The sequence below is a fragment of the Plecotus auritus genome (genome assembly GCF_963455305.1).
Source record: "Plecotus auritus genome assembly, chromosome: 5".
Lineage (NCBI taxonomy): Eukaryota > Metazoa > Chordata > Mammalia > Chiroptera > Vespertilionidae > Plecotus > Plecotus auritus.
This window is the reverse complement of record NC_137776.1, coordinates 110,403,914-110,528,417: the sequence shown is the minus strand read 5'-3', so window position 1 is coordinate 110,528,417 and position 124,504 is coordinate 110,403,914. Positions and strand designations below refer to the sequence as shown.

At 50.8% G+C, this 124,504-nt stretch overlaps 1 protein-coding gene across 1 annotated transcript; it reads left to right on the top strand.

Moving 5' to 3' along the window:
- The first annotated feature begins 3,073 nt into the window (after window positions 1–3,073).
- Window positions 3,074–92,177, top strand: PHF2 (PHD finger protein 2). The gene is made up of 22 exons (XM_080669310.1): window positions 3,074–3,256; window positions 52,239–52,324; window positions 55,988–56,102; window positions 62,435–62,595; window positions 65,091–65,232; window positions 67,844–68,030; window positions 69,002–69,164; window positions 70,103–70,190; window positions 70,619–70,725; window positions 72,126–72,217; window positions 73,625–73,714; window positions 74,358–74,726; window positions 75,852–75,971; window positions 76,539–76,657; window positions 79,336–79,514; window positions 79,647–79,717; window positions 80,482–80,645; window positions 85,636–85,907; window positions 87,736–87,831; window positions 88,238–88,347; window positions 89,069–89,459; window positions 90,241–92,177. The coding sequence occupies exons 1-22, from the start codon at window positions 3,159–3,161 to the stop codon at window positions 90,327–90,329; spliced, it is 3,309 nt and encodes a 1,102-aa protein (XP_080525436.1). The 5' UTR covers window positions 3,074–3,158; the 3' UTR covers window positions 90,330–92,177.
- Window positions 92,178–124,504: the final 32,327 nt, after the last annotated feature.

The following is a 124,504-nucleotide window of genomic DNA, read 5'->3' as shown; positions in this document are numbered from 1 at the left end:
GGGGAATGGAACAGCCACCACGCTCGGGCAGCAGAATTCCAGGTATGCCTCTGGCCAGAGAGGACACCTGGGTCTCTGAAGCCACCAGCCCCTTCCTTTCTGGATCCCTATGAGGAAGTTCCTTTTGCTGTCTTTCCCTTCTGTGTGGCTTTGCCTGGTCCAGGCCTCTGCTCCCAGGTCACCTCTGTCCACTGCCCACCCTGGGCTGGTTTCTCCAGGACACGGTGGCACCCAGCCCACTAGTACTTGCATATGTGTCGGTCTCCCTTTACTGCAGTACAAGCTCCATAGGACTTGGGACTGCTCAGTGCTCCACAGGGGCCACCAAGCAGCTACAGCACTTCTGGGCACACGGCAGGTGCTCCATACCTGCTTAAGTAAATAAATGAGGGTGAACATGGAGAAAAGAAACACTTTCTGATGAGAGAGAACAGGAAAGTTACAGAGAGCAGCCCAATCGAGGAAGAGTTTGGGACCCATGTCTGGGCGTATTTTAGTCTGTGGTCAGCAGACAGCCATGGAAGAGCTCTGAATAACAGCAAAGTCTCAATTCACACTCCCAGATGCAGGTCCATTCTCCAGCGTCAGCAGTGAACCACGGGTGGGATTACAGGCTCCCAGCTACAGTGTGTGTTTAGGGCTTCCTAAGTGTGGCCAAGGGGTGCAGCATAGGCTTTGGGTTCCTGTCTTGCTCCCGCATCTCACCAGCCAGCTGACCTCCTTCATGAGGCATTTAACTCTTTTGAGCCTCAGTTTTCACTTCTGGAAATGGCACCAATCCTACCCAGCCATGACACCTATCTAGATCCTGATCTCTAAAGCAGCAGCACTAACACCTAAGGTGTCAATGTGAGTGCTGAGTACGTAACCACCACCAGGAGGATGTTCTAAGTGCTTTGGAAGCAGCTGGTGAGTGCTGGTCCGGCCTGGGAAGAACTAAGCACAGTGCACTTGATAAATGCTGGGTAACTATCATTATTTGTAAACAAAGAAATGGAAGTATCAGCGATGAGGACTGCCCAGTCAGGATGGCTTCCTCTGCACACAGTAGCCTCCAGAAGTTTCCAGCTTCCGTGACCACACCGCTGGAGGGGAATGTGATGGAAGTGCCCAGGCAGACTCTCTCGGCCTCCTTACAGACTCTGACCTGCAGGCTGAGCACTGTTTGTCTGCCCTCGCTCACTGCAGGGAGTCAGTGGCCCAATGGTTACTCCCTTTCATAGCCATATAGGCTGTCCCCAGGAAGGACTCAGGAGGGAGGGTGACAGCTGGAATTCAGGTAGGAAGGCCTTAGCTCCAGACCCTCAGCAGCTCTCCAAAGTGTGAAAGGTGGAGGAGGAAGCTTACCCCTCTCCTGCCTCCCCTTTCTCCAATCTCATCTTCCTCATGATTGTACCTCCCAGCTAAGGCACTGCTGAGGGGTCCCCTATTGGGGGAGGATGGCTGACTATGTGAGGGCAGATTTTGACTCAATTCGGAGTGAAGACTTCAAATGAACTGCCTGCAAGTGGCCCTTAGAGGCTGCTGGCCGCAGGCTGAGGGCCCATCAAGTATGCTGCTGTGAGATGGTCTGGACCAGACTTCCTGCTCTGGGACTGTAATTCTGAGTTTGCAGTGGCCAAATGGGACAGAGTGAGGGAGCACATACAGGTTCCCTACTCCAATTTAGGGGCCCACTCTGCTCCAGCCCCTGAGAAGGGCATGGAGGACACAGGATGCAGCAGCTGGGAGGGCCAGGCAGGGCCTGCCAAAGGACGCCCTGAGAAAAATCTCTGCCTGCTGAGCAGCCCGCCTATACATGCCAAAGACCCTGACCAGCCAGATGAGGAGGGAGGATTACTTCAGGGCAAAGGCTGGGGGCCCAGAGTGAGGTACAGCACCTCTACACCCCCTCCTCCTAACCCACCAATGAGGCTCAGTAATCTGGGACACAAACCAGGGGCGGAGCACTTGCCGCCCTCCCCACCCCTCTGATCATCCAGGCCTGGGGGCTCAGACCAGTGTTCCTGGGCAGCTCAATTTTAGATAATCGCCCTCTTTTTACAGAGCTGACCTGTGCCAGGGCTCCTGCCCCCCTTTGGAGCTGAGCATCAGGGAAGTGCAGGGGCAGTATAAGGGAGGACGGGGTGTCCTCAGCCAGGAATGAGGGGGTAAGGCAGGAGGAAAGGGAGCAGTAAGGAAGGGACTGGAGGAGCCCTCTGCCCGCTGCTGAGTCAGAACAAAGTTAGAGCCAAGTAGTGTCTCCTCTACCTTTTAATGAGAAAGGACATCCTATGGGGGTCTCACCCCTCACTCAAGGGTTTCCTCTACCCCCAGCCCACCTCTCACCCTCACCCAGTGTCCCCCGGCCCCCCTTCCCTGCAGGTCCCTCCCCATGTTCTCCCCCCACAATACCCTCGCCCACCTTCTCCTGGCAGGGTACCCGTTCATTTTCTCCTGCAAGGGATCTCCCTGGGCCTCACTTCTCCCCCCTCCCGGCGGGTCCCCGGGCCCACTTTCTCCCTTGGAGGGTCCCCCAGCTTACCTTCTCCCCCGGAGAGCTTCCCAGGCCTACCTCCTGCCCAGGCAAGTCTCCAAGCCCACCTTCTTCCCTGGATGGGTCCTGGACCCACCTTCTCCCAGGACAGATCCCAGGCCCACTTTCTCTCCTGCAGGTTCCCAGCCCACCTTCTCCCTCGGAGGGGTTCCTGGCCCACCTGTCCCCCATAAGGGTCCTCAGACCCACCTTCTCCCAGTCAGGTCCCCGGCCCGCCTTCCCGCGGCGGGAGCGGCGGCCAGGCCGCAGGCGGAGGCGGCGCCACCCGGGGCGCTGACGTAGAGGCCGCTCGGCGGCCGGGGGTCCCTTCGGTGGGGCCGCGGCTCCCCGCCCGCCGCCCGCCGCCCGCCGCCCGCCGCCCCCGCGCGTCCATTCCCTTTTGTGTCCCGCACGCCGGCCCCGCGCACACTCGCGCCCTGCGCCCCGGGCCGGCGGGCGGCTCCCGGGCCTGCGCGCGCCCCGCTTTGTGTGGACGCGCCGCGGGTACGCGCGGGCTGTCGTGCTCCCCCGGCCCGTCCCCGGCCCCGGCCCCGGCCCCGGCCCGCCCGGCCCCCGCCCGGCCCGGCCCGCCCGGCCCGACCCGGAGCGCAGCGCGGGCGGCGGGCGGGCGGGCGGCGAGAACATGGCGACGGTGCCGGTGTACTGCGTCTGCCGGCTGCCCTACGACGTTACCCGCTTCATGATCGAGTGCGACGCCTGCAAGGACTGGTTCCACGGCAGGTGAGCGTGGCCGGCCCGGGTCGCCGCCCGGCCCCGGCCCCGGCTCGGCCCGGCCCGTGCGCCTCGCAGGCCCGGCCCCGCGGCCGCGCGCCCTTTTGTGCCCCGGGCGGGGGCCAGGCCTGTGGGCGCCCCTCGCCGCCGCGCACAAAGCGGGCCGGGGGCCGGCGGGCCGGGCTGGGAGTTGGGGCACCGGCGGCCTGGCGCCTGACCGCGGGGCGCAGGCCGGCTCCGAGGCCCAGGCCGGCCGCCGCCTCCCCCGCGAAGTTGCAGGAACTTTCCCCGCGCGGCCCGGGGAGGCGCGAGCGGCGGCTCGGACGCCGGCGGGGCTGGGCGGACGCGGGCCCGGGGAGGGGGCGGCTGGCGCGCCCACCCAGCGCTGCGGCCAGAGCTCCCGGCCTCGTCTTCGCGGGCGGGACCCCTTCCCGGCTCCGCGGCCCCGGTTCCCGGCGGCCTGCTCGTCCCGGGGGAGTGGGTGACAGAATGGTGTCTGCGGGTGGGTGCTGTGGCTTAGCCGCCTCCTCGCTGGCCGGCACGTCCCCCCTCTCCCCTCTTCTCTGCTCCTGGCAGGGACACCCTGGTTTGACTTGAACCTTACGCTCTCTGAGGAAGATGGGTTTGGGAGGTGAAGCTTATCTCTTGCCCATGGCCATGACCTGGCCCTGCGCCTAGTTTTCAAAAGCTGAGGTCTCTTCCCACCCAGAAGTAAGTGGAGGGGGAGGAAGAGGAGGTGGCACTGCTGCCCAAACTGCTCCAACAGGTTTTCATGGGTTTGGGCCTCTGCAGCACCGGCCAGAGGCTGGCCAGGGCCCTGTGCCCTCCAAGGCCACTGAGAACAGGACTGGGGACAAGAGAGGGGTATGTGCCAGTGGGTGGTCCCTGATCCCCATGGCTGTGGGGTCTAGTCCTGCCAGTTCACAGGTGGGGAGCCTGGCAGCCAGATGTGACAGGACCTGTTCAGACTGGTCAGCGCCAGGCCCGAGTCCCTGTGACAGGGACCTGGCAAGGAGGGGGTGGGACTCTGTGAAGCAAGTACATCTACCGAACCCTCCTGGCCTCCCAGGCTGCCTTCCTTCCGGTGCCCAGGGCTGCAGAGGACCCTCCCCACCGCACGCCCCCAGCAGCAGAGCCTGGGGTGTGAACACTGGGCTGTGCACATCCACCAACTGGCATCCCCTCAAAGTTCCTAGCTGGACTAAGGGGGAGAGCTGCCATCTGAGCTCACATCCCCTCAGTTCCAGAGATGCTGAGAAGGTGGCCCTCAGTTCCCTGAGAGTGAAGGGCTTCTCCCCCTTCCTACCCCACCTAGACCTGCAGAGTTCCCAGGGTGCCCAGGTTCTGGGAGGTGTGAGGGCCTGGGAGGACCTTCGTCTGTCTGGCCAGGGCCCTGTCCACCTTGCTGGGAAGGGAAGGCCAGGTCTGAGCTCGATAGGGGATTGAGCTGGCGGCTGGCCTGAGGGGCTGGTGGCATTTGCTGGGTTGGCCTGGGCAGAGGCCGGGAGGAGGTGCATCCTGACACCTTAAAGGGGCTGTTTTTGGGAGGCCTTGTCTTCTTATTTCTAATTTCTCGTCTGAGGTCTTTCATTTGACCCCACAGGCAGAGATCATTTGATCAGCACAGATTTGTGTCCACCTATGTGGATGGCCCTGGGGTCAGAAAGGGCCTTTCCCCCTGCAGAGGGGCATATCTTCTTGACATCTATTAAGAATCACTTGCAGAAGGGAGCCCTGAGGCTGAAAAGCTAGCCTCAGGAGGTCCCTCCCCCTCCAACCACATGCAGGGCCCTGGCAGCCCTGGGCCAGGCCTCCTCCTAACAGAAAGGTGTGTGACATGATGCGTGTTTCCCAATCTCTAGATATTCCTGGGTGGCCCGCTGCTCTTTCTAGAGCCACTTACCATCTGTACTGTTGTTTACTTAGTATTCAACAGCTCAACTCACTTGTTAAAAGTTTGAATACTTTGTAACTTTTTATTTTGAAAGAATTTCAGACTTACAGAAGAGTTACCAAAATGGTGCAGTTTCCCTTCCCCCATCCTTCACCTCCACTGAAGTTCACATCTCACTAGATCATGCTGCTCACTAGATCATGCTGCTGGCATGGAAACTGAGGCAGAAACCATGGGCAGCATGTCATCCAGGCTACAGGCGCCAGCAGTTTATTTGACAGGCTTCTCCCTACTGTCCGTTTCTTGTTCCAGGACTCAGTGCTGTTCGCACTCATGTCTCCTTACCCTCTGGAACTTTAGTATCATTTGCCATAGGTAGTACCTGTTAAAATAAGCATACCTGTTAAAGTAACAGGCCCTGTCTTGCCCCCCACCCTGCTGTGATCTATCACACCTCTCCAGACTACCACATTTTGAGGGGATTGGAAGGGGGATTCTGATGTTACCCACATTCATGCCAGCAGAGCGTGCCAGCCGAGAACATAGTCGGGCAGCTCTTTTGTAGGGGCAGAGCCTGTTCCCAGGGTGCGATCCCCTCAGCACCCAAGCACCCCTCCCCATGTTCTCTGGGGAGGCCTCTCCGCTGGGTTGGACTACAAATACAGTCAGCCAGGAAGCCAGGAGTCCATGTTCCAGCTCCTCTTGGCAGTGGCTGGTCTCTCTTGAGTCGGGGCACCTTGTCAGCCCACCCAGCCATCACTGGCACGGCCTGGGCCTCACCTGGGAATTGGCTGTGACGAGGAAGAGATGGATTTTGCAGCCAGCCACCTTGTGAGCAAGTGTCTTGTCTGTTTGGTAGGGAAGTGTGGACCCATGTCGGCCTTGGGGACCTTCCTCGCCAATTAGGGTGCCACAAAGCCACTTGGGCCAAGCACTAGACAGCTTCTGTGTCTTCCGCCAGACCCCACGTGTCCCTCCGCCTTGCCCGTGTGAGGTGTCCAGTGCCTGTGGACCAGTCGCTCTACGAAATGACCCAGGTGGCTCATCTTGTCACATCCCAATGTGAAGAGGATCTGTCTCTGGGACATAGACATGATTCTGTGAAAGCAGCAAACATCCTACAGCTTCCAGGCCCTCTTTCAGTCACCTGTGCTATGGATCGGAAGGGTTTTTGGAGACCAGTCAGGAAAGTGGACTTTAAAAAGTTTGAAAGCTGAAGTTGCTGTGGAAGTCCTGCAGTGACAGCAGTTTCATTTATTCCTCAGTAAACACTTTTGGGCGCATGTTCTCTGTGGGGTGCCATACTGGCTGTGGGGTTCCTGGAATAACAAGGTAGATTCCTTGTCTCTATGGGGTTTCTTCTATGGGAGTCAAACATAGAACAGGAGGCCCAGGCCAGCCTGGGCAGCCTGTCAGAGTTGTGAGGAAGCATTGTGGAGCAGGAACGGACGGGGGCAAGGAGGCAGTGCAGGGGCAGCCTGCAGTGTGGCCAGGAGGCAGCAGCCATGTTGGAGGCTCTGATCAAAGGAGTGGGAGGAGGGGACAGGATTTGGCAGGGTCCCTTTGGCTGCTGTGGGGACAGTTGGTGACAAGGGCAGGGCAGGAGCCACTGTTCAGGTGAGAGGCGCTGTGTGGGAAGGGGGAGGGGGTACCGGGGTGGTGAGAAGGGGTCAGGTTCTGGCGTGGATCCCCTCCAATCCCTGTGAGCTCTTCATCTGTCTGGGTTCTGCCTGCCCTCCTTGCCAGGGCCCTTTCTCTGTGCCCATCGCCTCCGGGACTCATCGGCCTTTGTGAGCTCTCACCCCACCCAGCCTTAAGATTCTTGGGGCAGAGCCACAAGTAGAGGTCCTTGGCTCTCACGGGTGCCTGGCGACACAGTGGGGCTCATGGCCAGCTCTATTGGCCAGCGGAGCATGTGTGCACTTGGAGGGGAAGGAGGGCCCGCCAGGGGTCAAGCTTCAATGTTGCAGTCTGGGTGATTAGATCTGACAGTTAAATCCTAGAATCTGAGATTCCTAAATACAGGGGAAGGGCCATCCACAGGAAGATGGAGTGTGGCCTGTCTGACGTGTTTAGAGATAACAATCATTTTAAAATGAGAAATTCTTCCTGTGAATTTAACAAGTTCTGGAGGAGGCGGGGGAAGGCCAGCTCCCAGAGGCAGAGCAGAGGTGCCCTGTCCGCCGACTCTCCCCAGGTGAGGTGAGTCTCCTAAGGAGTCGCTTGGAGTTAGGCTCATTGGAATTGCCAGGGTGTTTGCTTTCATTGAAAATATTGGGCTGGAGATGTGCTTGTGTGAGCCTTTTCACTGCAACCCACATTTGCATGGCTCCAGTGGGTCCAGGTACACTGCTGGTGGCCTGAGTTTGGGCAGAGGTTTGGAGGTCTTGCCACAGGGCCGGGCCTTATTCCCAAAGAATGTGGAGATTTGCTGTTGGGAGTGAGTGTCAGTCAGAAAATAATGTGCCACATCGAAAGTACTGGAGGAATCTAACTCCTGAATTCCAGGTGTGGGGAAAGCAGAGTGGTCACTTGGCTTCTAAATGACCAGTGTGATTACAGTGCTGCCGGGCTTACCCTGGGGCTGGCCTTTATGGCCTCAGGGTTTGTTCACCATCATCCTCTATTGGTTTCCACAGTGCCCTCCTTGTCCTCCCACTTCCAGCAGAGAGGGGGCGCCCTGCCTCCTCACCGTCCACCCAGGTGCAGGGGCAGGGATTGCAGCAGCTCAAGTTGTTCTGGATCAAGGGCCTGAACAGATAGCAGGTACTGACATCCCTCTTTGTGCCCATGGTTTCACAATGCAACATGGATGGAAACAACCTGACCGCAGGAAGGTGGCATCCAGTGCCAGGTGAGGACAGGGCCCTCTGTGTCTCTGGTGGCCCCGGTGCCCACCAGCCTCGTGCTTAGATTTGTGTCTCCATCTTTGCACCTCTCCTCCTCTTGCCCCGCCATCATTCCCACACTGCTGCGTGCCATGGCTCTCAGCGTTTTGGCTTGGTGGGTGACCCTCACCGTGCACTCCAGAATGGTGCTTCGCTCTGTGTATTAAGAGTTTAGTGTCTGGCCCTGGCCGGGTGATTCAGCTGTTGGAGCATTGTCTTCATACACCAAAGGTTGAGGAAGAAGCAGGTTTGATTCTCATTCAGGGAACATACCTAGGTTGTGGGTTCAATTCCCAATCAGGGTTCATATGGGAGGCAACTGATTGATGTTATAGTTCTCTCTCACATCGATGTTTTTCTCTCTAAAATCAATAACAAACAAACAAATAAAAAACATATCCTTGGATGAGGAAAAAATAAGAATTTAGTGCCTGTTCACTTCCCCTCAAAGTGATGGGTCATCCATGAAAAAGCATAAAATTCCAATCAATGTCTGGCTTTGACCTCAGAACATAAAAATTGAAGGTCCTTGTGGTGTTTGTCCAGGCAAATGGAGAATGCAGCCTTTTATCTTTTTTAAAAAAATTGGGGTGAAATTCACATACCATGCAATTATCCATTTTAAAGTGCACAGTTTATGGCATTTAGTGCATTCAAAATGTTGTGCACCTATCTCCTCTATCTAGTTCCCAAACATTTTTATCACCCCAAACCCATTAAACAACAACTTTGCCTCCTCTTCCCCACAAACCTGGACAACAGCCGTTTTGTGTCCCTATGGACTTACCTATTCTGGACATTTCATATAAATGGAATCATATGTGTCTGGCTTCTTTTACTTAGTGTAATGTTTTTTTGGTTCGTCCATGTTGTAGCATGTATCAAAACTTCATTGATTTTTTTTTTTTTATGGTGGAATAATGCTGTATTGTGTGGGTAGACCGCAGTTTATGTATCCACTCACCTGTTGATGGACATTTGGGCTTTTTCCACCTATGGCTATTGTCAATAGTGCCGCTACGAACATTAGCGTACAAATATTTGTTTGAAGACCTGTTTTCAATTCTTTTAGGAATTGTTGGGTCATATGGTTATTCTATGTTTACCTTTTTGAGAAACCAACAAACTGTTTTCCACAGCAGCTGCACCCTTTTACAGTCTCACCACCAGTGTGGGAGTGATCTGCGTTCTCCTCACCAACACTGGTTATTTTCCATTGCTAACATTATAGCCATCCTGGTGGAGGTGCGGGGGCACCGCAGTGTGGTTTTGGTTTGCATTTCCCCGGTGGTTAATGATGTAGAGCATGCACTCATGGGCTTGTTGTCCATCTGTGTATCTTCTTTGGAGAAATGTCTATTGAAACACTTTGCCCATTTGTAAATTGGGTTATTTGTCTTTTTATTTTTGATTTGTAAATGTTCTTTATATATTCTGGACACTAGACTCTTATCAGGTACATGATTTGTAAATATTTTCCCATTTGTGGGCTGTTTTTTTCACTTTTGTGATAATGTCCATTGATGTATAAAAAGTTTTTAATTTTTCTTCTGCTGTTTATCCTTTTTTTAAAAATATTTTGTTGATTTTTTACAGAGAGGAAGGGAGAGGGATAAAGAGTTAGAAACATCGATGAGAGAGAAACATCGATCAGCTGCCTCCTGCACACCCCCTACTGGGGATGTACCCGCAACCAAGGTACATGCCCTTGACCGGAATCGAACCTGGGGCCTTTCAGTCCGCAGACCGACGCTCTATCCACTGAGCCAAACCAGTCAGGGCTGCTGTTTATCCTTTTGATGTAATATCTAAGAATCCATTGCCAAACCCAAGGTCATGAAGATTTACCCCTTTGCTTTTTTCTAAGAGTTTTATAGTTTTAGCTCTTATATTTAGTTGTTGTTGTTTTTTTTTTGAAATTTATTTTCAGTTAATTTTGTATGTGATTTGAGGTAGGGATTCAACTTCATTTATTTGCATGTGGATATCCAGTTGCCCCAGCACCATTTGTTGAAAAGAATTATATTTTCCTATGAAAGACTCATACAATAAAAACTATGGTGGCCTTGTTGAAAATCATTTTACCATATGCATGAGCTCTGGACTCTATTCCATTCCATTGGTCTATATGTCTCTACTTATGCCAGTACCACACTGTTTTCATTACTATAGCTTTGTAAGTTTTGAAATCAGGAATTGGGAGACCTCCGACTTTGTTCTTTTAAAAAAATATTGCTTTGGCTTTTCAGGGCTTCTTGCAATTTCCTGTAAAGTTGAGGATTGGCTTCTCCATTTCTGCAGAAAGAACTGTTGAATTTTGACAGGGATTGCATTGAAGAGTCCAGTGTAGACCATTTGGGGTAGTATTGACATGTTAACAATATCATGTCTTCTGATCCATGAGCAACGGATGTCTTCCCATTTATTTAGATTTAGGTCTTTGACTTTTTTCAGCAATGTTTTATAGTTTTTATTGTATGAGTCTTTCATTCCTTGGTTAAATTTATTCCTAGGTATTTTATTCCTTTGGATGCAATTTTAAGTGGGATCATTTTTGTAATTTCCTTTGTGGATTGTTTATTGCTGGCATATTAACCCTTTTAAAACACATCACCTTTTAACCTGTGGTGGCTGAATTTCCAGAACTAGACACGTGCAGGGCGCAGGTGTCCATGCACCTACTGGGGAGGGCACATGCGCAGCTGCTCGCTTGTGGGTGCCCTGTGACCAGAGCGTGTCTACATGCCTGGGGAAGGGTGCTGCTTTTCTTTTTAACCGCAAGTGTTTGCTGAGCCTTGCCTCTGTCACATCCCGGCTAGGCATTTTCCCTCCACATGTGGGGACTCCTTGTATTATATGTGGGTCTCTGTCTCCTTCACCTTGACCGCGGCAGATCAGGGACCACTGCTGGGTGTGCTGACATGGCCTCTGGCCTTCCCATTGCCCCTGAGAGCTTGGTGGGGGTGGGTTCAGATTGGGAGGACCAGCAAACTGAGGCCAGAGAGATCAGCTTGTGGAGGTTTACAGGGCAACGTGAGAGGCTGGGACTGTGGTGTGTCTATTCCAGAGCTCCCCTCCAGTGCCTCTTCATTGATGAGAGTGATAGGGGATGCCAGGAACCCTAGAGGGCAGGCTGGTCCTGGGGGACCCTGACTGCAGGATGGTCAGCTGTTCCCTTTGGGCAGCCTATGGCCTTGTACATGCATCCCAGACTGGCTTCCTCAATTGGGGTGCCATTTTCTGCTTCAAACAGGTGCAGAGTGAACCGTACACCCCATACACCATGGACTGGGCGCGTGTCCCACAGTGCCAGATAGAGGGGCAATGTGAATGTCTGGATGGGCCTCGGAGAGGTCTGAGCCCCATCAACGCTGACCCCTGGGTAGCCAGACTCAGCTCAGATCCCTGTCACTCGTCCACCCTTGCAGCCAGCAGTCCAGAGCAGCATATGAGTAGCCCATAGCCTGGCTATGTGAACTCTGCTACTTGAAGATCTTGTAACTTTGCAAATTTGCCCCTTGTTTTGCTTTACCTTTAGAAACCCTATTAAAGCAGAGTGTGGGTGCAAATCTCCAAGCAACTGGGCTGAGCAGGAAGGGCAATGAGAAAGTGGAACCTGAGTGTGTCCCAGCAGGACATGGGACACATCTCCTAGCTGACCTGCCTTTGCTGGAGAGATGACACCGATTTGGGGATTCAGGCCCCATGTTCCTGCAGGAGAGACTGAGGCCTGGGGTTCTGGTGCAGCATGACACGTGGCATCCTGACAAATTATAGAAACTGCAGGCAGATTCAGTCTGCCTCCCAAGTGAGCAAGGTTGGGGAGGGGCAGGTGGGGCTTCCTAAGAGCTTCCCAGACCTCGTGGGGAGAGGGACCCTTTGGCCATTAGTGCTTGTGGAATAATTCCCAGAGCTTCCACACAGGCATTCGCTGTACATCTGTATACAGCTGCTGGGATAGGTGCTCCAAAACCTACTTCTGATTTAAAGCAACTATTTCTCTATCCGGAATATCTTTCGGCTCTATGAGCAACACAGGGGTGCATGTTGGACAGGAGGTGGGTTCTCCCTAAACTTCCTTCTGCTTACGTTTCTGAAACTTGGAGGATTAGTTGCCATTAGTGCTTGTGGAGTCTCTTTCCTGGCATGCAGAACAACTCCAGCTAACCTCTGCCATGCTGTTTTGGAGTTGCAGCTCATAAAAAGAGGAGGGGCGTTTCCTGCCGCTCCTTTGCACCCAGTGCAGGCACTTGCTACCTGTCACTGCCTCCTCTTTTCTCATCAGCTCCCAGGGGCACTGGACCTGCCTCTTAGAAGAGGAGAATCTCTCTGGGAGAGGGCCAGCAGCTGGCCTGGGTCACCCGCTGATAAGTGGTCCCTGGGGCTTTGCTCAGACCTGGGGAACTCCCTGCCCGCCACAGCCATAGTGAGCAGCCATGACGGTTTTGTGCGGTTCCTGTTGTGGTTGCAAACTGTGTTCACATTCGAATTCAACGTGTCTGGGAACCCCAGTCTCAGAAGGCCAGGGCATTGCACATAGGCTGCAGTGGGAGTCATGAGGTTGGCATCTCGCCTGCCAAGTGAGGGAGTCTGTCTAGCTTAGCACCTTAGGGTTCAGGGCTCCGAGGAAGACACTGGGTCCCTGCACCACTGGGTAGCACATGCCAGTGTCCGGCCCCGCAGGCAGTGCTGGGCACCCTCATGGCTGGGGCAGCAGGGTGGTGGTCACAGGTGACTCAGAGTGCAGGGCAGGTGCGGTGGGAACCTGGGCTGTAGGCCTGGAGTGGGAGTTCCCATTTTATCCTCAATGCTGCATCCAGACAGGGGTGCGGCAGTCTGCAGTTTACCAAGTTATCTCAGAGTGCTGTGTGCCCCATATGAGGGGGCAGGATGGAGAGAGACCAGAGACCAGCTAGGGACCCTGGGGGGGGGGCGGGGTCTGGAGACGAACAGAATGTCTGGCACTCCACCTTGCCTGCCCCCTGGGAAGGTCAGAGTCAGCCATATGTTGCTCTTGCCCTGAGCTCCACCGTGCTGCTGGAGGGTGGCAGTATCACCTGCTGTTTGGCCTCGAGGTTCCCAGGGCCCATGTCGTCATGGTGACTCCCTGATCCCGTTTTGTATAGCTGGCCCTGGTCTGCTCCTAGCGCCCCTGGGCCCCTCCCTGCCAGTATCCCTGCCACCTACCTACTGTGCAGGGATCAGGTATTTGTGTTTCGGTTCTGGCCCCAGACAAGGAGGTGAGTGTGAGGCAGTGTGCGAGGCAGTGTGCAATCACGCATCTAGGGCTGAGCCACATCTCCTCACTCCCCTGAGCTGCAACTGGGTGCAGGACTAGGGCTCTGAGAACCTTTTACTTGGCTTCCTGCCTCAAAAGACAGCGAGAAATGCCTCTGTCCTAAGCCCAGATCTGCCCAGTGTGTGCTCCCCCCCACCCCGACTCCCACAGCCCCCTGGCCCCAACTCCCTGAGCTCTCTGTGGAGCCCTGCAGGCAGTGCTGGCAGTGACCAAGGGGGTTCAGTCCAGAAGTCCCTCTGGTCATTGCAGGGGGGGCGGGGAGGGTAAGGAGAGACCCTGGAGCAGGCAGCTGTGAAGCTGCTCTCCCATGCCCGACTCCGAGCACCAGTCCCACACCTCCACGTCCTTCTCCAGCTCTCCAGGGCCGTAGCGTTCCTTTCCTCTCTGTGGATGCCATGTTTCTCGGGAATAGAAGTGGGCAATGGTGGGACCAGAGAGCATGTGAGGTTCTGCTCCTGCTGATCCTCGGCAGCTGCCCCTGCCTCAGGTATGAAGGAACCTGGTGCTGGGTTAAAGCTTGGAGGAGGCAGGCAAATTTCAGTTCAGTTTCAGAAATAACTTTAATAATTGAAACTGGCCCCAAACCAGGCACATCAGGGGAACTAATATGCATTTAGATCGGGGTTTCTCAGCCGGACTCTGTGGACACTGAGGCTGGGGCTTCTGCTGGCTAGGGTGGAAGCTCCGCCCACTGATCCAGGAGCATGTGTTACGCTGTCCACTCTGGCCTCTGCCCTCCAGGTGCACTGTGGGAGCAGGATGTGCAAGGGGGATGTCCCGGGGAGCATTTGATCCAAGCCCCTCTTTCACAAACAGGAAATGGAGGCTGTACACCAGTGTGCTCTCTCAGCCTGGTGCCCTTTGCAAACCCGGAGGTTCCCTACAGAAGGACTGGACCCTCAGAGTGTGGCCTGGTTGCCCATCTGCAGGGAGGGCTGTGGCCAGCTGGACTCGTGGTTCTGGGGAAAGGAGGAGGAGGCCTGAGGCCTGTCCGAGTGCAGGCCTGCACGGTCACCCTGCTGGGGCCCTTCCCTGCTGGCCTATTTGTGTTTTCCATGGGGCCACTGTGTCATCCTGGGGCCTAGCCAGCTCTCAGAGGTCCCAAGGCATGCTTCCCCATTGAAACTATGGGTCCGGAGCCAGCCCATCAGCCTCCCGTTGGTCACTGGAGACCTAAGGAGCCACAAAGCTGGCCAGGTTGTCTCCAGGCTCACACATCACTCCTGACACTCCAGGATTTCAGGAATTAGGTCTTAAACTCCCAGGGATCCCTGAGCAGACAGCCCCTGTGCTGGAGCCTCTGTCCCAGTGGATGCAGGAGGATGTACCTGTGTGTCTGCTCCTAGGGAGGTGCAGACACTTCTGGCACTGGCCTGTCAGTGTGACGGGCATGCACCGCTAGCTAGTGAAGGAGAAGGCTCTTGGTGAAGTCACCCAGCGACACTTGGCAGTCTGCCCTTCTTACTCACTGCTTGGCAAGAGAATCCTTCCAGGCCCTTCTGGAAGTGTCCCTCTTCAGGGTGGAGCTTATGGATGTGGCATAATGCTGCACTCTCCGGTATCTGTCAGTGAGTATCCCTCGGGTGGATGGAGGGCCCTGGTGCTCCCTGTGGTTGAGGTCTGTGTGCCCCTCATTTTGTCCCCTTTCGGCTCTGTGAGCCGTGGGTTCCGATATGGGGGTGGGACACTGGTGCTCAGGGCAGCTCAGCTTGTGCCTTCTTAGCCTCATGGCCCCAGTAGCCCTTGGAGTTGGGGACCCATCAGAAGGTGCTCGCCCCAGGGACCACATGCTGCTCCTGCTCCAGGTCCCACACCCTGCAGCTCAGTGTCTAGGGCAGGGCTCAGCGAGAGCCCGTCCCAGTTTCCATATCCTAATCTTTGCTTTTCTTGTCCTTCTGGGCAGGGGAGGCAAAGAACAGATCATAGGATGCTCCAGTGGGACAGGACCTTGGAGAGCACCGTCCCTCCTTCTCCAGGTGCCCCCTCTGTGGAAAGCGACCAACCTTTCTCTCTATGGCTGCCCCCAGGTTGATGTCCTCAGGGGTGTGGTGGAGCCTGTGGACAGAAGCCTCACCTCCATTGATCTAGAGTCAGTATTTCTGTTTATATGACCTTGGACTGCATTTGCTCTTGGGTCATATTTTTCTTCCCAGTGATTTTGTGAGTCTCTTGGGATTTTTATTCCAGGGGGAAGGCTGTAATTCCCAGAGCTTCCACACAGGCATTCGCTGTACATCTGTATACAGCTGCTGGGATAGATGCTCTGAAACCTGCTTCTGATTTAAAGCAACTATTTCTCTATCAGGAATATATGTTAAAAAAAACCAGTGGAACAGGTATAAAAACATAGAAAGAGACATTTAACCATTTACTTACTATACCAAGGATTCTGGACTCTTAGATGATAGAGTTAAGGGAATGATTAAGTAAATTATGATTACTCACACAATAGAGAATTATGCAGTGACCAACAATGATGTTTACAGCCAGGTTTTAGTGATAAGTGAAAATGTTTGTTATAAAATTGAATGGGGAAAAGGCAAGATTCAGCATTATTTATATAGCATGATAGCTAGTATTAACTAGTTGAGACAGAAAACGTCCTAGAAGGAAAGATGCCAGCGTGTTAAAAGGGCTAGAGAGTTTTTCTTTTCCTACTGCTTTTGTACTTTCTGTACTTTCCATCTTGTTTTTCAGGAGCATAAAATTACGTTTATAATAAAAAGTAATATTGTCAGAGTACAGAGGCCATCCAGTCCAGCCTCCCATTGCACAGGCTTGTGGACTGTGGATTTTATAGACGCTATGGCTGAGCTGCTCCCACTCACATTCATCAGGGACAGGAAGGGGATGTCCACTTTCAGACCCCTTGCTCTAAAGGCTGGGGTGGGGTGTCTTTGCCCTTCTGGCATCCCCCTTCTGATGTGACCCCCAGTAATGCACGTTAGCCTGGCCTGCAGCCTGTCTGCTGAGAAGGGGCCCCTCTGCACCCATGGCCAGAGCTACCCTGAAGGTCCCTGTGCAGGTATAGTTTTAAGCCCCTATGGCTCTGCCCTGTCAGCGCCCCCTCCCCTCCTTTGGGGTCACCCTAGGGGTGGGTGCCTCAGGCTGATGGGCTGGGATGGAGCCACCACTGCACTAAGAGGAACAGCCGAATCCCCATGACCATTTCCCAGAGCAGCAGAACTGTCTTGCCACCAGGTGCTCTCATGACCAAGCATCGCATCCTGTGTAGGGACCCAGGTGCACAGCCAGCTTTGGAGGGCACCACAGGCTTATGAGCCAAGTTCCCTCCAGTGTGTCCTGACTTTTCCTACTGTAGACTGACAGCTGAACTAGTTACTGCTCTCCACAGGAGGGGAGAACATGTGGGGCCTCTTGCCACAGAATGTGTGGTTTGCAAGGCTGAAGGGGATCTGACCCCAGTGGGGTCCTTGGAGAGAGCCAGGCGGACACCAGCCTTACCAGACAGGCTGAGGCACGGACCAGCATGGGTTAGTTCCAGTCTGAGATGTCAAACACTGTCGATTGGAGTTCTCCTGCAGGAGCCTTCAAGCCATTGCTTCTAGATCCTGAATGATTACTCATAGACATTCTGATACGTACAGATACTAAGTTATTATTTACAGATGCTCCACCTGAAGGGAGAGAGTGGGGCAAGCTAAGGCCAGCATATGGGGAGCCACTTGCAATTGGATCTACTTTGGGAACAACAGTAAAGAATTCTGAAAATATAAGGTGACCCTTGAGAAATTTAGGGTTTTGTGTCACAGAAATTATTTTCTGAGCACATTCGTAGTGTGACAATGCCCATTCTAGAATGCCCTGGGAACACTGTGTCTGTATGTGCACACGCCCTGTCTGAGCGTGCCAGGTGCACCTTGTGCTGCACGAGGATGCACGTGGCTGCAGATGCAGCATCGGACACACGTGCTTTACACTGCGTGTCTCCCTGGCTGGCTGCACCATATAGGTGTGTGTCCAAAGAGGCCCTGTTCTTTTCTTTTTCTTACACAATTGACAAGATTGAGTTTTGTTTTTACAGCTTTATTGAAGTACAATTGACAGATGAAATTGTAATGTGTGTGAAGTGTACATCGTGATCATTTGATGTCTTTGTGCATTGTGGAAGGATGCCCACCGTCACGCTCATCAGCTCACATGCTCACCCTTTTCTTTGGTGGGGACGCTGAACTCATGCTGTCTTGGTAGTCTTGAAGTACCCAGTATATAATATAATGTTGTGAACTCTAGTCCTCATGCTGTCCATCAGATCCTCAGACCTTACTTGTCTTATAGCTGAAAGTTTGTGCCTCCCCCACCCCTCCCCACTTCCCTACAAAGATGCCTTGTTCTTGGTGGACCTGGGGCTCCTACAAGGTATTCCATCAAACAAAAGATCCATGTCCTGAGGTTGACCCAGTTTCTCGCCTTTACCGAGCATTGTACTGGCTTGGTTTTATCTCCGCCTCACAGGACTGGTCCTGTGAGTATTTGCGAGTTGGTGGCTAACCTGTTGGAGTGGTCGTGTGCAGGGTGGCCAGCAGGAATGCAGATTTTCCCAGTTGCTCATTTACCGACCATCCAACCTCTTGGGCAAGCTGCACCCCTGGCTCCCTGTTCCTGAACCTTCTGTTTAGCAGGGCTCCTCCTCCTCTGTTTTCTGGGTCTGGGGTCATCCCTGAGATTGCTAGAGGGTACTTGAAGCCTAGGTCAAGCGGATGGCTGTCCTGGTGGGCAACTTCGGACAACGGTGTCACGGAGGTTTCCTTGTTTCTATCAGGACCCTGTGCCCTGAACAAAGCGGGGGGCGGGGGGGCAGTTGCAGTTAGTACCTGCTGGAAACCTGCCCCCGTTTTGGCACCTCCTGTAGCTCGGGTCACTGAGTGCTGCACTTCCGCCCGCTGCAGCCTTAGCTGCTCATCCACTTGGGTGGGAGGTCTGTTGCCTCTGGTGACTACCAACCTGGGGGCCCAGGAGAAGTCCAGATGCCACTAAGGTGACAGGAAAGCCTGACTCACCCGGGCTCCTGTTGATCCCAATAAGTGAAATAAGTTGTGCCCCTGGTTACATGACTACCCTGAATGTGACCCTGTGTTTGCGGAGATGGGGGTGGTGGGGCTGTCAACTTCCTTGTCTCCAGACCTTGAGCCCTGTCCCACTGGAAAGGCTCTGGGGCAGGGCCCGGGTATTGGGGGACAGGCAGTCAGCAGGGTGTGCAGGGGCTGGACTGAGTTTCCATGAGGGGCAGTGCTGGACAGGAAAACTAGAAGCAGCAGAGCCATCTGTCCCAGCCCTCCCAACTGTCGCCTCACTGCTGGATGAGGGTCCTGGTGTCCTGACACCTCCTGGGTGGGGGCCCACTGCCCTGCGGACCGTGAGAAGGCCCAGGAGGCTAGCCCAGGAGGTTGGGAGAGGGTCCTCCTGGTTGGGGAAAGGGGGTGGGGAGGGCCTTCCAGGATGGGTGGCTCCACAGTGGACAAGGGTCTTGGCTTTCCAGGTGGCTGTTCTCAGTGCTCAGGTCATTTCTGTCCCTGAAAACAGCACCCCTGGTGCTGGCCAGGCGGCTGGGTCTCTGCCCCAGGACTGGCTTTGGCCCCAGGCCTCAGGAAGTACAGTCCTGTGGTGTGTGGTGCATGTGTGTTCATGTATGTAGTATATATGGTACAGTCCTTCCTGAGAGGGTTCCCCTGAGGGTGTGTGCCGTGGAGCACGTCTGGGGGGACCAGCTACCAGGATCCCAGGAGAGAGTCCGGCACAGCAGTCCTCACGCCGGGAACTCGAAACCCTCTCCAGGGGGACGCAGGAGGGCATTTTCCTGAGAAGCTGAATCCGCTTTGTCCTGTTGGCTCCACCTCGCCCCCACAGCCTGGGTCTGACCCAGACCCCATCTTTCCCATGTGTTTGCCCTTGGAAATGGTTTTGTTGTTCATGTTCTTCATAAGTGATTTCATTTACACCAGTTGTTCTGCAGCCTGTTTCTTCCCTTTAACACAGGCCTCAGTGAGCCCACCCTTTACACACCTCGTTGTCATGGGGTGGGGTGTGCTGGCCATCCCTCTGTGGGCGTGGGGGCAGTTCAGACACCCAGCCTCATACACCCTGCAGAGGCTCCTGAGGGTGCTTCCAGGGCACTCGAGGGGCTGGGGCTGTGCTCAGGGTTAGTCCGGCACGTTCACCTGACAGTGGCAGGGCAGGAGGGATCAGGTAGCACTGGCTTGGCCTGAGAGTGGACGTGCACCCACCAGAGCAGGCTGGCACCACCACATTGTGATGCCACCAGCCCCCATGACCCTGGTCAGCCCCTCCACTCTGGCAACTCAAGTAGTGGGACCCCAGTAGACCAAGGAGGGGTTTTAAACAAATTCCAAATGGGCGATGGTGGAGATGGCGCAAGAAGGCGGTGGGGTGCTGGAGGTTGGAAGCAGCAATTTCCTCCCTCCCTCCCTCCCTCCCTTCCTTCTTTCCTTCCTTATTTCCTGGGCATGTGCCCTTGACTGGAATCGAACCCGGGACCCTTCAGTCCGCAGGCTGATGCTCTATTCACTGAGCCAAACCGGCTAGGGTAGAAGCAGCGATTTTACAAAACCAAGAGAAGGGTGTGCTATATTCTGAAATGGGAGCCAGGGCCAGTGAATAGCCGTGGGTGACGTGGATACCCCCAGGGACACTTGGTGACCATACCTGCATTTCACTTTTCCTGGACTGGCCTAAGGCATGTGATGTCATAGCTGGGACAGAGCGTCCAGTCCCTCATTCCACACACGTGGGGAGTCAGAGCCAGAAGAGGACTTAGAGATGCAGGGAGGGTACCAGGTAAAAATAGTTTGAATTTCTGTTTATCTGAAATTAAAATTTAACTTGGTATTTTTATTTGTTAACTCTGACCACCCTCGGTGCACACCAGCCCTGTATCTTTGTCGATAAGATGTCACAAAGGTGGGACTTCCAGGCCCCAGACTTCTCGGAGGCGGGGGCGGGGGGCGGGGGCGGTATCTGGCTGTTGGGAAGTTCTGTGCCACTGAGCTTGGTCCAGACTGCTTTTTATGAGAGAACCCTGCAGTGTTTGTGTGTATGTAGTGTGTGGTGCACGTGTAGTGTGAATGTGTGTGTGTGTTTGTGTGTGTGTGTGTGCAATAATAAAAGTGTAATATGCAAATTAGACCAGACAGCCAAATGACCTTCTGGACATCCTTCCGGATGAAGCCAGGGCTGCGAGGGCCTGCACCCTCTCCAATCCGGGACCCCTCGGGGGATGTCCAACTGTCATGCCAGTTTAGGTGCGATCCCTGTGGGATCGGACCTAAACTGGCAGTTGGACATCCCTCTCACAATCCAGGACCACTGGCTCCTAACCACTCACTTGCCTGCCTGCCTAATGCCCCCAATTGCCCTCCCCTGCTGACCTGGTTGCCACAAACTGCCCTCCCCTGCCAGCCTGATCTTGCCCCTAACTGCCTCTGCCTCAGCCCTCACTACCATGGCTTTGTCCAGAAGGAAGTTGGAATTCCAGAAGATGGCCGGTCGACTCGGTCTAACTAGCATATTACCCTTTTATTGTATAGACTAGAGGCCCATTGCACGATATTCGTGCAAAAATAGGCCTTCCTTCCCTTGGCTTCACTCCCAGCTGCCCAGGGCTGCCCGGGAGCTGGCACGTCCCCGCTCCTACTGGGAGCCGGCACATCCCTGCTCCCCGGCCGCCTGGGAGCCAGCAAGTCCCTGCTCCCCGGCCGCCCAGAGCTGGCAAGTGGGCAAGTCCTCACTCCCCGGCCACCCAGGAGCTAGCACCTCCACGCTCCCGGGCCGCCCGGAGCCGGCAAGTCCTCGCTTCTGTCTGGAGCACCACTCCAGTAGCTCCCTCCACCGCCCCCCTTCCCCTCATAGCAGGCTTCAAGCCACTGTGCCCTGCATATGCAAATTAACCTCCATCTTTGTTGGGTTAATTTGCATACTCACTCTGATTGGCTGTGGGTGTAGCGGAGTAATGGTTAATTTGCATGTTTCTCTTTTATTAGGTAAGACTAGAGACCCAGTGCACCAAATTCGTGCACGGAGGGGGGTGGTGTGTCCCTCAGCCCAGCCTGCACCCTCTCCAATCTGGGATCCCTCTCACAATCCAGGACTGCTGGCTCCCAACTGCTCGCCTGCCTGCCTTTCTGATTGCCCCTAACCACTTCTGCCTGCCAGCCTGATCATCCCCTAACCACTACCCTGCCAGCCTGATTGATGCCTAACTGCTCCCCTGCCAGCCCGATTCCCCCTAATTGCCCTCCCCTGCCGGCCTGGTCACCCCTAACTGCCCTACCCTGCCAACCTGGTCGCCCCCAACTGCCCTCCTCTGCCAACCCAGTCACCCCTAACTTCCCTCCCCTGCCAACCTCATTGCCCCTAACTGCTCTCCCCTGCTGCTCTGGTCCCCCCCCCCCGCAACTGCCCTCCCCTGCAGGCCTGGGTCCCCCCAAACTGCCCTCCCCTGCAGGCCTGGTCCCCCCCCCCAACTGCTCTCCCCTGCAGGCCTGGGTCCCCCCCCAACTGCCCTTCCCTGCAGGCCTGGTCGCCCCCAACTTCCCTCCTCTGCCAGCCTGGTCACCCCTAACTGCCCTCCCCTGCAGGCTTGATCACCCCCAACTGCCTTCCCTTGCAGGCCTGATCCCTCCCAACTGCCCTCCCCTGCTGGCCTGTTCACCCACAGCTGCCCTCCCTTGCAGGCCTGGTCCCTCCCAACTGCCCTCCCCTGCTGGCCATCTTGTGGCAGCCATCTTGTGTCCACATGGGGGCAGCCATCTTGTGTGTTGGAGTGATTGTCAATTTGCATATTACTCTTTTATTAGATAGGATAGATTATATAGGATAGGATTGCTTAAATGGGGGGTGAGGGGAGCCGTTTTCAGCAGGAGGAGATGTTCTTGGCAGACAAAAATACATAACCTCTATATCTGGACTGATAGCCAGCCATATGCACTATACTGCCAAATGGATTATTAAAAAATTGAACCACTTCCTTACACCTTACACCAAACAGCTGTTGCCCTTAAAACCCCTCCTCAGCCCCCACCTTAGGTTCTGCCTTTGCAGTTCACCCAGATTAGGTTCTGATTGGTCAGTTTCTATGCCAGTCAGTGTCAAAAGCTCTGCCTCCTAGGCAGCCATTGGCTCCTCACAGTTCACCCAGATTTGGTTCTGATTGGTCAGTTTCTATGGCAGTCAGTGTTAAAAGCTCCACCTCCTAGGCAGCCATTGGCTCCTCTGGGAAATCCAGAATGGCCCCACCTTCACATTAGTGCCAGCCTTTCAGTCACGCCCCCAGTCCACTACCGGGTGTATCTCTGGCTGCTCTGAGAAGTGGCACCTCAGGTCTGTGCTCGTGGCAATTTTGAATTCTCATCCCTGACCTAACCTTCTTACAGTGTGAGCTCCGTGAAGACAAGCATTTGTCTTGCTCATTCTTAGTTCACTCATAGACTTTACCTGTGTCTATGCATCTATGCTAGTACCGCATGGTGACTGGTCAAATGGTCGTTTCGGTCATCACGGCCACTGCCTTTTTATATATATATAGACTAGAGGCTTGATGCATGAAATTTGTTCAAGGGGCTCAGCTCTCGCAGCTGCGGCGGCTTGCCTCAGTCCTCACAGCCGCAGCAGCAGCCTTGGCCCTCGCAGCCCTGGCTTCATCTGGAAAGATGTCCAGAAGGTCATTTGGCTGTCCGGTCTAATTTGCATATTACACTTTTATTATTATAGATTAATTTCAGGTGTATAGCACAGTGATTAGACTTTTATATAATTTACAAAGTGACTCCCCCAATAGGTCTTTCACTCACCTGACAGCATATATAGTTATTAAGATACTTCTGATTATATTCCCTACACTGTAATTTACATCCCCATGACTATTCTGTAACTGCCAATTTTTACTTTTTAATCCCTTCACCTTTTTCACCCAGTCCCCCAAACCCCTTCCCATCTGGCAACCATCTATTTATTCATTCTATCTATGCGTTTTTTTCTATTTTGTTTGTTTATTTTGTTTTATAGATTCCACACTAAGTGAAATCATATGGTAGCTGTCTTGCTCTATCTGACTTATCTCATTTAGCATAATACCCTTTAGGTCCATTTATGTTGTCACAAATAGTGAGATTTCATTCTTTTTTATTACTGAGTAAAATTCCATTGTCTATACCACATCTTCTTATCCAATCCTTTCTCAATTAGAGCATTTAATCCATTTATATTTAAGGTAATATATAGTTATATAGAGATATGTGTAATCCATTTACATTTAAAGTAATCTATAGGTATGTAGTTACTGCCATTTTATGAATTGTTTTTTGATTGTTTTTATAGTTCTTCCCCATTGCTTACTAGAGGCCTGATGTAAGAAATTTGTGCAAGAGTAGGCCTTCCTTTCCCCGGCTGCTGGCATCGGCTTCCCTCTGGCTGCTGGCAGGCACCCAGGAACTGGGTTCCCCTCACAGCCCCGGCTTCGTCTGGAAGGATGGAAGGACATCCGGAAGGACGTCCACTCTAATTAGCATATTATGCTTTTATTATTATAGATTATTATTATAGATTGCATTAGTGTAGTACATTTGTTACAATTCATGAGCTAATATTGATACATTATTATTAACTAAAGTCCATAGTTTACATTAGAGTCACTCTTGGTGTTGTGCACTCCTTGAGTTTGGACAAATGTATAATGACATGCTTCCTTCCATCATTATATCATACAAAATTGTTTCACTGCCTGTATCCTAGGTGATCCTTCCCTACAACCCCTAGCAACCACTGATCTTTTCTGTCTCCATAGTTTTGGCTTTTTCAGAATGTCATAGAGTTAAAATTGTATAGCACATAGCATTTCCAAGCTGACTTTTTTCACTTAGGAGTATGCATTTCAGGTATCTTCATATAGCTCATTTCTTTATAGCACTAAATAATATTCCATTATCTGGATGTATGACAAATGATCCATTCACCCACTGAAGGATATCTTGGTGGTTTTCATGTTTGGCAATCTATATATGTAAATGCTAAGTGTCCTTCCCACCATCCGACCGGTCACTATGATGCGCACTGACCACCAGGGGGCAGACACTCAACGCAGGAGCTGCCGAGCTGCAGTGACCTGGCAGCGGCAGTTCTCAGGTGACACACCCCGAAACCAGAGAGGAGGGAGCCCGATTCCCCACAGGGCCGCGCGATTCCACCTTCGGCCGTGGGTTATGTTGTTGCTGGGTCACTGTTGGCCTGAATCTGGTTTACTGCACACTTGCCTTTGCGTTCCACATCCTGTACGACAGCAACTTTGCAGAGTGCCCTCTTGCACTCTGGGGCCCCTCGGGGGATGTCAGAGAGTTGGTTTCAGCCCTGTCTCTGCAGGCCAGGCCAAGGGACCTCACCTGCCAGAGGGACCCCACTCACTCCACCGTGGCGCTGCCCCAGGTGTGGCCAGCTGGGGAGGGACCGCGGAGGTTGGCAACAGGACGTGTCCAGCCTGTCTCGCCCAGTCCTGCCCCGCCGGCCACCTTCTAATTAATTTCCTTTCGATGTGCACGAATTCGTGCACCGGGGCACTAGTTCTGAATAAAGCTGCTGTAGATATCCAGGTTTTTGTGTAGTCAGTCAAAGTTTTCAACTCATTTGAGCAAATACCAAGAAGTGCAATATCTGGATCACATATTTAGATAAATTCAATTTTGTAAGGTACTGCCAGTTGTCTTCCAGAGTGACTGTACCATTTTGCATTCCCACCAGCAGTGTATGGGAGTTCCTTATTGTTCCACATGCTCACCAGCATTTGGTGGTGTCAGTGTTCCAGGTTTTTTGCCATTCTAATAGATGCATGTGGCACTTCACTGTTGTTTAAATTTGCATTTCCCTGATTACGTAAGATGTGGAATATCTTTTCACATGTTTATTTGACGTCTGCATATCTTCTTTGGTGAGGTATCTGTTAGGTCTTTAGCCTATTTTATAATTGAGTTGTTGGTTTTCTTATTGTTGGGTTTTTAAGAGTTCTTTGTATATATTTGGATACTAATCATTTATCAAATATATGTTTTGTAAAGGTTTCCTATGTGGCTTATCTTCTATTCTCTTTAAAATGTCTTTTGAAGAGAAGTTTTTAATTTTAATGAAGTCCAGTTTTACCATTTTTTTTTTAGAATCTTGCTTTTGGTATTGTATCTAAAAAGTCATAGCCAAACCAAAGTCATCTAGAGTTTCTTGTGTGTCATCCTCTTGCAGATTTATAGTTTTGCATTTTACATTTAGGTTTATGATCCTTTTTTTGCATGTAGACGTCCAGATGTTCCAGCACCTTTTGTTGAAAAGATTGTCTCTCTCCACTGTATTGCCTTTGCTTCTTCATCAAAGACCAGTTGATCATATTTATGTGACTTTATTTCTGGGCCTTCTGTTCTGTTCCATTGATCTATACGTCTGTTCTTTTGCCCGTACCACTATATGTCTTGATTACTGTGGTTTTGTAGTAAGTCTTCAAGTCAGGTAATGTGAGTCCTCCAGTTTTGTTCTTCTCCTTCAATATCAAATAGGCTGTTCTGGGCCTTTTTGCATTTCCATGTAAACTTTAGAATCAGTTTGTCAGTGTCCACAAAATAACTTAATGAGATTTTTATTGGAATTTCATTGAATGTAGAAATCAAATTGGGAAGAACTGCCATCTTGACAATATTGACTCTATCTATGAATATAAACTATTTCTCCATTTATTTAGTTCTCTGATTTTGTTCATCAGAATTTTGTAGTTTGCCTCTTATAGATCTTGTATATATTTTGTTAGATTTGTACCTAAGTATTTCATTTTGGGGGATGCTAATGTAAAAGTTATTGTGTTTTTAATTTCAAATGCTGATTGTTAATTGCTGGTATATAGGATAGCAGTTTGCTTTTGTATATCAACCTTGTATCCCATAACCTTGTTATAATCACCTGTAACTCCAGGAGGTACTTGGCTGATTACTTGGGATTTTCTACATAGATGATTATGTCATCTGCAAACAAAGACAGTGTTATTTCTTTCTCCCCAGTTTGCATATCTTTTATTTCCTTTTCTTGTCTTATTTCATGAGCTAGGACTTCCTGTACATTCCTGATGTTAAATAGGAATAATGATAGTGAATGTCCTTGCCTTGTTCCTGATCTTAGGGGAAAAAACATCTAGTTTTTCATACTAAGTATATGTTAACTGATGGTTTTTATAGTTTTTTATCAAGTAGAAGTTCCCCTCTATTTCTAGTTTGCTGTGAATTTTTATCATAAAGGAATGTTGGATTTTGTCAAATACTTTTTCTGCATCTATTGTTATGAGCATATGATTTATTTTCTTTAGCCTCTGTGTGTATGGTGATTTACATTAATAATTTTTGAATGTTGAACCAGCCTTGCACACATGGAATAAATCTCTCTTGGTCATGATGAATAATTCTTTTTATGCAGTGTTAAATTTGATTTGTGAATGTTTTGAACGAGAGATTTTTGCATCTATGTTCATGAGAGATGTGGGTCTGTAGTTTTCTTTTTGTCTTTGTCTATCTGGTCTTCCTTTCTGTCTGTTTTTTCTTTTTCTGTCCTTGTTTGACTTGGGTATTAAAGTAATGTTGTGCCTCATAGAATGAGTTATGAAGTATTTTCTCTGCTTCTAATTTCTGGAAGAGATTGTAGAATATTGGTATAATATCATCCTTACATCTTCGGTGGATTTTATCACAGAACCCATTTAAGCCTTGTGTTTTCTGTTTTGGAAGGCTATTAATATTTGATTCAAATTCCATATAGGAAGAGGCCTAATCAGATCCTTTATTTCTCCTTGTGTGAGTTTTGATAGATTGAATCTTTCAAGGAATTGGTTCATTTAATCCAGGTTATCAAATTTGTGGGCATAGAATTGTTAATAATATTGTCCTTTATTGTCCTTTTAAAGTCCATGGGATCTGTAGTGATGACCCTTCTTTAATTTCTGATATTAGTAATTTGTGTCTACTCTCTTTTTTTCTTATTAACCTGGCAAGAGGCTTATCAATTGATTGATCTTTTCAAAGAATCATCTTTCGCTTTCATTGACTTTTCTCTATTTGCTGTTTTCATTTCTTATTTATTTCTACTCTGATTTTTATTATTTCTTTCCTCCTGCTTACTTTGGATTTAGTTTTCTTTTATTTTTCTAGCTTCCTCTGGTAGAAGTTGAGATTATTGATTTTAGGTCTTCTTTTCTAATGTATGTATTCAGTGCTATAAATTTCCCTCTATGCATTGCTTTGGCTGCATCCCAGAAGTTTTCTTAAGTTAGAAATACTTAAATTTTTCTCCTCAAACTTTGTCTATGTGTTATTTAGAATTCAGTTGTTTAATTTCTTAAGTATTTTGGTGTTTTCTTGAGATCTTTCTGTTATGATTTCTAGTATAATTTTATTGTGATGTGAGAACATCCTTTGTATGATTTTTATATTTTAAGATTTGCTATGGTGTGATTTATTGCCCAGAATGTGATCATCTTGGTGAATGTTCTGTGTGAACTTGAGAAGAATGTTTATTCTGCTTTTGTTGGTTGAAGTACTTACTCTATTATGTCAATTAGATCGGGTTGATTGATGATGTTGTTCAGTTCAACTGTATTATTACTGATTTTTTGTCTTCTTTGTCTGTCAGTTAGTGATAGAGGATGTGGAAATCTTCAATATGACAGTGGATTAATCTATTTCTCCTTGCAGTCTCTAAGTTATTATTCCCTGTATTTTGATGCTCTGTTTTAGGCACAGACACATTAAAGATTGTTATGTCTTCTTGGAAAACTAACCCCCTTAGCATTATGTAATGCCTTTCTTTATCCTGATGATTTTTCTTGCTCCAAAGTTTACTTTGTAATTAATATAACTCCTTTGGCTTTCCTTTGAATTGTATAGCATGGTATACTAGTATTGTCCTCTTTATAGCTTTACTTTTTTTCTCCATTAAAAATTTTTAACAGACTTTATTTTTAGAGTAGTTTTAGGTTCACAGCAAAATTGAGTAGAAATCAGAGACAGTTTTCATATCCCCTATACCCCATACACTATCCCTTTGCTTTTAATCAATATGTGTTTTTATATTTAAAGTGGGTTTCATAGACAATGTATAGTTGGTTCTTTTTCTTTTCCCCACTCTTGCAGTCTTTGTCTTTTAATTTGTATATTTCAACCACTGACATTAAAAAATGATAGCTAATGTTGGATTAATAGCTACAGTATTAGTTTTTGTTTTCTATTTGTTGCCTTTGTTATTTGTTTTGGTTTTTGTCTTTCACTCTTTTTCTGCTTTCTCTGGTTTTCATTGATATTCATTTTATATGACACTAGGGGCCCAGTGCACAAATTCATGCACCTTGACAGGAACTGTGGGCCGTGAGGCTGCAGTAGGCACAGGAGTGGGTCTCGGCCCAACCTTTGCGCCCCTGCCCGGCCCCTCCCACCGAGGCCCCCAGACCCCTGTCTGCTGGCAGACCCACTCCTGCCACCTCAGTCCCTCCAACGCGTGCTGTTCCATGTGGAGCGATTTGGGCTGGCGCAGTCAGTGGGTGCAAGCGGTGCTGCTGCCCCGATCGCCCCTCAGGAGCAGGGAGAGGTCGAGAAGCCCTCAGGGGCAATCAGGGCTGGCAGCCGCTGCTCGCACCCACTGATGGCACTGAGTGATCAGGACTGGCGCTGGGCACTGGCAGCGGGTGTGAGTGGTGGCTCCGGCACTGGCTATGGGTGAGAGTGGGGCCGGCGCCGGCAGCAGGTGGGAGCACTGGGCGGGACCATGGGAGCAAAGAATTTTCAGTAACCACCAGAGGCTTGCCCCAGTGACAGCAACTGTCACCCCACCTTGGTTTGGCGCCCCTGCTCACCTGCTCCACCATCCTGCTGCGGCCAACGCCCACCATGTTCCGCACACACACCCTGGTGGTCAGTGAATGACATAGTGCTGTTGTTCTGGTTGTTCCACCGTTTGGTCTAGTTGCATATTAGCCTTTTATTATATAGGATTTGTGTTTCTTTCTCTGGCTTATTTCTTTTAGCATAATACCCTCTAGTCCATCTATGCTATTGCAAATGGTAGAATTTCATTTTTTTTAATGGCTGAGTAATATTTAATTGTATAAATATATGTACCACCACTTTTTAATCCACTTGTCTGTTGATGGACAGTTGGATTGCTTCCATATCTTGGCTATTGTAAATAATGTTGTAGTGAACATAGGGGTGCATATATTCTTTCTTTTTTCAAATAATTCTTTTTGTTTTTTGTTTTTGGCAAGGCAAATATCTTTACTCCTGCAGGAGGTAATAATTCTTTACTGTTAAAAGTATTACATATGTCGCCTTTTCCCCCCAGTGACCCACTCTAGCCCACCTTCCGCCCCCCACCACTGACCTTCACTACCCTATTGTCGGTGTCCATGGGTTATGCATATATGCATACAAGGTCTTAGGTTGATTACCTCCCACCCACCCAGCCTTCCCTGCCTTCCCTCTGAGATTCCACATTCTGTTCCATGCTTCCATGTCTTTGGATCCACTCTGTTCATCAGTTTATTTAGATTCCACATACGAGTGTGATGATGTGATTCTTGTCTTCTCTGACTGACCTATTTCACTTAGCATAATACTCTCCAGGTCCCTCCATATTATCCCAAATATATATTTCTTCAAATCAATGTTTTGGTTTTTTTCAAGTATACACCAGAAGTGGAATTGCTGGGTCATAAGGCAGTTCCGTTTTAAATTTTTCGAGCAACCTCCCCACTTTTCCATAGTGCTTGCACCAACATGCATTCTCAACAGCAGTGCATGAGGGTTCCCTTTTCTCCACATCCTTGCCGATGCCTGTTCATTGATTCATTGAGTATAGCTTTTCTGACAGGTGTGAGGTGGTATCTCACTGTGGTTTTAACGTTAATACCTCTGATGATTAGTGATGTTGAACAACTTTTCATATAGCTATTGGCCTTCTATATGTCTTTGGAGAAGTATCTCTTCTGGTGCTCTGCCCATTTTTTTATTGGATTGCTTATTTTTTCGGTGTTGAGTTGTATGAGTTCTTTATAAATTGTGGGTATTAACACTTATGAGATGTGTAATTGGTGAGTATGTTCTCCCATTCAGTAGGCTATCTTTTTGTTTAGTTAATGGTTTCCCTTGCTGCGCAAAACCTTTTTAGTTTGACGTAGTCCCCTTTGCCTATTTTTTACTTTTGTTTTCTTTGTCCAAGGAGATATGTCAGAAACAAATATTGCTAAGAGATTTTACTGTCTGTTTTTTCTCCTAGGAGTTCGATGGTTTCAGATCTTACATTTAAATCTTTAATCCATTTTGAGTTTATTTTTGTACTAGTGGCCCAGTGCACAAAATTCATGCATGGGGGCAGGGTGTCCCTCAGCCTGGCCTGCACCCTCTCCAATCTGGGACCCCTCGGAGGACATCCCTCTTACAATCTGGGACCGCTGGATCCTAACCACTCACCTGCCTGCCTGCCTATTTTCCCCTAACCACTTCTGCCTGCCAGCCTGATCGCCCCCTAACCGCTCCCCTGCCAGCCTGATTGATGCCTAACTACTCTCCTGCTGGCCTGATTGCCCCCAACTGCCCTCCCCTGCCAGCCTGATGGCCCGCAACTGCCCTCCCCTGCCGGCCTGATTGCCTGCAACTGTCCTCCCCTGCCGGCCCGATTGCCCCCAAATGCCCTCCTCTGCTGGCCTGATTGCCCCCAACTGCCCTCCCCTGCTGGCCTGATCACCCCCAACTATCCTCCCCTGCTGCGACCTGCCTCCTCTGCTGGGACCGGCCTCCTCCATGCCGCACAGAGCCATGGGACCCCCAGGCCTCACCGTGAGGAGCAGCCACCGGCCCCGCCTCCGCTGTGCATGCAGCCATCTTGTGGTGGCCATCTTGTGACTATGTTGCGTGCGAGGGCACGAGGACCACCTAGGCTTTTATTAGTATAGATATGGTGTAAGAAGTCGATCTAGTTTCATTTATTTTTGCATGTATCTGTCCAATTTTCTTAACACCATTTATTGAAGACTCTTTTTACTCTGTTGTATGTCCTTGTTTCTTTGTCATAGATTAATTGACTATATATGTGTGGGTTTATTTTGGGGCTCTCTCTTATGTTTTATTGATCTGTATGTCAGATTTTATGGCAGTACCATGCTGGTTTTATTACTGTAGCCTTGCACTATAGTTTGATATCAGGTAGTATGATACCTTCCACCTTGTTATTTTTTTTTTTGAAAATTGCTGTCACTATTCAGGGCCTTTTATGTTTCAGTACACATTTTTGGATTACTTGTTCGAGTTCTATGAAAAACTACATTGGTATTGTGAAAGGAATTGTGTTGAATCTATGGATTGCTTTGGGTGGTGTGGACATTAAAATGATGTTAATTCTTTCTACCTATGAACACGGCATGTCCTTCCATTTATTAGTATCCTCTTCAATTTCTTTCTTGACTGTCATAATTTTCTGAGCTCAGGTGTTTTATCCCCTTGGTTAAATGTATTCCTAGGTATCTTTTTGATGTAACTGTAAATGTTATAGTTTTCTTAGTTTCTCTTTCTGATAGTTTATTATCCTATCTAATGAAGAGGGAATATTCAAATTGACCATAACAAGATGGCTGCGCCCACAGCAGAGGCCGAGTTCCCATAATGAGCATTAACGAGCAATCAGCAGGTACGTGAGGCTGCGTGGCGCTGGGCCAGGGCAGGGGACCTGAGGCTGTGCCCCCTGCCTGGTGGGGCTTGACAGGGGCCCTCAGGCCGCGCCCCCCACCCTGGCGCCAGGCTGGGGAACCTCAGGCCGCGCCCCCCGACCGACAGGGCTTGACAGGGGACCTCAAGCCACGTCCCCCACCCAGTGGAGCTTGACGGGGGACCTCAGGCCATGCCTCCCGCCCAGCGGAGCTTGATATGGGACCTCAGGCTGTGTCCCCCGCCCCAGTGCCAGGCTGGGGGACCTGAGGCCGCGCCCCCCACCATGCAGGGCTTGATAGGAGTGGGGCCGGCCAGGTCTGGATCTAGCCCAATTGGGGTGGGGCCGGCCAGGTCTGGGTCTTGCGTGATTTTGAGGCTCATGTGGGTGGGCGGGGACTTGACTCTGGTGTTCCCATGGCGCGCCCCCAACTCTGACAGGAGGAAGATTTTCATATACATTTTACTAATTTTCTTTAATCTCTGACACTTCTATTATAGAGAAAGGGCAAATAGCAATATTAAAATATTTCCTCTAATTAATTCCCTTTTAATGTGCATAAATTTCATGCACCGGGTCACTAGTTGGTGTATAAAAAAACAACAGATTTCTGAATATTTATTTTGTATCCTGCTACTTTACTGAATTCATTCATTCATTTATTTATTTATTTATTTATTTATTTTTAAATAAATCTTTATTCAGATTATTACAATTATTTCTCCTTTTTCCCCCCATAGCTCCCCTCCACCCATTTCCCACCCCACCTTCTGCCCTTACCTCCCCCCCACTGTCCTCATCCATAGGTGTATGATTTTTGTCCATTCTATTCATGAACCCCCCCATACCCCTTTCCCCCTGAGAATTATCAGTCCACTCCCTTTCTATGCCCCTGATTCTATTATATTCACCAGATTATTCTGTTCATCAGGTTTTTAATTCACTTGATTTTTAGGTTCGCTTGTTGATAGATATGTATTTGTTGTTCATAATTTTTCTCTTTACTTTTTTCTTCTTCCTCTTCTTTAAGAATACCTTTCAGCATTTCATATAATGCTGGTTTGGTGGTGATGAACTCCTTCAGCTTTTTCTTATCTGTGAAGCTCTTTATCTGACCTTCAATTCTGAATGATAGCTTTGCTGGGTAGAGTAATCTTGGTTGTAGGTTCTTGCTATTCATCACATTGAAAATTTCTTGCCACTCCCGTCTGGCCTGCATAGTTTCTGTTGAGAAGTCAGCTGACAGTCGTATGGGTGCTCCCTTGTAGGTAATTAACTGTTTTTCTCTTGCTGCTTTTAATATTCTCTCTTTGTCTTTTGCTCTTGGCATTTTAATGATGATGTGTCTTGGTGTGGTCCTCTTTGGATTCCTTTTGTTTGGGGTTCTGTGGGCTTCCTGGACTTGTAAGTCTATTTCTTTCACCAGGTGGGGGAAGTTTTCGGTCATTATTTCTTCAAATAGGTTTTCAGTATCTTGCTCTCTCTCTTCTTCTGGCACCCCCATAATTCTGATGTTGGTACGCTTGAAGTTGTCCCAGAGTCTTCTTACATTATCTTCAACTTTTTGGATTTTTTTTTTTTTGCTTTTTGCTTTTTCGGTTGAATGTTTTTTGCTTCTTTGTATTTCAATTCTTTGACTTGATTCTTGTGTTCCTCTATTCTGTTTCTGGGTCTCTGTATAATATTTTTTATTTCAGTCAGTGTATGTTTAATTTCTAGTTGGTCCTTTTTCATATCTTCGAGGGTCTCGTTATATTTATCGGCCTTTTCTAGGATATTCTTAAAAAGTCTTATAACCGTGGTTTTGAATTCTATATCCAGTCGTTTGTTTTCCTCCATTTCTTTCGTTTGTGATCTGATTCTTTGACCCCACATTCTCACTGATTCCCTGAGTTGGAAAGGTAGATATTTGTGCTAGGTTTCCAATATGGCCCAGTGGGTCTGCTTCCCCAGTTAACCTGAGGTGGACACTCTTGGTGCACCCCTTTGTGGACTGTGTGTACAGCCTTGTTGTAATTAAGTCTTTATTGTTGTTGGTATCACTGGGAAGAATTGACCTCCGGGCCAGTTGGCTGTAAGGATCAGCTGTGTCTATGCTGGGAGAAGTTCGGTGCTGGAGACAGCCTTATAGGATTAGACTTGCCAAATTGCAATAGCCTCTGTGCTCAGCTTGGATGGGGTGGAGTCTCAGTCTTGGCTTCCTGTCAGCCTTGCCCTTGCGTGCATGTGTGCTTTCAGTCCTCCGCCTTCCCCAGCTCGAGTCTCCGCCTGAGAGTCCAGACTCCCCCCACAAGAGCGTGGGTCCCCAGGGGCTTGCCTGGAACTGGGGTTCATTGCAGTCAGAACTGGGGCTCAGTGCAGTCAGGATCCTCTGACTCCCTTCCACTAGGGAAAGCCTGTGGCAACCTCCGCAGCCTTTGTGCACACTGGCCCGCGTGCGCCTTCAGACTTCTGTCTTTCCCAGCTCGAGTCTCCTCCGCCTTCCCCGGCTCCCGAGTCTCCGCCCGAGAGTCCAGACTCCCCCCGTAAGAGCGTGGGTCCCCAGGGGCTCGCCCGGAACTGGGGTTCAGTGCAGACAGAACTGGGGTTCAGTGCGGTCGGAGGCTTCCTTCCCCCTTCCGCCAGAGAAAGTCAGCCAGGCTCTCAGCCGCCCTTCCTCTCTGCGCGCACAAAGCCCCTTTGCCGTACCTCCAATTCTCTGTGAGCTTTTCTCTTTCCTTCTAGTTGTAGAATTTTCACTCAGCCAGCTTTCCTGTGGTTCTGGATGGTGTCCGTTCTGTCTTTTAGTTGTAGTTTTGAAATTGTTGTGCGAGGCAGCAGTTTAGGTGTTTACCTATGCCGCCATCTTGGTTTCTCCTGAATTCATTTATTCATTCTAGTAGTTTTATGGTGGAATCTTTAGAGTTCTTTATATGCAGTATTATCTCATCTGCAAATAATGACCACTTTAACTTTTCCTTTCCAATTTGGATACTTTTTATTTCTTCTTTTTTGATTACTGTATCTAGGCCTTCCAGTACTATGTTTTTTTGCTTCTTTTTTTAACTCTGTGTTTTTTTAAAGTGTATTTCACAGAGAGGAAGGGAGAAGGGGAGAGAGAGAGAAACATCAATGATGAGAAGGAATCATTGATCAGTTGCCTCCTGCATGCCAGGAATCCAGCTGTCACCTCCTGGTTCATGGGTTGAAGCACAACCACTGAGCCACACCTGCGGGACAAGGACTTCCAGTACTATGTTGAATAGAAATGGTGAGAGTGGACATCCCTGTCTTGTTCCTGACCTTAAAGGAAACACTTTGAGTTTTATTCTTTTTAAAAATATATACATTTTTATTGATTTCAGAGAGGAAGGGAGAGGGAGAAGAGATAGAAACATCAGTGGTGAGAATCATTGACTGGCTGCCTCCTGCATGCCCCACACTAGGGATCGAGCCTGCAACCCGGGAATTGAACTGTGACCTCCTGGTTCATAGGTCAGTGCTCAAACACTGAGCCACGCTGGTGTGCTGTAGTTTTATTCTTTTTAATTATGTTCTTTTTACCCCCATCTTTCTTACAAAAGTCCCTTTAACATTTCTTGTAATACTGGTTCATTGTTGGTAACTCCTTCAGCTTCTTATCTGTGAAGCTCTTTATTTCTCATTCAATTTTAAGTGATAGCCTTGCTGGGCAGAGGTGTCTTGGTTGTAGATCCTCCTTTTTATCACTGAATTAGAGGCCCGGTGCACAAAATTTGTGCACGGGTAGGGTCCCTAGGCCTGGCTGGCGATCAGGGCCAATCGGGGCCTTCCGGCTGCTGGCTTGGGCCTCCCTTCCCCAGCTACCAGTTGCCTGCAGGGGCCTCCCTTCGTTCCGTGCCACCCCCCTGGTGGTCAGCACACGTTATAGTGAGCGATCGAACTCCCGGTCTCCCAGTTGAACCCCTGAGGGGACACTTTGCATATTAGCCATTTATATATATAAACTAGAGGCCCAGTGCATGAAATTCATGCTCTAGGGGGGGTGTCCCTCAGCCCAGCCTGCACCCTCTCCAATCTGGGACCCCTCGGGGGATGTCCAACTGTCCTAAACCGGCAGTTGGACATCCCTCTGACAATCCAGGACTGCTGGCTCCCAACCGCTCGCCTGCCTGCCGGCCTGATTGCCCCTAACCACTTCTGCCTGCCAGCCTGATCACCCCCTAACCACTCCCCTGCCAGCCTGATTGATGCCTAACTACTCCCTTGCCGGCCCGATCGCTCCCAACTGCCCTCCCCTGCAGGCCTGGTCACCCCTAACTGCCCTCCCCTGCAGGCCAGGTCCCCCCCAACTGCCCTCCCCTGCAGGCCAGGTCCCCCCCCCCCAACTGTCCTCCCCTGCTGGCCTAGTTTCCCCTAACTGCCCTCCCCTGCAGGCCTGGTCACCTCCAACTGCCCTCCCCTGCCGGCCCAGTCACCCCTAACTGCCCTCCCCTGCTGGCCGGGCTGCTCCAACTGCCCTCCCCTGCAGGCCTGGTCCCCCCAAATGCCCTCCCCTGAAGGCCTGGTCCCCCCCAACTGCCCTTCCTTGCAGGCCTGGTCCCCCCCAACTGCCCTCCCCTGCAGGCCTGGTCACCCCTAACTGCCCTCCCCTGCAGGCCCGGTCACCCCCAACTGCCCTCCCCTGTGGCCTGGTTGCCCCCAAGTGCCCTCCCTGCCAGCCTGATCGCCCACAACTTCCCTCCCCTGCCGGCCATCTTGTGGTGGCCATCTTGTGACCACATGAGGGTGGCCATCTTGTGCGAGGACATGACAGTCAATTTGCATATTACCTCTTTATTATATAGGCTATTTCGTGCCAATCCTTTCTAACCTGAAATGTTTCTGTTGAGAAACAAGCTGACAGTCTTATGGGAGTTTCCTTGTAGGTAACTGTCATTCACCTGCTGACTTTCAGGCTATTGGGATTGACCCTGATCACATCGTTTAAGGTGCTGTGTGGAAGCGGAATTTGCCCAGCAGGGTCTGCTGCCTGTTGGGATATCCCTTTGGATGGGCGACTTTTGGAGCTAATTGGGTCATGCTTTGGTGTTGTCTGAAGCCCACCACTGGACGTGTTGGTTCTGGGGACTCTTTTGAGGGACTCTGGAACAGGTCAATGTCAGACGCTGCCTGTAACTGGCCTTGGGCTACATGTCTAGAGCTACCATGTGATCTGCACTTTGTGGCTCCCTCTGCTGGGCCTGGGTACAGGTGGGAGGGGCCAAGCTGTATACCAACTTCAAGCCTGGCGGCAGGTCGGCAAAAGGCCCATGACATCACAAGATCCACCTCCACCTGCCAGCTGCCTGTTAGACGCTGGAAGAGCCTCTGGCAGTACGGCCAGTTGCATGGGTTAGGTTTCAGTGAGTCACCAGGTAGGGGCCGGTGCTGTTTACCAGGTTGGTACAGATTCAAACTCTGTGCCGGTGCGGGGTCTGAGGCCACTCAGCAAAAGTCTCAGGGCACACCGTGGAACTTTGTGATGGCGGGGGGTCTAGGAGAGTAGTCAGGATGCGGCCAGCAAAGTTCACCAGGTTAAAGCAGTCCAAGATGTGGCCATGTAGAGGGAGGGCTCCACACCGTAACAGGCACTGCTCAGGAGCCTGGGAATAAGGGGTATGGCCCTCCTCTCCAGCCTCACAGCGAGTCTTCCTGTGTGATTCTGGCACTGTTCAAGCCTACCTGGACCTCTTCAAGAGCTCCTCAGTAAGCTTCACACCATGGGCGCAGGCTGGCGTCTGCCAAAGACCTCTCCACAGGGATGTATCCTGGCAAGGTAGGCCTCCAGGAGTCAGCAGGGAAGAGCCGTTGCCATTCCCCAGGCTGATGTGTGGAGGGCGATGCTCGCTTCAGGCAAGATGGTGTAGGTGGGCAGTGGGGGGCCTATCACAGGGACCGGTCACAGGGACGCGTGCTGCTATCACTCCAGTGCTTTCCCAGGAGCCACACCAATCAATTTTTCCCTTTTGGGCTCCACTCCAAGCTGCCGTCCCTCTGTGAGAGCCCAGGATAGGTGTTGCTACTGAGGTCCTTTGCACTGGCCCGTCAACAGAGTTGTCCCCTTTTCACCAGGGCTGGCAGAATCCCTGCTACTTTTCGCAGCCAGATATTGTGTGGGCTCCTCTTCCAAGCTATAGCACTCTGGGCTGGGGAGCCTGACCTGGCGCTGAGGCCCCTCACTCCTCTGGGGGAAACCTTCCCAGCGGAGGTATTCCTCTGGATTCTAACGTATTGCTCATGAGGGTGGGGCCAGTCCTATTCTCGTCTCTGCCCTTCCTGTGCGTCTCAGTGTGGGCTCCTCCATGAATCCTTTAGTATAAGCCCTCTGCTGCCATCTTGCCGTCCCCTAATTGTAGTTATTTTAATTCCTGGTATAAGTCCATCATGCCTGCAATATCTGAGAGAGCTTATCTCATGCTTTCTCTGTCTCTTCAGACTGTGTTTTTTTTTTTGGTCTTTTCATAGGCCTATTTTTTGTTGTTGTTGTTGCAAAAAAACTATTTTAAAGGCAGGACAACTGTCCCCCTTATATGCCACCATCCAGAGAGGCTCACCTGGAACCTCTGCACATGTGTGCCTTTGTTCTGTGAGGGTGTTGGGGTGACTCGGTGTGCTGCTTCCCGCAGCGGGCGTGACGGGTCCCTGTCAGCACAGCTCTTGGCTGCATGGTGATTTACAAGGTGGATACTGACCTACTAGCTCCCCCAATGCTGGGTGCTTTGGTTGGTGAGTTTTTTAGTCTCCCGCGCCCAGGAAGGCTACAGGCAGGTTTTCTTGCCATAGTTTATGGACAAGGAGGCTGAGGGAGGTCCAGAGGGGCCGTGCCCAGGCTGGCCTCCTCCTTCCTGATCATTCTGATGCTGCCGCAGGCCTGGGTATGACCAGAACTCTGTCCAAGGGAGCCTGGTGTCAGCATCCTGTGAGGCATGCTAGCTGTGCTACTGGGTCTGCAGGTCGCTCTCTCAGAGTGGCCCCAGTCCTGGAGTCTCTTAGCAAAGGTGTGGCCGCTGGGCCACGGGACTGCCTCTCTGTCAGGGTGTGTGCAGACCCTGTGTTGGCAAGGGCAGAAGGGCTGCTGCCCAGACATCACCACTGAGGCCTGGTCACGGAGGGAACACGGAAGGCCCAGAGGCTGGTGGGATCTCTCACTGCCCAAATGCCGGGCCGTGGAGGACGTCTTTGGTTGAACTTGGCTTCCCAGAGCAAGGGGGACATGCTCACTGTGGGGAGGGGCAGAGGTTGCAAACTGCCCACTTGCTGGGCACACCGGACCACAGGTATCTGCTGGGCCCGTGATGTTGGTCCACACAGGGTTTTCAAAAACTGTTCCATTAGCTGCAGTATATTAAAATCAGGAGATTTCACCTAAACATGTGCATTTTGAGGTTTTCTTGAAAAATAAGGAGACCTGGCAGTGCTCAGTGCACATCCACAATGCACCCCCATGGGCGGGTTCAGACCTCGGCTGCCATCTCCTGTCTCCCATCCCTTGCTAAGCTGAGCAGGGGCCACACCTCCATCCCCCCACACCTGTCCACTCCCTCCCTACAGCCAAACACTGCACCCCCCACACACAGACAGGCCCCCTTGGTGGCTTGTCTAGATGACCCCCAGGTCTCCGCCATGTGGAAACGTGGTGGGTCTCTGAGGGCCTGGCTGTGTGGAGACCTGTGATCACAGGGGCTTCTATCAGTTTCCATTCCCACGTTTTCTCGGTGTCGTCAGGGAAAGCCCTCCCTGTGCATCGGCCTCCTGCTTCCTGTTGGGTCCCAGAACAGCGTGGAACATCACCTGGGAGAAAGTGTGGTGGGCAGGCCTTACTGTCCTAAGTCTCTTGGCCTTAGTACCCTCACCTCACAAGTGGCAGGGCTGGGCAGGATGGAGTTTTGCTGAGAGTCCTTTCATTTCTGATGCTGCAGGAGCCTTAAATTCTTGCCCACTGAAGGCACTCTCAGAAAGTTCTGAGCACTTACCATAAATGCTTGATTTTGACTATCCAGATTTATTTTTGAGAATCAGAAGAGTATTTTCTTAAAACTCTAGTTGTGTATACTTTTAAAAAATGCAAAACGCCCTTCTGATTTGAATCAAACCAGTTTATTAGGATTATAATTGTTCTTAAAAATTTTTTTCATGTTTATCTTTATTGTTGAAAGTATTACAGATGTTCCCCCCTTTGCCCTCTCCACCCCGCTCCCCCATCCCCAGCCTTCACTGCACTGTTGTGTGTGTCCATGAGTTATGCATGTAAGTTCTTTGGTTAATCTCTTCTCACCCCCCTTTAAAATTTTTGAAGATGGATAGCAATAAGTACATATAAGAAAAAAATTCAACAGTCAAAAATTTGTCTTCAAAGACAGGTCTGTTCCCTCCCCTCTGACCACCAGGCTTCTCCAGAGGTGACTGTTGGGGTCAGGTTTCTGAATCTTTCCAGAACATGCTGATCAAAGAGGAGCATGTGTATGCATTTCCTCCAATACCCACAAAAAAATGGGCATGCAGCTTATTTCTTCATCGCATGCTTGTTGCTAACCAATACATCCTGGAGGTTGTTCCAGATCAGTAAGTGTGGGGTTTGTACTTCTTGGCATTCCATGCATTTACCCACGTCTCCCATCGATGGACCCCCTGGTCGCTGCTTCAGTAAACGCCCTGTGCACACCTGTGCCAGTGTGCCGGTGTATTCTGGGAAGAGGGCCACAGATGAGGTCACGCATTCTCAGCATCAGCTCTCCCACTTTAGAGGATGTGGGAACACTGTGTGTGCAGCCTCAGCACGCCAAGTGCTCTCCAGACTCCTCATTCTGTGCCAACTGATAGGTGAACAAGACGTCTGACAAGTAGTGTTGCACCTCTTTTCATATGTTGAAAAACCATTTATGTCCTTTTCTGTAAGCTGTTTACTTAACGTCAGGATTTAAATCGCGGCCAGGCAGTTTCATTTTGTTTTCTCCTATGAAACAGAGTTTTCCTACCGTTTGTTTATTGTACCTTTCACAGGGAGACAGCGTCTCCCAGGAGCATATAAGACTCCATAGCGAGCGGTCATTGATTTGGGCAATTGGTACTTTGTACTTCTGGTGCTGCTGTTCATTGTTTGGATTATGGTGTCTCTGAGACTGGCATTGGAGCGCCTTAGCAGGGCCACAGGAGGTCATCCCCCTGGGCTGTGTCTGTGGTGCAGGAACGAATTGCCAGTTCTCCCTCAGGGTCCACAGCCAACCCTGGCGTGGCCTTGGTTAATTAGAACCACGAGACTGTACACCTTCTTACTTCTTTCCAACAAACACTTACCTAAGCTAAACCTGCACACGGAGTTTTGTACTTTTACATGGTCCAGGAGTAACGTTTTATGCGGGCAGCCCTTAGGAATGCATTGTCTCAGCAAAGTCCACATGAACAACTCTGGCCCCCTGGGGTGCTGTCCCCACTCTGGTCCCTCTGTTCTTGTTTGCTCACAAGGGGTGGTGGTGAGGGGGTGTCTGCTCTATTGTGTTCTCCCCTGGAGTGAGGGTGCCGACGGGAAACCAAGCACTTCCGTGATTCCTCTGGGACCAGTGGCCTTTAGGTTTCTCGGTTGCAGAGCTTCAGAGCCTCGGTGACTTTGGAGGCGACCCAGGACGAACAGTCCCCTTGCTGCTGAGTAACGGGCTCCAAAGATAAGTGACTTACATCCCATGGCAGGGGGCTCGGCTTCGTCCGTGGTTTCTACCAGTCACACTTGGGTTTTCTTGTAGCAAATAATAGTCCAGAAACCCAGCTGAGTAGTGAATTCCTAGATAATGAGGCAGAGACTGTGGCTGAGGGCAAAGGAAGAAGGAAGTCTGGGACTTGGGCTCCACGTATTGGCCACTTTTCTGGAAGAGGTTCTCTGTCCCCCTAGAAGGAAGTTTTAGCCCCAGGTTTCGAGGGTGGACGGGTATAACCCCAGCCCCACCAAGCTTCCCAAGGGCCCTAAGGCAGGCCCTGCTGCAGCAGCTCCTGGTCCTGGCGGTGTTTAGAAACGGGCCTGACTCAAAACCTTCCCCAGAGCTCTCTGCTGCGGTCTGGACCGATTGCCAAGGCAGCATAGTTACCAGGACATATTGCTAAATTGAACCTCCCAGGGCAATAGCTGATTCCTACTAAATCATCTCTGGATGCTGAGGCCATTGGTTAAAGGTTGTGGGGGAGCAGAGTGACCCCTCAGAGTCCCTTCTTCATCACCTGATAGTGGACTTGCCTTGGCCCAGAGACTTCAGTCTTCGTGCCTGTGGGGGACAGGCTGACCTATGTCTGATTCACACCAGCACCACTCATGGGGCATCCACATCAGAAACAGCCCGAGTGAGATTGTGCGGTAATGCCAGACAGTCCAGATTGAGTCTCTTTAGGGACTGCTGGCCAGGAGTCCGCTAACGATGACACTGCCAAAGACAAAAAGCCCGTCCCACTTAAGGAACCCAGAGACCCGGCATCGGTGCCCCGTAGGATCCTGGGTTCATAACAGCTGCAAAGAATGCTGTTGAGACAGCTGGGGAAATGTGAATGTGTAGATACCTCTTAGGCTACATCTTGGGGGTTAACTTGGATGCTGTGGTTATAGTACACAAGTCCCTGTTTTGGGGAGACTTCAAGCTGATGAATTAGGGAGATAGAGCTACAAAGCAAATGAGGAAGATTGCCAACCATTGGAGAACGTGAGTGAAGGGAACACAGGTATCCATTGTATTAATCTGTCAACATTTCTTAAATTTAAAAAATTTTTAATAGGAATTGGGTGGGGAGAGCCCTCTCAGGTGACAGAGTTGAGCGAGCAGAGAACTGCCACCTGCCTGTCTCTGCTTGTGTACCTCATCTGTGCCAGGGGAGGGCCTAGGTCCTATCTGTGCCCGAGTGACACCCACTTGTAGATGTGTCAGTGCTGCACTGTGCCTGACTCAGGACTCTTCCCTCAGACTCATGCTGGTTCCCCTGCCCCTCTCTCATTCAGTTAATCCTCACACCACCTTTGGTGCCCCTTTCCAGACGAGGGGCCAGGACTAGAGATGTGAGTCACCCGCCCCAAGGCAGCCGTCAGGAGAGGCACTTGGATGTCAGGGACCTTGACCTCTACCTTCCTCCACTAGAGCGAGCGACACAGTTTATAGTCATGACCTGCCTTGTTTAAACTATTGAACTAGGAGAGAGGAGCAAACTCCACGTACCCCATAAAGGTACGTCCATGAACGTGTGCTTCCGTTGTAGGTGTGAATGCATGTGTTTCTCTTGTGAATTGTGATACATTGAGAAGTTGAAGCACAGGCTCTCTGGGCCTTGCTATCTTCACCCTACAACTGGGCTTTCTCCTTATTCTCATGAGCAGCATTCTCCCTTGAGGATGGTACAGTCTCCTCCCCAGCCAGCCTGCTCGTGGCTTCCACCCCACCCCCACCCCCGCTCCTGTCCTCCTATGGCTTTCGTTTCTCCTGGATGCTTTATCTTGCTGAAGAGAAGTGTAGAGAGGCACAAAAATGGTGTCATGGCCAGGGAGGAAAAAACTCTGGGTGAGGTAGGGGCAGCATTCAGCGGATCAGGGGTTGCCAGCCCTTCCATCATCTTCTTGGAGATGGGAAGGGCCTGGGCTTGGGTCCACTCACCTCAGAGGCCCAGGGGAGTCAGGATGAATGGATCTTGACATTCTTCCCATGCAGATTCTGTGAGCCCATCTGGAGTTTTGTTCTTTCTCAGCCACTTGCTGCCAGGAATGATAACATGTGTTGTGATTCATCAGCCCAGCAGAGGAAAGTGATGATGATGATTATGATGATGATGATGATGGGGTTGATAGTGGTGGTGATGATGATAGTGGTGGTGATGATGATAGTAGGGGTGATAATGATGTAATGGTGATGATGGTGATGGTGCTGATGAAGGTGATGGTGGTGGTGATGGTGCTGATGAAGGTGATGGTGTTAGTGGTGATGATTATGGTGGCGGTGATGGTGATGATCATGGTGATGGTGATGATGATGATGATGGTGGTGATGACTATGACAAGCAATATACTCTCCTTGAAGGCCCCTGCTGTGTGCCAGATATGGTACTGGGCATTATTACAACCCCTCTTGAGCTTACCTGTCCCACCAGCAGGGACCAGGAGTACAGTTGCCCTTTGCATTTCAGAGTCTGTGTTTATCTTTTCTGAGCATCTAGTCCCTCCCCATAGTCCTGGTTATCTATGGTTGTGTAATGGTTACCCAAAGCCTAGTGGCTTCTGACAATAATCACACTGTTTTCCCATGAGTCTGCATTTTGAACGCAGCAGACGGACCTCATCGGGGCCCCCGAAACCCTGTCATCACACTGTGGCTGGGTCCCCAGGCGGGCCAGGTGGAAGCCAACTGGTCTTTGTGACACTGCTGCATTGAGTCCCCAGGCTGGTAACTGTCCAGGAGAGAGGGTGCCCCTCCTCTGTGCACAGTGTCACCTGCTTTCCCTGGGCTGTGTGGCCGGCACCCTATCACCCCCTGCACCTGTGCCCCAGGTCAGCCAGGCTCTGCTGGCTGTTTCCTCTTTTCCTTTTCCTGCTCATTTTTGTGGCTTGTCCTCAGAGGGCCTGGCTGCATAAGAGGTCCAGCTCAGGAGGCTTCTTCCCAGAGTGCCAGGACCCAGGAAAGACAGAGGAAGTGACTGGGAAGGGACATTCAGGGCCATTCAACCTTTAAGCCAAAGCACGACTTTTGCTGCCTGTTACAAAAGGAATTCACACCCTTTTTAGTGACTTAGCAAAGTACAGAAAAGTATAATGAGAAAACGAGCATGCCATCGTCTGGCACCAGCATCGAGCTCTTCTGGGTGTCACTCTATGTCAGGGCTGTAGCTTTAGGGTCCATGGATCTCAAAAGTCTAACTTAAAAAATGTGTGTAACCTGAGTTTTAATATTCCACCATGTGAGCGCAGCATGCCCTAGGGACCTGACCTCCTGGTGGGAGGGGTTTGCTGCTCCTAATTTTTGCTATTTTAAGTAATCTTGGGATGACCCACCTTGTACATGAACCTTGTATGCATTTCTACATTTGGCCTTAGAATAGGTTTGTAGATGTGGAATTACTAATGTAGGATAAAAACCTTTTTAAAGCTCTTGGCACGCATGACTGTGTTTTAGGAGGCTTCTCCCCACATTGGTCCCTCGATGAGCAGGATGAATGCCTTGGTCCATGCATCCCCATCCGTATCATGAGCATCACTGACAGATCAGCTTGCCCCTGCTGAGCTCCCAGGTGCCTCCCACCGATGCCGCGGGCCCAGCCACGTGAAGGGAGGCTTTGCCTGTCCACTCTGGGATTGAAAGGGGCCACTTCCTTTTTTTGAGGCTCTGCCTATGACATTAAAAAAATAAATGTCAGAACAAGATTACATAAATTTTGGGTTACATTAAGTCAACACCCTGGACAACATTAGGAAAAACCATGATATAATCTAATTGTGGAATCAAGACATAATTCCACCCTTGATTTGCAAACGCTATGAGTGGGGTGTGGGTGACCAGGCCGGACCCTGGGGGCCTGTGCCCTGGAGGAGCTCCTGTCCTCAAATCCCTTCATGTCTTCCTGCTGGAGGGCAGAGCAGGGATTGCTGGAGAAGCCTTCCTCTCCTGCCGCTGTCCTTGGTGCCTGGACGGTCCACCCAGCTCCACGGGGCAGACCCGGGCTGTGCGGGAGGAGTGCCTTCCCTGGTGCTCGATGCTTGGGCACTGCCCATGTACTCTTGTGGCCTTGCCAGCATCTGAGTTCTGCCCCGCCCGCCCCTTCAGTTTCTTTTTCTTTGCCATTTTTGTTGGTGGCTCATTTCCCTCCTCCACCCACCTCCACCCTTGAGAATTCTGTTATCTTTCTACCTCCTGGGCTCTGAGCATTAAGTTAGTTTTAACCTTGTTTGAGATGGACTCAGTGCCCAGTTCCATGGCCATTGGTGGCGGAGAGCCTGTGCCCTGGGCCATCTCAGGCCTCACAGGATTGTGTGCCCTAAAAGTGCAGTCTCCTCCCTCCCCAGTTCTTGCCACCTGGCCTCCTCAGCAAGGTCCCCCGGGTGAGCTCAGAGACAGGAATACACAGGCACATACACACACGTGAGCACACACGTATGCACACATGGCACACCCACACCTTTGTTTTGGGTTTTCCATCTAAAGGAATTGAACTACACACATCCTTCTATAACAGGGGTGGGCAAACTTTTTGACTCGAGGGCCACAATGGGTTCTTAAACTGGACCGGAGGGCCGGAACAAAAGCATGGATGGAGTGTTTGTGTGAACTAATATAAATTCAAAGTAAAGGAGCGGAGGGGAGAGCAAGAGAACCCTCCGCTCTTTTGGCTCCGCGGGCCGGATAGAACAGCCGAACGGGCCGGATCCGGCCCGCGGGCCGTAGTTTGCCCACGGCTGTTAACCTGGGTGTTTCCATCTCACGATATGTTGTGGATTTCCTTTTAGGTCAGTACATTAATATCTGCTTTCTTCTTATTTTACAATTAGTCTAGCACAGTGGTCGGCAAACTCAGTCAACAGAGCCAAATATCAATAGTACAATGAAATTCCTTTTGAGAGCAAAATTTTTTAAACTTAAACTTCTTCTAACGCCACTTCTTCAAAATAGACTCGCCCAGGCCGTGGTATTCTGTGGAAGAGCCACACTCAAGGGCCAAAGAGCCGCATGTGGCTCGCGAGCCGCAGTTTGCCGACCACGGGGCTAGCAGAATCCTGGCCACACAGAGCACTCTGCATTGTGTCTCCTGTGGCATGTACGTGGTGACAGGACCTGGCAGCTTTCACGTGCTTGATCACTTCCCCCAGCGGCTCAGCCGTTTCGTGGCTGCACACTCAGAGCTCCGGGTCCCAGCTGTCACCTCCTGGCCCACAGTCTGTGGTGTGTAGGGCCTCGTCCCCTGTGCCCAAGATGCACTTTGAGTGCCTCGCCCCCACTTGGACTGCAGTGTACTGCTCCCCACACGTGCCATTGGACCAACAGGAGGTCTCCACTTCTTTACTGCGCAAAACCTGGGTCCATCCTCAGTTCCTGTCCCAGCCTCTCCCTCAGCTGTCACACAGGCAGCGCCATCCCCAGACCCTGGTAGGTTCCCATGCTGATGGAAACATCACCTGTTCATTTGAGTCTGTCTCCTAGGACCCTGGGGCCCTGGGCGCTGGTGGCCTGGGTTCTCAGCAGTGGGAAGGAGGGCAGGGTCAGCAGAGTCCCAAGGAGCTGTCTTAGGGAGCCCTGTGACCTGTGCCCTCAGCTGCTGCCCACCACCCAGAGTGGCCGGTCCTCCCACCAGGGGCGCTGGGGCTGGGCAGCCTGGGGCGGCTCCCGAAGCACCTGTATGCAGGAGGCTGCAGCCCAGGGGCCGCTGCAGTTACCTGGCTGTGTCTCTTTGCTGAAGTGTCCAAGCCATTGGAGTTGGAGTTTTTCTGTTTTGAAAGTGATATCGTGGTGGCTTTTGTCCTCTCCCGTCCTCTCTTGTGGCCTCGCAACAACCCTCCCAGCTACTGGTCTTGTCCCCTTTGCACTGAGTTAACTGTCTGGGCTCAGTGCCTTCTCTCCCTCCCTCTCTCGCTGATCCCCTTCATCCCTTCTTCCTCCACATCTTCTTCCTGTCCCCTCTGTCTCCACAGTTGTGCTCACCTGGCTCCTAGCCCTCAGCCTCTCAAAACCACCTGGGCCTCAATCTCTGTGTGGGCCCATCCCGGGTCTGGACTGCCTTGTGCAGATGTGGCGATTTTGGGGACACAGTAGCAAGGCCTGGCCATGTCCAGGGCCTGGCTCTTAGCCAGCTAGCATCCCTGGACCTCCATATGTACCTGGACCTTCAGGAGGTAACTGAAACATGAAGCGGGCTCTAGCGCTGCTTCCCAGGAGGTAGTTCCCACCTTCCAGAATCCCAGAGTCTCGGGCCTGATGCAGCGAGGACGTCCTTTTCCCTCCTTGCACATCCAGGTCCTCACTGAGCTCTTGCCCACGCAGTCCCTAGGGCACGCACACCCCCTGGGCAGGGAAGGCCTGGCCACCTTGCTGCAGACACAGGAGCTTGAGCAGCCAGGCCCGTGTGGAGACCTTCCGTCTGGGGAGGAGACCTCCAGACCAGTGAGAGCCAGCTGCTTGGGCGCAGGTAGCCCTGCCAGGTTCCTCAGAGGCATGGTGTGAACGCCCACCCACAGGCATGTGCATGTTTGGGATTTTCTTCTCACTGATGCTCTTTCAGCACTTGACCGCTGTACTTAGTGAGCGAGGACAGCCGTGGTCGCAAACACTGAGGGTGTGGGCCAGAGGGACAGGCTCCGGGATGCAGCGTCTGCTCCTGGCTCCAGTGCAGGGGAGATGCCTCGGACTTTTCTGTAACTGCTGTTCTTCTTTCATAGTTTTGGGTACTTTTTCTAAATAATTTCTTAAAGGTCACTTGGAAAGCCTTCACTTTGTGATAATAAATAAATGAGCAGTTTCCGTGAATGGCCTGCCCGGCGAGAATAGAGCTGTCCGTGATGTGGTCAAGCCCTCACCGCGCAGGAGCTCACACTGAACAGTGGGGTTCCTGGACCCTCGAGATCCCCCAGGCAGGAGCTAGGGCTGTCCCCTCTGCATGTAGCACAGACAGTGAGCTAGTTCCAGGATCTTAGTTAGCATGCCAGGAGATCCTTGTCAGGGTGCAGGCACAGGCAGTTAGGGATGGGAGGTGAGTCCTGGGGGTGTTGCTGCATTCCCATTAGAGGTGGGGCCAGCCTGCCTGTGGTCATCCCCCTGGTGGGCAGCCCTGGCTGCAACCTCAGCCCCTGCCTATGGCCCAGCCCCTGAGTGTCTCTTTTAGGTGAGGGGCGGCTCCAAGGTTTTTGGGGCAGAACCGGGGACCTACCATCCCCATCTCTTACTTTTCTCTTCAGTCCCAGGCTACCATCCCACTGAGGTGAGACCTGCACCCTCATTGGATGGTAGTTGAAGAAGGAGCCCCAGGGGAAGGGGTAGCGACATGCACACAGTCATGACACCTGGCCTCAGCTTCCTACCTGCCACATGGGATGCTCCCTTCCTCCTTCCAGAGTACAGTGAGGCTTCAGGGACATGTGGGACCAGCAGCAATGCTTGGGGAGCCTGTCCTGGTGACCAGGGTTGGGGGGTTGTATTTTAAGGTGTTGATAGCCTTCCTTTTGATTGACCTGGAACTCAACCCCCATGCCGCCTTCGGGTGGGGGTGGCACATGGAGGCCTGGTGGTAGAGCCTGTGCTCTCCTTGTAGGCCCCCAGGTTTTCCTGTGGCTGGGACAGACAAGGGTACATGATAGTCCTGGGTATGTATGGCCCCTGCTGGGTTGGAGCAGACGCATCAGGGAGGGGGGCTGTCCTAAGTGTCTGTCTGCTTTAGGAACTGCCAGTGAGAAGCAGCCTGGAGCCACTGTCAGGTATGAACTTGAGATGGGGACCCAGGGTGTGGATGCAGCGTGTAGACTTGGCGTGTGGACCTGGGATGTGGAGGTGGGGTGTGGACAAGGGGTGTGTATTTAGGGATGGTCTGGGTTATGAACTGAGGAGGTGGACCTGAAATGTAGACTCAGGATGGATATAGGGTGTGGATGTGGGATGTGAACTCAAGGTGTGAAATAGAGTGTGGACCAGGGGCGTGTACAAGAGCGTGGGATTTATTTGGATGTGGACGTGGGGTGTGGATTCTGTGTCCGGTCTCTGGACCCGGCTGATCCCAACCAGGTGCAGGATTCTGCTCGGCCTCTGGCTCTGCCCGTGGCTCTTGGTGGATGTGGGCTGTGGGAGCTGACTGCATGTGCAGCCACCTCCATCCCTGTGATCACTTGTATCAGGAGGCCACCCGGTGAATAAGCAGAAGCGGCCGGCCCAGGTCGGTGCTGTGGAGACAGACCAGCACAGCAGTGGTCTGGCTGCAGTTCCCCTCTTCCCTGTGCCTTCGCCACCATGAGGTGTCACCAGTGTGATGGATTTGGTTGTGGCAGTTTGTGAGGGGAAAACCATGTAGTGTGATTGCGGTGCGCCTTCCATGGGTTGGTGAGGGCGCCTGTCTACACGGTAGCCAGGTGCCTATTCTGTTCTGGCTCTGCCCTGGTCTTCTGTGGGGAGAGGCCTTTCGGTCCTGGAGGAAGGGTAGAAACACTTGGCTGTATTTGTTGTAAATGTTTATATTTTGCCCTTGAAAGTTTGTTTTCATGATTTGGAGCACTTTCAATCCATCAGTATTCTCTTTGATTTCCTTTCCCATTTTTTTTGTATGTTTGTTTAGAAAGTTACCTGTATGGTGAGAGCAAACATGTCCTCACGGCCTGCTTCCCAGTCAGCTCTTCAGACTGCTTGCATTTTATTTCAGTTTATGTTCTGAGATGAAGAGTGGATTTAATGTTTCCAAAAACAGGTGCCAAGGTGTTTCTGGGCTGCAGGGTCTTTCCCAGAGCTGTGGGGTTGTGGCCTTGGTCCCCTGCCGTGGGCCTTGTCTGCTGAGTGCTGGCCCAGTTGAACAGTGAGGAGACCTTTGGGGCAGACGTCTAACCTCTCGTGCCTCGGCTTCCCCATTGTACAATAGGGCTAGTAGTAGTCACCCCCGTTATTGCAGTAACCACCCCCGCTGCAGAGTGAGCAGGCAGCCAGCATTAGCAATGACGGGTTTGTGGTGGTGCTGATAGGGCTGTGTCACTCTCAAAATCAACCATTTAAAGTGAACATTTCAGCACATTTCAGAATGTTGTGCAACCATCTTCTCTGTCTGGTTCCAAAACATTTCATCCCACTAAACAGTCACTTCCTTTTCCCCTGTACCCTCTTCCCCTAGTACCACCAGCCAGTCTTCTGTCTAATATGGGTATTTCATATAATTGGGATCCTACAATATGTGGCCTTTTATGTCTGGCTTTTTTTCACTCAACGTATTTTTTTTTGAGGTTCTTCATGTTGTAGCAAGTGTCAGCCCTCTACTCCATTGTGTAGATACACCACAATTTGTTTATCTATTTACCAGTCAGTGGACTTGGGTTGCTCCCATCTTTTGGTTACTGTGACTAATGCTACTGTGAACACTTGTGTAAAAGGATTTGAGACCGGTCTCAGTTCTTTTGGGTATATACCTAGAAGTGGAATTGCTGGGTCATATGGTAATCCTATCTTTAACTTTTTTGAGGAACCACCATACAGTTTCCATAGAAACCACACCATTTTACATTTGTAAGAGGGTTATAACTTCTCCATATCCTTGCCACACTTGTTAGTTTCCCATTTTTTCTTTTTCTTTTTAAAATTTAGCCATCCTAGTGGGCATGAGGTGGTATGTCATGGTTTTGGTTTGCATGTCAGAGGCACACAGATGACTAAGGATGTTGAATTATTTGTGACCTTGTTGGCCATTTGTATCTCATTTGGGGGGATATGTCTATTCAAGTCCTTTGCTTGTTTTTCAGTTGTTTTGTGGTTGAGTTATAAATTCTTTATATATTCTGAATGTAGACCTTTATCAAATGTATGATTTGAAAATATTTTCTCCCATTCTGTATGTTGCTTTTCACTTTCTTGATAGTGTCCTTTAATGCACACAAGTTTTTAATTTCGATGACATCCAGTTTATTTTTATTGTTGTTGCTTGTGCTTTTGGTATCATATCTAGGAATCCATGACCACATCCAAGGCTATGGAGATTTACCTCTATGTTTTCTTCTAAGAGTATTACAGTTTTAGCTTTTGTATTTAGGTGATTAATCCATTTTCAGTTAACTTTTTTATACGGTGTAAGATAGGAGTTCAGCTTCATCCTCTTGCTATCCAGTTGTCCCAGTGCTGCCCCCTGGGAGATTTATGGCGGTCCCCCATGGTGTCCAGAGGGACCTTGCCGATGGCTCTGAGCTGCCCCAGTGAAGTGACCCCCTTAGTCTCCCTGAGCTCTATGGTGACAGGGCAGGGACAGCTTTCATGGAGGGAGGCCTGCTGGCCCACCTGGTCCCTCCCCTATCCTGGTCATGCATTGGTGAGGCCTTCCTTACCCCTCCTCCCCTCCTCCTTGACCCCTGACTTGTCCCCACAACAGTCTGCCCCATCTGTGCACACACTGCCCTGGACCCTCCCAAGAGGTGAGCAAGAGTTGCCTGGGAGCTTTGCAGGGAAGCATTCATGGAATTGTTGACCGCCAGTAATATCTGTTTCTGCATTTCAGCTGTGTTGGAGTAGAAGAGGAGGAGGCCCCCGACATCGACATATACCACTGCCCAAACTGCGAGAAAACCCATGGGAAGTCTACTTGTAAGTACAGCACCATGCACCTCACCAGGATCTGATGGACTCCTGACCTGGCTTGCTGGGGTAAAACTCTGGGTGGCCACACCCTGGTGCTTGGGGACCACCTCTGGCCTCCTTTTCCAACCTGTACAGCCTTGCCAAACCCATTGCAGCCCCTCCTGATCAGCTCCTGCACTCACAGCTGCTGTGCAGAGACTCCATCTGCTCTCAAAGGCCTCAGCAGGGAGTACAGACTCCAGCACCTGCAGGGGCCAAGTTCGTCTGAGACAGGGTCATGATGCAGGTCTGTCCAAGGGGTTGTGCAGCCCAGCCCTTCCCAGCTGACCTCCACCTTGCTGGGGTCTTGAAATTTGCATCATGGGGATCTGCTCTACTTCCCTTCTCCACCCCTGCAGGGAATCTTAGGTGATTTCCTTTCCCAAACTGCCTGCTGTTTGCCTATCCCAACGGTTTTATCCCTGCCTTCCTCTGGTCCCTTTGGGTGTGGCAGTTCCTTTGGGGGCTCCCCAGGGTGCAGGCTCATCCAAGGTGACTCTAGGGTGCCCATGTCATGGCTGAAAGGCAAGTCCCAAGGCTAACCTCTCTGGGGAATGAGATGCTATGGTCTACAGGGACCATTGGAGGGCCGGCCTGGAAATGAGACAGATGGCATGGGATGTTAATGTGGCCTCTGGTTTCCAGCCTGGGTCAAGCTGCTCACAGAAGGTACAGGCTGGACACTGGCCTTGGCTGGTGGCAGATCACAGCCCTGCTGTCCTGAAGCAGGAAAGTTTGCGGTTTCTAACCTCCCCTCGTACCCTGAGGACTTGGCAGCACTGGTGTCTGCTCTAATTACCTCATCCTTTGTCTCGCCACTGCTTTTCAGCCGATATAGGAGGTGACTACCATTCCATGGGCTAACTGGTGGCATTTCTGGCACCTCTTGGGCCACTGGGAAGGCTCAGTGCCTAGGAAAGATGAACAGGGTGGGGACTCGGGGCAGGAGGGGTGTGCCATGTGATCATGGGAACAGAGCGAGGGACAAAGCAGGGCTGGATCAGAAACTCTTACTGACTCCCCAACAGAGCCCAGTGTCCTGGAGAGGCACAGTCTTAGGGGGCTCAGGGAGGGTGGGACCACCTCTGTGTGGTTCGTGAGCTATTGCATGAATTGGGGGCGCTGGGATTGGGCTATAGCAGGGTTCGAAGTGGGTGTTGGTGTGCACAACAGTGCAATTTCTCCAATGCCCCTGAGTGTCCCCAGCAGCACCCTTCCCTGAGGATCAGCTTGCCTGCTGCCAGAGCTATATGTGCCTGCCTCACCCAGCCCCTCTGCCTGTGCTCCTGGGTTTGGGCAGAGGCCAGGTGGTCCCCAGCTGCCTGTTATTGCCACTGGAAGTCAAGGGCAGGCACCCTTTCCTGGCACTTGCAGCCAGCCACCCCCAGGGCATGCTGGGACAGCTAGCCTGGTGGGACCCAGCAGCCCCTCCCTGGTTGTGCATATGTGCATGTGTGTATGGAGGGTATGTATATGTGAGTGCATGTATGTGCTCATGTGTATGAGTGAATGTGTGTGCACGAGTATTTGCATGTTTGTGCAAATATGCATATATGCTTTCCCTGTCTGCTGTTATTGGTGGCCATATGCTATCAGGGACAAAGATTCTAGCACCTTCCACTAGCATGCACTCCAGATTGGCAACCACTGTTCATTTGAACTGAGTCCGTGCTCTGTCTGGAGCCTGTCAGTGTGGTGTTTGCCACATCAACTCAGTCATAGCTTCCACAGCAAGGCCCCTTGGGGACAAGATGCCCCTTTATGTCACTGTGTTTCCAGGGGAGCCCCCAAACCTGTGGGCTGTGCTGCAGGCCCTCTTGGGCCAGGCTTGCCTCCTTCCCTTCCCTGAGTGGGCTTTGCAGCAGGCGTGCCAAGGTGAGGAGGGAGAGCCCACAGGTAGATTTGGTGGGCCCAGTGGGCCCCATGGGAACCCAGCAAGGAGTCCCCACTGACAGTTGACACGAAGGCTCATGGAAAGCAGGTGGCATATCCTCAAAGGGGCTCTGACCCCGCTTTGTCTCTCTTTAGCTCTGTGACTGCTTAAGAGGTTCCTTCTTCACTCACTGACTTCTCACTTTGATCCTCTCTGAGGATCCTGTCATGCCCAACGAGGTGGGGTGCCGCCCCCACACTCCAGGTGCCCCACTCAGCAGCTGTCTCCAGGGTGTGCATTGCCAGAGAGGGGTGCTGGGGTGCCATAGGTAGGAGGACTCTCAGCCTCAGGGGAGCCTGGCAGAACTAGGTCGTGTTGTCTCAGCCTACCTGCTCCAGCCACAGCCTCAGCGGGCAGTCTCTCCTTGAGGTGGTGAGCTGCTGGTCCTGAGTGAGGGTCTAGAAGACCAGGTGGTCCAGGACTGGCCAGTCAGCACCTGCTTCTCAGGCCCAGCTTCTGGGGACACATGGAGGTGCTGCTTCTTTCTCCTTCTGTCCACTGCATCTCTGTCACTTGGCCCCGTGCCCCACCCCAACCCCCAAGACTCAGTTTTCCTATGTGGCCTCCCAGGATGAGGCACTCAATGCCAGGCAGTGTGCATCCTGTGCTCTGCATACCGTCCTAGGGGAGACCTTGGCATGGCTCCAGCTTAGACCTCTCCCCTGAGGTGGGGCTGCCCTGGGACCACACTGCCTCATAGACGCTCACCCCTGCAGCTCCCTCCCCATCCTCGTCTGGGAGGGACAGGCACCCTGAGGACCCTCCCATCATATCCAGTCTCATTTCTTCTGAGCGTCAACCTCTCTCAGACCCTTGCCCCCCGCCCCCAGCAGTTCTAAGGAGCAGGTCCTCCTCACTCACCGAGTTACCTGTGACTGCCCTGAACCAGGGGTAAGGGCCACAAGGAAGTCAATTCCCTTCCTAAGTGCTCGCAGTCCAGTACGGTGTGTGTGCATGCATGTGCATGTATGCATGTGTGAGTACACATGTATGGTGCAAATGTATCATAGTCAGCAGGGGTGTGTGCACACGCTCATGTGTAAAAAGTCCAAGGTGTGTGCACCAGTGCCCTGGGAGCATGCATGAGGACAGAGCTGCCTGAGGAAGTGCGTAGGGTGACGTGGGCAGGGATGGCTGTGCAGAAGTGTGTGAGGTGGGCACAGCCTGGGGCTGGAGAGGGCGGAGGGCACAGCAGGTGGTGGCCGGCCTGCTCTTGTCTGTGAGCTGTGGGCTGCAGAGACAGGAAGGTCCCAGCAGGCTGGTGACAGGGTCTGCGCTATTTGAAGACAAGTTCAGGGGGAGAGGGGTGTCCGGAAGGCCGGCCTTGGTGGGACCTTCTCAGGAGATGACTCTCACGACTGGGTGCTGAGTAGGGAGGGGTCCTGGGAGGCCCCAGCTTCTGGGTGCCATCAGCTGAGCTACAGGGTTGGGAGGTATGAAATGGGAGTCGGTGTGGGTGTAGAACCAGAGGCTGGGGATGGTGAGAGCTCCTGCCCATGTGACAACACAGGGTAATGGGGGTGTGGGAGGCTGGGTGGGCTGGGCCCAGGGACCCTGAGGACTTTGCCTGAGGAGGGTTGAGTCTGGCTGCATTCAGATTCCTTGGCTGCCCGCGTGGCTGGTCTCTGGAGGTGTGGCAAGGGGGATGCAGGGAGGGGGCCTGTGCGGGGTGCTGACCCACCCCGTGTCCCCTGCAGTGAAGAAGAAGCGGACCTGGCACAAACACAGCCTGGGGCAGACGCCTGACGTGAAACCCGTGCAGAATGGCAGCCAGCTCTTCATCAAGGAGTTACGGAGTCGGACCTTTCCCAGGTGGGCAGTCAGATCCCCCTGCCACCTGCTCACTTCCAGATCCGATGCGCACCCGCTTCAGGGACTCAGGAGTTGTGGGCCTGCCTCTAGGGCAGAGGATAGTTCCCTGATACTCCAGGCCCCCGGCAGAGGCTGACCTCTCTCTTTCTCAGAACCTCTGGGCACAGTATGGGAGGCAAGAGACCCATGTCCCCACCAGGTGTGTCCTCCCAAGGGGCATTCTTAAGGGAGAGGAGTGGGCGAGTGTCCAGCTAAGATCATTCTCCAGATGTGGCAGGTCCTGGTCCCAGGTCAATAGGTGTCCCTGGTGTTCCTAGTGCTCTTGTAGCCCTCCCTGTCCTCCACACCCGGCCTGTGTGAGGGCAGCGGGCAGGGGCAGGGCTGTGGGGATGGCTTCTGTGAGAAAGGGGCTTGGTGACATAGAACCTGCTTGGAGCCATTTCTAAGCCTTCACCCTGGGCGATGGTGTTGTTAGGCAATCCCACTTTTCTGTCACCCCATTCTCTTTTTCATGTGTGGTTTCTAAAGAGAATCCAGTGCAGTTCTTATCCTTGGTTCTCTATGGACAAGGCAGTTTTCTCCCTCTGGCTTCTTTTTTCCTTTTCTGGGTGTTTTTTTTTTTTTTTTTTTTTCATTTATTGAGATATAATTCATATATCATACTCATTTAAAGGGTTCAGTTCAGTTATCTTGGGTATGTTCACAGATATGTGCACCATCGTCAATCAATTTTAGAACATTTCATCACCCAGAAGAAATCTCTATATCACTCCCATCCCTGCTCCCTCCGCCCCGCCCTAAGCAACCACTGATCTGCCTTCTGCCTCTGTGGATTTGCCAGTTGTGAACATTTCATCTGAGTGTGGAATCATACAATATGTGGCCGTCCGTGTCTGGCCTCTTTCACTCAGCATAATATCCGCAAGGTTCACCCACGTCATAGCATGTACCAGCACTTCATTCCTTTTTTATGGCAGAATAGTATTTCACTGTATGGACAGGCCACATTTTGTTTATTCATTTAGCAGTTGACAGACATTTGGGTTATTTCTGATTTGGGGGTACTGTGAATAATTCTGTTATAACCATTCTTTTTTTGTTGTTATAATCATTCTTGTACAAGTTTTTGTGTGGGCATATATTTTCATATTTTAGGAGTAACTCTATATTTAATTATTTGAGGAACTTCCAGGCTGTTTTCCATAATGGTTGCACCACTTTCCATTCCCATCAGCAGAGTATGAGGGCTCCAGTTTCTCCATGTCCTCACCAGCACTTTTTATGAAATGTTTTTTAATCCTCGCCCGAGGACATGTTTTTTATTGATTTGAGAGAGAGAGAAGAGAAGGAAAGGAAAGGAAAGGAAAGAGAGAGAAGAACATTGATGTGAGAGAGAAACTTCGATCACTTGCCTCCCATATGAACCCCAACCACCAGGGACCAAACCCACAATCTGGGCATGTCCCCTGACCGGGAATCGAACCCCTCACCATCTGGTATACAGGACGATGCTTTACCAGCCAGGGCCTGACCAGCACTTTACTATCTGACTTTTGATTATAATCATCCTTGTAGGTAAGAAGTGTTCTCTCACTGTGGTCTTGATTTTCATTGCCCTAATCACTACTGATGTTGAGCATCTTTTCATGTGCTTTTTGGTCATTTATATATCTTCCTTGGAGAAATGTTAGTTCAGATCCTTTACCCATTTAAATTATTTGTGTCTTTATTATTGAGTTCTAAGAGTTCTTATATTTATATACAAGTCCTTTATCAGACATGTGATTTCCGAATACTTTATTCTGTTTTGTGGGTTGACTTTTCATTTTTCTTGATGGTGTCCTTTGAAGCACAAACTTTGGTCATTTTGGTGAAGTCTAATTTTTCTATCTTTTCCCTTTTTTTGTGTGATTTTATTGTCATATCTAAAAATCCTTTGCCAAATTCAAGGTCATGAGGATTTATTCCCATGTTTTCTTTTAAGAGTTTTATAGTTTTAGGTCTTACAGTTTGGTCTTTGTTTTTCAGTTAATTTTTGCATATAGTGTGAGGTAAGGATCTAACTTCATTTTTCTTGTTTGCTTGCAGCTACCTATTTGTCCCTGCACTATTTGTTGAAAAAGACAGTTCTTTCACTATTTGATGGTCTTGGCACGCTTATCGAAAGTCTCTCAGCCATAGATGTATGCACTTGTTTCTGGAGACTTCATTCTATCCCACCAATCTGTTTATCCGTAGTCCAGTCTTCCGCTGTCTTGATTGCTGTAGCTCTGTAGCTTTGCAGTAAGTGTTGACGTTGAGAAGTGTGAGTCCTCCAATTTTGTTTTTCTTTTTCAAGATTGTTGTGGTCATTTTGGGGCTCTTGCAGTTCCATATGAATTTTAGGATCAGCTTGTCAGTTTCTACAAAGAGGTCATCTGAGACTCTGATGTGGATTGTGTTGAACCATAGACCAGTAGAATCAGAGTATCGCCATCTTAACAATGTTAGGTCTTCTGAACCCATGAATATGAGATATATTTTCATCTATTGAGATCTTTTAAATTACTTTGAACAATATTTTATAGTTTTCAGAGTATAATTTTGCACTTCCTTTGTTAAATTTATTCCTAAATAATTTATTCTTTTAATACACTTGTAAATGTGTTTTCTTAATTTTATTTTCAAATTGTTCATTGCTACTATACTGAAATACAATTGATTTTTATATATTGAGCTTATATCCTGCAACCTTGATGAGCTAGTTTATTCATTCTAATTTTTTAAGTAGATTCCTTGTGTTGTTGTTTTTTTTAAATACACAAGATCATATAATCTTTGAATAGATAGTTTTACTTCTTCCTTTTTCAGTCTGGGTTACTTTTACTTTTTTTCTTGCCTATATTCTTTGGCCAGGACCTCCAGTAGAATGCCGAGTAGAAATGGCCGGGTAAGGGTGATCAAGACCCCAGTATTCTCAGGTTGCCCCACTCTGGGCAGAGCCTCAGTTCCATAAGTGTGGGCTAGGTGGAAGAAGGGAGCCCCCACCGTTTGACAGCCTTTGCTCAGGACTTAGCCTCAGCAACAGACAGCTGGGAGGGATAAGAAAGGTTGACATCCTGCTCAAGGAGAGAGCCTAGGGGACCGTGAGAGTTTTCATTCAGCATTCCTGTGTCCTTGGCTGCAGCCTTTTGGAGTGGAGCCTGTTCCTCACTGAGCTGGGAAAGTGTAGGGATGGCAGGTTTTGGGCCAAATATCACATAATCTTATCATTCTTGTACCAAGCTTTTATAGATATTTCTTGCATAGATGTTTCTTCTTTTGCTATTTGCTCTCTTGCATAGATGTTTCTTCTTTTGCTATTTGCTCTCTTGCATAGATGTTTCTTCTTTTGCTATTTGCTCTTAGGACCAATTCCTGAGGCTTTGAATAGTTTTTAAAACAGTTTTCACCATTTCACTGGGGTGCAGGTCAGTCGAGCTCTTCAGTCTGTCATGCAGGAGTTGATCTCCCTCACCTGGCTATCTTCAAGATATTTTCTTTGTCTTTGATTTCTGCAGTTTGAATATACCATGCCTAAGTGAAGTTTTCCCTTCCTTCCTTCCTTCCTTCCTTCCTTCCTTCCTTCCTTCCTTCCTTCTTTCCTTCCCTTTCTTCCTTTCTTCCTTCCTCCCTTCCTTCCTTCTGTGTGTGTGTGTGAGAGAGAGAGAGAGAGAGAGAGAGAAAGAGAGAGAGTGTGTTTATGCTGCTTGGTGGTTCTGTCTGAGCTTTCTGGATCTGTGGTTATGTGTCTGTCATTAATTTTGGAAAATCCTCAGCCATTATTATTTCAAACATTTTTTTCTTTTCTTTTTAGGTATTCCCATCATGCATATATTACTCTATTTGTAATTATTCAACACTTCTTGGATATTCTGTATCCCCATTTTTTTATCTCCTTGCCTTTCAGGTTGAGAAACTTTTTTGGCGTACTTCAAGCTTACGGATTCTTTCTGCAGCTGTGTCCAGTCTACTGATGCATGTTTCCCTCATTTCTGCTGGTTGTTTTCTTTACTTCTAGCATTTCCTTTTGATTTTTAGAGTTTCCATCTCTCTGTTTACATTACCATCTGTTCTTGCATGTCCTCCACTTTTTCTGTTGGTGCTCCTAACATATTAATCATAATTATTTTAACTTTCCTATCTGGTAATTCCAAATACTGTGCTTTACCTAAGTCTTGTTCTGATTCTTGATTTGTCTCCTCAGACTATGGGTTTTCTTGCCTTTTATTATGCCCTGTAATATTTTGTTGAAAGGTGAGTGATAGGAACTGAGGTAATTAGGGATTTAGTGTGAGGTTTTATATAGACCTGACTAGGAGTTGGGTCAGTGTTAGCTGTAGTTGTGGGTGTCAGAGGCATCACTTTCTTCTAGTTTCCTTGTGCCTTTATTTCCTGTTTGTTTCCTTTGGGTTTCCTTAAGAACTCCTTCTGAAATAGCCTGTATCTTACAGCTCTCTCAACTATACTTAACTGTCATTATCCTGTTATATGGTGGTAAAGTTTGGGAGTGGGGCATGTTCTGTAATTTAATGATTAAAGTTCAATGTTTTAGTGGGCCTGAGGCTCTGGGCTGTCACCTTCAGAAGTATTTCTTGGCCTTTTCTTTTCTCTACTTACTGGAGGCAGAAGGCTGTGAGGCCACTTGCCCTTCTCCCTGTCAGATAAGGATCTGGTAAAGTAAGTTCTCCTGGAGGTAAACTTCATTATGGAGAATACTCTGAGTATATTTAAACATCGTTACTTTTCCCCTCCCTCTGCCTGAAACAGGAGCAGATCTTCATTATGAGAACCTGGTAGAATTTCTGGAGGTAAAATCCATGAAAGTGTGCGTCTTCTCTGAGACTGGGCCCCTATGAGTTTTTAACTATTAAGCTAGTCCGCCCTCAAGTTCCACACTTTGTCAAAAATTACCATTTAAGTACTTTTCCCCTACCAGTTACTGCCTCGGCTTCTGCTTCAGGTAAGGTTATCTTGGCTGTGAATTTCTGTACTTGCCTGTGTCTCCAGATTTTGGGGTGACTGTTTTCCCTGTAACCTCAATTATCTGATGAATATAAGAAAAGTCTTTGGTTTTCATTTTGTTCACCTTTTTTTCTTGTGAAAACAGAAGTGACAACTTCCAGGCTCTTTACATGTGAGGCTTGAAACCAGAAGTCTGGTTCCATGTCATTTTAACCCCTTCCCATTAGTTGTATTGTCTTTATTGTTGAGTTGTAAGAGTCCTTTACATATTCTAGATACTCGTCACTTATCAAATACTTTCTCTCATCCTATGGATTGTCTTTCCACTTTCTTGATAGTGTTCCTTTGAAGCACAAAAATTTATAATTTTGATGAAGTCTAATTTATCTATTTTTTCTTTTGTTGTTTGTGCTTTTGATGTCTAATCTAAGAAATCAGTGCTAAGTTCAAGTCATGAAGATTTATGCCTATGCTTTCTTCTAAAAATGTTATGGTTTTAGCTTTTATGTTTAAGTTTTTGACTCATTTTGAGTTAACTTTTGTATATGTTATGGGGTAGGAGTCCAACTTTATTCTTTTGCATGTGGATATTCAGTTCTCCCATGCACAATTTCGAAATTACTTTTTTTTTCTCTATTGAATTGTCTTGGAACCTTAATGAAAAGCAGTTGACCACAGATATTTGGGTTTATTTTTGGATTCTTCCTATGACTGTACCACACAATCTTGAATACTATAGCGGTGTAGTGAATTTTGAAGTTGAGAAGTGTCTTCCAATTTTGTTGTTCATTTTAAAAACTATTTTGGTCTTCTGGGTACCTTGCATTTTCATTCAACATTCCAAGTTTATCTTGTTAATTTCTACAAAGATATGAACTGGTATTTTGATAGGGAACGTGTGGAACCTGTGTGTCACTTTATCATTGAGAAGGGCTTTGTCTCCATCTGCTGTATCCTCAGACCCCAGACTCACCCTGTGCAAGGTCTGCTCACCCATTAAGGGGCTTGGGGCAGGGAGCTAGGAGACAAGGGAAGTAGGGGAGGATCTTGGCCTTGGTAGGAGGGATGGGTGTGATGTGTCCCCACCCCCCACTCACCACTCATCTCACCCCTGGCCAGGCCTCCCAGACCTTGAGGTTTCCATCTATGAGGGGTATGTAGGACCCTGCTGTGGCTGCCCTGTGACCCTGGGCATGGTTCTGTGGGAGTTCTCTACTTGAAGCTATGGGAGACGGGTGGCAGTAGTGCGGGCCTTACGTCTCCAGCCCTAAGGCCCTGTCCAGGCCTGTCAGGGTGCAGAGAGGCTGGTACCTGGTCTGAAGTGACCTCTGACCTGCACTTCCCCACAGTGCGGAAGATGTCGTGGCCCGCGTGCCAGGCAGCCAGCTCACACTGGGCTACATGGAGGAGCATGGCTTCACGGAGCCCATTCTTGTCCCCAAGAAAGACGGGCTGGGCCTGGCAGTCCCGGCCCCCACCTTCTATGTCAGCGATGTCGAGAACTACGTGGGTAAGTTTCCCCCCACCCACATTCATGTGGCTGTGGGCACCCGGACCTGCCTGCCTGGAGCCCTGGTTGTGTCCCTGTATTATGTGAGTGAGTGTGACTCAGGGTCTCTGTTCTCTGTTTTAGGAGCTGTTAGACCACATGTCCCAAAGTGGCATGTGACCCTGGCCCCCTTCCCTGCTCACTTACTCCAGCTGTAAAGTGGGGTCTGTCTTGGAGACTCCTTGATTCTACCAGCTGCCAATTCTATTACTGCTGGGTTCTAATGGCAGTCATGCCAGGAGGGCTCGGTCAGGACGGGACACTTCTCCTGAGGCTGTGCTTTGTTCTCAGCTTCTCCTGGTGGCTGCCTCACTCACTTGCCCCAGGACTAACCTTCCCATGACCCATGACCCTCGCTCCTGGGTCCCTCTGGGATCCAGGTGATGCCGTCTGCAATTAGTTTCATGTCCCCCGGCAGTTCCCAGCACCGTAGACACCCTCAGGCAGGACACCTCTGGGTGGAGGGAAGTGCCCGTGTGTGTGGAGGCATTGTCCGTGAGGCAGCTGGCATGGAGAGGCCAGCATACACCTGGCATTGACTGCAACACAGCCCTGGCTCTGAGCCTCTAGGGGTTGCCAGGGCTTGGCAGGTTCACAGGGATGCCTGCGTGGCCAGTGGGGGAAAAGAAAAGATTCCCTGAAATGGCAAATATTCAGGCCGGCACTGGCCACATTCTGGACAGGTGAGGGGGTAGGCACTGGGACTGCAGAGGAGTTGCTCCATTGCCCAGAGCTTAACCCTCTGCATCTGCAAAGCCTGCAATGAGGGTTGGCATGGAGACTAAATGAGATCGCCTGTCTTCAAACCAGAGACCACACCCCTCTCTGGAGCTGGAGTCCCCAGGGCTGGCCAGCTTGTGGCAGAGAGGGAGGGGCTCACTTCTGCAGCCTGGCGATGGCCACTGTCTGGGCCTGTAAGAGCACCTGGAAGAACAGCCAGCATGTGGTGGATGCCTCCCAAGAGCGCGTTGTTTTCTAGGCTCTTCCCACGAATGAGCTACACAGCTCTGTCCTCCAGGCCCCAGGCTTGCATCTGCCTAGGCCCTGCCCCCTGCACCACCACTCTGCTGCAGGGGGAGATGGTCTTAGGCTTTTACTGTAAATGTCTTTCTTTCCCCTCTTGTTTTATTATGGAACTTTTCACCCACAAAAAATGAGAGGAGTCAACAGAAGCTCCCATGTGCCCAGTACTGACCACAAAAACCACCGACTTTCAACTGTTTTTCTGTCTCTTCTACTTCCCCCTTCCTCCAAGTATTTTGAAGCGAAACTCTGGTACATCAATTATGTCACCCATGACAGCTCCAGTGCACAGTTCTAACAGACTGTATTTTTTAAAAATGCCATCACAATTCTATTCTTGCACTCTAGAACACAAATGACAATTCCTTCATGTCACTTCAGATCCACTGCAGTTCTCTCCTGTTGCCTCAAGAGCATCCTTTTATGTTTGGCTGCTTGAGTGAGAATCTAAACAAGACCACACACTGCACTGGGTTTTTATGTCCCTTCAAGTCCGTTTACTTTTAGAACAGCCCCTTCCCTCCCATTCTCCTTGTTGGAAGAATGGGGGTATTGGTCCTGGAAAATGTCCCATGTGGGAATTGAGGAAAATCCTGCCGTGGGGATTTGGCCGATGGCCTCCCTGTGGTGTCATGCAGCGTGTTCCTCTGTCTCCAGTGGTCCCTGCACCACATGGTGAGAAGCTTGCTCAGGTCTGCATTCAGGTTGTGGGCAGCACCCTTCCCAGCAGGGGTGCTTCCTTCAGCCAGAGGCCTGCGGTGCCCGGCCACCCACTTGTAGGCAGTGATCCAGGCAGTCCAGCCACATCTGTCCACAGACACTTCCATCAGCCTCTCAGCTCGAGGTCTGAGCAGCTGTGGAGGACAGTCAGGATTGGCTAATCCTGTCCTTTCTCCCTCTATTCATTGTGAGTCTCGTACAAAGAATTTCCTTCAATCGTGACTTGGTTGTGCCGAACTTTTCTTTTCATCATCAGTGATTTTTACCTGCGCTTCCCCTCATCAACCATAGGAAATGTGGGATAAATGTTTTCCTTCTATTTATTAATTTTCAGAATTAGTTGGTACCCTAGAAACACAAGTTTTTTTTTTAATGTTTAAAATATAAGTGTGTGCCATGCTTTATTTGGGATATATACTAAAAGTGTCTTTATTACTTATCTCAAGTTCAAATTTACCTGGAGTTCTATATTTTTATTTGCTGATCTGGCATCCTTAGCTGAGGCTGGTGACTCTGCCACCCTACAGCACCATGGGGTCCTCCTAACAGCCTGGGGCAGTGGGCAGGGCAGGGTAGAAGGGTTGAGCAGAAGAGATCAGAGCCTCAGCGTGCAGCCCTCCCCTCAGTGGCCTCCCCCTCTGTCCTGGCCTGACCTCATGGGTGGCCAGGCCATTTACCCCTGGGGTACCCACCCTCCTCCACTGCCTCCCCAGGCCCAGAGCGGAGCGTGGACGTGACAGATGTCACCAAGCAGAAGGACTGCAAGATGAAACTGAAGGAGTTTGTGGACTATTACTACAGCACCAGCCGGAGGCGGGTCCTCAGCCTCACCAGCCTGGAGTTCTCAGATACCAGGTGAGCCGGGTGGGTGGGGACTAGGGCGGGGCCCTCCTGCTCCAGGGTGGGACACCTGTGGCAGGTCTCAGGGAGTGTAGAATTCCACACATAGCATTCTTTTGTGTTTCTCTTCTAAAGTATGAAAGGTATTCATTGTGAACAATTCAAATAGAAAATAAAGAATGAGATGCCAGACTCTGATCTGCCAACCCTGCTCCCCAGAGAGAACCATTGGTAACAGTACTTCCCTCCAGAACACATGTGCCCATGCACAACACATTCCTAGCGCGCATACACGCGCGCACACACACACACACACACGTGCACGCACTGAGACACCAACACACTTATGCAGTCGCTTTCACACCCACACCCAGGTGTATATTATCCTACGCACCCCTATACCACACTGACGTATGCACACATGCTTATTACACACTTGCTCACACACTTTAATTAGCACCTTTAGCACAATGGGATCATGCCTTAGCAGTTGCTCTGCTCCTGCCTGCCCACCCACCCCCGTTTTGGGGCCCTGTCCTGCCTGCTGCTGTTCTCAGGGACGAGGTCCCTACACAAGGTGTCATGGCTGTCTGGGCCCACCTAGTTCCGGGATCCTGTTTTCAGAGGTTGGTCGGCTTCTGGCTCAGCCCTGTGTTTTTATGACCCTGTTCTCTCAGGACCATCTGCTTGGCTGTGCCCACCCACGCTGTGCACCTCTTGCCCCCTTTGTCCCGTACCCACTGCTCTCCAGCTGGCCCTTGGGAAAGACCCAGTACACTCTCTCCCCACAAGGTGTGAGTTGATGATGGTTTAATTTAAGAACAGTTTTATTTTTGTATTGTGTCCACCTTGGTAATTATAGAAAGCCCACAAAAGAACAAAATAGCCCAGGTGCAAAAAGTCAGGTAGGAAAAAATAAGAGTTATCAAAAACCACATTGAGAAATAAAATACAGAACTACCAGGAGCCATAATGAAATAATGTAATTGGACAGTGGGTTTAATTTGAGCTTCCTGACAGCAAAGGCAAAAAGGGAAATACGATGGGTTATGGTATCTAGAGGAAATGGTCTCTTATCTGTGTGTGTGTACAAGAAGGATGTTCTCCAAGACTGAGTTCTGAGGAGTGGGTTGCTTTGGTATCAGAGCTCACACTCATGTTGTCATCAACTTGATTGGCCTCTCTGGCCAGAGAGATCTTCACACAGTGGCACTGGGATGATTTGGGTGATGGAGCTAGGCCTGGGGTTTCCCCTTGGACCTCTCAATGGCCACTGCTTTGTTGGCAGAAAAATGTATGGTGCTTCTGGTGTCCTCTGGTCCTGTCCGAGGACAGTGGGTGAGGGTGGGGGACATGTACACTTCAAACCAGGTTGTTCATGGTCTTGGCGCCAGACCTATTGAGTGCACTGGGACTAAGTTCCACACCATTCAAGAGGGAGGAGGTATAGCTTCTGTTTCATCAGTGCAATCTGTCCTCAGTGTTGTCTTCTGGGGCTGAAATGGGGGGGGGGGTGGGCAAACCATGGGCTGTCTGGGGCCGCATTCAAGGCATCCTGTGTCACCTTCCCTTCTCTCCATGGGTTTCTGAAGGGCTTTGAAGAGCCACTGGCATTGGCAGCAGGTTTTGTACCTGAGGAGCTGACAGCAAGAAAAGAAGGACATTTGGGGCTCCACTATTGTATGTGGTGTATGGAGGGTTATGAGCGCCCCAGGCTGGTGGGGCAGGGCCCCGCTTTTGTGGCAGTGCTGCTCCTGGACTGTGGACGGATCGGGAGGTGGGCACGGGCAGAGATGGACGAAGAGGGCTCTCATGGGACATGGGGCGGGATTCTAGTTTGGAAGAAGCCAGAGATTTAATTTAAAGAGGAGGGCCAGTGATTGAGGCCACTGAGCTCAGGGTGGCCTGACCTCTGATCTGTGATAGTCTTGTATGGCGGCATGGCCTTCCATGCAGAGATGTGCGGATTCCATCCTGCCCGAGGCAGCAAGAGCAAGGAGATGGCCCTGCGGCAGCTGAGGTGTCACTGCACAGGGGCCGCTGAGTTGGGCATTCTTAATGCATCACTGTGCATTTTATCCCAAACAGGGACGTTTAATTGATACCAAAGCTGCCTTCACCGGTCTGCACATTCCCTGGAAGTAAGCTGGCTGGTCTGATTGTGACCAATGTGCAGAGGGGTCCGGGCTCCTGTTGTCAGCATGGGAGATTGGTGGCTGTTATCCAGGCAAGGCCAGGAGGTGCCTGGGCTGGGCATGAAGAAGGATACTTACTCTCAGCCCATCATGCCAGCACAGGGTGGACCAACCCAGGAAACCTCCCTTTCTGGGTCTCCAGGACGAGCCTGTCTTCAGGGTGGATGGTCCTCAGGCCTTCTGCACACCCATCTGTGGGCCGGGAGACTAGTGTTAGACACTTGCCACAGCCCCACCTACTGGCTGGGCTCGTTCTGCCTTCTGTGAGCCTCAGTCTGCACATCTGTAAGATGGGAATGAGGCTGTGTAGCCGGAAGTGAGAAATGTATGTGGGACATGTCTCAGGGCCCCTTTCCCTCCCCATCCAGGGCATAACAAACATGGTGACACTTCCCACCACCGCTGACCCCTCTTCCTGTCCCTGCCTCCAGGATGTCCAGCTTCGTGGAGCCACCTGATATTGTGAAGAAACTGTCCTGGGTAGAGAACTACTGGCCCGATGACGCGTTGCTGGCCAAGCCCAAGGTGACTAAGTACTGCCTGATCTGTGTGAAGGACAGCTACACCGACTTCCACATCGACTCTGGAGGTGCCTCTGCTTGGTACCACGTGCTCAAGGTGAGCCTTGGGGCGCCCCGCCCGTGACCCCCAATGTGGGTCTGCAGGACTGTCTGCAGTCTTCACGAGCACGAATCGCTGGGAAGGACGAGGGACAAGATGTTTCTACCGCTGGAGATGTGGGGGGCAGGGGCACCTCAAGACCAAAGCAACAGGCCTGTGTTGCCTTTTTCTAAAGACTGGGACTCGTGAGGCAGTCAGGCCCAGGAAAGTGGTGACTGAGTGTTCAGTGGCCACTCTTATCCAGGGAAGGGAGAGCAGTGCTGGGAAGAATTCCTGAAAGAGGGGACAAGGGCGCTTTCTCCACTGCCCCCACAAAGGAGTTGGGCTTTAGGTGCGTTTGAGTGGCAGGGGGACTGGGGGCCCCTGGCTGGGGGCAGATAGAGAAGCTAGGGGAAAAGGAAGATGTAGAAATAAGCAACAAAGGAGACCCTGAGCTTTGGGTTCAGCTCCTCTGCCCGAGTCCCTGCAGACTAAGCAGGTCCCTTCCTGTGTGTCCCTCAGTCTGTCTGCCCCGAGAGGGAGGGGCTCTGTGTCTCCTGGTGGGGCTGGCCAGGCCTTGCAGCGCCCGGGGCCACCTCCCATCTCCAGCTGAGACACAGCCTCTCTAAGTAGAGTTTACCTGTAATTCAGGAAACCAGGGGGTCACAGCTCTGTGCCCCCTTGGCACACATGGTGCCCCTCTTGCTGCAGAGCTATGGTATGTGGGGTGGCGAGGGTGCCCAACATGTTGGGGACTCCTATGCCTAGAACCTTCCAAACACACCGACTTCTGAACTTAAAGCACGTGTGGCTCCAGCGTTTGCCAAATGGTGGCCTGGGTAGGCTGAGCCAGGACCCAGCACCAGGTGCCCGGTGTCTCCAGGACATGGAGGGCTCTGCCCAGGCGCCAGCATCCCGGGGTTGCGGCAGGCTCTGTGATCACTGAGCTCACAGCACATGGCGAGCTGTCAATGGCCTCTTGTTGGCAGGGGGAGAAGATCTTCTATCTCATCAAGCCAGCTTCGGCCAACATCTCCCTGTATGAGCGCTGGCAGTCGGCCTCAAACCACAGTGAGATGTTCTTTGCCGACCAGGTAGACAAATGCTACAAGTGCACCCTCAAGCAGGGCCAGACGCTCTTCATCCCCTCTGGTGAGTGCTCTGTCCCTGTACCACATACCCACCACTGGGGTCTGCCCTGGGAGGGCACGTCTGGGTGTCTGCTGCCTTGTCCTGGGGCAGGCCCATTGTGCAGTCACTTCTGGGGTCACCTCAGGCCAAGAGCCCTAGCAGCCCCAGCCTGGCTATGCTCACAGAAGCCCGGCCAGGGCCCCCAAGAGCTGGGCCATGCTGTTTGAGGTGTTTGCTGATCTTGACATTTCAAACATAGCAAGAGGAAGCAGGACGTGAGCAAATAAGTGCCCTTTACAGGTGTCATATTGCTTCACTCGTAAATATTTCCCCATCTCTGAAAGGCTTCCTTTTGAAAGTGCCATGATTACAGTACTGTCATTGCACCTTAAAAGTGAATGGTTAACAAGTCCTTAGTGTCACCAAATAGCCAGCTAATGCTCTCATTTTCTGATGAGACCTCATGTTTCCATTGACCTATCTGTCCCTGTGCCTTTCTTGATCTGGGTCCCCCCCACCACACACACACACCTGGTTCCCCACAACCAGATGTTTCCCCAAGTCTGGCCCAGGCTGCATCTCTGAGGATGATGTAGGGAGAACCCCAGCTCTCCATGTAGAGGTGGCAGCCCTGCGTTGTCTCCTTCTGCCCCTGCGTGTAGGGATCGGGAATGGTGGGTAGCCTGACCCTGGGTGGTCTGAGCATGTCCCCTCCGCTCCCAGGCCTGAGTTTCCCCATCTGTACTGTTCAGGGCTGGATTGAGCAGACTGGGCCAGCTCGGACACAGTCTCCTTCCTGGAGGGCCCACCCACTCAGTACACGAGGCCAGGCCAGAGCTCCTTCCATGGGTATCAGGTGGGCAGGGGCACTGAGCCCATGCTGGCCAGACAGGCCCGGCAGCCACCGAGAGCCTGGCGTGAGAACGCCGTGAAGGGCTAGCCACATCTGTCTCCCCCAGGCTGGATTTATGCCACACTCACGCCCGTGGACTGCCTGGCCTTCGCGGGACATTTCCTCCACAGCCTGAGTGTGGAGATGCAGATGAGGTAGGGCCATACCTGCCTCGGGGCTCCCCCAGGCAGGGTCCCCACCATCAGTGTGATGCCACCTCCCCTGAGTGGCTGGGCCTCCATGATTGTGGGAGGAAGGAAAAGATGGGCCCTTGAGGTGCCTCGTGTCTGGACAGCCTCCGTGCCCCATGGTGGGTTTGAAGTGAATTGAAAGGCCGAGCTGCCTTCTCCACAGGCACTGACCCAGAGGTCTAGAAGCCACGGCCCATGGGCACTGGGCACTGGGCACTCACCCCAAAGTGATCCCCTGATTCACCTCACCACCCAGGGCCAGCAGGGAGGCCTGGCCAGGCATGGCCTCAGTGTGGCCTTATCTGGCCATGGGTGTGGCATGGGCCCACCATTGTGTAGTGTCGCCTGCTCAGGGCTCAGTGCATTGAATAGTTCTTTGCTGTGGCTTCCAGAGCATATGAAGTGGAAAGAAGGTTGAAACTGGGCAGCCTGACTCAGTTTCCCAACTTTGAAACTGCCTGCTGGTACATGGGAAAGCACCTGCTGGAGGCTTTCAAAGGTACGTCCCGGCACCTTGGCCGACAGCTTTGGGCCATTGTGTGTGTGTGGAGCTCAGGGACACCAGGAGGGGAACAGGGCTGCCCTCACGCAGCTCCTGGCTCGGCCTCCCTGTCTGTGCCTGGGGCTGGACTGGACTCTTGCCGGCAGGGCCATCTGGTATTTCAAAGAGTGCTGCCACGTGTTCCCAGCCTGGTGTGCCTGCTTGGTGTCCGTGGCCTCATATGGATCCGGACAGGGCTCAGTCGGGACATCCAGAGGCCTGGGGGTCTGACTGGTCCTGGGCCACCAGCTGAGGGACTCTGGAAGCATCCCTACCATGTGGGGCTGGGTGTGCATGTCAAGGTCCTGTGGGGGTCCACTGGGAGGGGCGGGCTCCAGCGGGTCCCTGAACTCCAAGGACATGGTGCCCTCAGTCCCAGGCCCTTGCAGGCCAGGCTGTGGGTGCCAGGGCTACACCGACCCCCAGGTCTGCAGATGTTCCACAGCCTCGTGAGGCACTGGAGGAGCTGTGTTACCATGTACCTCTGGAAGCTGCTCTGCTGAGCAGAGTGGAGCCCACCTGTTGGGATCCTCTGGTTTGGGCTGTAGTTTTTCAGGAGAGAAAGCCGCAAATGGTTCTTAATCTGAGCTGGTCAGGTTTCATTGAAATTTGTCCATTGAGCCCCAAATTCAGAGCTCTGAGCTATATCCTGGCAGAGGGAGCACCCTGCCCTGGGGCGTGGTGGGAGGCGGGGTGGGGAGTGTGGGTGGAGCCACAGCTGGCACTGACTGACAGCCCAGGAGGACTCCCAGCAGAGCCGTGCTGGGGTCCCCAGCTGCTCTGCCTCATGTCCTCTGTGAAGGGTCATAGCGTAGCTCTTCGGGGCCGTAGGACCGAGGGAGCTGCCTCCTGCCAGGCAAACAGTCACTGGTGGTGTCAGCTCTCTGGCAACTGCTCTGTCCCTTTTCTATGGGGCTGGCCCTGGCCCCCAAGGGCATCTTTGTGATGGGCCCCCATGGGAACTGACGCCCCTCCCTGGTGTCCCTTAGCCGTGCAGGGGGACATAAGGGTGGGAATCAGAAAGCACCTAGAGATGCTTGGTGCGCACAACTCTGACCCCTGGCTGAGGTGGACTGGGAACCAGCCGTGGGAGAGCCCGACCGCCTGTGTGAGAGGCCTGAGTGGGGACCGTGAGAGGCCAGTTCTGCCCTGAGGCGTCCTGGATGCATGTCCCCTAGGTTCTAAGAGGAACCGTTGGCAGTTGGGCAGGTGGCAGTGGGCGGAGGCCTCTGGAAGGTCCAGCCGTGAGCTGTCTCCTCATTCCCACCCTCCAGCCCACCCTGGCTGTGAAGTCGCCTATGGGCAGCAGGTGAGGACCCCCAGCGCCCACCTGAGCTCACCTCTCCATCTCTCCCCAGGTTCTCACAAATCTGGGAAGCAGCTGCCCCCTCATTTAGTTCAGGGAGCTAAAATTCTCAATGGTGCTTTCAGATCATGGACTAAAAAGCAGGTAGGACTTGTGCCTCGCGTGGCCCGGGGTCGGGGAGGGTGGCAGGCGGGAAGCTATCCCAGGGCTCATCTGCCTTTCCGGGGAACTAGTGTCTGAAGAGTAGGAGGTGCCAGCAGCCCATGTCAGACAGCTGGGTGAGGGGTTTGGAAACAGGAGAGCGCGCTTCCTCCTGGAGCCTGGTCTAAGGTGGGGCGGGGGGTGGGGAGCTGGAGATTGGAGGCGGGGGGCGGGGGGCAAGGCTGGTGGTAGAGACAGCACTGAGTGAACCCAGGGAGAGAGGCCAGGGAGTGGGAGGACTCTGCGCAGCCACTGACTGGCTGGCCAAGTGTTACACTGTAGGCAGGAGAGCAGGGACTCCCTCTCAGCCCTTCCCGGCCCAGGCTCAGCTCAGTCCAGCTTTGCTCTTCCTCCTGTGACTGCCCAAGGCCACCTGCAGTAGCACTGTCCCGTGCCCCCCACTGTCCCGTCCCCCACACTGTCCCGTGCCGCCCACTGTCCTGTGGCCCCACGTCCCCCGCAGTATCACTATCCTGTGGCCCCCACTGTCCTGTGGCCCCATGTCCCCCACAGTATCACTGTCCTGTGCCCCCACATCCCCCACAGTATCACTGTCCTGTGGCCCCTACATTGAATGTTAACACCTTCACTAGCTCCTATGCAGCAGCTGCTTTCCGACAATGGGGACCCCAGAGAAACAGCTTCAGACTTCCCTTGGAATTTTGCCTAGGTTATTGGGACAGCAAGGGCAGTGCCCCATCAGCCTGGGCGCTCTCTGTGGCAGTGTCCCGTCTCCCAGAGAGGAGCCAGCACTGTCTGAGCAGGCCCTCAGGACAGGCCCCCAAGAGGGGAACACCTGTGTGCTTCTTGCTTCTCTCACGGGTGGTCCTGGTGGGTGGGTGGCCAGTGCCCTCCCAACACTGTCCTGTGGCCACATCTCCTCTGGCCTTAAGGCTTGGAGTGAGCAGTGCAGGGCATCCCTCCTGCTTCACCACAGCAGGGGTCCAGGAGAGCGGCCTTGCGCTCAGGAAGAAGACAGCCAACATTTACTCCATAGGTGGTGGTGGCTTTGGGTACCTCATCCTCTCTGGGACTCAGGTCCTCCATCTAGAGAGTGGTCATGGCAGAGTTCTTGTCGGGGCAGTGTCTGGCTGGAGCGGATTAATTTCTCTAGGACGCCATGCAGGCAGCCCCTGCCCCATGCCTGTCTGGGTTGTGGTGGGTCCTGGCCCAGTAGGCAGGGCAGGCCAGGGCCTGGTGGGACAGAGGGTTAGTCAGGAATCAGAGGCTGAGCATGCTTGGGCCCCTGTGGGTGGGAGGTGGAGGGAAGGTGGGCGTGGCACAGAGGGTGGGCATCCTCATCCAGACTCAGTGGCTGACCCGTTGACCCTGTGCATGGCTGTCCTGCAGGCTTTGGCAGAGCATGAAGATGAACTCCCAGAGCACTTCAAACCCTCGCAACTCATCAAAGACCTTGCCAAAGAGATCCGGCTCAGTGAGGTAGGGCTGACTGGCCCTGGTCATGGGAGGCCTCTCTTTTCTGGCCCTCTTTAGAGTTGCCTGTCAGGAATGGCCATGTGGTCACCTGCAAGATGTGGGCGCATACTCCTAGGCCCCTGCTGCGTCTCCTGGTGGGAGTTTAGGGAGTGAGAGGTGGAATGGGGACTCTTTTGTGGCTCCCCATGGGGGTGAGGGAGGATGATTCCAGCCCTGCCAGGGGTACCCACCAAGGAGGTAGAGGAATCAGGTAGTTGATGAATGTGGCCATGGCACATGGATGGTGTGTACATGTTGCACAGATGGTATAGATAGAGGCAAGCATGTCACACGATGGTGTAGATGGATGTGCTGTGACATGTGGATGGTAGAGATGGATATGAGTGTTTCACACAGATGATGGTGTAGATGGATGCACTGTGTCATGTGGATGATACAGAGGGATGTGAATGTATCACACAGATGATGGTAGATGGATGTAGGCATGTTACACGATGGTGTAGATGGATGTGCTGTGTCATGTGGATGTGTGTGTATCACACAGTGGTGTAAATGCATGCTCCTTCTCTGCTTGAGTGTCTCCCATGGCCTGGGCCATGATCCCCTTCTGACAGGAGATGGTTGGTTACCTCTTTCCTTTCCTCAGAATGCCTCCAAGGCTGCCAGACCAGAAGTGACTTCTGCGATCTCCTCGAATGAGGTCTATTTTGGGGACCGAGAGAAGGAGGAACCTCCATCCCCCATTGAGGCCAGCCCTCCTCGGTCCTTCCTGGAGAAAGTGTCCAAAAAAAAGACTCCTAAAACCATGAAGATACCCAAGCCATCCAAAGTCCCCAAGCCCCCCAAATCTCCTAAGCCCCCAAAGCCCCCCAAATCACTGAAGCTCAAGGATGGGGGCAAGAAGAAAGGGAAGAAGTGTAGGGGGTCATCCTCACCCACCATCCCCAACCTGGACCTGTTGGAGGCCCACACCAAGGAGGCACTGACCAAGATCGAGCCGCCTAAGAAGGGCAAGGTGAGTGGCTGCCCTCCCCACCTGTAGTCAGTTAGCCTGCAGACACCTCTGGGGCTAGACCTGTGGGATGGAGCTGCAGCTGCCTGTTCTTGTGCCTGGGACCCAGGGCAGATGGGTTCTGCCCAAGCTTAGCGTGGTGGGCAGCTGTGGAGAGACCGTCATGATGAAGGCAGCAGTGTCTGTGCTGGGATAGGGTGGCAAGATGGAGGGTCACGCGTGGAATGAGCTGGCTGAGTCTTCCCGGGACCCAGACATTGGGTGAGATCTGAAGGTGAGTGAGGCACCAAGTGGAGGGCAGTGGGGAGCAGGAGGGGACTGGCAATGGGGGCCCAAGCCCCTGTGGGCAGCGTGAGAGTCAGGCCTGGCCCTGAGGACCCACCAGTTTAATAAGAAGGTCTTAAGTATGGGCTTCAGGGGCTATGAGTTTCTGAGACCGGTAGGTCTCATTGAGTGATTTGCTGCTGGCGAAAGGCTGTTAACCTTCCAGGAGGTCTGCAACCACCAGGACCAGTGTTGCAGGGCTGCAGTGGGACATCTGGTTTCCCTTCCTTAAGGCAGACAGAGTAGATAAATGAATGAATGAACACATGGATGGAAGGAAGAAGGGAGGGAGGAGCAAAAGAAGAGTAGGTGGATGGATAGTTGGTGGATGGATGGGTGGGTGGGTGCATAGTGGATGGATGGGTGGGTGGGTGGATAGATAAGTGCATGGTGAATGGAAGGTGGATGGATTGATGGGCGGATGGGTGAGTGGATGATAGATGGATGGATGGGTGAGTGTATAGGTGGTGGGTGGGTGGATGGATGGATGGATAGAAGGGTGGGTGGATAGATAGGTGCATGGTGAATGGAAGGTGGATGGATTGGTGGGCGGATGGGTGAGTGGATGGTAGATAGATGGATGGATGGATGGATGGATGAGTGTATAGGTGGCGGATGGGTAGATGGATGGATGGATAGAAGGTTGGGTGGATTGATAGTGGATGGATGGATGGATGGATGGATGAGATGTTGCATATGGGCCAGGAGGAGGGAGGGACTCTGTGGTTCTTGTTTTGTCCTGTAGCCTAAGGTAGCTCCCTGCTCTCCCATGTCCACTACTGGGTCATGGCTGCTGTTTTCTAGGCCACAAAGAGCGTCCTGAGTGTGCCCAACAAGGAGGTAATCAGTACACAGAATGATGTGGAGAGGCTGGAAATCCGAGAGCAAACTAAGAGCAAGTCAGAGGCCAAGTGGAAGTACAAGGTGAGATGTATGCCTGTGGGCGTGCATATGTATGCACCTGTGTGTGTTGCATGTGCATGTGCGCATGCACATGTGTTTGTGTGTGCAGACATGTGGGCATGTGTGTGTGCACCTGTGTGTTTGCATGCATATGTGGGTGAGTGAGTCTACTTTCAGGGAGTGCTGCGTTTATGAGACAGGTGGTGTGTGGGGCATTTGTGGGTTTGGTGTTATAAGCAGAGGTACATTCCTGTTCTTGTAGGGCATGTACAACTGTGTGTCCACCTGTCCCCAGTGGGCAGTGCTGTGAACATCTGGGTATGTGTGTGACCTGGAGGGGCCACCTCCCATGGGATTGTTATGGGAGCATTCCGGCCTAAGAGGCTGAGCTTGTTGCCCTTTGAGTTGACTGATGGCATTGCCCTCCTTCACCCAACCCTGGGTTGAGCTCACACTCCCAAGACAAGTCCTACAGGTCCATGGGTCCCTGGATGACGTGTTCAGAGGGAGGAGGCCGGTTGGTCCCACTGCCTCTGCCCGCTGGCATCCCGTGTGGGACTTAACAATGGTCCCGGGTTTGCTTTTCAGAACAGCAAACCCGACTCCCTGCTGAAGATGGAGGAAGAGCAGAAGTTGGAGAAGCCTCCTACATCAGGGAACAAGGACACCAAATTCTCATTTTCCTTCTCCAACAAGAAACTTCTGGGGTACGTGATGTTCCTGGCAGGAGGGGTCACAGTCACAGACACACTCCCCCAGGTCCCCCACATCACATACCCTGCACACCCCTCCACACACATCACACACATGCACACACACCTTGCACATCCCTCCATGCACAACACACCCTGCACACCCCTCCACATACATCACACACATCATGCACATGCACTCACACCCTATTCACCCCTCCATGCACAACACACCCTGCACACCCCTTCACACACATCATACCCATGCACTCACACCTTGTACACCCCTCCACACACATCACACACATACACACATACCCTGCACACCCTTCCATGAACAATACACACCCTGCACACCCCTCCACACACAACACACACATCATGCACATGCACTCACACCCTGCACACCCCTCCATGCACATCACACACATACGCATCATGCGCATCATGCACAACATACCCTGCACACCCCTTCACACACATCACACACATCATACACATCATGCACATGCACAACACACCCTCACCCCCTCCTCACACATCACACACACATACTCTGCACACCCGTCCATGCACAATGCACACCCCTTCACACACATCACACTCATCATGCACATGCACTCACACCCTATTGACCCCTCCATGCACAACACACCCTGCACGCCCCTTCACACAACATCATACCCATGCACTCACACCTTGTACACCCCTCCACACACATCACACACATACCCCTCCACACACATCACACACATACACACATACCCTGCGCACCCTTCCATGAACAATACACACCCTGCACACCCCTCCACACACAACACACACATCATGCACATGCACTCACCCTGCACACCCCTCCACACACATAACACACCATGCATGTGCACAGCACACCCTCACCCCCTCCTCACACATCACACACACACACACACACACACACACACACACACACTCTGCACACCCTTCCATGCACAATGCACACGCCTTCACACACATCAAGCACATGCACTCACCCTGCACACCCCTCCATGCACATCACACACATTGTACACATCATGCGCATCATGCACAACACACCCTGCACACCCCTCCACACACATAACACACATCATACACACCATGCATGTGCACAGAACACCCTCACCCCCTCCTCACACATCACACACACACACACACACACACTCTCTGTACACCCTTCCATGCACAATGCACACGCCTTCACACACATCACGCACATGCACTCACACCCTGCACACCCCTCCATACACACCCTGCACACACACACTTACCTGAAGGGCTCCTCAGGAGAAGCCCCTTCCTGAACTGGCTGACATCACTGGGAATACCCTTGTGAGGGCCACACTGGGCAGACCCCTCCTCTGCCTCCTAAGCCAATAGCCTGTGTGGATGGGGAGGGACAGCAGTGTGTGTGGCAGGGAGGGGGAGAGCGTGATTGGGTAGATATTAGCTGGGTGGCTGTTCTGGGACAGAGGATGTAGTGGAGCGCAGGACCCTGTCCTTAGAGGCCAGAGGCCAGTGTATGTGTGTGTGTGTGGGGGGGCAGCGTGAACCCAGTACTCAAATCCACCTAAAATTATGACTGTGACAGGGACTGTGGGTCCTTGTGTGCCAAGCAAGTTGAGAGGGCTTCCAAGAGGAGGTGGAACTGAGCTGAGACTTTGGGGTGCCAGCCTGGGAGTAGGTGTGTGGTTTCCAGACTGTGGAACAGGTCTGTGTCTGCTGACAGTCTCGCAGCCCAGTCCGGTGCCAGTTGTATGGGACAGGCTTCATGCCCCCTGAGAAGTCTCACCACTGTGGTCCCACAGGTTGCTTGCTGAGTCAAGTCCAGGTTGGGTGCCCCGAAGCCAGGAAGCAGATACATCGCAGCAGAATGGGACCCTTTTCTGTGATGGGCCTGTTTCCTCACCTGCGAAATGGGAGGAGAAAGGCACTTCCAGGTGGCGGAGAAGTGGGGTGGGGCCGGCATCTGGTGACCAGGCAGAGCCGGGTAGGCAGGCCCATTATTCCCAAGAGTTTATGGCTGTGTTCTGAGGCCGCTCGACGAGCAGGTGGGATGGGTCTGGTCTGCGGGCCCTGTTGCCCTGACTTCATGGCTCCGAGCTCATCCTGGAGAGCTTTTAAACGCCCTTCACTCTAGGACCCACCATGCTGTAGAGAGTTTAGAAGTGCGGGAGAGGAAGATGGACATGACTCTGTAACCACATCACACCTGTGCGTGTGTGGTGTTACCTGGTTCATGCCCCCACCCAGCAGGCTTGCCGGTGGTCAGCCTCTGTTTCTACAGTTGGGAATTGGAGCTGTAATCTTGGGAATTTCACACTGCTCTGCCCCAGCCTCTGTCCCAGCCTCTGTCTTCCTAGGCCCGAGCCAGTGGGAGGCTGCGGCCAGAGCTTACGGGGCAGGCGGAAGAAAGGCCATGCTGGTCCAGTGGCCACGGTGGGGCAGTGCAGGGCACACCCTGAGACAGCTCAAGGAGAGGCCTTGCATGGGCGGAAAGGGCCAGGCTATGCCTCGTGAGCTGTGCGCTGTCCTCGCCGGCCCATGGCATCTGGGAGGGAGCTGTGGGATCGGGCAGTGTTCGGCATGACCGCTGACCTGCTGCGCCATGGCAGAGTGGTGGGACACTGGCTGTGCCATGTGGACCCCCACTGACCAGTCCACTTCCGTTCCAGCTCCAAGGCCCTCAAGCCGCAGCCAAGCCCAGGGGTGTTTGGGGCCTTGCAGAACTTCAAGGAGGACAAGCCCCAGCCCGTTCGGGATGAGTATGAGTACGTGTCAGATGACGGGGAGCTCAAGATTGATGAGTTTCCCATCAGGAGAAAGAAAAATGCCCCGAAGAGAGACCTGTCCTGTAAGTTGGGGGGACACGTGGAGGGGCAGACCCAGCCCTGTAGGGCCATCCTGGAGAGGGTGGGTGTCAGGCATGGCTGGCCAGAGCGATCCTCTCAAAGCCACCACCAACTCCCATCTGCTTTGGTCTCAGTCTTACTGGACAGGAAGGAGCCACTGCCCACACCTGTTACGAAGCCAAAGCTGGACTCGGCGCTCTACAAGGTGAGCTCCTTCAGAGACCCCGAGGCTGTGGCTGGTGTGCTTTCTGCTTGGGGTGCAACGGAGTGTCTTCATGTGCCACCCTCTTCTTGGAGTCTTTGTGGGGAGGCTGGCTGGGCTGCAGCAGTGGGGATATGAGCCCAAGGCCTTGCACAGAAGGGGGAAGCAGGTGCGGGGTGTGGAGGGTCTGCAGGTCTGTGGGAGGGGTGGGTCTCAGGAGCGCCCAGCCAGATGCCATGAAGACGATGCCGCTCCTTGACCCTAAGGATCAGGTGCAGAGCAGGGCTGGACCTGCTGGGGGACTAAGTTAGATGACTGGTAAGGCCTCATCCAACCACAATGTGGTGGCTTTCTCCAGTGAGCCTGGCAGTCTCCATGGGGGTCTCACATGCTGCCTGGGGAGCCCCGGAGTTCCCCCTCAGAGCTTCCTGTTAACTGGAGCCTTGGGTGCGGGGCGTCCTCCTGCCTGCTCCTCACTTGACCACGCTGGGGCTCTTGCATAAGGTCTTGGGGACCAGGGCTCCTCTGGGAAACAGTGCTGGGCAGGATGGCACCAGGTCCTTTGCAGGCAGGCTCGCTCCACATTCCCACTGGAAAACCCCAGTAACACCCGGGCTGTCCGGCCAGCCAGCCCCACATGCTCATCACAGGTTGGGATCTTAAATTTTTTATTTTTTTATTTTTAAAAACTTCTTTTTCTTGTCAAGGGGAATGGTAGTTCTGTCCCTCCCCCCAGCTGTGTTCTGACCGGCTCCCCATCCCCACAGCCAAGCGACGACTCCTCAGATGAGGGCTCCCTGCGAATCGACACGGACACCAAGCCCACCCGCAACGCCAAAGTGAAGAAGGATGGTGGGGGCTCGGCCGCTGGCATCCTGGACTTGCTACAGGCCAGTGAGGAAGTGGGCGCGCTTGACTACAATCCCAACAGGTAGGCCTGGGCCCAGCAGTGGCAAGGGGCGTGGGTGCTTCCACATGGGCCCTGCGGGTATGTGAGGTAGGGCTGTGTTGGCTGTAGCAGTTTGCACGCAGGGGGCTCACGTCGCAGGAGCCCACGCCCCAGGGACTGGGTAGGCAGAGCAGGACTCCTGCCTGGCAAGAGGGGGTGCCGGGCAGTCAGGGAGGTGCATGTTTGTTGGTCATGCAGGTCCTGCATGTCTGTGGGGTCTTGATGGAGGGCACAGAGCTCCAAAGACAGGGGGTCCTCCCAACCATAGTTCCAGGTGCCAGGGCAGGGAGGCTGAGAAGTGATGGTGGGTGGGGACTGTGGCAGGAAAAGTTGAGGGGCAGTTGAAGGGCTGCCATACCTGGGGGACCCTCTGGGGAAGCAGTGCCTGGGCAGGCACCTGCCAGGTGTCAGGGCTGCTCCAGGCTGGGACGTACAGCCGTCTCTGTCTTGTCACTTTATGAATGCCATAAAAATAATGTAAGAAAACTTCCATGGTGCGCACCCAGTGTCCGAGTCAAGGGCATTTGATGAGCCTCTCTGAGACCCAAGGCTGCCTTCTCTGCAGAGGCCTCACACTGAGGCCCGGGACACAGTGGCTCAGAGCACAGGGAAGTGAGGGGCTGAATTGGCACCAACGGGGCAGACTGTCCTTGAGTCTAGATGTGCGGCCTGTTAGCTGGGTCGAGCCCTCTCACGGGGGTGTGGATGCTGTCCTGTCCTGGAGGCCCCGAGATTCCGGGCTGATGGGCAGGTAGTCCAGGGTGTGGATCCATCATCTCAGGTCAGGTGGCCCTTCCCGCCCAGGCCTGACGAGTCCAATTCTCTGATTCAAGAGAAATGGATTAATCTTGGCTTTGCATTCGATGAAGGGCTGGGGCTTGTTTCTCTCTTAATCCCAGTTAAATTTTGTTTTTAAGCATTTTGGCCAATCTCCCCCCCCCCACATGGAATTTCTATAAGTACTGCAGAGCTGAGGCCTATGCCCCCTGCAGCCTCCCACTCAGGGACCTTAGTTACTGTGGGGGAGGTCTCCCCTTCTTGTACTCAAGACAGCAGCAGATTCCTGCAGCATAGATGGGGAAACAGGCTCCGACAACTGACTCAAGGCCACACTGCTAGGAGGCAGCAGAGGGAGGACCGAACCTCTGTCTGCCTGGTAACAGAACCGAACATGGGGCACCAGGAAGGTTGATCTTGTGGGGTGGTGTCATCCAGGCCAGAGTGACGTGGCCTGAGGAACCTGGGCCCATGTGGCCTGCATGATGCCCTCTGTGTCCCCCAGATCTGCTCTCTGCACACCCCCCTCTCCTCTGAGTCCATGTTCGCAGAATTGAGGTCCCACGGCTGTGTGAGTTTGTGGAGCCCACATGCCAGGCCCATCTTAGATAGAAGGGCTCTCTGCGGGTGATTGGGGCTTAATTGAAAAGGGCTCTTGCTAATCAAATAGCCATATTTTTATTCATAAGTTACTATTTTTTTGTGCAGTGTCACGCCCGCTTACGGGAGTGGGTACAGGTTCCCTGTCAGTTTTAAGGGGTTTCTGGGGGTGTGAAACTTAAGCCCCTCACTGCAGGGATGCCCTGGACCTTTGCCAGGAGAAGTCTGGCTGTGAGCCCCTTTCCTGGAGGCTCCCTGCCCCTTCAGGGTGCCTTTTTCTGAGTAGAACTGTGGCTAGCCAACACTTCAGTACCCGGGTGGCACTCGGACCTGGAGAGGAGCCTAGACACCCTGGGTTCCTGCAAGGTCCAGGGAGAGACCCTGGGTTGAGGAAGATGGGCTGGTGCCCAGGACTCACTTGGAGCTGGGAACACAGGTGCCTCGGCTTGGGCTCCCGACCAGCCTGGCAGGCCCAGCTCCAGGAGGGCCGCGGGTCTGCGGATGTGCTGCCCACACTGCACACGTGCCTGCGGGGCCGCCCCCCTCCCCGCCGCAGCCTGCCACAGCAGGCCCTCTCCAGTCTCCCATTTGGAGCGTAGGTCAGTGTTTGATGGTCCATTTGCTCTGTTTTAAGTATTCGCTGTTTGGAAAAAATCAGCTGAAGAAAATGGAGGAAACTATGTTAATTTCTGGTGGATGGTTTGCTTAGTGTTTACCTCTGGGGGAAGGAGAGGGTTTGGGTAGGATAATTGGAGGATTAAGGTGGTACTTTCCATGTGCACTGCTTAGCCTTCGCTCCTTGATCTGCGCCTGCTGTGGACAGATGCAGCTCCGGGCGGTGGCCCTCGTGGTTGCAGCTGAGCTGGGCCTTGGGGTTCAGCTGGTATGAGCGGGAAGCTGGCTTCTAGGGAACCCTCAAGGTGGAGGTCCTGGCCCCCACCTTCTCATCCTCTTTGGAAGCCTGGTGTCTGTATGGTTCGAGGCTGGGTAAGGGACCTAGACCTTTAGGGCCGGCCATATCACGCCCTCCCTCCACAGGGCCTGGTGCAGAGGCTTGTTAGCTCCTGTGCACCCGAGAGCATCCATAAGAAGGTAGAGCAGTGATGCTGCCGAATGCGGCACGCTCCCAGCGGGGTCTGGGCAGCCCTTTGCTCATGCTTCACGGGCAGAGCAGGGCATGGTGCTGGGGGTCCAGTCCTGGGCACTGGGGCAGACAGAGGGCCAGCTGGGGGTTCTTGAAGAACCAGGGTGGTCTGACACTACTTGATTTTTCCTATTGTTTGTGGCTTAGGAACATAATCCTGTTCAGTTCCATTGAAACCCCAGAACACTTTGGGCCAGTGCATCTTGGGTGGGGAGGGGGAGGTGGTGTTGGAGGGGGCTGCCCATCGCCTCCCCCCTCTGCTTGGCCTGGAGCCCAGCAGTGCTTCTCACAGGATGGCTGCTGTCCACACTTGCCGAGGTGGCCCCTGACTCAGGGACTGTCCTGTGAGTCTGTGCCCTCTCTGTCAGCTCCATCTCTCCACCCCGCTCCGGCTTCAGTCCTGGGAGGCTCTTGTTTCTGAGCAGGTACTCCTGACCTCTTCTTGCTCTAATGGTCTTATTAAATACCAGAGGCCTGATGCACGAAATTCATGCAAGGGTAGGCCTTCCTTCCCCTGGCTGCCGGCATGGGCTTCCCTCCTGCACCTGGGACCCGGGCTTCCCTCGCAGCCCCAGCTTCGTCTGGAAGGTCGTCAGGAAGGACGTCCGGTCTAATTAGCATATTATGCATGTTTTCATTATTATAGATGCTTCAAACACTTTTTGGAAGTGAGGTGGGAGTGAGGAGGAGACAGTGTGAAAGAGGAGGGTGCAGAACCCTCAGTGAGGCCGCATGGACCAGTGATTTTTGGTGCTGCATTGGGGTCACGGCATCCCTGCGGGCAGGTGGTCCCCTGGGGAGGCCCATTGGATGGGCAGACACATAGGGTGGGGCTCCTGCTGCCTTCTCCTGGGACTCTTGGGTCTGTGACAAGAGGAGGAATAAGTGGGGCTGCAGTTCCCCCAACCCCATGCCAGGCTCCCAGCCCTGCCCCCAGGACTTCAGGGAGCAGAGGGAGGGTCACCCTCCCCCACCGCCCTGATGCAGTGAGAGGTGTGGGTGGGCCCCCACAGGCTGGGTTGCCATTCTGTCCCAGGTGATGGCCAGAAATGGCCCTGAAGGGAGACGCCCCACAGGGAGCTGCCTGGCTGGGCACTATGCCTTGTGGGGATGTGGGGGGTGAGCAGGGCAAGGCCCTCTGTCCTAGTTGCAGGGGTGCCTGGAGCCCAGGCCAGTGTAGAATCTCTGGCATTATTGGTATTGGCATGTATAAACTACCAGGGGATTCTGGTATCCCTAGGGGTACTGGCTGTGAGAGGTGTAGGCTGGAGCATGGGTGGGCTGTGGGGAAGGGGAAGGGCATGGAGCAGAGAAGTGCCCCCCACACTCGAGGAGTCTGGGCGGCACCCTCTGGAGGGTCTGCAGTCAAGGAGGGGCGGGAAGCGGCTGGAGGAAACCTGGACTCAGCCTGGGGGTGGGGAGGACTGTTCAGAGCTCTCTGGACCTGGCTCTGTAAAGGTGCCACCCGCCTGCCCCTCCCAGAACCAGGACAACACATAACAAGGTGTGGGGTGGTGGTGCCAGCTGCACTGGGTGTTTCAGAAGCCAGAGCAGGTCCTTTTGGAGGGAGGGAGCCAGAGCATCCAGGGGAGGTGGCAGGGGCTCAAGCATGGGGCAGGGGGCAAGGACATGGTCAGAAAAGCATCTGCTGGTGCTGGGGGTCAGCACTGCCTGAGCTGGAGAACAGCAGGGCAAGGTCAGGGAGGGGAACGGGCATTGAGAAGCTGCCTCATTTCAGCCTGTGCATCTTGGGGGCTGAGAGGGACTAAGCTCTGACTGAGCTGAGGTGGGGCTGTGGCTGTCAGGTGAGGTATAGGTGGAGGTCAGAGCAGGTGGAGGTGCAGATGCGGGTGTAAGTAGGGGTATGGGTGTGAGTATAGATGCAGGTGCAGGTGGGGGTGTGGATATAGGTGGGGGTGGGATGTAGAGGTCTAGGTCCAGTTGCAGGTGTGGGTGTAGGTTAGATGTGTGTATGGGATCAGGTGTATATGTAGTTACAGGTGACAGCACAGTCACAGAGAGAACATGAATGTCACCTGGGCAGGACATACCGTGGGAGCGAGAGTGCTGTGGTACCTTGTGAAGGGTGCCCTTGAAGGCACTATGGGAGGAGCACATGGGCTATGACTGAGGGCAGGTGTCCATGGTGGAAGAGCAGCATGGCGGGGGGAGGGGGACATCAGACACAGCCAGTTGGAGTGGAGGGGGGCTGGCAGCTTGGGGCCTGTCTGCCAATGACCTCCCTCTGTCCGTCTTTCTCCCCTCCCTCCACTTTCCTTCCCTGTATTCCCTCTCTAGGCCCCTCTGTCTATGGGGAGGAGGGCAGAGGGGCCATTTCCATGGGAAGTCTTCAACCACCACCACCCTCCCCACATCTCCACTGGTCACTGGAGGGAGGATGCGGCCGTGGGCTGTGGGCCGGGTCTGATGCCTGTGTCTCTGTGCCTCCAGCCAGCCCCCAGCCTCCCCCAGCACACAGGAAGCCATTCAGGGAATGCTATCCATGGCCAACCTGCAGGCCTCGGACTCCTGCCTACAGACCGCGTGGGGCGCGGGCCAGGCCAAGGGCAGCTCGCTGGCGGCCCACGGTGCCCGGAAGAACGGGGCAGGCGGCAAGAGCACAGGCAAGCGGCTACTGAAGAGAGCGGCCAAGCACAGCGTGGACCTGGACGATTATGAGGAACAGGACCACCTGGATGCCTGCTTCAAGGACTCGGACTATGGTGAGCGCCGCGCGGAGAGTCTGACCGTGGAGCTGGCCTTTCTTAGGAGAGAGAATTCACAGACCATAACGTCCCCTTTAAGAGTGTGCAGCGCAATATGCATAGGTTGTTAGCCTCCAACACATCTTGAAGCAAAGGCGCTCTGCGGACGAGGTAAACAGTACTGTCCTGAAGGCAGCGTATTGGTCCAGGTTTAAGACAAATGTCTGGTAAGGAAATAAATGAACGTGTCCGTCCTGAGACCTGGGCAGCCCCAGAGGTATAATAGAACGGCTTCCGCCACGCAGCTGGCGGGCTCGCGCTCTGGCCTGGGCAGGCGTGCAGCAAGTCCCCTCCCCCTCTTGCCAGGTGAGGATGCCCTGTGGCAGCCTCGGGCCACCGCGCCGAGAAGGACACTGCCTCTGCCGGGCTCCTGGTGGAGCAGGACTTCCGTGTTACCATTGCTGTGGGGGCAGCGCGCGCGTGCACACACACACACACACACACACACACACACACACAAGGTGTGCAGCTCAGTGGTGCTTACTGTATTTGGAGGCTGTGCCATCATCACTACAGCCAATCTGAGTCGAGCCCATCACCACCCCTAGAGGAAGCCGCTTCCCCGCCCTGTCCCCAGCCCCTGGTAACCCTGTCTCCATGACAGCCTGGGTGTGTCTTGTTCACTGCACCCAACAGTGTTTGGTCCTGGTGTCTGGCTTCTCTCATCGGCATTCTCCTCAGGGCTCACCACGTGGCAGCATGTGGCAGCTTCTCACGTGATGGCTGAGTGCCAGCACACAGTGTGGTGGCTGAACACACAGTGTGCACACCGCATCGTGCGCCCCTTCCTCCCCCTGCAGAGGACACTGGGGCGTCCGCCTCTGGTGGTTGTGACTAGCGCCGTATGAACACTGGTGTGCAGGGGTTTGTGTGGCCCGTGCCAGTGTGCCCAGGTACATACGTGGGAGGGGCATTGCTGGGTGGAAGGTTTTAGCTCATTTCACCTTCTGAGGTCCGGCCCACTGTCCTCCATGCAGCTGCACCAGTTCACACTAGTGGATGCACTGAGGCTGCGTCTACCGTCTGTCTGCATATAGATGAGACACAGGCTCACAGTGGCTCTAGAAGGGGATTTGGAAGCAAGGAGCTGCCTAGGGGTGCATCCGTCCCCACGGGCACAGCGTGCTAACACAGGCCCCCGCTCTCCCGGGTTAGGAGTGTGCTGCCCCGTGCTGTAAGGCCTGCCTTCAGCGCAGCCCTGATGGTCCAAGGGGTCTGCCCTGCCCCATCTGCTGGACACGTCTGTGCCTCGCCGGGGCCTGCCCTGGGCTGACTGAAGTGGAGTGAACTCCATTTTCCAGGCACAGCGTGGGTGCTGGGGGTTCAGGTGGCACAAGTCCTGGTGGTTGAAGGTCACAGCTTACAATGCGGGAGGTGGGGGTGGCACCTGCAAGTCACCTAGAGTGGCCGTGTGAGGCTGTCTCCTCCAGAGACGCCCTGAGGCGGGTCTGGGGGTGCTCAACGCACCCAGCTCTGTGGACGTTGGATGTTTTGTTTTCTGGTAGCGGCAGAGAGCGGGACGTTCTCAGAATGGGTGAACAGTGGGTGCTGTGGTCAGGCTGCGGTGGGCGAGGCTGTTGAGGTCAACCAGGGGGCTGGATGGGGCCTCATGGCTGCCCAATGACTGCCCCTCTCTGAACCTAAAGGGGGCCTGGGCTGGATAGCTTCTGGGGCACCCCGTGCCCAATGCTCTGCACCCTGAGGTGGCTCCCAGGATGTCAGTTCCCAGGTCTGTAGTGCCTGCTCCGGGTGCTGGGCTCAGCCCTCCCTCCCGTTGCCTCTGCAGTGTACCCCTCCCTGGAGTCTGACGAGGATAGCCCTGTCTTCAAGTCCCGGTCCAAGAAGAGGAAAGCCTCAGACGACGCCCCCTATAGCCCGACAGGTAGTGCTGGTGGGAGGGCTCCGTCCACCCCGCAGGACAGCCACGGCATGTGGGCTCTCTGCCAGCAAGGGGCTGTCCCTGCCTGCTAGCCTCCTGGATGGGCTGGGGTGGTGCCCGAGTGGGCCAGCCCCTTCCTAGTTTCTTCTCAGTGAGCAGCCCCGTGAAGGCCGCCTTTGCTTCTGGCCCCCAGATGGCAGCCAGTACGGGGGGCCTGGTCCACTTTCCACCTGACCCTCTCCTGCCCTCCTGCCTTGCTGGGTGGGATCCCCTACCTGATTGGGCCTCTCACTGACACTCCCCAACTTGTGAGGTGTCCCTGGACTCAGGAACAGGCTGGGCTAGGTGGGTCCAGGGGTGCCTGCAGTGCGGGCCGCCCATTGAGGCATGCTGACCTTCTTTCCCAAAGCGAGGGTTGGCCCATCGGTGCCGAGGCAGGACAGGCCTGTTCGAGAGGGGACCAGAGTGGCCTCCATCGAGACCGGGCTGGCGGCCGCTGCAGCCAAGCTGTCCCAGCAGGTGAGGAGGGGCCCTGCCCGATGCAGAAGCCACCCATTCTGAGGGCTGGCACCGGCTGGGGGGAGTCTGAGTATTGCTTGATTCAGGCCCCCGAGTCCCACAGTGGGCTGCGGTGGTGGGAACCGGTGGCTGGAGCCCCTCACACTGACTGTTGTGGTGAGGACCGTTGTCCTAGGTGCAGGGGACACAGCTCCTTGGGGCCTCCCCTCTTCCTCTTGTCCTCACGGAGCTGAGGGGGCTGCTTCATCTCCGACCATTTCCTTTGCCACTTCAGCTCCTCCTGGTCCCAGCTCCCTCAGAAGAGAGGGTCTTGGACTCTCAGGTGTCACCCAGACCAGGCCTGACCCCATCTGGGCACCTGAGGAGGTTAACAGGACCACAGTGAACATTCTAGAGCCAAGAGTCCCGAGGCGGCTCAGAGCAGGGTGACGGAGGAGGGCGCTGAGCATCGTGCCACATCCCACGTGGTCCCCTGTGCAGGGCACCCGCCCCCCCCCATGAGGGAGTGTGGTGCCCTCCTGGGGCCCAGCCCAGCCCTGAGCTGCACAGGCACTGGCCCAGCCCTCTCGGCCCCGACAGCGCTGGCACTCAGCTCCCTGGAGAGGCCTCGTGCACAGGGACCGGCCTCCCCTGGGTGGTGAGGGCTGCTCCTGCCTGACTGCCCAGCACCTGAGGCCCGCCCCGCCCTGCTGGCTAACTTGCCCACCTGCTTCATTCAAAGGAGGAGCAGAAAAGCAGGAAGAAAAAGAACTCCAAGAGGAAGCTGACGCCCAACACCACCTCCACCTCCACCTCCGCCTCTGCCTCCACCACCTCGGCCAGCAGCACCTCGGCCTCCACCACCTCGGCCTCCACCACCCCAGCCTCTGCCACCCCTGCCTCCACCAGCACGGCCTCCACCAGCACTGCCAGCAGCCAGGCCTCGCAGGAGGGCAGCTCGCCCGAGATCCCACCTGAGGCGCACAGCAGCAGCCTGGCCGACCATGAGTACACCGTGGCCGGCACCTTCAGCGGGGCCCAGGCAAGCCGTGCCTCTCAGCCCATGGCCCCCGGGGTCTTCCTCACACAGAGGCGGCCCTCCGCGTCATCCCCCAACAACACCGCTGCCAAAGGTACCGTACCTGCCGGCCCTGCGCAGCCTAGACTTGCAGACTGTTTCCGTAGATGACCGCAGGCTTCCTCTGTCCCCCCGGAGCCCTGTGTGTGTGGCCACAGTCAGTGTGTGAAAGGAATGGCCTCTTTCAAGGTTGAGGGCCAGAGTCCCACACCGGGGCGGGGGGTCTGGTTACCTGAGTTTGGCCCAGGTCCCCAGACCCCGAGGGCTTTGGCTTTGGGCTTAGCTTGGAGTCAGGGTGTGGTAAACGGTTTGCCAAGGGTTCAATGGGAGGGGTCCAGGGTGACTGGCCCAGGACCCTCTGTGAATTGGGGGTGGAACGACTGTCTGGCATCTCCCCCGTCCGGCCCCTGGCCCCCTGGCCTGGTTAGTGGTTGGCTCACTCCTCCTGCCTCGGACTCGCGCTCCCAGCAGAGTCCTTCACGCTGCCCATGAGACCCAGCCGGTGGGGGACACAGCTCATGTGGCTCCAGGTGGCCCAGTAGCCAGGAGGTAGGCAGGGATCTCACTTCACCCCGGTGCCATTGCCTGGCCCATCCCCACCCTGGCCTCAGCCCCACTCCTTCGTCCCTGCCCCCTGTCGATGCGGCCCCTGAGCTGGGGGCTTGGTGGAAGATTTGTACTTTCGGAGGAGTGCAGGTCCCCCAGGCTCGGGGTCACAGACCCACTTACAGCCAGATGGGAGCGTGAAGGGGGGTTTGCACTCCCACCCTACACGCTGCTCCTCTTGCCCTCTCACACAGCTATCTGCCTTTTTGTGTCCCCTCTTCTACCCCCAGGAAAACGTACAAAAAAGGGCATGGCCACCGCCAAGCAGAGGCTTGGGAAAATTTTGAAAATTCATCGGAATGGAAAACTGCTCCTTTAAAGTTTGGAGAGCCAGGATCCTTCTGCTCCGCTCAGGACCCCGGAGCCCCGCTACATCATCAGCCCCCAGGAGGGTGGCCACGCTGCCGCGCCCCGGGAGGCCTGGCTTCCTCCCAGCCTCTACTCCCCACACCTGAGCAAGCGCCTGTTGCTTCAGCAGGCAGAGCTCACCAATACGGACAGCTGTCCTTTTTCACGTTGCTTAGAGTGACCAGTTCCCGAAACTCGGCCCCGCCAGTTTGAGGACCATTCCGGTTTCAGGACAGCCTCTAGGCACCCCGAGCGCAGTGGTGGTGGCAGGGCCTCTGCAGCTCTGCTGGGAGCATGAGTCCTTCGAGGAAGGAGGAGTGAGCCAACATTCACCAGGCCCAGAGTCTGAGCCAGCCATAGGCTGGTAGCCTCCAGAGGCTTAAAAAAAGGCAAAGAACACGAGAGAGGAAGAGGAGGAGAAAGCAGGGTGTTTATGTGTCCCCCATCTCTTCCCAAGTGATTCTCTGACATGTCCAGAGAGCGTTCATTCTGGCTCCAGGAGAGGGGGGCCTCCAGGCTCCCTGGCCAGCACGTGGCAGGCCAGATGGTGGGTGTTGCCCCTGAATGCCCAGGGCATTTCTAGGAACGACTGGGGCCGGCAGCAGGGTCAGTGTATTAGTGGGTAGGGGAGCCACCGTGGGATCCCCAGCCCTGATGCGGGCCCAGGGGCCCCAGGCAAAGCCACATGGTGGGTCCTGTCCAGTCCCACTGGCCACACTCCCAAAAGCACTTGCCAGCCAAGGCCCCCTGCCCCGGGCCTGGTGGGGCAGATGGCGGCCCGGCGGCCCAAAGATGCGGGGGGCCTGGCACTTCTGTCTTGTCACCTGTCACTTGGTGTCGAGTGCATGGGTGGCTCCTGGACCGCGAGTCCACCCATGGACACGGAGGGGCTGGATTTGTTTCTCAGGCAATCCTGTATTTTAATTTTAGATGTATTTCCTGAAGCATATTTTTCATAGAATGTAGCGTGTAAATAGCTTTTTAAATAACTTCTTTTTTATAAGAGTAAAAGTATCTTTAGGAATTTCTTTGTAGAGTCCTTCATTAACATTTATACGAGTTTTTTGCTGAGTCTGATGAACAGTTGGGTTTCCAATGCTTTTTCTTTTCCTTCCTTTTTTTATTGCTATGGTTATTTTTTTATTTTATTTTAGGGACTAAGGTATTGCCTGAAAAACAAGTGATGTCTGTGCAGCCTTATATCTGTCTTTACAGAAGCAAACAGTACACAAAAGATCTATTTCAGATATGTTTGAAGATGAGTCTTCAACTTGAATACCAGCTTTCTTTCCTTCTTGTTGATGAAGGGGTGGGGGACAGTTATTTTACTAGCACCTTGTGAAGTGTTCTGTGTTTTGTGATGCTGTAATTTATTAATGTTTGTAGCTTTTTATATTTGTATATTTCTTATGAGCTTTGTTTATATGCCCATCCCTGGGTGTTCTGTCCACACGGAGAGGCAGCTTCGTGCAGGCCTTGGCCCCTGGCTCGCCTGTCGGAGACGTGGCCACCGAGCCCGGGGATGGGCAAGGCCACGCTCATGGACCCGACTACTCCAGTCCAGCGTTTTGAAGGTTTCCTTGCCTGTTATTGTTGAACATTTATATAATCTAACCTGGCCATCAAACTGTTCTCTCTCTCTCTTATTTTTTAATTTTATTATTATTTCGGCAACATGTACATTTCTAACAAAGTTTATCGTGGCTATTAAAGTGTTTTATTTCCCAATTCATATTACTCTTGTATTGAGTCCATGAGGTCTAAGGCAACTTAAATCAAAGTTTTAAAAGAGTAAAGATATTTCAGGTTTTGTACAGAACCATGTCTGTGTCATTTCTGCCTCATTCACCGCCGTCTATCCTGCAGTGAGGGTGGCAGGGGCAGGGGGCACTGTAGTCGGGGGTTCAGGTCTTGTGCACCCTGAGGGCTGGTTGGGAGGGTGGGCAGTCAGACCAGGCCCCCTGCCCACGCCAGAGCCGCCAGTGTTCCCCTGAGACTCCTGATGGCCTATGGGCACATACACTGCCTGTACCCCAAGCAGCCTGCAGGAATGGGCAGAAGACACCTGTGAGGCAGGCAGCCTTCGAGACCCTAATCTTACTAGCCTCAGCCCCAAGCATCCTCTAAAACCTTATGGTTCACAGATGGGCAATTTGGCTGAGTCCAGTGAGTACAGGGCCAACAACAAGGCACTCAGGAACAAATACAGGGTTTCGTCTACATCTGACATTGTTCACAGCAAATGATCAAAAGCAGAGTTCACCCCCCAGCCCCCAACCCACACAGACAAGTGCGGGGACAGTGAAGATCAAGGATTGGAGGGAAAGAAAGACCAGCTGCTGGAGGGGCCGCTGCAGAGGAGCGCTGGGGCTGCCTGGCTGCCAGGCATCTTGGGCATCACTGGGCCCTGGGATGGGACCCTCTCCCCAGGCACCCACAGCTTGAGTCCATTCTGCTGGACCCCCAGGAGGCATGGCCCCTTCACATCCCCAGGCCAGGCACTGCACCTGCCTGGGCTGTGTTCTACCCAGATGCAGCCAGACTGGGCCGCGTGGCTCCCCACACCCTCATCTCACAGAACCGGGGGACCCTGCCTGGCCCTTGGCTGCCCTCTGTAGCCCCCACCCAGTCAGGCCCAGTTCTGCCCCCTCCCCACCATCCCAAGCTGGCTGAGCCCAAGCCCCAGAGCTTAAGCTGTGCTCCATGGGTCCCTTGGCATTGGTACCCGACCTCCAGAGGGCTGTCAGGCAGGGCTCCCAAAGGCCACCCAGAGTCCTCCCAGGTCCAGGCCCCATCCTGGTCTGCACCCACGCAATCCTGGTGCCGTGTGGCCCAACCCTGCCATGGGACCTCACTGTGGCCCCATGTGCAAGGTGTTTGGGTGTCTGCAAGCACCTGAGACTCATGTGTCTGGGTGAGCTTGTGGCAGGGGCAGCAAGGGGCCCAGAACTTCTCTCAATTCGGGGCTGAGAGCCCCGTGACAGTGAACTGGGAGGGAGGGGCTTAATGTGCTCCCAGCATGGTCCATGGGCCCAGCTCCAACTCCTTCCTCCCTGATAGTGGTCCCACCTGAAGGGAAGACTCTGCCTGGCAAGCTCATGCACGAAGGCCCCCAGGCCATTTCTGCATCTGGGCCTTCACCATGGCTTTCTGAGGGCTGGGTGTGAGGGTGGGCAGTCAGACCAGGAAAAACCTTTCGGGGCACCTTGGACCCATCCTGTGTGCAGTCCCCTCTCAGGGTCTCAGGACCAAACCCAGAGCTGTGTTCCCAACATGGCAGGTCCGTGGCATGTGAAGACACAGGGCAACAGGCCCTGAGGACTCAGAACCAAGATCCTCCTCCCTCCCAGGCTCTACTCACCAGTCTGGCTCACAGGTGTCCTGACAATGCCAGTGCCTCACAGGGTGCTGCAAGACCCCTTGCCCATCGCCATTTTGCAGCCCCCTGGCGGCGGGTGGCTAGCATGAGAGTGGAGCACCACCATCCTGTTGTCCTGGGGGCCGCAGGATGCCAGTGGTTGGGGTCCTGGAGTTCCCCCTGCGAGAAGAGCCACCTGGCCAGCAGAGGACTTTGCAGAGAAAACGTGAAGACCTGCATGCAAGGCCTCGGAGATGTGCAGGCTCCGTCCTATGGGGATGTACGGCCGCAGCCCGTGACCTGAACAGTGCTGAAATAATCAGCCTGTAACTCAGATTTCCAAGGTTCATTTGGATTCCAGAGTCATTTTCTGAGCACCTACTGTGTGCTGGGCTGTTGAGGATCTTCCAGAGCCTTCATCAAAGCCAATAACAAGCCCACTTTGCCAAGGACACCAAGCTAAGCAAAGGGCCTCTTGCCCCGTGCCTTGCCAGCTCTGGGACCCTAACCATCGCCGGCTCCCTTGGAGAGTAGGACATACGGTGTCCTCTAAAATCCCGGGTAGAGGGCGGTCTGAGATGTCCTTGGAGCCACCTACGGGAGATGAAAGTGTCTTCAGCCAATGTGAGCAAAGGCCTTGGGCAGGCTCAGGGTGCTAAGATGGTGTGAGTGAGGCGGGGCCAGTTCAGTGAGGACTTAGGGCATCCACACGGGGACCTGGAAGGCCCTGGGGAGACCCTGCAGGCTAGTGAGCAGGTGCAGTGCTTCTCTTAGGGAGCAGCCTACTGGGGAAGGGCTGAGAACAAGGCCCCCAGGGGTCCTTCCTTCCCCTTGCCCTGTGCCCATCAGCACACTCCCAGGGTCGCTGCATGGGTGGGGAGCTCAGCACTGCAGGCAGCTCTGCCTGTTCTGCATGGCCCTGCTGTCTGGATGCAGCCAGTCCCAGAACCTGCAGGAAAGGATCCTGCTGGGGCCCTGGGGCAATTCTGAGAGTGACCAGTAGAGGGCAGGGGAGGGCCGGGAACAAGCCGTCCTAGGATGGCAGCAGCAAGAGCTCATTCAGTGCCTGGTGCTGGGCAGGCTGGAGGGAGCAGGGTGTAGTTGAGAAATAAAGTTATCAGCAGCTGCGAGTACTGGCAAGGAGATGGTAACAATCAGATCAGCTTTGTCCTGAAAGAGTTATGTGTTAGATGTGCCAGGATCTGTGTTAGCACATCTTAGCACATTCTGAGGAAAGGCCTACGACAGTATCTATCTTACCAATAGGGAAACAGAGGCACAGAGCCTCATAGCTGGTGGAGCTGGGGTTCAAGTCCAGGCAGGCCAGCTCCAGGGCCCTTGGGCTTATGAGACAGACCCCCAGGGAGATCTTCCTGTAGGAAGTGACCAGATGGGCAGTTCCCCAAGTCCCCAAGAAGAGGAGCTGTGTCAGCGCATAAAAAGGGAGCTGCTGTGCAACAGCCCTGAGGTAGGGACCAGGTGAAGTGCCTGCCTTTGAGGAGATAGTTGGAGTGAGGAGCTGGGCGCAGGGCAGGGGTGGTGAGGTGCGGCAGGGCAGCAGGCCAGGCCACGCTGTGGCACTTGGAGCTTTTCTAAAGGGCAGCATCCCTTCTCCAGGCTCTCCCCTCCATCACAGGGCTTGCCCTCTTTCCAGGTTCATAGAGACCCCTGAGCCTGCCATCTGTCACCAGTTCTTCCCTCTGGGCCCTGCGCCCACACCTCGGTGCACAGCAAGGAGCCCTCTTGCAGATGCGGACACTGAGGAAGGTTTTGTGCAGGACACATCGCTGCAGGGGGTCTGCCCTCTCTACAGCACTGAGAGTCTGGACAGGGTGTTGCAGAGTCAAGAGGGCTCCCCATCAAGAGTTTTAAAAAGATGCTGCTCGTGTAAAAATCTAGGCTGTGTTCCCAGCCCTATGAGCAAGTCTCCTTAACAGTAACTTCCAGTGATAATGGTGCATGCGAGTCATGTCAAAGGCATCAGACAGCAGTGCTGAATTCCACGGGTTTGTCTGGTGACTGTGCTGCCAGTGTGGCCACATTTCCTGTGAGCATACTGTGTGCTGGGCAGGGTGCTTAGACTGCAGCCCCTGATGTGAGTAGCTGCATTGCTGGCCCAAAGCCTTCTTGGCTGGCTCCTGCCCACGTTGGCTGTGTGACCTGCTTCCTCATCCGCAGAGCTGGTGAGTGGTGGCCACAACCCTACACAGAGGTGCTGTAGGGCTGACTCTTCCCTGCACGCCATCTGGTCCTCTGCTGGGGCCCTTCCCCCCTACCTTCCCCAGCCCGCCCTTGGACCTATGCACTGTGTGATCTCTGGCAGGTCACTTCCCCTTTCTGGGCTTCTTCTTCTGTCTGCCTTCTTGGTGATAAGGATAGGGATGGGGTGGGGGGGGGGGCAACTGGAGCTGAAAGGGGCAGCTTGTCCCATGCAACCTGGCCCACAGCCTCTCCCCCATCGCTGGCAGAGGTGGGTCCAGCAGGGCACAGCTGGGCCTCAGGCAGCCAGGCCAGCCTGAGAGATCTTCAACGGTGTGCTGTACCTCGAGGGCTGGGGTGTGCGGCTACTCCCCTTGATGTGTTGGGTTGCATTGATGCTTACTTTTCACAACCCAGTTTTGTGTCCCCAGAACCCAGTGGACAGAGGGATGCTGGGTGGGGCAGTAATTCCGAAGAGGAGTGATGGCAGGAGGGGGGAATCCAGGCCAGGCTGTTGGGCGGCCTGACAAATGGCCTCTCTCCTTCGCCGCCAGCCTGCCTTTCCCAGGGTGAGTCCTGCTGACCGCCTCATCCAAACATCCCTGGGGATGCCACCTCGGCAGAAAAATGATGCTGTTCCATTAACATCTGACACGGATTTGCAAGCCCTAAACAGACGAGTGTGTATGTAAACACCGGGCCTGGCCAGGCCCTCGCTGGCTCAAAGAGGGATCCTCATAATTAATTGTCCGCCTGCTCGCCCAGCAGCCGGGGCCCACATTCTAGCCAGTGTTATTTCAAGATTGCAATTTCTCCTCGCCTCCCACAAACAGCACTTACCAAACAACGGATGTGCTGGTGCTTGTAGGAAGGACGGAGAGGGTTCCTGACTCTGTGGGCATCAACTTTTTTTCCCGGTAAAATGGAGCTATCACCCTGGCTTCCTGGTGGTCTTGAGAATAAGGTCCACAAGCCTGAGCACCCACACCTGCTGGCATGCAGCCTTGCCGTCCAGGGGGTGGGTCAGTGCTGGGCACCCACCTGCTGGCATGCAGCCTCGCTGTCCAGGGGGTGAGTCAGTGCAGTTTGGTGGAATCAATAAGGATGTAAGGCTGCCTCGACATAGTTACATGTGTCTTTTTACCTTGAAGAGGGAGGATTTGTCCTAGAACACTGTTCTAAAATGTTGTCTAGAATCAGTGATACCTCGTGTGTACATGTATACCAATAATACCTTTTCCTCTTGTCAAAGAGAATCTTTTATCAAGGGGCAACAATTCTGCACATATTTTGTACAGTAAGTTTTAATCTGCTACCACCCCACTTTTATATTTCCTTCTTCTTGGGGTTCCTATTTTTATAGAATTAAGAAAACTGCATGGCCTTGCCTATGGTGGCCGTCAGGGGTCTCACTGCGCTGCACCCCCAGCTGGTGGGGAAGCCGCCCTGTGCTCTGTAACATGGGTGCCCACAGACCACAGGGACAAGCCAGAGCCTGCTCACAGATGGTCCCCACATTGTGCATTGGGATCAGTATCTTTGCTCAAAAAGTCACTTATTTCACCTGTAAATTTGGAGGGGGTGGGGGGAGGAACAGTCCTATGTCCTCATTCTTTAACACCCTAACTCTAACTCCCCAAAATGTGTTGTAATTCGTAGCTGAGAGCTGGGACCCGAGTTTATCCTCCCTTCAGGTGTCAGTGGCCTGTGTCACACCGACAGTGGGCGGTGGGTGTCTCCTGGTGGCTGTGACGTCAGCTCCGGGAAAGTTTGTCAGCGTCTTCACTTGCTCCTCTGGGTTTCCAGGAGCTGCGTGGGGGCGCTCCTTGAGAAGGAGGGATCTTGGGCTGGTGGCAGGTGTGAATAAGGACACTTTCTGAGGAACTTTTCCTCTCCGCTCTAGAGTCAGTCCTACATTGCATTTTGACTGTGGCTTTAGGATATGTTTGCAATCTATGAAGCCCTCCAGGAGTGGAGGTGCCGCACGCTGTGAAGAATTCTACAGGCAGGCGGACGAGCTTTGTGCTCCATCTCATCTCTGCTCAGCGAGGAGGGCTTCCTCCCCACCTGCTCACCTCCCTCCACAGATGCAGACATTCTCTGGGCTTAGCTCTCCCTCAATCCTACCACACAGTTTCCCGGGACCCCCAGAACTCTAGATCCTCCCCTGGGGTGCCCCTCCCCCACAGCCCCCTGCCACATCCCCTCTACTGCTCCAAACTTTCACTCCTAGGTTCCTTGGGCCTTGGGGATCCTTCTCTCCTGCTCTTGCTCCCACAACCCTAGACTGGGTTGGTCTGGCTTTGTCAGATCTCAGGGACCTGTCAGCACTGCCCCAACCCATACCCCACCCACTCCTTCTGGGGACCCCCTATACCAGCCCTGCCCTATCTCTGTCACTCTGATTTTTTTCCTCATGGCCCCCAAATTTAGCCCAAACATGACCTCCTCTGGTCATTCTGAAGCTCAGTCATCTTTTGTGACTCCCCTCTAACTGCCTATGGGATCCCCATATTCCAGACCCTCCAGTCTCTCGTGCCTCAACTCCTGCAACCCCAGCAGGAGTGGTCAAATGGGCCCATCCCAGCCCATTTCACTCCTCAGGATAGTTTCTGCATGACCCGACCCTGGGCGCTGGGGCCATGGGGAGCCCCCAGCTCTGGGTAGGCAAGGGCACCAGTGGCTGGTGGATGGTGGGAGAGCAAGGAGGAGGGACCCATGATGGGGGAGGAAACTCAAAGGAGAGGGACAGCACAAGTGGGTCCTTGAGAAGAGGGGGTGCCACCAAAGCAGGGAGAGGAAGGGTATATGGCACATGGGGGCAGGTCCTGACGCCCTGGGCTGCGCAGGTGGGAAAGGAGTGGGGGAGGCTGTGGTGACCCTGGCCTTGCAGGGTGGATTAGGATAGACTAGCATCTGAGGGGTCCTTCCAGGGCCTGAGGTTATCACTGCTTCCTCTCCCGAGGCTGCTGATGATTCATGGTGAGGGCTGATGGGCAAGGGGTCAGGGGCATGGCTAGGCCAGCAGGGATGGGGGCTGGCCAATCCCTCTGTGGTGGGCTGGGCTGACCCATCCCTGCAGGCCTGGGGCATCTGGAAGCCCAGATGAAAGGGTGTAAGACTCTTGACACAGCCCTAAGCCATTCCAGATAAGTCAGACCTCAATCCCATAAACCCCTGAAAGGGAGCTCATGCCCTCCCAGGAAGTTTGTCTCCCCCCAAACTCAGCTGGCCTCAGAGAGCTGGAACTTACTAAGCTCTGTGGGGTCTGATGAGGAAAATGTTTCTCTGCGCTTTGGCTCTGGGGCTTAGGCCATAAACCAGGCCCAAAAGAAATGGGTATGCAGACCAGTAGGTGACTGAGACCAAGAGACACGAGTGATAGGGGTGTCCTCAGTGGCCCATCTAAAACCATGGCTCAGCATTCTTATTTCTGCTGTGAGCTCAGTCGCACCATGCCCCAACAGGAGACCTTTTGAGATGTTCCTCCAATGCCCGGAGGCCCTGCCCTGCTCTCTTGCAGAGGGACCGACTGACTGCACCAAACTGAACTTGTTTGTGGTATGCTTCTTCTGGGGGAGCTAGGGTTAGAAACTCAGACAGCGACTGAATGGTAGGGCTCTGGGGCAGGAGACACTTCTGCATTGAGTGCCTGTCATGCTGTCCCAAAACAGGAGACCCACTAGTCCTGTCCTCCTGACACTGGTCACCCCACCCTATTGAGCTCGAACCTTGTGGAAGGGTCTGTGGGTTGTGGCCTGCCTGAGCCCACACCACAGTTTTTCTATAGAAGCATCTGGAGAAAGACTAGGCAACATCAGAGTACGGCAGAGCAACAGGAGGAGATGCCTTGGAGCTTTCACTAATCTTCCCCCAACTCAGAGCTGGAGGAAGCCACCCTTGTACACAGCATGACCTCTCCCATGCACACCAGGCCCAGCATAGGCAGCCACAAACAGAAAATTGCATGGTAGCTCCAGACAGGTAACCCAAGGCTGGTTACAGACAGCATCTGACAACAACCTGCACCAAAACCCTGCCCAAGTGAACCCAGAACCAACAACCAGTGGAGGACTTCAAACCACACCACACTTGACCCAGCTAACCACACAAGTGGTATACCCAAAGGGAGATGCCTCAGGAGGCAAATGCTCTGTGATCAAGGTCTATCCTTATAGTCAGCTAGCCTGAGGGTAAACCCACCCATGAACAGGCCAAAAGCATTCAAGACCCAATTACAACAGGAAGACACACATAACCCACACAAGAGACATTCCTGGAGCACCTAGTTTAAGTGGCCTGGAAGATAGTGCCACTGAGCTGCACAAGACTCCTACCACATAAAACCACATACCAGGTTTAGGAGTCATATTTCCTAATATACAAAGACAAATACAAAAATATAGACAAATTGGGGAGACAAAGAAACATGCCCCAAATGAGAGAACAAGAGAAATCCCCAGAAAAAGAGTTAAATGAAATGGAAGTAACCAAGGTATCAGATGCAAAGTTCAAACTAATGGTTATAAGGATGCTCAAGAACCTTAAGGGAAGAATGGATGATCTCAGTGAGAACTTAAATAAAGAGATAGTAAGCATAAAGGAGACATAAGAACATGAAAAAGAGCCATTCATAAATAAAGAACACAATATCTGAAATGAAGAATACACTAGAATGAATGCCCTGGCCTGCATGGACCAGTGGTTAGAACACCGGCCCATGCACCAGAGAGTCACAGGTTCTATTTCTAGTCAAGGGCACATACCTGGGTTGCTGGTTCAAACCCTAGCCCCGGTTGGGGTATGTGCGGGAGGCAACCAACCAATATATCTTTCTCACATTGATGTTTCTCTATCTCTCTTTCTTTCTCCCCTCCATTCTACTCTTTCTAAAAATCAATGGAAAAAATATTCTCAGATGAGGATTAACAACAACAAAAATAATACACTAGAAGGAATCAACACCAGGTTAGATGAAGCAGAGGATCGAATCAGTGGTTTAGAAGATGAGATAACAGAAAACATCCAAGCAGAGCAGCAAAAAGAAAACCAAATTTTTTAAAAGGAGGAAAGTCTAAGGGGCCTCTGGGACAACATCAAGCATAACAACATCTACATCATAGGGGCATCAGAAGGGGAAGACCTATTGAAGAAATAATGGCTGAAAATTTCCTAATCTGGTGAACAAAAAAGACACACAAGTCTAGGAAACACAGAGAATCCCAAACAAGATGAACCCAAAGAGGCCCACACCAATACACATCATAATTAAAATGGCAAAGGTTAAAGATACTAGTAGAGAATCTTAAGAGCAGCAAGAGAAAGACAATTACCTACAAGGGAGCTCCCATAGGCTGTCAGATGATTTCTCAACAGAAACACTTCAGGCCAGAAGGGATTGGTACGAAATATTCTAAGTGACGAAAAGAAAGGACCTACAACCAACACTACTCTATCAGCAAGGCTGTTGTTTAAAATTAAGGCAAAATAAAGATCTTCCCAGGCCAAAAGAATTAGGTAGAGGAATTAATTACCACCAAACCAGTATTACAAGAAATGTTAAATGGTATTATTTAACAAAAAGAAAGGAAAGAGAGAGAGAAATAGGAACATAGGTATAAAGAGTAAACTGGCAACAAAAGAAACTCCCAGCAAACAAAAGTTCTGGACTGAATGACTTCACTGGTGAATTTTACCAAACATTCAAAGAAGAATAAACACCTATCCTTCTCAAACTATTCCAAAAAATTCAACAGAAGGGAAGACTCCCAAGCTCATTTTACAAGGCCAGCATTATCATAATTCCAAAACCAGATAAAGACATTACATAGAAAAAAAAATTATAAGCCAATATCCCTGATAAATATAGATGCAAAAATCCTCAACAAAATATTAGCAATACCAGATCCAGCAATACATTGAGAATATCATATATCATGATCAAGTGGGATTTATTCCAGGTATGCAAAGACTGGTAAAATATTCACAAATCAATAAACATAATGCACCACATAAATAAAATGAAGGATAAAAATCACATGACCATATCAATAGATGCAGAAAAAAATTTGATAAAATCCAGGACCCATTAATGAAATTCTCAGCAAAGTGGGAATAGAGAGATCATACAAATTAGATCTCAAAGTAAAGGACATAACAAGAGATAAGGAAGGCCACTTCATAATACTAAAGGGAGCAATCCAACAAGAAGAAATAACTCTGGTAAACATATATGCACCCAATACAGGAGCACCCAAATACATAAAAAAAACTTCTGGAGGATATCAAGAGAGACATTGACAGCAATACAGTCATAGTAGGAGACTTTAATACCCCACTATCACCATTGGACAAATCCTCTAAACAAAAAATCAGCAAAGAAACACCAATCCTAAATGACTCACTAGACCAGATGGAATTAATTGACATCTTCAGAACATTTCACCCCAAAGCCACAGAATATACATTCTTCTCAAGTGCACATGGGTCATTTTCAAAGATAGACCATATGTTGGGACATAGGCAAAGTCTCTTCAAATTCAGGAAGATAGAAATCATATCAAGCATCTTCTCAGACCACAGTGGCATAAAACTGGAAATCAACTACAATAAAAACAATCCAAAGAAATCAAACACATGGAGACTAAACAGCATGCTATTAAACAATGACTGGGTTACCAGAGAGATCAAGGAAGAAATAAAAAACATCATGGCAACAAATGACAATGAAAACACAATAATCCAAAATCTATGGGACACAGCGAAAGCAGTCTTGAGAGGGAAGTTCATAGCTCTACAAGCCTACTGCAAAAAACAAGGAACAATGGTAATAATTACCTAACCCTACAACTCAAAGAGTTAGAAAGAGAGCAACAAGAAAAGCCCAGTGTAAGCAGAAGGAAGGAAATAATAAAGATCAGAGCAGAGAGAGATAAATGACATAGAGACCAAAGAAACAATACAAAAGATCAACAAAACCAAGAGCTGGTTCTTTGAAAGGATAAACAAGATTGATGAACCTCTAGCCAGGCTCACCAAGAAGCAAAGAGAGAGGACCCAAATAAACAAAATCAGAAATGAAAGAGGTGAAATAACAACAGATCCTGCCGAAATACAAAGGATTGTTAAAAAATACTACGAACAACTATATTCCAACAAACTGGACAACCTGGAGGAAATGGACATATTCCTAGAAAAATATAACCTTCCAACCAAAACTCAATCAGGAAGAATCTAAACAGCTCAATATGCCAGTAACTATGGAAGAAATTGAAGCAGTCATCAAAAAGCTTCCGGCAAACAAAAGCCCGGGGCCAGATGGCTTCACAGGAGAGTTTTTCCAAACATTCAAGGAAGAACTAAAACCTATCCTCCTCAGAGTATTCCAAAAAATTCAAGAGGAAGGAACACTTCCAAGCTCCTTCTATGAAGCCAGCATCACCCTAATACCAAAACCAGATAAAGACAACACAATGAAAGAGAATTACAGGCCAATATCCCTCATGAATGTAGATGCCAAAATCCTCAACAAAATTCTAGCAAATAGGATCCAGCACTACATCAGGAAGATCATACACCATGACCAAGTAAGATTTATTCCAGAAATGCAAGGATCGTACATATCTGCAAATCAATAAACGTGATACATCACATAAACAAATTGAGAGATAAAAATCACATAGTCATATCAATTGATGCAGAAAAAGCATTTGATAAAATCCAACACCCTTTCTTGATAAAAACTCTCAGGAAGGTGGGAATAGAAGGATCATACCTCAACATAATAAAAGCTATATATGATAAACCCACAGCTCACATCATACTCAATGGACAAAAACTAAAACCATTTCCCCTAAGAACAGGAACAAGACAGGGATGCCCACTCTCACCACTCCTGTTTGACATAGTACTGGAAGTATTAGCCATTGCAACTAGACAAGAAGAAGTAATAAAAGGCATCCAAATTGGAAAAGAAGAAGTAAAGCTGTCCTTATTTGCAGATGACATGATATTGTACATAAAAAACTCGAAAGACTCCATCAAAAAACTAACAGACTTAATAAATGAATTCGGCAATGTAGCAGGATACAAAATTAATGCCAAGAAATCTATGGCATTTCTATACACCAATAGTGAACTTACAGAAAGAGAGACTAAAAAAGCAATCCCATTTACCATCGCACCAAAAAAATTAAGATACCTAGGAATAAACTTAACCAAGGAGGCAAAAGACCTATACATGGAAAACTACAGGACACTGAAAAAAGAGACAGAGGAAGACGTAAACAGATGGAAGAACATACCATGTTCATGGATTGGTAGAATCAACATCATTAAAATGTCCATACTACCCAAAGCAATCTATAGATTCAATGCACTCCCCATTAAAATACCAACGGCATATTTCACAGACCTAGAAAGAACTCTCCAAAAATTCATCTGGAATAAAAAAAGACCCCGAATAGCCACAGCAATCCTGAGAAAGAAGAATAAAGTAGGAGGGATCTCAATACCAGATTTCAAGCTGTATTACAAAGCCACTGTTCTCAAAACAGCCTGGTACTGGCACAAGAACAGACATATAGATCAATGGAATAGAATAGAGAATCCAGATATCAACCCAAACCTCTATGCGCAATTAATATTTGACAAAGGAGGCATGAACATACAATGGAGTCAAGACAGTCTCTTCAATAAATGGTGTTGGGAAAATTGGACAGATACATGCAAAAAAAAAAAATGAAACTAGATCACCAACTTACACCATACACAAAAATAAACTCAAAATGGATAAAGAACTTAAACATAAGACGGGAAACCATGAAAATACTAGAGGAATCCACAAGCAGCAAAATCTCAGACATATGCCAAAAGAACTTCTTCACTGATACTGCCCCTAGGGCAATGGAAGCCAAAGAGAAAATAAACAAATGGGACTACATCAAAATAAAAAGCTTTTTCACAGCAAAAGAAACCATCAACAAAACAACAAGAAACCGCCGAAACCGGTTTGGCTCAGTGGATAGAGCGTCGGCCTGCGGACTGGAGGGTCCCGGATTCAATTCTTGTCAAGGGCATGTATCTTGGTTGCGGGCACATCCCCAGGGGGAGGTGTGCAGGAGGCAGCTGATCGATGTTTCTCTCTCATCGATGTTTCTAGCTCTCTATCCCTCTCCCTTCCTCTCTGTAAAATATCATAAAATATGTTTAAAAAAAACAACAACAACAAGAAACCCCACTGTATGGGAGAACATATTTGCAAATGTTATCACTGATAAAGGTTTAATCTCCAACATCTATAGGCAGCTTATACAACTTAATAAAAGGAAGATAAATGATCCAATAAAAAAATGGGCAACGGACCTAAATAGAATCTTTTTTAAAGAAGACAGAAGGAAGGCCAAGAGACACATGAAAACACGCTCAAAGTCACTAATTATCCGAGAGATGCAAATCAAAATGACAATGAGATACCATCTCACACCTGTCAGAATGGCTATCATCAACAAATCAACAAACAACAAGTGTTGGCGAGGATGTGGAGAAAAAGGAACCCTCGTGCACTGCTGGTGGGAATGCAGACTGGTGCAGCCACTGTGGAGAACAGTATGGAGTTTCCTCAAAAAACTGAAAATGGAACTCCCATTTGACCCAGTAATCCCACTCCTAGGAATATATCCTAAGAAACTAGAAACACCAATCAGAAAGGATATATGCACCCCTATGTTCATAGCAGCACAATTCACCATAGCTAAGATTTGGAAACAGCCTAGGTGCCCGTCAGCAGATGACTGGATCAGAAAACTATGGTACATCTACACAATGGAATACTATGCTGCCATAAAAAAGAAGGAATTCTTACCATTTGTAGCAACATGGATGGAATTGGAGAACATTATGCTAAGTGAAATAAGCCAGTCAATGAAAGAAAAATACCACATGATCTCACTCATTTGTGGATAATAAAAAACATTATAAACTGATGAACAAAAAGATAGATACAGAGGCAGTAAAGCATCAAACAGACTGTCAAATTACAGCGGTAAGGTTAGGGAGGGGGGCGGGAATAAGAGATCAACCGAAGGACTTATATGCATGCATATAAGACTAACCAACAGATGCAAAACATTGCGGGGGTGAATGCATGTATGGGAGTGGGATGGGGAGGGGCAATGGTAAGATATGTACACATATAATACCTTAATAAAAAAAAGAAATATGAAAAAAAATGAAGACAATCCACTGAATAGGAGAACATATTCACCAATGATACATCTGATAAGGGGTTAATATCCAAAATCTATAAAGAACTTATACAACCAAACACACACACACATACACACACACACACACACACACACACACACACACCAATTAAAAAATGAGCAAGGGACCTGAATAGACACTTCTCCAAATAGGACATACACATGGGTATTAGACATGAGCCACATTACTAATAATCAAAGAAATGCAAATTAAAACCACAATGAGACATCACCTCATACCTGTCAGAATGGCTATCATTAATAAATCCACAAATGACAAGTGTTGGCGAGGATGTGGAGTAAAGCAAGCCCTGGTGCACCCTTGTAGGAATGCAGATTGAGGTAGCCACTATGGAAAACAGTATGTTATTTCCACAAAGAATTAAGAATGGAACTGCCTTATGACCCAGCAATTGCACTTTTGGGAATATATCCGAGGAAACCTGAAACACTGACTTGAAAGAATATATCCACCCCTATGTGTGTTGTAGTGCTATTTACAGTAGCCAAGATTTGTAAGCAGAAGTGCCCATCAGCAGATGAGTGGATAAAAAAGCTGTGGTACATTCATGCAGTGGAAGATTACCCATCGTAAAAAAGAAGAAAATCTTACCATTTGCAACAGCATGGGTGGACCTAGACGATGTTATGGTAAGTGAAATAAGCCAGTCAGAGAAAGACAAATACCATATGATTTCATTTATATGTGGAATCTAATGTACAAAATAAACAAATGAAATGGAAACAGATTCATGGCTACAGAGAACAGACTGACAGCTGTCAGAGGGAATGGGGGCTTGGAGGGCTGGGTGAAACAGTTGAAAGGATTAAGAAAAAAACATCTTCATGGACACAGACAATAGCGTGATGATTATCAGAGGGAAGGAGCGGGGACAGGTAGAAGGGAGTAAACAGGGGGGATAAATGGTTGATGGAGAGAGACTAGACTTTGGATGGAGAGCACACAATGCAGATGATGCACTGCAGAATTGTACTTTTGAAATCTATATAATTTTATTGAGCAATGTAACCTCAATAAATTCAACAAAAAAGAAAAACAATAAATAAAACCATGGCTCAGGCTTGTGGGGGAGACAAATCATGCCCTGCTGGGACGTCCAATGGGACGCCCCATGGGACACGAGGTAACGTGAGCATCGTTCTTTGAGCAGGTGGTGCAGGGGCAGACAGTTGTGGTGGAATCCCCCTCTGGAAGCAGAGATGGAAAACTAGCAGTCCGGATTGGAGGAAGCAGAGGGACCAGAAGAAGGAGGCAGCCATAATTTCTGAGCTGGATCCAAGGTCAGGGCCTTCAAGAGGACAGGGTGGATTTGAGAGCCCCTTTGCCCTTCTATGAAGCGTAGAGAAAATGCCTACCTACAAGAGATGGGACCAATTGAGAAAAGACACCACATTCCAAAAACAAAAACATCTAATGGAACTGCTTGCAAAGATGGAAATGTTTATACAGTGAAATTAACATTTATAATGTGGCTAATGTGACTGAGTTCCAAATTATTAATTATATATATATTTAATTACTTTAATTTAAAACTTTTAAAAGTCATATGAAAAAAATCAATGAAGTAGAAAAACAGAGAAAAATCAATGGAAACAAAATGTGGTTCTTTGAAAAGATAAATAACATTGATAAACCTCTAGCTAGACAAACTAAGAAAAAAAATGGAGAAGATACAAATTCCCAATATCACAAATGGAAAAGTGGTCATTACTACAATCCTGTTGATATTAAAAGAATAACAAAAAATATTACCATCAATTTTATGCAAATAGGTATTGCCACTTTGATAGCATGGACAAATTCTTTGAAAGACACAAATAACCAAACTGATGAAAGAAGAAACAGAAAATCTGATTAACCTCCTGTGTGCATAAAAAAACATTTTTAAAGAAAAATTCACAATGGAAAAGCCTTCCCACACACAAGAAAATTCCAGGCCCAGATGGCTTTACTGGTGAATTCTAGCCAACATTTTATAAAGATATAATATATAAGCTCTTTCAGAAAATACAGGATGAAACAATGCTTCTTATTTTATGAGGCCAGCATTACCCTGATATAAAAACTAGAGATATTACAAAGGAATTACAAATAAAACTATGAATCTACATCTCTTATGAATAAAAACATAAGATTCTCTATAAAATATTGACAATCAAATCCAGTAATATAAAGAAAGATCATGTTTAAGTGGGGGTTAGGTCAGAAAGGCAAGGTTAGTTTAACGTTCTCAAATCAATCAATCAATGTAACTCACCATATTAAGTAAAGAAGAAAACCATATAATTTTAATAGACTAAAAAATGAATAAAAAAACCAACCACTTGATAAAATTGAACACATATTCAAAACAAAAACTTTCAAGAAACTGGATATCGAAGGGAATATTTTCAATATGATATCTCATAAAAAGCATCTACTTATAGTGTTAAAACTGGATATTTTACCCCAAGAACAGAATAGAGATAAGGATATCCACTCTTAGCACTTCTATTCAATAGTATACTCAGCCAGTACAATAAGGAAAGAAAGAGAAACAAAAGGCCTATAAATTAGATGACATTCACAAATGGCATTATTGTGCATGTAGCCATTTCTAAGGATTTTACAACAGAATGCTGGAGCTGATTTGAGCAAAGATCCAGAGCATATATGAGTTTTATGTGTAGTGACTAGAGAAGAGGAGAAGGAGAAAAAAGTGGACAGATTGGCAAAGGCCAGTTTATCAAGGTCACAGAATACAAGATTACCATTAAAAAATCAGTTGTTTCTATATTCTAGCAATGAATAATTGAAAAACGAAATTATAAAGCAATACTTTGCAAAACTGCATAAAACATAAAAGGAGGTAAGTTTAACAAAACTATTTGCAAGAACTATACGCTAAATACTATAAAAATGGCTGAGAGAAATTAAAGACTTAATCAGGGGTCCTCAGACTTTTTAAACAGGGGGCCAGTTCACTGTCCCTCAGACCTTTGGAGGGCCGGACTATAGTTTAAAAAAAAAACTATGAACAAATTCCTATGCGCACTGTGGGCCTGGGACGAGTCGGCTGCTAAGCAGGACAGGTAGCGGCACCCAGCTGGCTGGATAAATGTCCTCGGGGGGCCACATGAGGCCCTCGGGCCGTAGTTTGAGGACACCTGATGGAGAGATAAATTGCATTTATTGATTGAAAGGATTGATGGTGAGATGTCAAATTTCTCCCAACGCAATTTATACATGTATTGCAATTCCAATCTTAGCAAGCTTTTTGTTAGAAATTGACATGGAACTGCAAAGGACCTAGAACAAACCAAACAAACAATATTAAAAAAAAGAACAAAATTGAATCTACTTTGGTTGGTTTCAAGATATGACACAAAGTCATATAAAAAACAAAGCAATATAGTAGACACAGAAAAATGGAACTGGATGGAATGTCCAGAAATGAATCCACATGTATATGATCAATTGATTTTCAACAAAGGTACCAAGATAATCCAATATAGAAAGGAAAATATTTTCAACAAACGGTGCTGGGAAAATTAGACATCTGGCGAGGGGAAAAAAGAGCCTTGGCTCTAACTTCATTCATACACAAAAATTAAAGTTAAAGGGATCAGAGACCTTAATTCAAAAGCTAAAACTTCACATATTCTGGGGGGAAAAAACGTAGGAGAAAATGTCATGAACTTGTGTAGGCAAATATTTCTTAGAATGGACAAAAAAGAACAAAACAAAATTAAAAATTGACATATTGAAATTCATCAAAATAAAAATGCCTTGTTTTTTGTAAGTTTCTTATACATGAAATACATAAACCTACCCATTCAAGAAGCTAAGCAACTTCCAAGTAAGATAAACCCAAAGAAATCCACACCAACCATGACACATCAAAGTAAAACTTGAAAAAATAAAGACAAAGAAAAAATCTTTTTAAACATTCAAAGAGAAATGGCACATCATCTACAAAAAAAAGCACCAATTGAAGTGACAGCAGATTCTTTATCTGAAACCATGGCATGTAGAAGGAAGTAGCAGAATGCCTTTCAAAAACAAAATCTGTCAACCTCACATCCTATATTTAGCAAAACTATCATTCATTACTAAAGGGGAAATAAACATACTTTCAGACAATTGAGCACTAAAAGAATTTGTTGCTAGCACATCTTAAAAAATAGCTAAAAGAAGCTCTCCAACATAAGTAAAATGATAACAGTAGAATACTGGGATCTTTAGAAAGGCAAGAACAGAATAGGAAAAAAAAAAAAAAGAAAAAGAATAGATTAAAATAAAAGTAAATGAGATAGATACATATAGAAGTAATCTATTTATCTCAAGAGTTTCTTTAATCATATTTTTAAAATATATTTTTATAGATTTCAAAGATGAAGGGAAAGGGAAAGAGAGATAGAAACATCAGTGATGAGAGAGAATCATTCATAGGCTGCCTCCTGCACACCCCACACTGGGTAATTGAGCCCACAACCTGGGCATGTGTCCTGACTGGGAATTGAACCGTGACCTCCTTGTTCATAGGTTGATGCACAACCACTGAGCCACGCTGGCTGGGCTAATTATATTTTGTAGTTGAAACAAAAGTAGTAGTACCCTTGGATTTGGTGCTCAACATATGTAGATGAAATAATTAGGAAAATTGTACTTTAAAATTTGGGAGAGTAAAAAGATATATCTAGAGGGAAGTAAGGTTTCTATTGTGAACCCTGAGGAAAAAAAGACAACAACCAGAAGGCTCCTGGGGGTTAACTGGGCTCAAATTTTTAAAAGCACTGAACTACCTGCCAGCACTGTGCTCTGCCATATGAGCCAGCCCTTATGGAGGAGTTCCTGGAATCGGTCCAGTCAATCAATCAATTGGACAGAGGCTTTCCCTATCCAATCAAGCTGTTCAACTACATTCCCATCATGTTCTTTTTCATTGTTGCTTAGTTTTTATTTCATAATCATAAACTTAATTCTGCAATCTAGCTAGACTTAGAAGGGAAAATATGGAATCCAATGAACTGCTGTGAGAGCACAAAGATTATAGAACATTCCCAACAGATTGGGGTGAAGGGGTGCTCTCCTGAGCTACAGAAGGAATGGTCTGGTAGTTAAGATAAAACACAAGTCAAATTTATTAGAGTTGTCCACAGTCAGCAGTGGTGATCTTCTTGCTGGTCTTGCCATTCCTGGACCCAAAGTGCTCCATGGCTGTCACAATATCCATGCCTTCTGTCACCTGCCCGAAGGCCACATGCTTGCCATCCAACCACTCAGTCTCGGCATTGCAGATGAAAAGCTGGGAAGCATTTGTGTTAGGTCCAGCATTTGCCATGGACAAGATGCCAGGACCTGTATGCTTCAGGATGAAATTCTCATCCTCAAATTTTTCTCCATTGATGGATTTGCTGCCTGTGCCATTATGGTGTGTGAAGTCACACCCTGGCACATAACTCTGTGAAGCAGAAATCTTTATAACTAAATCCTTTCTCCCCAGTGCTCAGAGAAGGAAATTTTTCTGCTACCTTTGGAACTTTGTCTGCAAACAGTTAGAAGGAGATGTGGCCCAAGGGCTCACCATCAACAGCAATGTCTAACAACATGGTGGGGTTCACGGTGGCTGGTCACAGGTGGCTCCAGGGTGGCAGCATCTGCAAAGCCCCCAATCATCTTCTTCTTTGACCAATCGGAGTGGCTCCATGCTGATCTATTTTGGACCAATCAAACTGCAAGGATTTGGAGTCTTCATTTGCATGAGGACAGACCAATCAGGGACCAGGGGCAGAGACTCCTATCCATATAAGCCAGCTCCCCTCTGGCTTGGGGAACACAGTCCCTTTCCACTGAAGACTGTATCTGCCTGGCTGAGCTGGAACACTGAAGTTGTCTCATCACAGCAGAGCAGACCAGTGCAGTGTAAAGCGGATGGCCTAGAGCAGAGTAAACCACTGAGCAGAGCAGAGCTATCTAGCTAGAAGCGGCCTGGCCCCAGCTGCCACATGGCTGTGCTGTCTTCACAGCTGTGCTGTATCCAAATTGAACTCTTCCACTGCTATACTGTCTTCACAGCTGTGCAATATCACAATTGAGCTGTATTGCACTGAATAAAATTTCTTTTTGACCACACCCTAACTTGGGGATTCCTGTTGGTGTTGAATTGGTGCCAGCGACCATTAGCTGACACTACGCATCACACAAACTGGGAAAACAACTATACACTAGGCTGTAAAAAGTAATGTCAATATATGGTAACACCTAGAGCAACCACTCAAAGTGATAGACTTTATTTATTTTAAAATTATTATATCTATTTATAAAACTATAACAAATAAATCTAAATGGGACCTTAAAGGTGTTCAAGTGATACAGAAAAGCAAGAAAGAAGAGATAAAGGAATAGACACCAAAGGAACAAACAGAAAATAATAGTAAAATAGCAGACTTAAGCCCTAAAATCTCAATAATTGTTTTAAATGTAAATGATATCAATACATCAATAAAAAGACAGAGATTGGTGGAGTGGGTTTAAAAATATTTCAATTTTTATTGGATGACAAATAAAGGCTGTCATTAAGAAATTCACTGCAAAAATAATGACATCATTAGCTTGAAAGTGAAAGAATGGAAAAAGTTATATACATTTCAAGCATTAATATTTAAAAGGAGAAGTGCTAATGTTAATATCACACAAAGTAGACTTTAGTGTGAAGAAAATTACTAGAGAAAAAGAGGGAGATTACATAATGATAGAAGCATCAGTTCACTAAGAAGATATAGCAATTATAATCCTAAATGCTTATGTACTAAATGCTTATGTACTAAACAACAACTCATCTAAGTCCATGAAGCAAAAACTGATAGAGCTGAAAGGAGAAACAGACAAAGCCACCATTATGCTTGGGACTTCAAGACCTCACTGAGAGAACACAGAATGCTCCACTAGACAACAGCAGAATAAATATTCTTTCATGGGGCATTTACCAAGACAGGCTATATTCTGGGCCATAAAACAAACCTTAACAAACTTAAAAGAATTGAAATCATACATTGAATATGTCTGACCATAATTTATTTACCTTAGAAATCAATAAGGTAAAGACAAAAGGAACATCTTCAAACACTTGGTAAATAATTAACACATTTCTAAATAATCCAATGAGATAGAAAAGAAGTCTCCAAGAAAATACAATAATAAATAGAACGAGGGCCTAGCTGGCATGGCTTAGTGGTTGAGTATTGACTTATGAACCAGGAGGTCACGGTTCGATTCCCGGTCAGGGCACATGCCTGGGTTGTGGGCTTAATCCCCAGTGGGGGCTGTGCAGGAGGCAGCCTATCAATGATTCTCTCTCATCTTTGATGTTTCTCTTTCCCTCTCTCTCTTCCTTGCTGAAATCGTTAAAAGTATTTTTAAAAAGAATGAAAAATAAATAAATAAATAAATAAATAAATAAATAAATAAATAAATAAATAGAACTAGGTAAATATCAAAACATGGCATATCAAGTCCTGGCTGGTGTGCTCAATGGATAGAGCATCATGGGTCCATGCACCAAAGGGTGGCAGGTTTGATTCCTGGTCAAGGGCACATATCTGAGTTGCAGGTTAGATTTCTGGCCCTGATTGGGGTATGTTGTTCATGAGGTAACCAATTGATGTGTCTCATTCACATTGATGTTTCTTTCTCTCTCTCTCTCTACCCATCCTCCTTTCTACTCTCTAAAAATCAATAGGAAAAAATCCTTGATTGAGTATTAACAACAACAACAACAACAAAACAAGAAACAAAAAACAAACAAACAAAAAACATGGCATATCAAAATTTGTGGGATACAGCGAAAGCCATTCTGAGAGGGAAATTTATAGCTTTAAATGATTATATTAGAAATGAGAAAAGTCTCAAAATAATAATTTACATCCATACTTCAAGAAATTATGAAAAGAAGCAAAATATAACCAAAATAATCTGAAGAAAGAAAATAATAAAAATAAGAACAGAAATCTATGACATTGAAAGGAGGAAAATAATAGAGAAAATTAACAAATCAGTAAAGTTGATAATCTTCTATTAAGACTGAGGTAAACAGGGAAAACCAAAATTACCAATAGCAAGAATGAAACAGGAGGTATCATAAGAGATTCTACAGCCATTTACAATGCAATAAGGAAGAGGCAGCAGTCTCAGGGACCATCAGTGGCAGGCTTTGGGGTGGAGATATTCCCCCCACATTCCCAAAACCTGGTTGGTGCTTCCCTCTCATGGGAGAGCTGATAGAAACTCCTGGCTTCCAGGAGACCCCACCAGCCTGCCTAAGAGGGATGCCACCCAGCAAAGAACAGGGAAATAATCCAGGAACACAGCTACCATCTTCCCTGAAGTGTGAACATTTGCTGATCTATCTTAGGTCCTGGTGCTGCTAAAAAAATAAAAAATAATAAATAAATAAATAAATAAATAAATAAATAAATCAGCCTAGGACCTACAGGCAGCCAAGCCTAGTGGAGGCAGCCACAAACTGTGGATCACTTGAAGCTTTGAACAGAGCACCGAGAGCCAAACATGGACAGCTTCCCACACTGACTAGCACAAAAGTACCTCCTAGGAGGCTCAAAATCAGCATTCAGAACAGCCTCAGACAACATAAGAACAGGATCCAAAGGGAAATTCTAGTGGACACTAAAATCTGCTGAGATGAATTTCACTTGTACCTGTACAACAGCTCACAATGGTGGAGTTAAGCCTCACAGTTAGCCAGCCTGAGAGGAGATCACACCCATTAATGGGACAACAATAATCAAATCCCAATTACAACAGGAGAGACTAAGTAAACCACAAGAAGTTACTCCTAGACCATCTAGTTCAGGAGTTCAAGGAGACTGCACCATTGGGTCCCATAAGACATTTAATACAAAAGGCCACTCCATGAAGCTTGCGAGTCATAGAAACAAACACATAGAAACAAACTAAAATGGGGAGACAAAGAACAACCCACAAATGAAAGAAAAGGAAGAAGCTCTAGAAAAGACCTTGCTGGAAACCAATCATTGTCTCACTAATTAGAAAGGTGTGGACAAGGAACCCGGAAGGCTGGTCAACCTTGAAGCTCTGAAAGGTCAGAGCCAACCACTCCTTATCTAATTGAAACAATGGTAGCTGAAGCAACTTCCCCACCAAATAATCATGTAAATCCTTACTGATAAGATAATCTGCCTGTTACTGGAATTGCCTGCCTAAGGGCAATGGGTGTATCCCAAACCTGAATAAAAGGGATGGCAAGGCCAAAGCAAAGCATAGTCCTCCCACTAGAGTTGGGCTTCCGCCTGGCCCCCATTTCCCAAATTAATATTTTTCTAGTCTCTTTCATTTGTGTGCGGCCTCCTCCAGAACCCAAACCCTGAACCACGTGGGACATGAAAGGGGTTCCCACAGACCTAAATGAGATAGAGGAAGCAATTTATTACACAGAGTTTAGAGTAATGGTTATAAGGAACTTAGTGAGAACTCTAAGGAATTAATGGGAACTTTAAGAAGCTTAGTGGGAACTGTAACAGCATCAAAAAGAACATAGAAACCACGAATAAGAACCAGTCAGAAATGAAGAGTACTATATCTGACATCAGGAATACACTGGAAGGAATTAAAAGCAGGCTTGATGATGCAGAGGATCGAATCAGTGATTTGATCTCATTTATAATTACATCAAAAATATCTAGAAATAAATTTAACCAAGAAGGTATAAGATCTATATTTGAAAAATTACAAGATACTGAAGAAATAAATTGAAGAAGACACAAATAAAGGGAAGCATATGCCATGCTCAGGGATGGCAATAATTGGCATCATTAACATTTCTACACTAGCCATAGCAATCTATAGATTCAATACAATTTCTATCAAAATACCAATGGCATATTTCACAAAACTAGAACAAATAATCCTAAAATTTATATTGAACCACAATAAAAACCCTGATGGCCATAGCAATCTTGTTAAAGAAGAACAAATTTGGGGAAAAGACTGGACAGATATATGAATAAAAAAGAAACTAGATCACTTTCTTACACCACATACAAAAAATAAACTCAAAATGTATTTAATACTTTAATGTAAGACTTGAAGAAACCATAAAATTCCTAGAAAAAAATATAAGCAGTACAATCTCAGACATTTCTCTTAGCAATATTTTTTTTTTCTGACATATCTCCTTAGGCAAGGAAAAAACAAACAAACAAATGGGACTACATCAAACTAAAAAGTTTTTGCACAGCAAAGGAAACTATTAAAAAATAAAAAGGCAGCCGAAACCGGTTTGGCTCAGTGGATAGAGCGTCGGCCTGCGGACTAAAGGGTCCCGGGTTTAATTCCGGTCAAGGGCATGTACCTTGGTTGCGGGCACATCCCCAGTGGGGGGTGTGCAGGAGGCAGCTGATCGATGTTTCTCTCTCATCGATGTTTCTAGCTTTCTATCCCTCTCCTTTCCTCTCTGTAAAATACCAATAAAATATATTTTAAAAAAAATTTAAAAAAAATAATAAAAAGGCAACACAATAGATGGAAGAACATATTTGCCAATGATACATCCAATATGGGGTTAATATCCAAAATTTATAAAGAATTCATCATATTCAACACTAAAAAATAAACAAACAATTCAATGAACAAAATAGGCAGAGTACCTGGATAGACACTTCTCCAAAAAGGGCATACAGATGGCTAATTGACATATGAAAAGATGCTCAACATCATTACTCATCAGAGAAATGCAAATTAAAACCACAGGTGTGAGATATCACCTCACACCTGTCAGAATGGCTATCATCAATAAATCAACAACAGGAAGTGTTGGTCAGGATGTGGAAAAAGGGAACCCTTATGCACTGTTAGTGGGAATGCAGATTGGTGTAGCCAATATGAAAAACAGTATGGAGGTTCCTTAAAAAATTAAAAATTAAACTGCCTTATGACCCAGCAATTCCACTTCTGGGTGTATATCCAAAGAAACCCAAAACAGTAATTTGAAAGAGTATATGCACTCCTATATTCATTACAGCATTATTTACAATCACCAAAAAGTAGAAGCAACCCAAGTGTCCATTAGAAGATGAGTGAATGAAAAAGTGGTGATATATATATATATATATGATGGAATATTACTCAGCCATAAAAAGGAATGAACACATATCATTTGCAACAGCATGGATGCAGCTAGAGGATATTATGCTAAGCAAAATAAGTCAGTCAGAGAAAGACAAATACCATATGATTTCACTTCTATGTGGAATCTAAAGAGCAAAATAAATGAGTAAACAAAACAGAAAGAGATGCATCAATACAGAGATCAGATTGATAGTTGCCACAGGGGAGGGGAGTTGGGGGGCCGGGTGGAAAGGTGAAGGAATTAAGAAGTATGAATTGGTAGTTACAAAATAGCCATAGGGACATATGTACAGCATAGGGAATATAGTCAATAATATTATAATAACTATGTATGGTGCCAGGTGGGTACTTGAAATATCAGGGGACCACTTTGCAAAGCATATGATTATGTAACCATTGTGCTGTACAACTGAAACTGATACAAAATACTATTGAATGTAAACTGTAATCTATATATATATATAAAAGCCTAAACGACCCTCACAACCGAAACAACTGAGAGTGGAGAGACCAGGCTGGCATGGGGGTTAGTGAGGGACAACCAAACAACTGAACAGCAGGCTGCGTGAGGCGACCAGACCGGCGGGGGGGCAGTGAGGGGCAACCAGGCTGGCGGGGGGGGGGGGGGGGAAGGGCAGTTGGGGGTGACCAGGCCAGCAGGGGGGGCAGTAAGGGGCGACCAGGCCAGTGGGGCGGGGGGAGTTAGGGGCGACCAGGCTGGTGGGTGGGGCAGTTGGGGGTGACCAGGCCATCAGGGGGGACAGTTAGGGGTGATCAGGCAGGCAGGCAGGTGAGCAGTTAGGAGGCAGTGGTCCTGATTGTGAGAGGGATGTCTGACTGCAAGGTTAGGCCTGATACCCTAAACCAGCAGTCGGACATCCCCCGAGGGGTCCCGGATTGGAGAGGGTGCAGGCTGGGCTGAGGGGACCCCCCACCCCCATGCACGAATTTTGTGCATTGGGCCTCCAGTTGAAAAATAAAAAATAAAATAAATTGGACTCCACAGGGTTACACCTTTTGGCACTTATTTGTTAAACCAAACACAGTTACTGTAAGACCCAACCAAGGTTCCTAGTTCTTAGCACTTACCCAGAAGAAATGAAAGCCTATGGTCGCAGACAGACCTGGCCACAGTAGCTTTAGGTATGATTTTCTTAAACTGGAAACAGCTCAAATATCTCGCAACAGGCAAATGAGCCCATGAACTCTAGTGCACCCACGACATGGAATCCCTCTCCAGCAGTAAGTGGAGTGAAGCACAGACACATGCAATCCCAGGCACGGATCTCAAAGCCATTCTGCTGAATCGAAACCAACATATACTAGTACAGTATGTGGGGCTGTGAAGTTCTCCAGCAGGCAAAGCTAGCCTAGCAGTGACCAGAGGCTTGGCTGCCTGAGGCCAGTGTGGGCCAGGGCGGGGCGGGGACCAAGGGGCCGGCCAGAGGGAGCTTTACAGGGTGACGGAAATGCTCTGCCCAGGTGCAGTCACAATGCATCCAGCTCTATAGGAACAGTGGGTGAGTGTTACAGTATGGAAATCAATAAGGTTGACTTTATTTTTTTTATTATTTTTTTTTCTATTTAAAATATATTTTTATTGATTTCAGAGAGGAAAGGAGAGGGAGAGAGAGATGAACATCAATGATGAGAGCAAATTATTGATCAGCTGCCTCCTCATGCCCCCTACTGAGGATCCAGCCCACAACCAGGGCACATGCCCTGACCAAGAATTGAACTGTGACCACCTGGTCCAGAGGTCAGTGCTCAATCATTGAGCCACACCAGCTGGGCCAGACTCTATTTAGATAAATTTGAGATTCTTTACTGGAATTCCTATCTAATTCATATTTTGGAACAAACACTAAATACTTAAAAGTTTTATTTTGAAGATCAGTTAGAATAGTGGGAGTTTGGTACATTTTGTACACATGTAATATTTTAATCAATAAATAAAAATTGGAAAAAAAATAAACTCTAAAAAAAATAAAAATAAAAATATAGGAATTATCTCCTGTTAAAGTTCTGTGGGTATTCGATAAGATATTAAATTGAAAACATGAAAAAGCAACACAAAGCATTACTGTATTCAGTAGAAAATAAGATTGACTTTAAAACATCTTCCATGCCTCCCCATCATCTGAGACAGAAGCCCTGCCCCTTTAAAACCCCTACCCCCACCCCCTAACCCCCCACCTCCCCCAACAGCCCTGCTTGGCTGAATGGCTCACCGTTTGCTTCCGGACTGGAGTCTTCCATGTGAAAGAATTGTTCCTCTTGTCTCCTTTGGGCAACTACATACAGCCCACAGAATCTCCTGGGACTACGCAGGCTTCTTGCAGGGCACGCTCCCTGCACGACTTCCTTCACCCTGGCTATTCACTCCTACCTTTACCTTTCCGTTTTTGGTTTAGGCACTTCCTTCTCCAGGAAGCATTCCCTGGTTCCCAGACTGAGTTGGGTCTCCTGTGGGTCCTTGGCTATTGCCATAGTGTCCCAGAGCTGAAATGTTGCTTTGTCCCTTGTTCCCCTGGGATTTCTTCTGGGGAGACCTCCTTTGGAGGGTAGCACAGCATCCCCTCCCCGGGGCTGACCTGGAGGGCGGTGGAGACTTCTGCTCAGGGAGGGACAGAACATTGCATCCAATCTCCCCAGCAGCTGTACCTGGCACATCAGGAAATGCAAACCTGACAGGTGGGGTGGGCCTGGCTCAGGGTTCAGGGCTGATTCGTTAAAGGTTTTATGAAAACATGCTAAATAGACCGTGCAATTGCAAGAGTAAGTTCTTCTCTGGTGGAAATTACTCAGCCATTTGGTTTTTATTTTTGCAAACGTGGCTCGGCCCTTTTGAACACTCACTTGATATGCCTTCACTGCCAAAGCAACAGGAAGATATGCTTTGAATTCTCTGTAAAACCCCCGTGTAAACACCAGGCTTAGGGATAATTGCAACAGAACACCAGCCCTGCTCGGGGAGCCCTCACATGGCCTTCCCTCCCCGACTACTGCAGGTAAACACACATTGCCCCTGGGAGCCCTGCCCGCCCACAGCACCCACTCCCTAAAGCCTCAGCGTCTAAGACATGCTAGGTGGGCCCTCATTCCAGGGAGAGAGGCGGGGCTTCTGGCAGGGTTTTCTCTGCCGCGAAAGGGAGCTCCCAGCTTCCTGGGGCTTCTGGCCTTTGGGGTCATGTGGATCCTGGTTAGCTCTGATCCCTGAGGCCTCGTTCTGGGAGTCTTCCATGACTCCGCTCAGGTCTGAGCAGCTCCAGTTCCTCCTGGCTCCCCCATGGTGTCCACGCTCCAGCCCCGCTCTTGCTGATCCACCCAGTTGGACCTGCCCCTCCTGCCACATGGGCCAGTCTTTCCTACAATTACCCCTCCCCCCCAGCCTGCTCAGCACACCTGTCCCCTCTCCTGGGGGGCCATTACCTGGGTCTTCCATTTGCATTCCTATTTGGTGCCCCTGGACACCTCACAGCAGCCTCCCCGAAGCTCCTAGCAGAATAGAGTTCTCTGGCTGCACAACCTCTTGGTCCTCTTAGGTGGGTGTGGGTACCCCTTGCTCTCCCCAGACCGGACTGTGTCTGGGCTCTGGGCTGGAGTCCACGCCAGCCTGGAAAGCACTGGCTTGGACATCTTAGCCCACACCCTCAGATACAGCAGACAGGACATTCCGAAGACGGGTTCTGAACTCATACAATGCAGCCCAGGGAGGTCCAGGAAAAGAGGTTGGGGCTTCTGTAGGACCCTCAGGGGCTAGTTTTTGCTGTTGGGAGGCCCCTGTCTGGAGGAGCAGAGGGGCCATCACCAGGGACCTCTGGACAGAGCTTCATTCACCTCCAGGCCCGGGACAGCAACTGGCACAGGCACCCACTCAGCTTCCCAGAGCCCATGCCGCCCTGCCACCGAGCCTGCACTTGGAGCTGAATGCATATCAGTTTCCCGAGAACAAGCAGGAGTGTCTGTAGGATGGATGCGGGGAAGCATGGATGAGCCATGTCTATCACCCGCAGGCACAGGGACCGCTGAGCACATGAAAGTGGCAGAGCAGGGCAAACGTGTGCTGGTTGAGTGGCCTCCCAGGAGCCATGTACTCACACCCCCATATGTGACGTGAGAGTTGGAGGCCAAGACCCAGAGAAAGGGGTATGCAGCCTGTGTCATGTACTTCTTCACTTCACTCATTCACTCATTCACTTGTCACTCTCCCAGCATCTGCTGGTGCCAGGCCCAATGCCGAGCATCACTCTGACCCAGTGGTGAGTCCTTAGGCTGGTGGGGAGACTCACAGAGAGGCCCACAGGACCACAAGGGCTGCCAGGAGAGGAGGCCTTGGCCCAGCCTGGGAAGGCGCAGGAGGGGGCTAGCCAGGGGGGAGGGGTAGGATGGGTGACAAAGTACTCCTGGTGGGGCCAGCACAAAAGCCTGGGTATGACAGCGATTAGGGTGAGTAGCCCAGGCAGGGACCTCTGACCCAGTTCTATCCTCCCCGAGTCTAGCCTCCAACCAAGACTGGAAGCTTCTGCCTCCCTGGCTCATATGCCTGCGATGGGGCCTCCCTCCTCCCAACATCTCCTTCCATCCAGCTGAACACCCACAATGAGGACGGGCCTCGCACTATGTCCCCAGGGGTCTGGACTGTGCAGGCAGCAGGGGATGGTGATGCAGAGACCGGTCCTTGTGGGGCAGAAAAGAAGCTGCCAGTACCAAACCTGGTGCAACCACACTCAGCCAGGTGTGGGCTCTGGACAGCCACTCGACCTCTTTAAGCTTCAGTCTCCTTATCTGTAAAGATGGAGGCTGGTCTAGAACCAGGTGTCAAGTACAGCAATGTCTGTGAAACTCAGAACTCCTCTGCTGGGCATGAGTGACTGACAGTTGTAGATCCAGAACACCCTCTGTACTCATTAGCCAGGGCCCTGCCCCCAGGTCAGCCATGGACACAGCTGGAAAGCCATGGAAAGTCTGAGGTGTGCGACCTCACCCCCACACTGCACTCAGACTGGCCTGCCTGGAGTCCCTGGGTGATCGGAGGCCCTGGCACTCTAGTGTCCTGGGGCCTCTACAGCCTTGGGTGCATATGGTTAAGGGGAGCAGCCATGACCCCACCATGGGAAGCCTCAATCACCCCATTCTTGTTATAAGCATTGCTGAGAGAAAATGCAAGCCAAAATGCTAGACTTCTATGCTGGAGACAAATAGCCGACTGCCCGGCCACATGGAGGAGAGTGGCTGTGGCAGTCCCTGCTCTTCAGCTTGGCCAATGAAGGTCTCATTATCTGTTACCATCAACAGTTGTCCCTGTTCCAATGAGGGGCCCAGAGAGGCTGGCTCCCCCATAAGCAGACCCAAGACAAGAGCTCAAGTGCAGCAGTGTGTTGGGGAGGAGTCCTGGGACTTGCTGGGGGGTGGGGGCAGGAAATGAGGCACAGAAGGAAGGAGCTAAGCAAAGCGAGTATTAGCGGGCCGGCCACCCTTGGGAGCTCCTGTAGGACTTAAACCTCGGCTTCCTCATCTGTGTTAGCCTCTCCAGTCAGCAGCTGGGTAAGGACTCTGCCAAGGCACTTCATCCGGGCGAGTCCCACGTTCCTGATAAAGGCAGAGGCTCAACAAAGGGTCCCAGGCCAGACTGAGTGGCTAACACAGCCGGGACACACGGAGAGTCCGTATTTCAAGGACACACAAACCTGGCACATGTCCACTCCTGGCATTTGGCTTGGCCGGAGAGGGTGTCCATACATGCTAAGTGGAGCCTGACTCGGAGGCTTAAATGGCTGGGGACTTCCAGAGGCATCCGGAAGCTTTGTTCCTCATAGGCCACACCCCAGGTGGACACCCACCTTCTGGTGGAGCTCCTGAGGGTTTGCAGCCATGCTGAGCACCCCCTTTACTGTGCCACACAGCGGCCTGGAGACTTACTCAGCCGCCTCCCCCATTACCTGCCCCTCTGCCTTCTCAGACGCCGCCACCCCGGCCCATGGGGAGGCAGGCGGGAGGATGGTGCAGGTTTCCGCCCTGGCTCAACAGCTCCCTCCTCTTTTGTAAACCATGGAACTTCCTTGTTGCATGAAAATCTTCATTCTGTCAACAAATGCTTGAGTCATGGTGACCAAGCTGGATGTAGCCCTGTTTCCTGGGGGACAAGACATTAATTAGTAAGGGCCTGCCTGACTGGGTGAGAAGTGAAGGGGCAGTGACGAGGGGTCCTATAGACCAGGGAAGGCCAGTCCTCATGGCAGGGCTAAGAAGACCCACAATGAGTGCAGGGGGGCATGTCGGCAGCAGGAGCAGCTATGCGGCCTGGGGTGGGACTGAGCTGGTGTCTGGGCACTGGAAGGAGGGCCTGGGGTGGGACTGAGCTGGTGTCTGGGCACTGGAAGGAGGGCCTGGGGTGGGACTGAGCTGGTGTCTGGGCACTGGAAGGAGGGCCTGGGGTGGGACTGAGCTGGTGTCTGGGCACTGGAAGGAGGGCCTGGGGTGGGACTGAGCTGGTGTCTGGGCACTGGAAGGAGGGCCTGGGGTGGGACTGAGCTGGTGTCTGGGCACTGAAAGGAGGGCCTGGGGTGGGACTGAGCTGAAAGGAGGGCCTGGGGTGGGACTGAGCTGGTGTCTGGGCGCTGGAAGGAGGGCCTGGGGAGCAGAGGGAAGGGTGAGGGAGAGGCCACCTGCAGCTGTCTTGATGGCCTTTGGCGTCAGGAGTAGGAAGTGGAACCGAGGGGTGAACGAAAGTCCCATAAGGCCACTCAAACCTCACTGTCCCTCCCCCCAGCCCCAGGCCTTATTCGAGGTGTGCAAGGCCTGGCCAGTTAGTGCGAGGCCAGCCCCGTCGCAGTGCTCTCCCTCCTGCACCCGCTCTTTGCTCTGGTCCCCCACCTTCTGCGCTGCTGCCAGGGAGCAGCGGCCTGCGGTGTGGATCAAAAGGCCCCAGGGCTCGGCCCCATCAGGGAAACATCACATTGCTCTGGAATGAGGTGATTTCGAGCAGCCGATGCAAGGAAATGGGTATTTATGTAACGGTGGGCATGGTTTTTATTTTCTCTAATTTTCAGATTACTTTCGATTAGGCCTCTTCGGAGTAGAAAAGGCTTGAAGTGAAATAGATCCTGCCTAAATCATTATGGCCCGCCCAGCCCCAGGCTGCCTCTGCAGACAAT

Excerpts from the sequence above, each read along its gene's own strand:
- PHF2 (XM_080669310.1), top strand. The coding sequence starts at position 3,159 with ATGGCGACGGTGCCGGTGTACTGCGTCTGCCGGCTGCCCTACGACGTT. Across the intron at positions 75,972-76,538 it reads AGGCCAAGTGGAAGTACAAG|AACAGCAAACCCGACTCCCT; the intron begins GTGAGATGTATG and ends TTTGCTTTTCAG. Across the intron at positions 89,460-90,240 it reads CAACAACACCGCTGCCAAAG|GAAAACGTACAAAAAAGGGC; the intron begins GTACCGTACCTG and ends TTCTACCCCCAG.